This window comes from Chinchilla lanigera, unplaced genomic scaffold, assembly GCF_000276665.1.
Source record: "Chinchilla lanigera isolate Chin_1 unplaced genomic scaffold, ChiLan1.0 scaffold00008, whole genome shotgun sequence".
NCBI classification, from domain to species: domain Eukaryota; kingdom Metazoa; phylum Chordata; class Mammalia; order Rodentia; family Chinchillidae; genus Chinchilla; species Chinchilla lanigera.
The window spans coordinates 27,312-171,490 of record NW_004955409.1 but is presented as its reverse complement, the minus strand read 5'-3'; the positions used below and the strand labels follow the sequence as shown (position 1 = coordinate 171,490).

Genomic DNA, 144,179 nt, shown 5'->3' with positions numbered 1-144,179 from the left:
CTAGAGTACTCATTCTACTTGACTTATTGGCACTGTTGATTTCATTCTGTCTTTCTAGGATATTCTTGAGAATATTTTTGAGTGCTAGTTTGGTGGTCATGAATTTCTTGAGGTGATCTTTTTCATGAAAATACCTTATTTCTCCATCAACTTGGAAAGGTAGTTATGCAAGATATAAATCTGGGATAGTTGTTTTCTTTTAGGGCTTAAAACACTTTACACAGAGCTCTCCTGGCCTTTAAATGTGTGTGTTGAAAGTTGGCTATAATTATAGTGGGTTTACCTTTATAAGTGACTCATTGTTTTTTTCTAACAGCTTTTAAAATTCTGTCCCTGTGTTGGGACTTCAGAATTTTGACTATGATGTGTCATGGAGAGGTTCTCTTTTGATCGTGACTATTTGGGGTCCTCTATGACTCACTTATTTGTATGTTTAATTTTTTCCCTATATTTGGAAGTTTTCTGCTATTATTTTTATAAACAGAATCTTAAAATGCTATTTGTGCTATCTTTTGATTTTTCTCTTGTTCCCAGTAATATTTGGAATAATGTCTTAGTAATATTAGTTTTATTAATATTAGTCTGCTTTGCATAATCTAGCAACTGTTGGATCCATTTTTCACCTTGTCTTGTTTTTAAGGTGTCTCTGAATAATTGATCTTTGACAGGAGCTCTCTCTTCTAATTCTGACACTTTGTCCTCATATTTGTTGCTTCTGCTGCCCATACTTTCAATATAATTTTTAATCTCCCACATTTCTGTTTGGAATCTTTCCATGGACCTTAATTCTTTGTTAAAAACTGGTCATTCAAGTTGTGGTTTTTTTTGTTTTTTTTTTGTTTTTTTTTTTTTGTACCAGGAATGGAACTCAGGACCTTGCACTTGCCAGACAGGTGCTTGTGCTGCTGAGCTATATTCCCAACCCCTCTATCATTTTGTTTAACCTAGTAGTTAGCTTTTTATTAGTGTCTTCTGTAAGCTCCCTGATTTTGTTTATTATCTATTTAATTATATCATCTACGAGCTCTGTGTTAATCTCCTGTTTTATGCTTTTGAATAATTCAGCCATCTAGCTTTAATTTCCTCCCTTTAATGCCCCTGGCTTGGTTTCAGGGGTGTTGAAGTGTTGAGAAGCATTTTGTTGCCTTGTCTTCTCATGTTTCTACTGGTTTTTATTTGTTTTGTTTTGTTTCTTTGATGAAGTTTTTGGTTACTTTTAGTGTGAAGACTGTTGCTAGTTATAGATTTCTTTAGTTAGTTTCTGCTTTTCAGAGATGCACACCTGGCATGGATAACTATAGTCCTTGGGCTGTGTCCCATGATCTGACCACCACTGTTAATTTGAGAGGGGAGAATGCAGTATAATTGGGCCAGCACATAGTTTTCTGGGAATGGACTGCAGTATTGTTAATGACAAATCCAGATATTGGCTGGTTTTCCAGAGAAAACCTATTAATAACAACAACTATGTCACCCTGACAACAGCAAGATATTGAAATGCTGTAAGAACCAATAATGTACAACTCTTATCCATAGAAAAATTATCTGTAATTATAGTATAAACACTGAGACAAACCAAATATTGGTATACAGTAAATACTAAATACAAGTATACATCCACTAACAATATAAAAATATTCAACAATAATTACATATGATAACTACTATATAAAGATTGCTATAGCTTAATTGTTATACTAATAGAAACATAATGGGTGGAAACAGGAGAACAAAAGAAGAAAATCTGAAAAATTAAACAAGAGATGAGGAGAGAAAAATGAGACAAAAGATCTTATGAAAAAGTAAAAGGTTATATATACAATTAGATAAAGGTAGTAGAAAAGAACAAACAAGAAAAAGAAGATAAAAAGGGGAGAAGGAAAACAAAAACATGGAGAGTAAAAAAGGAAAAAGGTAAAAGGCGAAAAGAAAGGAACACTTGCTCACTTCTAGTAAGTCATTAAAGAAGAAAAGAATTTTAAAATGTCTAAAACAGAAAAAAAGAAGAAGTTTTCTCTGTATTTTTGAATGAGTGGTTTCTTTTCAGAATCAGCTGCTTTGGAATTCAGCAAATCACAATTTTCTGCTCCTAGGTTTATAGCCTGCTCCAGAGGCCATTTACCTCAGGCTGTGGCAACCGTCAAAGCCAAGGCACTCTTGCTTATGTTGGTAGATGGGGAAGGCAATCAGACCTCAGATCTGTGCTGGATGTAGGCAGCAGGGCAAGGGTTCAAGTGCTTAATGCCAGCACTTTCAGACCTAGCAGTTTCTATATACCACATATGCCTGGCCTGTTTTCTCACCATGGAGGGCTGGCCTGTGTCCTTCCCAGCCTGAGCTTAAACTTCTCAAGGGTTTTCTGTCTGGCCTGCTCCCTGTCCGTGACTGTCTCCTGCAGCGCCCCTCACCCACTCACTGTGGGAGGGGTACTCTGGGAACCCTGAAGGGAAGTTGCTCTCTGTCTGTTTTAAGTCCCAGACTCAAATAGCCAACTCCTTGCTGAAATGGCACCCAATCAAGCACTCCCTGGCAACATGGTGGGCACCACTCTGGACTCCCTCTTCAGCTACCACCTACCATGTGGGAGGCGTCACCCCAGAGCAAAACCTCACACTGCCCTTGGAGTGCACAACAGCCAAGTGCTCTTCCTGGGTCCATGCCTCTGATCCACTTTGCTGATTCTCCCTGGAGTCACCAAAGCTAGCTACTCCCCTTGCATCTGAGGAGGCAGCCTCCTCTGAGGCGAGCTCCAGACTGCTGTTTTTCTCTGTTTTGTGGTCCATATCTCCAGCTTCTCTGGACCTTCTGATTTTCCTGTCAGTTCTTTCCTGATTCTACTTCTTTTCTCTTCATCAAGGTGTTGTTTTCCAGGTGTCTGGATTTTGAGTCTTAGAGAGGCTGTATCTTGCTACTGGTCACTACTCCACACTTTTCTTTCCTCTAGATGCTCCTCATCCCATCTTTGCAGGGCTTCAGATATTTCTGTCTCACCAATGGCACTAAAGAATTGGAAATATGACCCAGGGAATGGTCAGAATGAACCAGATTAATTCTTGTTTTGCAATGTAAAAGACTCAGAATGAACCAGATTAATTCTTGTTTTGCAATGTAATACTTTTCTGTCAAAATACTTTCTGTAAATTCTAGTGTTTATTTGCCCATAAATGGTTTACCATTTTCTATGGAGGTTCCTATCTGTATTTTGATTGTACTGCATATATTTGGAAGGATATTGTGTTCCTCATTGTGCTAGTTGTTTTCAGCTCAGAACATGAAACATTTCTTCTTCTATTGAAATCTATCTTTGCTTTAAAGTGGTCTTAGTAGATTTTTATTAAATTGTTAGATTAATTAGGGCCTTGTTACTTAATTTTATAAATATCTTATCAACTTAGCATTGCTAACATATCCAAGTTGTTCAAAAAATCACTGATAGGTAAATTAAGAAAAAAGTGAGAAAAATATTCTGATTTGACTGAGCCTTTTCAAAGCATCCCAGCTGTTGTGTAAATATGAAGTGTCCCGTGGAGGCTGGTGCACTGAGGGCTTGATTCTAACACAGCACTCCTCAGAAATAGGGCTTGGGAGGTGACTGGCTCGCAAGAGCTGACCTTGTCTACAAGCTCATCCACAGCTTCATCTCTAGATGGGCTGAGCCCAGCTGCAGAAAGCAGGTTATCAGGAGGTGAGTCTGTGGAAGGGCTGCATTCCAGCTCTGTCTCTGCTTCCTGGCTTTCATGAGGTGAGCAACCTCACCCATCACACCCTCTGTCAGGACGTGATGGTCCCACAGGCCCAGAGCAGTCATGAAACCGTGGACTGACCTCTGAAGCTGTGAGCCAAAATGAATTTTTCCTACTTTAAATTATTTTTCTCAGGTATTTTACTACAGCAATTCGAAGTTGGCTGACACACAACAGTCAGAATAATGACGCTAAAGGAGCCAAGGGTGGCGCTCAGTGGTAAAGTGCATACTTAGTATGTGTGAGACAGTAGCACCAAAAATTCAAAATAAATTAATGATGACAACAGTTCTAATTAGCTTAAAATTTCCTATACCCTAAGTGTGTCACAGGCTCCATTAAGATCCCTGCCTTGTGGTTGGGCATTAAGCTATCATTCAGCCTGTTCCATTTGGTGCAACATTTCCCTTTAAGCTAATTATTTTGGTATTCAAATCTCCTTAGGCTAGGGTTGCCAGATAAAATATATAATAGTTGAACTTGACTTTCAGATAAATTGCAAATATTTATTTTCTTATACATATTTCCACATATCATACATTCAAAGTTAACCTAAAATTTAAGTTTAACTGGGTATATATTATTTTTCCTAAATCTGCCCATCAGCAGGTACTACCTCAGGTAGGATCTGAGGAATAAACTTAGCTCATAATTAATGTGCAATCCAGTGAAGATGAACATTGGACACCCACCAGGAATATAAATTGCATTCAGTGGCTTTCAGCCCACATCTTCAAGGATGTGAATGATCAGAACAAAGGCATATGCTCTTCATATTGATGAACAAATCTACAGAACTGCTTGCACTCACTCAGCTGCACTAGAAGTCCAATTACTAGTAGAACTGCCTAGAAATTCCTTCTTCTCATCTCTACCTGGTTCTGCATCTGTTCCTCTCCTGTGCTTTCTGGTTTGTTTCAGACCTCAGATGCTGATAAATGTGATAGCTAACTGATCTTGTCAACTTGAGCAAGTAATACTCAACTAAATTGACTCAGCATAGTTCTGGGTGTGGAAGACCCACCCAAGACCTCCTGTTGCCAGAAAGGTAGAAAAGGGAATCCAAGATGGAAGGCTAGTGGTCTGTTTCTATGGAAGAGCTCCAGTCTCTGCCTTTAGCTTGGACATCATATCCTAGCTTCCAGTGCAGATTCTTCAGCTTCAAACACAGACCCTTCGGCTTCCTGATATGGACTGACACAGAACACTGTAGTGAGCCCCAGGCCTTTGACTGGATCCTTCCAATCACTAGCGTGCAGACAGACCTTTTGCACTCTTCCACATCTGACTCTGGGCGGCCACCATAAGCCAGTCTTGTAAATTCTTACATATTTGTATATCTTCCGTTAAATCTATTCTCTAGTAAACAATGACTGATACATTGACTGGCTCATCTTGCTGGCGGGAACAGCTCTTGCATGTTCCTAATGATGTGTTCGGCTCTTCACGTGCTGGCTCGGACTGTCCAGGTCCGCCCTGCACAGCCTTCCACCAGGATCCCTTGTTGCTCTGTGATCTTGGGAACTATATCTGGTCTCTGGCTGTTTCCTCTTTGGCCTTCCTCCCCTGCCTTGTGTTTTTTGTGAGTAGCTGTCTTGTGCCATGTTTTCCACCATACTACTTCTGCTTTGGAGTCAGCTGACTACAGACTGCAACCTCATAAACTGTGAGCTAAAATAAACCTCTTCTCTTAAGTTGCAAGTGTTAAATATTTTGTTCCAGCAATGGTAAAGCTGACCAATACAGTGAACTTATAATTTTAAGGCATTCTATAAGGGAAATACTGTTGGGACTTGAGCTGATTTACACCACAGAATCCTAGAAATGTTCAGAAATTGGAATGCCAAGTATCTCAGAGGACAAGAGTTAGGTTTGTGTGTGTGTGTGTGTGTCTAATAAAAGCAAGAGAAGTGTTTGAAAGTCTGTATAGGTTGGGCTGCTAGGTTGACATGCATACTGCAAATACTTATGGACCTACTTCTTCCCAACCAGAGCAATAGAAAGGGCTTTCAGAGGAGCTGAACCAGGAGTGAGATGAGTAAGGGTGAGCTGACAGACTTGAAGCAAGGAAAGTGCTATTCTGCGTACTGAAAGGTCATCTTCTCTTTCCCCTGCTGATTTTTAGAATAGCAATATCCAGTCTTTAAGCAGAAGATGGAGGTAAAAATGGTCTGAAGAAAAACAAAGCCAATAGGCAAAAACCTTCAGGGTAACATGAAAAAAGAGCCAGTTGATCAGTTGATTGCCCCAAGATGCAGATTACCAACAGACCCTGTTCATCATGTGAGTTGGATATCTGTCATCCATGCATCTACCTAGTTGTGTCAATGGAATACATTGAAAATGGACTTCATGCTGGGCATGGTGACACACACCTGTAATTCCAGCACTCGAGAGGCTGAGGCAAGAGGATCACCACAAGTTCAAGGCCAGACTGGGCTACATAGTGAGTTCAAGACCAGCCTGAACTACATAATGAGACCTTGTCTCAAAAAAACTGTCCAACAGGAAAGTTTGCATATTATATAGAAATATGAAAGAAAACCCCAGAAGAAACATAAAAGAATTGAAAGTAATAAGATCTAAGGAGCAGATGAAGCAGATAAGCACTGTAGTTTGTTATGTGCCTTTTATGACTATGAGTTCTAAAGTTGTGCACTAGTATTATTTTGATGAAGGTGATGTAATATACAGTTAGTGGTATCAGACTATCTTTTTAGTTAATAATTTGGAGAATGTGTACGTTAACCCAACTAAACATGAAGAAGAGAGGGTTGTTTTGGCTCACAGTTTCAGAGGGCTCAGTGCACAGCCAGCCGGCTCCCAGACAGAAGCACCATGCTCGACAGGCGCGGCAGGGGAGAGCAGCTCTCCCTGTGGCATCCAGGAAGCAGAGGGCGAGGGGAGGGGACACAAAGATAGCCTTCCAAGTCATGCCCCAGTGACCACCTTCAGCAGGCCCCACTCCTAACAGCATATTCAGCCAGAAACTCATCCAGGTCCAAACCCACTGAAGAACATAGTGCCCAGGATCCAGTCACCTTTCCAAAGCCCCACCTTTGAACACATGAGGCTTTTGAGGGACATTTTAGATCTAAACCATAACAAACAGGTCTTATATAAATAAAAATAAATAACCAAATGTAATGAGAAAAGCTCTCAGTTCACAAGCTTTGATGAAAACTTTCAACTATGAATGCTTAACATTCACCTCTCCACAGTGGCGTTACATGACACGGCAGTGGGCTCATCAACTATCTTCAAAGTCAGGAAAACATCCTTGAAATGTAAAGAATAAAAACAAAACTACATTGTTAGCAATAATTTCAAAGCAAAATAATGTCTCAGCTATCTCCAAAGGTGCCCTGGGATAGAATTTGGAGATTTCAGCCAGAGCTATTTTGTCCCCTACAACTATTCTGCAGTTCTCAAACTACTGGGTAATGACATCATTGTTGGTAAGGTAGACACTGCCCACAAAGAAATAATGTAATTGAATGGTTGAATGGATTTCTAATTTTAAACCTTGCAAAGGAGTCTCAAATCACAGCATTTTATATCTCTATGAGCCAAGCCTTTCAGAGAAAAAAATGGTCTTATCGGAGTTGAAAGAGGGCTTGATTCCAAAGATTAATACAAATCGGAGGATCAGAGTCCAAGCTTAAAAAAAGAGTAACCCTAGAGTAGATAACAATACACACTGTGAATCATGGGCAGTTTTCCTGCCTCCCTGACAGCCAGAAAACCGAAGAAAATTTTCCACAGGCTGAGACAGAAGAATCAGAGACAAAGAGAGAGGATGCAAGAGAGCTAAGGGCTCATGGCCACCTGATCCCCAGACCTTCTGGGCAGAAGTGTGGTGGGGATAAGTCAGTGGAGCATGGTTAAGGAATCAGAGCAGAGACGCTCCATTCCCACATGCATGTTGAGGAGGAATACCCTGCCATTACGGGGACCTAGCAGAGGAGAAATGGGGCTGTGATTATTTGACAGATTCAGGGAGGCTGAGTAAGTGTTCCTTTGGCCACAATGACCAGGACAAGATCCAGAACTCATCTCAACCTCAGGTGAGAAGGAGCACGGGGTACACAGGCCAGGGGTGCTGACTGGAGGCAGGTACATGGCAGCTCATGGGAGAGTAAAATGTGCAATGCTGTTTGGAAGGCTTCCTTTTGAACTTCAGGTAGCCAGTGAGCACAGCCTAGGAAAGACAACCACTCACCACTATTGATCTAAAGAAAGTGCCACCATGCACAGTGTGACCAGCCTCTTAGGGAGTGTTATTCAGAGTAGGAGAGAAACGATGTTCCCCACTCTGTAGGAAGATCATCCTTCCCGTGTCCTCCTGACACTAGCTACAGCCTGCCTGGTGATCCTCTCATCAGGGGAGGCTGTCTGCTCATGCTGAAGCTGCCTAAATGCAGGTACAGCAGAAGAATGAAGGTAAGCCACAGGAAAGGGAAGTGAGCACTCACTTAGGACCAAGGCCTCCTTGGTAAAGCTGGAGGGCTTGCGATGAGAGGCACATGGCACTACACAGAAGCCTTTTTAAGTGGGCACATCAAGGTTACGTGTCTCTTTTCTTCCCAGTAGCATGCTAGAGACTGACCCTAGGACCTTTACACTGAGCTATACTTCCAGCCCTTTTTTGTATTTTTTATTTTGAGACAGGGTCTTGGGACAGGGATATGGCTCAGTGGCACAAGTACCTGCCTAGCAAGTGCAAGGTCCTTTGTTCCCAGTACAAAAAAAAAAAAAAAAAAAAAAAAAAAAGGAGACAGGGGCTTACTAAGTCACTATGTTGCCCAAGCTGGGCTCAAACTTGAGATCTTCCTATCTCAGCCTACAGTGCTGGGACTACAGGTGTTCATCACCATACCTGGTTTAGAATAAGTGTCTGTGTGGGTTACAGATAATTTTCTATAAGAAATCAATTTGGAATATCTGATGATACTTGGAAATTTAAGTAAATTAAGATTTGTTTTCTTTCTCAAAATGATGCTTGTTGCCCAGTTGTTCACCCATTCAAATGGCATATATTGCTTCAGAAACTGTGACTCAGCTTCGAACACAGGAAGTTGGAGAGCACCTGTGAAACGGTGTGGTGTGTGTGCTGTGTCTGGTCTCTTGTGCAAGACCTGCATGTGTGTAGTCTGTATGGCATGTTGCATGTGTGTGTGTTTTCACTCAGTTTTTGTTTTTTTCCTTCTTTCTGAGACAGGGTCTCACTGTGTTGCCTGGCCAAGAATTTGGTCTCAAACTCCTGGGCTGCAGTAATCAGGCTCCCGAGTAGTCAGGCATAAGCTCACTCACTGCACCTGTATATGTTTAAATGTGGAGCAGGCATCTTGCCTGAAACCCTACAGAAGCAGTGGGTTTGAAGTCTGGGATCAAATGATTCACAGGCAAAAGAACGTAATGTACTTTATGTGTCAAATAAAATAACCCCTCATTTGCTTAAATGATGGAAACAAGTCATCCTGCCCCCTTTAAAGGAAACTCAGACACTTTTAGTTTAAAAATCTCATTTCTTTTGGAAAACAACCAATGTATGACTCCTATTTAGATAATTTGAAGTCAAAATCCACATTTAGTTTTTTTCTAAATCTCCCTGCCCTTTTGTCCAGGGCTGTGCCCTAAGTGCAGTTGGCAGGCACCCCACTTTCCCCCAGGAGGCCTTGGGAGTCTCCTCCCCCAGAGAGCCCATTCGGGACACTACCACTGCTACCAGAGGAAAACTAGTCCTGCTGCTGTCCCCAGCCTCCTCACTACCCCCACACTGCACCTCTGTTGCTCCCCAGCCCAGCTGGGGTGCTATGGAAGGGAATCCCTCTCAGTCTCCAGATGCATCTGGGGCAGGAGCCCCACTCCCACCTCTTTGCTCCATTTCAGCTCCTGCTTCCAAGCCAAGAAGGGCTTTTATTGCCTTTCTGTGTGACAGGAACTTGCTATGACCTCATGTCCTGCATCTTATGCTTTCCATCACCTCCCATCCCCATGCATCACATCCAGATACTAGAAGAGACCTTTTGTGAGCTGAATACAAGATGCGGCCCTGCTCTACTCTGATGGCCCTGTCCTTGGCCAACAGGCCTGGCCTATTTGTCCCACAGCCATCCCCAACCTATCCTGCCCGATGCTATGGCCTCCTGACCTCTTGGGAGGCCAGAGACCCAGGTATGGGCCGGAAGGAGCTGTTTTATCTCTGTAGGCCCAGCTCCTGATGGAGACCACTATGAAGCAACCCTAAGGAGGACTTAAATTAACCAATTGGCTTTTCATGTTTACTTGTGAGTTTGTCCAAGGCCTAGGCTCCTTGGCTGGAGATGGACTCATAGTAAGTGAATCTCAGTGAGTCACTGATCCCTGCTGAGGCCTGTAATGGTGGATGAAGCCAGAAAGCCTCAAAGGATAAGACAAGATCACAGCCAAGGACACCTGGATCCAACCCCAACCAGATGAAGACTGTAGCCTCAGATATTTCACTTCTGGGTGGATTAACTTAATACCTGTCTCAGTTACTCTTCTCTCATTGCTGAGACAAAATACCCAGTGCCCAGAATTAAGGAAGGAAAGCTTTATTTGGCTCACAGTTTGTGGGGGTTTCAGTCCGTATTTGGCTGGCTCCAAGGCAGAGTGACACACGGCAGAGAGCAACAGTTCATGGTTGCAGAAGACAGCAGAAGCAACAAGAGCAAAGGGGGTGGAGTGCAGAGAGCAAGGCTCTTTCCCTCCTTTGCATTGTATGTAAACTATCTGCCCCAGGGTGGGTGCAGCACTCAAACCCATAATCCCAGCATTGGATTTTGGATCAGTCATAAACTCTAGAAGCCCACTGAATGACTGCATGAGGCTCTGGGGAGACATCCAGACACAAACCATAACAACACCTTACTTGGAGAAGTCCTTGAGTGGTTTTCTTTAGTACTCCCTTCCCTTCTTCTGATAACTGAATAAATACGGGCCACTGAGAGAAGGTTTCAGTCTTATCCCTGAGAGAATCTTGAATTCTGTGAGAGGGCTTTGATCCTCCTGGAGCCCTGAAATCATTCCATTTGCCTTCTTTTATCTAGCCTTCCCATACACTTGTTCAGGAGAGTGCAGACCTGATCAGCCTACAATAACTAAGGGATATTATTAACCTGAAAAGCTTCTACAAGGGAGCTCATTCTCCCTCTCTCCTGTCCTGCTGTTGTGGCTGAGTCTCTGGGAGACTTCACCATGCACCCCTTTGGCCTCATCCTGGCCACTTCGTTTGGATCTGGTTACATAGATTAGTTTTTCTCTGCTGAAGTTCTTAAAATGAGTTGTTTTCCTAGTTAGAGCAGATGTAGATTTTAAGACTCTCTGTCCTGAAATGGACCTCAGAAGTTAAACAGCAATTCTTTTCATTCCTTGAGAAGGCAGTGGATGTTAAATCAGGGGCAAGTCACAAAGAGGTACAAAAATCAAAAATACACTCATATGTTCCAAATAATCTCCTTGCCAAAGCATCAGAGTGCTGTGTTTGTTGCATTGCCTCTCAGTGGACCTCCTGCTGCCCTATCTGGCCATGTACGTGGCCTTGGATGGCCCAGCAATCCTGAGGTCCTTCTGTGTCCCTGCACTGTCTCCTATTTGTTCTGGAATGTATACCTTCCCATAGCAAGTCTTGCAACCCACTGGGCTTATTAAAGTAATGGCAGTAGATGTTCCACACTGGCAAAAGTGTGGATGCTATAAAGAGTTGTAGCATCTGTGTGTAACAATAGGTAATGACCACTTTAATGAACTTCCCACGGTAGATCCAGAGGTCACACAAATCAAATGCAGTGGGCAGGAAGGTTGCGTGACCGGGAAAGTGGATCTCGCATGTTACAATGGGGAGCTGCAGGCTGTGGAGAATGGAGGGCTGGTGTCATGCCTCCTGGAAGGTCTCTGCCCAGCCCCAGTCGGGTTGCTCATGCAAAGAGGAATCCATCATTATGTAACCTTTTCCCAGACTTTTAAAGAGAAGCCAGAACTTTAGATTTCATGTGACAATCTCATGACCTGTAAAGTAGTATCATTTAATTTAAAAAAATTTTTTTGAGACAGGGTCTCATTATGCAGTTCAGGCTGACCTTGAACTCACTATTTAGCTGAGGCTGGCTTCAAACTCATGGCAATCCTCCTGCCTTGGGAGGTTAGGATTACAGGTGTATGCCACCATGCTGGGCCCCTAAAAGTTAAAACATACTAAAAATTTAACAACACATATCTGAAGCTACAGAGGACCCCAAGTCACCAGTTTTGAATGTCTGTCCTAATTGGACATTTTCTATTAGAACAATACACGTTATGTGCTAAAGTAATTCTGTCTCGACTCAATAAAATTTGAGACTGATGTTTTAGATGGGATACATTCTTTGGAATATTCTGACTTGTATGAAATATATACTCTTTAATTAAGCCAGTTTTACTTTTCAAGTAGCCAAAATAATAATATGGATATGTTTCATAACCAGAGAAAAAGTATGGAAAATTAATTTTTTTTCTCTCTCACTTTGACCATACAATCCGCGCCTGTCGTAGATTCTCAGTGTTGCGTCCTGCTTCACGGTCATGGCTTGCTTCCCTCTATGAACTGCTCCAGCAACTTCCTGCTTACCTAGGTCCAAAATCCAGGTGCATCTTATCTTGGAGCAGCTCATAGGTATCTAGTACGATGCTGTGCACTCAAAGGCAAACAAAATCCCTGCCCTCAAAGAGCTCCTGTTCTCTTTTTTCTAGCAGGAAGGGAACAGGGAGTGCAGGTGGTTCATTCATTGCTACAGCAAAGGAATCTCCAGGGACACCTCCAGCACTGACTAAATCATTCGTAATCTCTGATCTCCAGATTAAAGCAGGTAACTCTAAACTTCTCAAATCTTACCTCCACCAGGAAAGCCATGTCACATGTTCTGCCTGTTCTATGCAGCACTACCCTTTACGCTGGCCTCTCAAAAGGCTGCTTGAGCCTCAGAACTCCCCAAAATCTAGAAATCTGCTAACTTTCGCAGTTATTTTTTCTGTTTAGCTTCCATGTGTCATATGCATATGTTACATTTACATTCATCTTTGAGGCTGGTTGTGAGGGCGCATACTCATAGACTCAGCTACTCAGAAAGCTAAGGCAGAAGGATCACTTGAGCACAGGAGCTCAGGACTAGCCCAGGCAACCTAGTGAGATCCTATCTTGAAAAAAATCTACATACTGTTACACTGCATTGAAATATTTGAATTCCTGTCTTATCTCTACTAGACTATAAGACATTTATGGCCTTATCTGCACCTCATATTAGATCACTAGGCACTCTTTTTAAGATTTTCTATCTTGAGTTGGTGAGAAGATACATCTCCATCTAGTGGTAAACTGAAAAACTACATGCAACTCTGACCTTGCCTAAAAATCCTGCTGTGGAACTGGAAATGATAACAATTTGAGAAAAAAAAATCCCTTCTTAATGCTACTGATTGCTGTAATCCTAACTATTTTTGGAGAATGTACTATTACTTTTCCAACACATATAAATCCTTCTTATAGCATTTGTGATCAAAACACTAAGAAGTTTCATTAGAAGATGAAAGATAATACAGTAACTGGATCTCAGGTCTTTGTTTTGGGGCAACGAAGTCTGAAGCTAGCAAAACAGCAAATGATGAGGAATGGCCAGATGTATGTTTATTAGAAAGAGTGAAAAAGAAGCGCTGTGCTGGTCAGAGAGGGGTATTCTGTGAGGTGGGCACCGCAGAGGTTTTTGTACAGTTTTGGGACCAGTGCCTGTGACTGTGTTACAGGAGTGATATCAGACGCTTAGGTAATAGTGATTCAGTGGGGAAACAAGTCAGTAACAAAGGCACGTGCAAAGAACAGAGGAAATGTTCTTTTTAGAAAATGATGGGTTCGGAGGTCTTGGTCACCTACTGGGTGACTGATGCCTATCGAGGCTTCATTAGGTCTGGGGCTTGTCCTCTGAGGAAGAATACAAGGCAGTTGAGATGTGTTTCACCTTTGTCCTGGCTCTCTCAAGGGCCTAGCCCTATCTGACTGCCTGTAATGCTTCTGCCTAGCTTAGCTGTCTGTAATAACAGAAAGGGGAAAGGCTCTGGGTTGCAGGTAGGCCTTTGACATCTGGAAAGCAAGCTGCTTTATTTGTATTTTACTTCCTCCAAGGTCTTCCATTTGGTTAAGGACCTGTTCTTTTGTCTCTTGCATTTCATTAGGCCCTAATAGTCTGTTTAGGTAAGCTAATTCACCTAGGTCCTGACTTTAGCTTACTTAACTGTTCAGGACCTGTGGCCTATCTGCCTGGAGTCCCCTATCTCCTGGCTTTAACACAGTCACCAGGAGTCCTTTGAGTGGCTAGGATGACTTTCATGACAAGCATTGACAGTGTCTGTTACCATTCATTTCTGACCCGTAATGAGCAGCAAATGCTCTCAGACTCTTCCAGCTCAGCAAACCATTTGTGGACTTTGTGAACTAAAGATTAGTCTGTAAGATCAGGTTTTCGGTGCAATGTTTTTCAATTTTTATTTCCTATTAGCACATGTTTACAGTACATAATGGTCACACTCTTCGTGGAGAGTCAGTACAGGTACATAACACATCTTAATTCCTTTTTTAATCTTTTCTCCCTCCTGTGCCTCTCCTCCCTCCAATCCTTGATCTCTTTCCCTTTGAGAAAGATCTACTTCCATTCTTCCTATTATCTCTTCTTTTGTTCTGTATGTATATTTTGAGTTTTTCATGTAAGACAAACCATGTGATATTTAAGCTTGTGTGCTTGATACATCACTTATTACTACATTCTAGAAGTGCATCCTTTTTCCTACAAATGACTCAAAGTTATCTTTCTTTGTAGAAGACTAGCATTTTACAGTATGTAAATACCATATTTTACTTATTCATTCATCTGATGGATACAGAGGCCTCCTCCAAGATATAGCTATTGTGAACTGTGCTGCTAAAAACATGGGCATGAATATATCACTGTAATAAGATGTCTTTAACTCTTTTGGGAAGATGTCTAGAAGAGGAATAGCTGGGTCAAGTGGAATTTCTGGTTTTAATTTGGTGAGGAATTTCTACACTGATTTCCATAGCAGTTGTATTAGTTTACATTCCCACAAGCAGCAGAAAAGGGTTCCTTTTGCCTCACAGCTTCATCAGCATTTGTCATTATTAGATTTCTTGAAAACAGCCATTCTTTCAGGAGTAACATGGAATCTCAAAGTTGTTTTAATTTGCATTTTTCTAATGGCCAGAGATATTGAACATTTTTTCGTGTGTATATTGCACATTTCTACTTCTTTTTCTGAGAAGTGCCTTTATTTCACTTGCCAATTTTAATTAACTTTTTTCTATTGGGAACCTAATTTTTTAAATTTATTTATATATTCTAGATGTTAGTCCTCTGTCCAAGAAATAGCTAACAAAAATGTGTCCCATTTTGTAGGTTGTTTCTTTGTTGGTTGTTTCCTTTGATATGTAGAAGCTGTTTCATTTTATATAACTACATTTGTTGATTCTTGGTATTATTTCTTGGGCCACTGGAGTTTTGTTTAGAAAGCTTTTGCCTACATCTATGTCTTCAGAAGTTTTACCTAATTTATCCTCCTTAAATTAAGTGTTTCTGTTTTAACATTTAGGTCTTTGATCCATTTTGATTTTAGTTTAGTACATGGTAAAATGTACAGGTTTGATTCATCTGCATGTGGATAGCCAATTTTCCTAGCACCAGGCTTGACTAGGGCCTAACTTTCCCAGATCCCAACCTGTTTGTCAGCGGCAGCATTGTTTTCAGAGAAAACCTACCAGTGTTTCTGCCCTCAGCAAACACTGGATAGGATGTCATAAAAAAAAGAGATAAGACAAAACACAAAATCTCCCAAGCACCAAAACATCTAAAAACATCTATACATTTATACCAGATGCCCTGAGGACTTTGACCACTGAGACACTGCAGAACTTTGACTACAGATGTTTGCCTGGATCTCCTCACTTGAGGTCCCTGACCCTCTTACCAGATACCTTGCCTGATTGCCCCACTTGACTCCCTGGCCCAAGCCCTATAAAAAGGCTTTGTCAAACAAAAAAAAAAAGGCTTTGTCTTTCTCTTTACCCCACAGATGGCCTTTTTGCCCTCTGTCAGCCTGTACCAGGCACCATAAATTTTATGCCATGTTGCCTTTACACAAGCCTGGTGGTCTGGGCTGTTCTGGGCCTCGTGCCATTCCTCAGTTTGTTAAAGAGGCAGTGTTTCCTCTAGTGTATGTCTTATCCCTTTGTCAAAGATTAAGCAGCTGATTGTGCCTTGGGTTGTTTCTGCTTCCTCTGTTCTAGCCTATTGATCCACATGTCTGTTTCTATGCCAGTACCACACTGTTTTCATCAGTGTGGCTTTGTACTATAACGTCAAATCCAGAATTTAGTGCCTCCTGCTTTGCTCTTGTTACCCAGGGTAGCATTTTCCATTCTGAGTCTCTTCTGATTCTGTTGCATTTTAGGCTTGTTTTCTTCAGTTCTGTGAGGAATGCTTTGGGTTTTTGATTGGGATTGTGTTAAATCTATAAGGTTTGGAAATATGGCCATTTTGACTATATTGGTTCTGCCTATCTAGGAATGAGGATATCTTTCTTTCTTCCTTCCTTCCTTCCTTCTTTCTTTCTTTCTTTCTTTCTTTCTTTCTTTCTTTCTTTCTTTCTTTCTTCCTCTATTTATTTATTTTTTGTACTGGGAACCAAACTCATGAGCTTGCACTTGCCAGGCAGGCGCTGTGCTACTGAGCTATACTCTCAGCCCTCTTTACATTTATCTAATGCTATCTTCAGTCTCCTTTTTCAGAGTAGTGTTGTTCTCATGGTAGAGTCTTTCACTTCCTTGGTTAGGTTAATTACTAAGTATTTAGATTTTCTTGAAGCTATAGGGAATGGTATTGTTTTCCTAATATTTTTCTTGGTGGGTTCATTATTGGTGTATAGGAACACTTCTAATTTTTGTGTGTTGATTTTGTGCTTTGTTACTGAATTTGGTTATTAAATCTAGGAGGCCTTTGATAATTTTGGGGGGTCTTCTGTGTAGAGAGTCATGTTTTCTGCAAAAAATTATCATTTGACTTCTTCCCCTCCTATAGATGTCCATTTCTTTTTCTCGTCTGATCACTCTAGCTGAATTTTTTGAGTAGTGTATCAAACAGGAGTGGTGACAATGCACATCCTCATTTTTTCCCTGGTTTTAGAGGAAAGGCTGTCAGTTTTTCCCCATTTAATATGATGTCAGCGGCATAAATGGCTTTTATCAGATTGAGACAAGGTGCTTCTATATGTATTTTCTTCAGGGTTTTTATCATGACTGGATGTTGAATTTTGTCAAGGGCTTTTTTTTGCATCTGTTGAGATGGTCATGTGAATTTTGTCCTTGCTTCTGGTAATGTGATGTATTACATTTATTGATTTGAATACATTGAACCATCCTTGTACCCCTGGGATGAAGTCTACATGGTCATTATGTATGGTCTTTCTAATCCTTTGTTGCATTCTGGTGTTTTGTTTTGTTTTGTTTTGTTTTGTTTTTGAGACAAAGTCTCACTTTGTAGTACAGGCTGGCTTTAAACTCACTATGTAGCCTAGGTTGGCCCTGAACTTGTGGCAACCCTCCTGTGTCATTTTTCTGAGTGCTGGGTTGCAGTTATGTGCCACCACACCCAGTTATTTGTTGCATACTGTTTGCAGTGTCTTGTTGAGGATTTTTTTTTTTTTTTTGCATTTATGTTCATTAAAGAGATTGACTTGTAGTTCTCTTTTTGGTTAGCTCCTTTTCTGGTTTTTGACTCAGGGTAATGTTAGCTTCCAGAAATGATGTTGAGTCCTTGCTTTGGCAGCACTTATACAGAAATGATGTTGAGAGTACTCCTCTCCTTCCAGTGTTATTATGGAATTTGAGGAGCATTGCCACTAGATCTTCACGAAGTCCCTGTAGAATCCATTGGTGAATCCATTGAGTCCTTGGCTTTTTCAGTTTGTAGGTTTTATTTTTCTGCTTCAATTTCACTGCCTGTTATTGGATTATTCAGAGTTTTGAAATTTTCTTGGATTATTTTCATAATTCATATCACTTCTGAGTTCTCTAGTGTATTGGAGTGTAGGTTTACAAAGTAATTACTAATAATCTTCTGAATTTTGGTAATATCCATTGTGATTTCAGCTTTTTAAAAAATTTCTAGTTATATTACTTTGTGTCCTCTTCCCCTTTTATTTGGTAAGAGTGAGTAAAGATTTATCTATTTTGTTTATTCTTTCAATGACCAGTACTTCAATTAATTGATTCTTTGTATTATTTTTAAATCTCCATTTAATTAATTTCTGCTGTGATCTTTATAATTTCCTTCCTTGTATTAGCTTTGGATTTGGATTCTTCTTGCTTTTCTAGGATCTTAGGGTGCATCATTAGGTTATCTATTTGGACTCACTCTGTTTTTCTGAGGTGAGCATCACAGCTATAAACTTCCCTTTTAGGCCTGCTTTCACTGTGTTTCATAGGTTCTGCTATGATGTATTGGCATTATTATTTGAATCTAGGAACTTCTTAATTTCTTTTTTGATTTCTTAGTAATCCACTGATTATTCAAGAGTGTGCTGTTTTATACCCATGTGCTTTCATAATCTCCATGGGTTATTTTGACATTAATTTCTACTTTTTTTTTTTTTACTATTTTATGATCTCATATGATACAAGGGTTAATACTGAATTATTTGCATTTACTTAAGCATGCTTTATTGGCTAGTATGTGGTCTGCTTTGTGGAGAGTTTGTGTGTCACTCAGAAGAGTATGCATTCTATTGTTGTTGGGTAGAACATTTTGTAAATATCTATTAAGTACATTTGTTCAGAAGTCTGGCTTAATTCTGATATTTCATTTTTTACTTTTGTCTAGTCAGTCTATTTGTGACATGCGGTATTGAGGTCCCCTACTATGTGTGGATGTTCACCTGATCTTTTATGTCCAGTGGTGTTTGTTTTATGAAACTGGGTGCTCCAGTATTAGATGCATACATATTCATACTTGTTATTTCTTCCAGTTGAATTGTTCTTTTAACCAATATGTAGTGACCTTCTTTGCCTGTTCTGATCAGTTTTGACTTAAAGTCAACTTTAAGCCTGTCTGAAAATAGGATAGTTACTCCCTCTTATTTTCAGGCTCCTGTTGCACAGAGTATTGTTTCCTATCCTTTGATTTTAAATCTATGAATTTACTTTTGGATTAAATGTGTTTCTTCTGTGCAACATACCATTAGATTTTATATTTCAATCCATTCTCCCAGTCTGTGTGTTTTGATCAAATTCAATGGTTAGGTTCAATGTTGACCTTATGGGGAAATTTGATTCAGTTCTTATCCAATTTGTTTTGTGACCAGAATCACAAAAGAATTAAATTCATGAACTTAAGTACCACTGTAATCATTGAAGATCAATTCAAGAAAAGTCAAGTTCAGCCTTATGAAATGTAAGTTCCCACAGAAGTCTTTAGATCAGAATTGCTAGTAGCTCAGGACCTTATACACATGCACTCTGAAAATCAGTATTGTGGATACTAGCACAGGAAAAAAATGGTCCGGAGTCTTATCTGACAAGGTTTCAAGTGTTCACTGTTCTGCTGTTCTGGTTCCTCCCTATTCTTCTTTCCATGGACTCATCTCTTGACTCTGATCTGGTCATCTGATCACATGACCAGGAGAAAATGACAGCAGTGACTTTCTACAGAGACTCAGCTTTAGGTGGCCTTGCAGTCCCTGCCTTTTTCTTGGGCCTCTGCCCCCAGGACAACATAAGGACTGTGGTAGAGCCTGTCAGAGATAAAGAGACCTGGGTAGAAAAGCAAAGATGCACCAATCAACAGCTGCCACCAACACTAGATCTGTGAGTGAGATCACTGGGAGATCCCAGTCCTGATGCTTCTGCTAAGAACAGCCGTGTTGTCAGCCAGGCAGACGCAGCCCAGGAGCTTATCCTCAGGGCTGGCAAGGGAGTTACTTCTCAAAGCCAGCTCACAGGACCAGCCCAGATTCATGGGACTGGGAGGGATTTTTAACTTTTTGCTATATAGAACCCCGATACCCCCAAATTTGCATCTATTCTAAATTCATCCCAGAATTTCTGTCTCGTTTGTCTATTGCACTGTAACTTGCCATCCCAAAGCTTAGTGGTTTGAAACAACCATGTAGTTATTCACAGTTTTGCAATTTGGATTTGCTTGATTTAAGAGACAGTCCAATGCCTGCAACTAGAAATCAAGTCAGGCTTTTAACGTATCTGATGTCTGCCTGTGAGAGATGGGACTGCTGGGGTTCAGTAGGTTTGTCTCTCAATGTGTTCTGTTCATCTGGATAGCTGAGCTTCTTTCCACAGTGGGTCAGGGGTCTCAGAGGGCAATTGTAGGGGCTGCTTAGTCTTTTAAGAATTGGCACAGTGTCCCTTCTGTTGCATCCTCTTGTGAAAACCAGTCACAAAACACCCCAGATAGAAAAGGAGGGGAAATAAATTCTGTCACAGTGAAAGGGATTTTGCCCTCATTGTTAGCCCACCACAGTCCATTTATGGTCACAAACTATTTGTGCTTCTCCCACCTGCAAAATGCATATATCTCCTTCCAGAATCCACAGCATTTCATCCCTTATGGCAGCATCCCAGCATTCAGCAGCATCATCTGCTTTAGGTTTGGATGTGGATAAGGTGCTATGAATGCAGCTCTTCTCAGTCTGGAAACCTGTGGATAAAAATTTAAGCTATTTGCTATTGTCACTGCCCTCTACATAACCCCATACAGCAATGAGAGAAAGGTTAAGAAACTAATAGTCCCATTCCCAAACAGAGGACATTGAGGGCGCCCAACAAACACCAGTCCCTAGCAATTCCAAGATCCAGCCAGGCAAGAGCTGACTGCTCCCTTGTTGCCAGAGGCAGGACTGTCACGGGATCAGGCCATGTTTCTCTTCCTGGAAAGGATTCTTTAGTCCACTATTCCTGGTTGAAAGAGCTGTCCACTCAGACCTGCTTCCTTTTCCATGGGAAATAGTTAATTTTTGTAGCTAAGTAATTTCTCAGTCTACCTCTTGGCTCACAGCAAGTTGGAGGTCCAGGGGTGACTCTTCGTTTTGACTTATCTTTGTTCCTCTGATTGAATGTGCACAATTCCTTCAAATATGTAGGATTTTTTTGTAGATTAAATTAAAATTTACGGGGGCTGGGGATTTAGCTCAGCGGCAAAAGCGCCTGCCCGGCAAGCGCAAAGTCGTGAGTTCGGTTCCCGGTACCGGAGAAAAACCAAAAAAAAAAATTTACTCCAGCAGGCAAAGGGCACACCCACATGCCACTCGGAAAGAGGCTTCTCTGCTTTGCCCACGGGGTCTGCAGGCAGGTCTTACAGCAGCACCCTCAGTTGGATGTTATAAATGAAGGTCCCATCTTGCTGGCAGTTTTTTTTTTAAAGGCCATTTCTTACTGTGAGAACACTTATGAGCAGGGGAGTCTGAGAAACAGAAAGAGTTGTTTTCTAACATAGCATGCCCTATATCGAAATATTTACTCTAAATTCTGCTTGAAGAGTGAATTGCTCTTTCTTTGTTCACCCCTCCTTCCAATATCTTATCACAGCTAGTCAGAAGAAGCAGAGTAGCTCCATTTGGCATTCAACTTGGACATTTCCTTTGGTAAGATCCACCAAGTTCATTAGGTACATTTCTTATCCAACATGTTACTATTGTCATCAACTTTATAGTTTTTCAAACCTTAAATCACCAATGACCATCTTTCCTGTCTCCAGTAGCCTCTCCAATGTTCATTATCACAGTCCCCTTCCCCACTTCCAGACACTTGCCTGTTTCACAATCTATCGCTATTTAAGAAGCCACCCCAAAATGTAATGATTTGTCAGTTTCCATGATTTTGTGGGTTGGGTATAGGAATGTGGCTGTGTTCGTCAGAATCCAGCTGAGGTGGACTGTCCAGGATGAACCCCTGCCCGCCTCAGCGTATCTCCATGTAGCCTGTCATCATGCAATAGCTTAGCCTGAGTAGTTTCTTAACATGCTGGCTGGACCTCAGAGAGGGCACTCCACTCCAGAGATCAGCTTTGTGCTGGTTCATGTCCCACTGCCAAGAGCAGGTCATACAGCAGAGTCCAGAGCCAACATGGCAGAGACCCTGAAATATGGAAGGCCCCCTAAATTACAGGGGCCACTGCCTGCATGCTGACTTTACGTCTTGTGCATTTCTCCCCTTGTTGACTATGGTGAGCTCACCCTGGGTTCCTTGCTAACACAGAATCATTGCTTTGATTTTCCTCCACCTTAATCGCTTGGCTCCTAGTTTTCATTTGCTTTTTCGTTGTTTATTTCAAGTGTCAACTTAAGTGTCACTTTGCCCAGTTACTATCATATTGCTTTGTATCTTCCTTGATATCTGAAATGATCTTGTTTATAAATCTTCTAGTTTTTTCCTTCTCCTACCAAAACATAAGATCAGGTGGCCTCATATGCTTTGTTGACAAGTATATTCTTGCCACCCCCAATTGGCCCTGCACAAAGTGCTTAATAAATGTTTCTGAATGTATTATGAACAGATGGATGAATGAATAAAGGAACTAAATCTTAGTGTAAAGGAATTTATAAGTAAGCATGTTTATTTTTATAGAAACTTTTTCAAAATTTTAAACAACTCTTAACTATTAAAATCCAGAATTGATTTAAAAAATTTCTGAATGATTAGCCTTATTAGTGAATATACCTTGCCCCACTATTGAAGAAATGATATATTTGAAATTTGCTTCAAAATAGTTTGGAAAACTGGGTTGGAGTACAAATGAAGTGAGATTGACTGAGAAGCAGGTATGGTGGCACACTCCTCTCAGCACTCGGGCAGGTTGAGGCAAGAGGATCAAAAGTTTAAGCCTAGCCTGGGCAATCTAGTGACTGATCAAGACCTTGTCTCAAAATAAAAAAATAAAAAGGGGCTAGGGACATGGCCCAGTTCAAAGGCCCTGGGTTCAATCCCAAGTATGGAAAAAAAAACTGGATTGACTGTGAGTTGATAATTATTTAAACTCAGTTAATGCTACATAAAGGGTATCTATGCTTTTTATTTTAATTTTTGTTGGAAATTTCCATAGTAAAAAAGTTCACAAAGACATGTAAATTATTACGGGATTGAAGAGCATGAAAAAGATTGTAAAAATATTTTGCAACTAGTTTATTAATATTCCTACTCTTCCTATTTCTTTAGGAAGATTTTTGTCTTCATATAATGGAAAAGAGGTGTTTTCAATGATCACCTAAAAACTTCTTTTTTGTTATCTTCATTGACTACACCTGACATCTACTTACATGTTACCTTTAACCTGTGACAGACCACATCTGAATTACTAGAACTTTGTGTACACACCAAATATAAATAAAGCAAATCATTTCCCAGATGATTTTCATTCAGTCTTAAAGACATGCCAGAAAGAGTGAAGTTGGCTGCAGTGAATGCCACCCACATGCTGAGAGTCACTCCAGTGGCTCTGATAATCAGTCCAGGGAGCTGTTCATCTTTTGGTGGTATTTAATAGAAATCAATAAAGGGCTTTTAATTGTTATATATCTATCTTGGTTACTTTTTTCTCATTGCTGAAACAAAATACCCAATGCCCCAAATTAAGGGAGGTTTATTTAGCTCACAGTTTGTGGAAGTTTCAGTCCATAATCAGCTGGCTCCATGGCAGGGTGGCATGGCACAGGGGCAATAGCTCATGGTGGTGGAAGATACAAAGCATCATTTCCTCCCTTATATTGTATGCAGGCTACCCACCCTAAGGTGGGGGTAGCACTCACATCCACAATCCCAGCACTAGACCAATGAACCAATCACAAACTTTAGATTCAGCCACCTCTGAAAAGCCCACCCTCCAGACTGCATGAGGTTTTGGGGGGACATCCAGACACAAACCATAGCAACATCTTTTATACAAGTCTCAGATTTGTAGAATAAAAGTAGGTATAGCTTAGTTCCTGGTATCAAGAAATCTGAAGGTTTCCAGGGGCTCAGGTATAAGTCTAGCCTTAAGGTGTAACCTGGTATTTTCTACCCACGCAGCACTGAAGCCAGAAGAAAACCATTATGAAGTCCCATCTTGAGCATTTGCTTAGACAGTCATGACTGTGGGTCAAAAGCCTCAAATTCCAGCTGCTGGGTGACTGTAGGATGGATGGTGGGCTTCTCTAGACAGGCAGAGCAGGGTGCTCCTCCCAGGAACCTGCGGAACCTAGACTTACAAAAAGGGATAACCACTCAGGAAAACTGATGCTGTGCTGGCATTTCTGCCTCTGGAACAGATATAAGGAGCCAAATGTAAATGTACTTAAATGGAGGTCTCTGCTGTTGGGTTTGTTCTCACCAACAACTCATATCCTTGATTAAGTGATTACAAAATGATTAGGGGAGTTCAAGAAATAGAAATGCGGGAATAGCTCAGCAGATTAAAGAATTCATAGCTCTTCTTGGGTCCCAGGATAGGTGAAGACACAGGGCAAAGAGGTGAGGAAACTGAGCCCAATGACCAAGGTGAAGGCAGGCCCCCAGGCAGAGGCTCCATGTGGACCCCAGCCCTGGAGAAGTGGAGTCACAAGGGGGCTGGAGCCTGGGGAGACCTGTCTGGTCTGAGGGTTAGACACAGCTCCATGGGGCCCTCATGCATTTGCCATTTTACCTTCAGGAGTTCAACCAAGTTCCCACAATAAACACTGTAGAAAAATGCCCTCATCCTCCTGGCAAAGAGGGGAGGAAACATTCGGATATATTGGGGTCTTTTTACCTTTCCCATGACAATAGCAGATTCATTTATAAAGTAGAGACATTCCTTTCCCAGCATTGGACAGGTACCTCCCTCCTTTGCTGTGAGAATCTCTAAGGCTTGACGGTCTTGGAGAGTGACTGTTGCAAGGCGATTTACCTGATTTTGAGGTGAATGAAGGGATGTTTTCATGTCCTCTATGTTGGTGATGCTCTAGAGAAAGATGGTGGTAGGGTTGGGTGACTGTGGCTATTCATCCTGCCCCAAGGCCAGCTCTGAGGGCAGAGAGAATGCCTGTACCAGCAAAAATGGGAACATGGGCAGCCCTTGGTTTTTGAGTGAGATGTATGTTTTGGGGTTGTGACAAGAGAGAGGATTCTATGGTTCCCTGAGAGTTCAGTGTTAAGGCTGGCAGAAGAAGGACCAGGGTGCAAGATCCTGCCCAGTGAGGAAGAAAACATGTGTATGCCCCTGTCTGACAGCCTATTAACCACCCCTGGGGTGGGCAGACAACCCTGTCTTGGTTGGGGGTGATGGGGTGAGTGCAATGAGGGAGATTTCCCATCTGGTGAGAGGAGTTTTGAGACTGTGAGAGTAAGCAGGTAAGGTTATCTGGCCAGTGGTGGGGACTGTAGATAGAGAAGGGGCCTACTAGGATCGGATTGGGTAGATAAGATATGTGGGAGACTTTCCAGTATGTAGGAGCAGCCATGTAAAGGTCCTGTCAGTATGGAACACAGAGCCAGCACTCCGTGAGGTTAGAGGAGTTGGAAAGAGTGTCATAGGCATGTGAAAGAAGTTGGGGCCTTGGGAGAGGGCAGTGTTTTGGTATAAGGGCATCTGACTGTGAGGGAGACATTACAGGTGTGCCTATGATGGGAGTTAGGTGCATTGGTGTCATCTTTAGAGTAAGGAAATTACCACATGGCAGACCACTAGAGGAGAAATGGAAATAAAGACCTCAAGTTTTTCCCAGGAGGTATTAGGGGTGTGATGCATTTGGGATTGTATTACCAGTGTGTTCTGTTTCCAGCTTCAGCCTTCTATCAGGCCCCTGAATTGGATCCGGATCGAGATGAATGGGTCAGACTGTTTTCAGGCCCCTCTGGTTCCTGAATATATGTGAATGGTTTCACATCTCCATTTGTCAACATAAAAGTAATAGGGATTGGCACAGTTGTGCTGACACATTGTTGGGGGCTACGGGGTCATGACCAGGCCAAGCTGGGAACAGTAAATACCTTCAGGAGACTTGCAACTATAGAATCCCTTACTCATCCCAGGTTTGAGTAAAAGGCATGAGGCGGCATTTCAGGAACCACAAATGTGAGGGTGGGATTGGGGGAGGGAATGAAATTAGCTGATGTCCCCTATCAGCTAGAGTTAGAGTGAGGGTGTAAGTGGAGGCTGGCATCAGTGTCAGAATTGGACTGGAGAATAAAGGAAAAAGCAGGAGTATGAAGACCAGAAGGGGAGCCGTATTTGTGAGGTTTAAGGTAGGCAAAGAAGAGCGGGGAGTCCAAAGACTGCTATCAAGTATAAAAGTATAAAGACTATCTTGTGTGGTACCTGAAAGTCGCTGGGCAGATGACCCACAGTCCAACCGTGAATGTGAAAATTAGCAATAAGTAAGGAATCAGGAATCATGCATTACCCCAGTGGCTTGCTAGAGACCTTGGTGAGTTTGAGGCAAGTGGGAGATAAGAGGTATAATGACCACTCTAATGGTGAAGGTTTGGAGTTAGGGGCAGTGAGATTGTCAGAGCACCATTTAGCTTGGGTGATGTGGAACCAGGATGAAAGGCCAGTGACCTTAATCACAGTGGGTGTTGTGAGGAAGACTAGGTAGGGTCCAGACCATTTGGCTGTAATTCTGTGGGCTTGAAAGATTTTAGATAATATTACTTCTCCAGGAGCTATAGAAGGCTGTGGCTGAGTGTTATCTATTGGCTGTGGAAGCAGAGGTCAGCATGTTGTCACAACAGGTACCAAAGGAAAGACAGAACCAGAATATAGTCAGCAATATGGGGAAGGTTATCAGGAGCTGGGAAGTTGTGAAGCAGAAATGGCCTACCGTACATGAGCTCAAAGGGACTCAAGAAGGTGGGTACTCTGGGAAATGCTCTGAGTCTAGTTAGGGCTAAGGGAAGGAGCTGAAGCCATGGCTCATGTAACTCTAAAATAAGTTTTGTGAGGTGTATCTTTAGAAGTCCATTTGCCTTTTCTACCTTACCAAGGATTGTGGATGATATGGTATATGTAAATGCCAGGTAATATTAAGGCTCAAAGAGACATTTTGAGTGATTTGGGAGATGAATGCTGGACATTATCAGACTGAATAATTTGAGGCAGTCCAAATCTACCTTATAGCCTTTACATGAGCCCTCACACTGGCCAGATCTTCTCCTACTAGAACAGCAAGCACAAACCATTATCACTGACTTACACAACTGCTCCCATGTCAGTACTCAGGCTCTATATAAACTCCTAGCTCCCATCACCACATATCCCTCCCTAAAAGCCATTACTCACCAAGTCACTCAAAACTGTCAACTATGCACTAAAACTTCTCCTCCGGGACATTTACCACCACCATCTTTCCTGATCCGCCAGCTTTGTGAACATACTCTGGACCATCAGCTGGCAGATTGACTTCATGCACATGCCCCACCACAAAACTTGAAGATACGTTCTCACTTTTGTCTGCACCTTCTCAGGGTGGATAGAGGCATATTCCACTGATTGAGAAACCACTGATGCTGGTCTGGTAGGAGAAGAATTGGCCCTTGGAGGATCCATCCCTGTGTGTTTTGGTGATAGGTTTCTGGAGTAAGCATAATTGTTCTGATGAATATTGGTGTGAGGGCATGGTCTTTGGAATGAGAGGAAGAAGGTGGGTGGGATATGGCTATTGAGCAGCTAACTTGGCCTGTGTTTCAGCAAACATATTTCCCTGAGCAATGTGATCTGTTGGAGTCTGGTGTCCCCTGAAATGAATGACTGCTACCTGTTTTGGAAGTTATGCTGCCTCTAAAAGTTTGGGGATGAGAGGCGTGTTGGTGATGGGAGTGCCCTGAGCATTGATGAATCCCCTTTCTTTCTAGACGGTGGCTTGAAAGTGAAGAATACTGAATGTGTACTTGGAGTCTGTACAGATGTTTATGGTTTTGTCTTTGGCCAGTGTGAAGGCTCATGTAAAGGCTATAAGCTGTTTCTGTGAAGATGTCCCACGTGGCAGTGGGCCTGCCTCTATCACTGTTGACCCACTGACTGTGGCATATCCTGTTCTCTTTTGAGTGACTGTGTTTGCTGAGCTGCTGTCTATGAACCATGTGTCAGAGGCCATAGGAAGAGGGGTGTTGTTGATGTGGGGAAAGGGAGTTGGAGTCATCTGTAAGACCACAACACAATTATGTAGAGGAAGCTCCTCAGGGAGGGGGAGTAAAGCGGGGGTTGGGGGCCCACTAGTAGTAATAGCAATGGAAGGGTCTTGTTTGAGTGTTAGATGAACTTGTTGTAAGCAGGAAGGAGTCATTAGGGCAGGGAGTGTCTTGTGAGAGATGAGCTCGTTAAGGTGGTAGGGTGAGTGTACTGTGATTGATTGTCCTAGGGTGAACCTTTTTGCCTCCTGTGTCTGCGTGGCTGCTGCAGCAAGGACTCGGAGACAGGGAGCCCATCCATGTACTGTGTTGTTGAACTGTTTGAGAGATATGTTACTGCCTGAAATGAGGGTCCCTTTTTATGTCCTAAGACTCCCACAGCATTGTGAGCCTGAGAGGAGGTGTATAAGATAAAAGGTTGAGTGGGGTTGGGGAGAGTGACAGTTAGGGCTCTCAAAATAGCCTCTTGTAGCTTGTGAAAAGAGCATTGTATAGGATTAGTGGGGTCAAGAGGTTCTGACAGGGAGCCCTTGGATGCCTTATAGAGAGCTGAGGGAAGCAAAATTAGGAATCGAGAGACAAAAGAAGTTTGCTAAACCAAGGAAAGATAGAACCTGTTGTTTTGTAGTTGGGACTTGGAGGTCACAGAGGAGGGCTTTGTGGTCAGCAGTGATTGAGCAAGTGATGGGAGTGAGAGTAAGTCCCAAATATTTGGTGAAGCTTTCTGGGCATTGGCTGGAGAGACCCTCTACCCACGTTCTGACAGACAATTAAGGAGAGTAGCTGTGTGTTGTGTTGCCAGAGCATGGGAGGGAGAGTAAAGGAGAAGGTCATCTATGTACTGGAGTAAAGTACTTGTTTAGAGGTTGAGGGCTTCTAGGTTAGTAGCTAAAGCTTGGCTAAAGAAATGAGGACTACCCCTGAACCCCTGCGAAAATACTGTCCATATGAGCTGTAAGGATTGGAGAGTGTCTGGCTCTGTCCATATAAAAGCAAAGAGATTTTGGCCATCTGGATGTAGGGGGATAGTGAACAAGGCACCTTGGAGGTCTGGAACCATAAAGTGAGTTGTGGATGGGGGTATGAGAGAGTGCTGTGTAAGGGCTTGGCACCACAGGGTGAATGGGTGTAACTGCATTGCTGATGACCCTGAGATCCTGAACCAAATGATAGCAGCCACTGGGTTTGATTATCAGGAGGACAGGAGTATTGTAAGGTGAGTGTGTGGCTTTAAGGAAGCCACTGGTGAGGAGGTGCTAAATTATAGGTTTGAGTCCCCATTGATGTCTGGGGGCTATTGGGCAATGAGGAACACAAGGAAAGGTGGATGTGTCCCTGAGATGAATGGAGACAGGGACAGCATTGTGTAGCACAGGTGGGCCTGGAGGTGTCCTAGACTTTGGGATCAACCAGTGAAGGAGGAAGTGGGTGGTCAGAGATGGTGGCACACAGTGACCTGGGCTGCAGGAGGAGAGCTATGGGGAGAGAGAAGGTAAAAGAGAAGTTTAGTTTTTGGAGAAGGTCTCCACCCGTGAGAGGGGTAAGGCAGTTTGGAACAACGAGAAAGTTATGAGTAAAAAAGAGTATCTGAAGCTAGCAGGGATGGGTCATGTCTGGAAGGGTTTTGTAGGCTGGCCATCAATTCCCACAGTAGAGATTAGGGATTGGGTACAATGGCTTGAAAACTCAGGTACAACACTGTATGTGGCCCCCGCATCAACCAGAAAAGAGAGTGTCTTACTTGAGACTTCCAGTGAGACTTGGGGCTCTGAGTAGGATACCTTAGTAGGGGCCATGGACCCCGAGACTCATCAGTCTTCTTCAGTGGTGATGCCCAGCAGGTCAGCAATCAATGGATTTGGTAGCAGCAGCAGGTTGTCCTGAGAGGGTAGGGTAATGGATGACTTACCCACTCTCTGGCAGGCAGGGCAGTCATACTTCCAATGGCCCTCAAGACTGCAGATGAGACAAGGCTTTATCAGTGGCGGTGGGTTGGAGCAGGCTTATGCTCAGTGTCCTCCATTGCCACACTTGAAACATGGTCTAGGAGGGGCTCGGGTATTGTGCCTTGTTTGGTATCTACCAGTTTGGGTTTGTCTACTTTAGGAATCCCAAGTGTCACTGCTAGAAGTTCATGTTGATATTCAGCAGCAAACTTAGCAACTTCCATTTTAATATATGTGCTGCCAAAGTGAGCATGCAACTGCCATTTTATTAGCTTGGCTGTCTAGTTCTTGTTGGTGTTCTCTGTTATTGAAGACATGAAAGGCCAGGGCCGAGAGCTCTCCTTGTGATGACTGAGGGCCAAGCTCAGACTTTTAAAATTTAGCTCAAATCTCTGGGCTGACTGCAAGACAAAATGAGAATTGATCAGGACTATTTCCTCTGTTAACTGAGGGTCAACATTGGTATACTTAGTTAAAGTATCTGTGAGACAGTTAAGAAACAGCAGGGTTTTCATTAGCTCTTTGTGTTTGTTCAATGAGCTTATTGAAATTAACAGGTTTATGAGAAATTTTATGAAGACCCTCTGTTATACAATCAGTCATAGTATTAATATGCTATGAGCTGCTCTGTCCCTGATAATTCCAGTGAGGGTCTGTAACTGGCACCTCAGCAGCCCAGGATGGTCAGATCAGCCCAGTGCCTGTTGTCAGCCTCTGCTTGGGCTGCTTTCCATAGTTCATCTTCTGTTGAGAAGAGAGGGTAGAATTAAGAATGATATAGAGATCTCTGCAATGTAGATTGTAGGAACTAGTAACAAATTGGAACTCTTTAATATGGGTATGAGGATCAGCAGAAAAGAAACCTAGTTTATGAGAGATTTGGGAGAGGTCAGAAAGGGTAAAAAGGACGTGAACACGAACCAGGCCCTTGGGTCCAACCTGTTCCCAGGGAGGGCACATGAGTTGAGGCTGGGGACACAGTGGCTGGCTAGAAGATGGTAGAGGGCAGGAGGAGTAAATAGAAGATAGCAGAGGGTTATAACATGGTGGGGGGTGGGAGTGGCCCAGACAAGATGACAGAGGGTTCAAGGAGTCAGGACAAGATGGTGGAAAGTGGGAGTGGCCAGGACAAGACCGCAGAGGGTGGGAAGAGTCAGAAGAAGATGGCGGAGAATGGGAGGGGTCCAAACGAGATGGCAGAGGGTGAGAAGACTCTTGCAGGAGGCACATAAGTTGGGGCTGAGAAGATGGAGGCTGACCAGAAGATGGTGGAGGGGTGAGAGGAGTGAGATAGAGTGTGTAGAGCTGGGGGCGAAAATGGCATAAGGAAATAGAAGGGGAAGAAGTGGAGGCGGTTGGTGTTGAAGAGAAAGAAGGGGCCAGCCAGACAGCAGGCTGGGGAGACTGGGGAGGTTGGGAAATAGGTAAAACAGGGTAGAGAGGAAGAGGTTGGGGAGCTGGCTGAGGAGGTTGAAGAGGAGGAGCTTGGCAATCAGGCTGAGAGGATTGGGAAGGAGAGGGTTGGGTATTAGGCTGAGGAGGATGAGGGTAAGGTGGAGCAGGGGCAAAGGCCATGGGGCATATTGTCAAGGGGATCAGGAGGAGATTTAGGTAGGGAATCCGATGGTGTGGAGCAGGCCGAACATATTTGGGCTGCCCCACACTCTTGAAGGAGAGAAGGATGTGCCCTAAGGGCAATAAAGGCCTGTACATAAGGGAGCTCCTTAAAGTTGCTGTTGTGATAGCAAAAGTTGTCTAGGTCTCTGAGGATATTATAATAGAAGATACCCTCTTTAGGTCATTGGCTGCCATTGTCTAGTTTATTTTGAGGCCAAGCTGTTTGGCATTAGAAACTAATCATTTTGGTCTAACAGTGTCCCTGAGTCTGAGGGCATTTATATTGGCCAAGAAACACCCAAGCAGAGTATGTTTTGGGGATAGGAGTTAGTATTTCCCATCTGGTGGCTGAATCAAGGTGAGATGGAGGCTTAACAACTGAGTCTCGCAACCCCTTAGAGGGCTGTCACCCTCGGTGAGATGTGAGAGAGCAAGAAAATGCCCAAATCTGCCTTCCCAGTCATCACTGAGAAAGCAGAGGGGCGTCCTGAAGGACATGTGAGAGAGAGTCCTGATGTGGGCCCACAGTTTCAGAAAATTAGAGAGAATGAGGCAGGAAATCCCTGAACAGAAGGAGGCTCACCCGTGAGAACTGAAGCTGACTGGTGTTGGATGGAGGCTGGCAACAGCAAATATCAGGACAAAAGGGAAAAGAAAAAGTGGCTCAGGTTGGCAGGGAAGCCCAAACCAAGGGGAGGGCAAGCTCTCCCCCTGTTAGGGGCCTCATGGCCTGCCTATCCAAGTCACATCACCAAAATGTTAGGTTTTGGCACAAGTAAAAACAAAACAAAGTAAAAAGTGTCTTTATTGCAAGCACAGGAAGGCTGCAGAAAGAGCCAGAGAGGCAGACACAGGACCTTCTGAAGGCCAGGCCAGGAGAACAGTTGCTTTCCTATATATTAAGAATGAACAAGATTTTAAAATTAAAACTACAATATAATTTATAATATTACTCTCCAAAAGGAAGTACTTACATATAAATCTAACAAAATATGTGCAAAATCTACATGAGAAAAACTACAAAACTCTGATAAAAGAAACCCAAGAACTAAATAAATGGAGAGATAGTCCGTGGTCCTAGATTCGAAGACTCAGTATTGTCAAAATCTTAGTTGCACCTTGGTTTATAGATTCAATGCTATTCCAGTAAAAACCCCAGAAAAATACTTTGTGGATAATCACAATCTGATTCTAAAACTTATATGCAGAAGCAAAAACAGAATAGCTAATACAATATTGAAGGAGAACAAACTTGAGAGACTGACAGTATTTGATCTCTAGACTTAGAAGACTATAATAATCAATGTGGCATTGGTAAAAGTATACATTTTCCAAGTTAGCTCTTCAGCCCTTTTGACATGACATTTCAAAGCTTCCTTGCTAAAGCGCCTGCCTGGCAAGCGCAAGGTCGTGAGTTCGGTTCCCGGTCCCGGGGAAAAACCAAAAAAAAAAAAAGCTTCCTTGCTATCATGAATTCCCACTGATGCTTCAATTCAAGTCAGGACATGGGGTTTTGCTCAGCACCTTCTGTTTTACTTTGGTCTCTGCTTTCTTCTGAGAAGCAATGTTTTCAGGGATCTGAGAATGACAAGACTAGAATATCACATTAGTTTGCACTAGCTTGTGCCACACACACAACACTCATCAAAATCACCCCTTCTACTGACACTAGTATGATTGACAAAGACTGTTTACATATGATTCCCCATTTTCTATAGTTGTATTCTATCTAGATGTTCAGAGCATCTATCCAAACCTCCTTTTTAACTTCATGTAGTCTTGGTTTACAACAAGTATTTAAAACTTACTGTGAGTCCTTAGATTGGCTCCTCTCTACTCATCTGGGTTTCTAGTAGGTCCCTTAGGAAACACACAAGACCGAACGAAACAAGACTGAATGCATTCCACAGTGTTTCCCACAGTGGACGCTGTCTGTTAAACCTGGTAAGTTGAGAAGTGGTATCTTGATGTAGTTTTAATTTGTATTTCTATTCTTATGAGTCAGGTTGAGTAGGTTTTTATGTTTAAGGTTCATTCTTTTTTCTATGAGCTGTCTGTTCAACTTTGGCTCATTTTTTAAATTGGAATTTTGGGCTTCTCCTTCTCCCCATATGGAGACATTTTTCATATTACGGTTACTATCTTTTCTTATGTGATATAGGTTACACTATCTCTTTCTAGTTTGTCACTTATTATTTGACATTACTTATAGGGCATTTTTGGCGTGTGACTCTATAGTGTGTTTAATACCTTGTCAGGCTGGCCCCTCAAACAATGCTTTATCCTTCAGATTTTTGCTTATATGTATGTTCTCATTTTAAGTGTATACCCATCTTGGGATCATGTTAATTTTGTCAGTGAACTTGAGAGAGTTGATTTACAAGATATGGTAAGATTGTGAAGGATTAAATAAAAAGATCATATTGAGTAGGGTGGATTTGTGGTAGGCTATTTATACTGTGTGTATTTCAAACATGTCAAGTCCAAATATGTGAGATCTCAGGGATGAAATAATCTATCTTGATATAAGCTAAACAAATATGCTAACATATAAATAGTTTGGTCTAATTGAAATTTTTACTAACAGTTCTTCTTCATGGCAGTTAACTCAGTGTTCAACCCTTTGCTTGAACATACATCCATACTTTACCTTCTGATAGGTGTGTGTATGTTTTCAAGTAAAACTTAACTTTTGATACTAAAAAAAAAACCAAGAAATTTTCCACTTAGATAAACATGAAAATATGAGTCCTTTTACATAGGCATTTGTAGCTTGGATTTACAAAGTGTTAGTAATTTTTCACTGAGTTTTACAGAAGATTCCAGACAAGGAAGGACCAGAAGTAATGAGGACAGGGGCTGTTATTTCTCAAAGGGTAGAGCAGGTAGAAGAATGATAGAGCCCTGCCTAGATCTTAGAAATTCTTGACCCCTACCCTACAGGCATAAGTGTAGGGAAGTTTATTCTAGGTATTTTTGGACAGAAAATATTTAAGACAGGTAATTACATGCTTATAAATAAGTGGAAGAACAAATTTCAAACTCTGTCTTTAGATGTGACTCCTGGAACAAACAACACAGTAGAGCTGGCTGTGGGAGTCACCTGTGTGCTCATCCCTAGAGTCATCCAGCCATCAGGAGGACAGACCAGAAGTTGTTGGCACTGCCATTGCATCACTGCCCCCCACATTGCCCCTTGGCAGTCAAAAAACTTGTGACTTGGTGCTGGAATCTAGCTTTTGTTTCCTAAGAATCATGAGACTGAACTCTAGAACCCTGCTACTCAAGAGAGTTTCTCTCCACGAGCTTTCTTGCAAGGAAAGATCACTTCAGAGGATATGTATGGCTTCTGCTTCATTTTCATACCTCAAATCCTTCAAGAATAAATCTCATAGATGGAGTATAATTCATACACAAAAAACAAGCTGTAAGAAAGTCTAAAACACGTAGTAGTTTGCTTTCTGGAAAGAGGACAGAATAGAAATTGAGCAAGTCAGTCCACACAATTTGCCCTACCAAGATTTTTGTATTTTAATGCAAGATATTGGCAGAAAACAATGAGCAGGCCAGACCTATGTGCTCAGCTGGAAAATGTTTATTTCTGGGGTCATGGTTATAATTGGCAGAGCTGAGACTTAAGTCCAGGTCTGACACCAATGACCAGAATGCCATATTGCCTTTCAGTTTGCTCCATTAATTCTCTTTGGCTAAGCAGCTTAGAAGCTACCTAATCTTTTTTTTTTTTTTTTTAAATGTCCCACTTAATTGCTATGTTCAAATGTGCTAAAATCAAGGCATTCCAAGGTCATCTCCTGATATACTAGTCCTGATGAAAAAAGAGATGCAGTTTGCCATTCCTGGGGGAACCCACCATGGCCCAGTGATCCCCACACTAATCTAACATTTCCCTGCTCTTGCTTAACACCTTCTGGTGGCTATGTTGCCCAAAATTAGGAGTTCTGTTGAATGACTGAAGATCCATAGGTAAGATTTAAAACACTAAAGAAATACATTTCTCTTGTGTAAAACTTCCAGAGATGAGAGTCAGAGGGCAGCTCCCCTCATCAGTTCCAGGGCCTCAGTCTCTGTTTGATTCCCCCATCTTCCAACATGAGCAGTGATACACCTTAGCCTGGGTGATTGCCACAGCCTGGAGCGTACAGACAGAGGAGCCTCTCAAACGGGGCCCCCTCACAAATCCACAGACTATAAAGTTAGGCAGAGAAAGCAGTGCTTTGGGGTGCACAGAGGGACACAAAAACTAGGCATGGCTGGAGTGACTAGAGCCCTAAACATCCTGAATGATCACGTCCACCAGAAAAGGTGGGACAGGGCTCAAAAAAAAGTAAGTGTGAAAACCAACTCACTTAGTAGGGACTTACTATCCATTCCACACATCTGGTGGATGCCAGGACTCCAGACTCTGGAAAGAATCCACTCGTTCAAGCACACAGAAAAAATTTTGGCACATTTCTCTTTCTCTTTTTTTAGTGGGGGATAGGAGGGCTGAGGGAGCTTTTTTCCTTTCCTTTGCTTTTTTTTTCCCTTTTTCTTGTTTGTTCTTTTCTATTACTTTTATTTAATTATATTACTTTTATTTCTCTTTTTCAGTTATTATTATATTATGTATCTTTACTACCACATTATTATATTGCGTATCTTTACTAGTGCACTAAATAATGATCACATTCTTTGTGGAGAGTTGGGACATGTGCATAACACATCTCAATTCCCCTGTAATCCCCTTTCCCTCCTCTCCCTCCCTCCTCTTCCTTACATCTATTGATCTCCTTCCCATTCGAACAAGATCTATTTACCTACACTCTAGGATATAATTTCTAGTTTGCTTTTCAATTATAGTTTGGCCAGCTCATGTAAGAGAAACCATGCCATATTTAGACCTCTATGTCTGATTTGTTTCTCTTAAGATTATGGTCCGTGGATGCACCCATTTTTTCTACAAATGATTTGAGTTTATCTTTTTTTCTTTTTTTTGGTACCAGGAATTGAACTCAGGACCTTGTGCTTGTCAGGCAGGTGCTTGTGCTGCTGAGGTATATCCTCAGCTCCTTGAGTTTATCTTTTATGGTACAGTAGTAGCCTATTGTGTATAAATACCACATTTTCTTTCTAGAGTAAGATAGTATGTCAGTGTAGTTTTAATTTGCATTTCTTTAATGATTAGAGATATTGAACATTTTTTCAAATATTTATTGGTGACTTTCCTTTTTAATTGATATGATCCCATTGTTGATTCTATTACTTTTGCCATTGGGGTTCTGTTCAGAAAGTCCTTGCCTATTGCCTATGTCTTCAAGAGTTTTACCTACTTAATCTTCCATCAGATTTTTTTGTTTTAACATTTAGATCTGTGATCTATTCAATTTTAGTTGAGAATGTGGTGAGAAATATGGGTCTAGATTGAATCTTCTGCCTGTGCATAGCCAATTTCTCCAGCACCATTTATTAAAGAGGCTATCTTTCCTGCCACGTATGTTTTTGACCACTTTGTGAAGGATCAAATAGCTGAATGTGCATGGCATTTCTTCTGCTTCCTTTGTTCTGTGCCATTGATCTGTGTGTCTGTTTTATGTGCCAGTACCATGCTGTTTTTATCTGTGTAGTTTTGTAATATGACTTAAAATCCAGAATTGTGATACTGCGTTGCTTTTGTTACTCAGGATAGCATTTTTCATTCTGAATCTATTCTGGTTCTATTGAATTTTAGAACTGTTTTTGCTAGTCATCTTAGGAATGCTTTTGGTAATTTTGTTGGATTTGTACTAAATCTATATGTCAGTTTTGAACATTTTAACTATGTTGGTTCTACCTGTCCAGGAATCCAGGATATCTTTCCATTTTTTGATGATCTCTTTGATCTCCTTTGAAAAATTTCTATCCTTTTTGTTATAGAGGTCTTTTACTCTGTCAGGTTAAATATTAAGTACTTAATTTTTCTTGATGCTATTGTGAACAGTATTGTTTTCCTAATTTTTTCTCAGTGGTTTCATTATAGGTGTACAGGAGTGCTATTCATTTTTGTTGTTGATTTTGTATCCTGCTACACTACGGAATTTGGTTATTCTAGGAGGCTTTTGGTGAAATTTTTTGAGTGTTCTATGTAGAGGGTCATGTTTTCTGCAAATGATACTTTAACTTCTTTCTTGGCTATCCATATTCTTTTTATTTATTTCTCTTGCCTGACTGGTCTGGCTAAGTTTTTGAATGCTATATTGGATGGGAGCAGTGATAGTGGACATACTTGCCTTGTTTCTGATTTGAGAGAGAAAGCTTTCAGCTTGTCTCTTTAAGTATGCTTTTTTCCAGGAATGACTTTGGGAGTACTGCTTCCCTTTCAATTTCATTAAAGAGTTTAATGAGTAGCCATTATATTTTCTCTACAGTTCTTGTCGAATTCAGCACTGAATCTGTCAGGACCTGGGCTTTTCTTAGTTGGTAATTTTTCTAAATTACTTTTTCAACTTCACTGACTGATACTGGCTTATGTACAATTTTTATATCTCCTTAGCTAAGCTTTAGTAGTTCATATGTCTCTAGAAATTTATTTATTTCTTCGAAATTTTCCATTTTATTTGAGTTCAGGTTCTCAAGGTAGTTACCAACAATCTGGTTTTGGGCAGAATTAAATTTTCTAATTGCATAAATTTGAGTCTTTTGGTTGGCAAGAATGACTAAGGGTCTGTCTATTTTGTTTAGTCTTTCAAAGAACCAACTCTTTTTTTTTTTTTTTTCGGTTTTGGTTTTTTCTCCGGTACCGGGAACCGAACTCATGACCTTGCGCTTGCCAGGCAGGCGCTTTGCCACGGAGCTAAATCCCCAGCCCAAGAACCAACTCTTTGATTTGTCTTTTTTTTTTTTTTTGTCTTTTTGAGACAGGGTCTTGCTATGCAGTTCAGGTTGGCCTTGAGCTCATTTTGTAGCCCAGGCTGATCTCGAACTCACAAAGATCCTGGTACCTCAGCCTCCCGAGTGCTGGGATTACTGGCATGTGCCACCACACCTGGCAAGATTAGTCTATTCTTTATGTATTTTTTTAGTCCCAATTTCATTAATTTCTGCCTTGATCTTTATAATTTCCTGTCTCATATTAGCTTTGGGTTTGTATTTTCCTTGTTTTAGGGCCTTGAGGTATACAGTTATTTATTTGAGTTTGTTCTGGTTTTCTAATGCGAGCATTTGCTACTATAAACTTCCCTGTTAAGATTGCTTTCATTGTGTCCCATAGATTCTTGTATGTAATACTAGTATTAGTGTTTGATTTTAGAAACCAATTTTTAAGTTTTGTCTGTAACCCACTGATTATTCAAGAAGCTATTATTTAATGTTTGTACAGTTTCTGTGGTGTCATTTGTCATTGATTCCTAGTTTTAGTGCACTATGGGCCAATAATATATATGGGATAATTTTGGTTCTTTTGCATTTACTTCAGCATGCTCTATGGGCTAGAATGTGGTCTATTTTGGAGAAAGTGCCATGTGCTACTGAAAAGAATGTGTACTCAGTCTTTGTTGGATGAGACACTCTCTAGATGTCTATTAAGTTCATTTCTTTGAAGGTTTGGTTTGACTTTGATGTTTTGTTGAGGTTTGGTCGAGTTGATCTATCTATTTGGGCAGTGGGATACTGAGGTTGCAGATTATAATTGTGTTGGTATTTTCTGATTTTTCATCTCCATTAATGTTTCTTTTATAAAGTTGAGTGTGCTGGTATTTGGTGAATATATGTTTATAATTATTAATTCTTTCTGCTGAGTTGTTCCCTTAACAAATATGTAATAACCTTCTTTATCTCCTCTGATCAGTCTTGGCTTAAAATCCACTTTGTTTGAAATTAGGATAGCAACTCTTGGTTTTTTTGTGTTCCCTTTGCATGGAATATTATTCTCCATCCTTTGATTTTTAATCTGTATCTTTTAAAATTAAATGTTTCTTATATACTGGATATTTATTGGGGGCCAATCAGTCTCCCCACCTGACTAGTGACAGGTACTGTGAAAGGATGAAATAAGAAACAGAGACAAATTCAGTAATGCATGACAGTGGTGCTAGGAGGTCAATGCCCCAGGATGGGCAGAGACAAAGACACGTTGAAGTAGCCATTATTTATGAGGTGTATACAATGATCAGAGAGATTATTGGATGACTCAGAGGGCAGCAATCACCTTAGGCTAGAAAGTCTTATGCTGATGAGGGTCTTTATCTTGATTGGGATGGTGGGGACAGATGGCATGTTAAGAAGGAGTTTGTCCTTTTCCCCAAGGTGGGTTCTCAAGGAACCAGGATGTCTTCAGCTGATATAATCTTGCCCTGGGGCATCACCACATAACAGGACCATGGAGGCCTTAACTGTGACCAGAGGCATTGGAATTATGTTTCCACCTATGATAGCTGGCCTGCATGGCAAGGCACTAGGCTTCAGACAAGCCCTAATCACAATTTAATTATGAAATGATTTTTCCCCAACAACTATATTGAATGGTGCTCAACAGATATTCTTGAGTTTTGTTTCTTTATCTATTCTGCCAATCTGTGTCTTTTGTTTCCTGAGATCTGGGTGCTGGGCAAATTAGATTATACTCTTCTCTCACCAAATTGATGATGCCAATCTGATTTTGAGACTGAAGCAAAGGCCCACAGTTAGCTACTTGCCAAGTGCATCACCGGAAAGCAGATACAAAGTAAAGAATTAGTCCATGCAAAGATACCAAGCAGAAATCCGAAACTATGGGCAGCAGAAGTGATCATGGGAGGACAGAGTGCCAGAGGACTGATGCAGGTGGCCATATTTTCAGAGAACCCTAACCCTTAAAAATACAAAAAGATCATGGGAAATGGATTTCTACATGACAAAAGAAGACTAACTAGAACTACTGAAGAAAAGGGAAGCAAATGGTATTAAAAACTTGTTTACAAAAGTCATAGCAGAATACATTCCTAGTATGGGGAAATAGTTTAACACAGGTCACACAGGTATAGAAACCCAGTAACTATTATCAGAAAACGAATGCTACATGGCACATGATACTCTAAATCCCAGAATTCTGGGACCCCTTGCAAACCAGCAAGGCATCTGCAGTGGTGGCAACAGTGGCAGAACACACACGGCCTGGACCACCCCATGTGGGACCCCTGGTGACCCAGCAAGGCATCCACGGTGGCGGCAGCAGGGCACATGGAGTTGGACCACCCCAGGCAGGGACACCCCCTACCCAAGACCTAGGCATGGACACACACACCAGCAATTGACAAGTCAGATGAAACAGCATTGTGCTTTGGTACACAGACAGGCAGAACAGAAAGGGGCAGATGGGTCCACCATTCTTTCCTTTTTTAAAAAAAAAATATGTATACATCAAAGGGCTGGGGAGAATCCCAGCAACAGGCCACCCAGCCCCCATATCCAGAGGGCAAGATCAGCCCTATAACCAGCACAAATCCCACTGTAAAACTGGCTGAAGTACACATTTCTGAGATCAGACTCGGGACTCACCACAGAACTGTGAACACTAGAGAAATTTTACTGTTTATTTTTCTACGTTTGGTTTTCCTTTCTCTATTCAATTGAGGTCATTTAAAAAATTTAGTTTAATTTGGTCTTGTATTTTTTAGGGTTATCTCTGTTTTCTGTTTTTCATTTTTCATTTTCTTTAATGACTTAGGTTTATTACCTTTCTTTTTATTTTCACTTACTTGTCTTATAACTCTCTTTTGTCAACAAGCTTACTTGATTTTATGACACTTTCGTGTGAATAAACACTGTCTCTTCTCTGCCTGGTTCACTTCAGTACTCCTCTGCTTTCACTTCCATTCTTGCCTTCCTCTGTCCTCCAGTTTCTCAAAACTGTAGTGATCACCCTTCACCCTCCAGCCTTGTTCCTACTATATGGGACTTCACTCATCTCTCTATATTATTCCCCCCCGACACACACACAACAGGGTAAAATCACCCCACAAAAGAGGAAATCATTGCATATAAGTTCCTGGTATATGCTGGATGCTGTTATACAACTGTAGAATTTGCTCCTATGGTTAAAGGTATCAGGCTAATAGTTACCACAGTTTGTCAGTAGCCAGGCTGCCCTCAAGACTACTGTTATTGTTAACTGCACTACTTTAGCCAGAATACCAACCTGCTATAATGTTTTCTTTTCTTGTATGACAACACTGTGATTGTATGGGATCATTATCATCACCATAATCCAGTACCACAAAACTGGGTGCTGAGTCAAATAGGTAACAACCAATCATCCTCACAACATTGGGAAGGTAGGTTCTTCAAGCAGACACAGGACCAAGAACCATCTACATCTAGAACATACTCCTGTGGAACAGCCATTTTCTAGGGAAACCTCAATACTAGAGATAAAGCTATCTACCATAAGAAAGCTATGAGCATCAAGACAGAAAACAAAAAATACAAAAAATAGAGAACAGAAAATGACAAGACACAGAAACAAAATGCAACCCCAGACCCCTTGCTCATCCATCGAGGACAAGTCTAGACCACAATAAAATAGAGGAAATCAGAAGCCAACCACTAGAACTTTCTGAAATGATAGCAACAGAAGTGAAAGAAATGGAAGAGGCTATAGAAAAAATAATCTCTAAGATACTAAAGGAAATGAGGATCAAAACAAATGACATTAAAGTAGACACAGATAAAAAAAAAAAAAAGAAAGAGAGGAGCTTAGAAAAACAATGGAAATGATGAAAGCCCAGCATAGGAAATGAAATAAAATCCATGAAACAGACCCATTAAAGAGATTGGATCTCCACTGAAAGAGATTAAAAACTCCACTGAAAGTATACACAACACAATGAATGAAGGCAAGGGTAGAACATCAGATCTAGAAGACAGGGCTGCAGCTCAGGACCATGAAAAGAAAGGTATCTTAAAAATAGCAAGCAACTATGAAAAATCAATCCAACAGCTACAAGATGAAGCAAAGAACAACATAAGATTGACTGGATTCAGTGAAAAAGCCGGAGACAGTGCAAAAGACATAAAAAAACTCTTCACAGAAATAATGGCAGAAAACTTCCCAAACATAAGTAAAGAATTTGACAAACAAATGAAGCATATAGAACTCTAAATAGCCATGACCAAAGTAAATCTACACCAAGGTACACAATAATCAAGATTCCAAAAACTCATCAGAAGAACAGAATATTAAAAGGGGCTACAGAAAGGAAACAAATCACCTATAAAGGAAAACCCATCAGAATCACAGCAGAATTCTTAACACAAACCTTCAAATCAAAGAGAGGTTGGAATGAGGTATTTTAAACCCTCAAAGAAAACAATCTTCATTGACGTATCCCACAAAACTATCTTTCAAAATCATCAGAGAAATAAGATACTTCCATTCCAAGGAACAACTGAAGAAATATATGACCACCAAACCACTTCCACAGAGTGCTCTGAAGGACATACTAGAAAGAGATAATGATGACTGTAAACACATGGACACCAACAGAAAGAAGCCACCAGGCAAGGCAAGACGTTAAACAAAGGGGAAAGACAGGGAACAAACAACAGGAAAAAAACATGAAAAAGATAAGCCAAATATATCAGTTATAACCATGAGTGTAAATGGTCTCAACTCACCAATCACAGAAACAGACTAGCAGATGGGTCAACAAACAAGATCTAATCATGTGCTACATTCAAGAAAAACATTTAACTCAGAAAGACATTCACAGACTAAAAGTCTAAGGATGGAAAACAATTTTCCATGCTACAGAAACTCAGGAAAAAGTAGGGGTAGTTATTCCATTTGCAGACAATGTAAACTTTCAGCCAAAACTGATCAAAAGAGATAAAGAAGGTCACTACATACTTGTTGAGGGGAAATTCCAGAAGAGATAACAATCATAAATATATATGCACCAGACACCAGTGCACCAAACTACATAAAACAAATATTAACAGACATGAAAAAAAAAACATTAACATAATTGTAGTAGGGGACCTTCATACTCCACTCAAATAGATAGATCAACCAGACAAAAAGTCAATAAAGAAATACCAGCATTAAGCCAAGCCTGTGATCAAATGGACCTGGTAGATGTTTACAGAGTGTTCCACCCCAAAACATCAGAATACCCATTCTTGTCAGCTGCACACGAAACATTCTCCAGAAGAGACCACATAGTAGCCCACAAAACATGTTTAAGTAAATGTAGAGGAACTGAAATTATCCCATGCATACTATCTGACCGTAGTGCAGTGAAACTGGAAATCAACAACAAAAGAAACCACAAAAACTACAAAAACAGCACTCTTTTGAACAACCAATGGGTCACACAGGAAATTAAAGACACATTAAACAGTATATACAATTAAATGATAATGCCCATACAACATACTGGAACTTATAGGACACAATGAAAGCAGGAAATTTATAGCAATGAACTCTCATATCAGGAAAACAGAATGAGATCAAATAAATAACCAAATAACCTCAAACTTCTAAAAAAGAAACAAATGAAACCCAAAACTCGTATGAGGGAATTATAGACATAAGAGCAGAAATTAATGCAATTGAGACTAGGAATACAAAAGAATCAATGAATCAAAAAGTTGGTTCTTTGAAAGAATAAATAAAATTAATAAGCCATTAGCTAGCCTCATCAAAAAGAAGAAAGAAAAAAGACAAATTTAAGCAATTAGGAAGGAAAATGAAATCACAATAGATCCTACAGAAATCCAGATCATCAATACCTCATGAGAACCTATATTCTAGTAAGATGGAAAACACAGAAGAAATGGACAGATTCCTAGACACAATTGATTGCCAAAAATAAATCAAGAAGATATAGTAATTCTAAATAACTTGCTATCAGCCAATGAAATTGAAAATGTAATTAAAAATTTACCAACAAAGAAAAGCCCAGGACGTGATGGATTCACTGCTGAATTCTACAAGAAATTTAGAGAACTAATGTCACTAATGCTGAAGCTCTTTAAGGAAATTGAAAGGGAACTAATACTTCCTAAATCATTCCTGGAAGCAAATATTATGATTCAAAAACCACAGAAGAGGGGCTGGGGATTTAGCTCAGCGGCAAAAAGCACCTGCCTGGCAAGTGCAAGGTCGTGAGTTCGGTTCCCGGTACCGGAGAAAAACCAAAAAAAAAAAAAACAAAAAACAAAAAACAAAAAAACAAAAAACACAAAAAAACACAGAAGAACCCAATCAAGGAAGAAAACTACAGGTCAATCTCTCTAATGAACATAGACACAAAAATCCTCAACAAGATACTGCCAAACAGAATGCAGCAAATCATCAATAAAATTATATACACCATAACCAAGCAGGATTCATCCCACAGATGCAGGGATGGTTCAACATACACAAATCAATATATGTAATACACCATATTAACAGAACCAAAGACAAAAATCACAGGATCATCGCATTAGATGCAGAAAAAGTATTTGACAAAGTCCAACACCTATTCATAAAAAACCTACAGAAAACTGAACAGATGGTCTTTCCTCAATCAGATAAAAGCCATCTATGACAAACCAACAGCTAACATCATACTAAACGATCAAAAACTGAAAGCTTTCACTCTAAAATCAAGAACAAGACAAAGATGTCCACTATCACCACTCTTGTTCAATTTAGTTCTGGAAACATTAGAGCAATTAGACAATTAGAGCAATTAGACAAGAAAAAGAAAAGGAATAAGGATAGGAAAGGAAGAAGGTAAATTACTATCTGCAGATGGATGACATGATACTCTACATAGAAGACCCCAAAAATTCCACCAAAAAACTTGTAGTTTTAATAATTCAGTAGTGTAGCTGGATACAAAGTCAACACTCAAAAATTAACAGAATTCGTATACACAAACAACAAACTCACAGAGAAATTAGGGAAACCATACCCTTTACAATAGCACCCCAAAAAAGAGAAATATTTAAGAATCAATCTAACAAAGGAAGGAAAAGATCTGTACACTGAAAACTATGGTACTCTAAAAAGGAGATTGAAGAGGGTATCAGAAAATGGAAAGACATCCTTTGCTCATGGATAGAAAGAACCAACATAGTGAAAATGGCCCTACTCCCCAAATTGTTATACAAATTTAATGCAACCCCAATCAAAATACTACTAGCATACCTCACAGAACTAGAGAAAACATTTCTAAAATTCATTTGGGGAAGAAGAAACCTAGAATAGCAAAAGCAATTCTGGGCCACAAAGGCAAGTAGGGGGGCATCACAATCCCTGATCTGAAATTATATTACAAAATTACTGTGATAAAATCAGTATGGTTTTGGCAAACAACAACAACAAAAACAAAACAAACCTCTTTAATAAATGGTGCTGGAAAAACTGGCTTTCCACATGCTGAAGACTAAAACTATACCCATGTCTGTCACCATGCACTAAAGTCAAAATGGATCAAAGATCTAAGTATTAAAACAGAAACACTAAATTTACTGGAAGAGGAAATAGGTAGAAATCTTGAAGACATAGGTGTAGGCAAAGACTTCATGAACAAAACACAGACTGTGTGGAAAGTACTACAATCTACAAATGAGATCTCACCTTATTAAAAAGCTTTTGCATAACAAAAGAAATCACCAACAACATGAAAAGACAACCCACAGAGTGGGAAATAATTTTAGCCAGTCATCCCTCAGACAAAGGACTTACATACAGAACATATAAAGAATTGAAAAAAAATCAGGCCCCCCCAAATTCAAAGACCCAATCCAAAAATGAGAATCTGAGATGAATACACACTTCTCAGATGAAGAAATACAAACAGCAAATACATGAAAAATGCTCAACATCATTGGTCATTCCAGAGATACAAATTAAAACAACACTGAGATTCCATCTTACTCCAGAAAGAATGGCTATCATCATGAAATCAACCAATAACAAATGTTGGCACAGCTGTGGGTAAAAGGGAGCCCTTCTCCACTGTTGGTGAGAGTGTAGACTGGTGCAACCACGTGGAAATCAGTTTGGAGATTCCTTTAAAAACTAGGATTGTAGGTCCCATTTGACCCAATTATTCCTCTTCTGGGTATCTTCCCAGAAGAATTTAGAAAATCATACCACAGTGATATATATGCACTTATGTTTATAGCAGCACAATTTGTAATAGTTAAATCTTGGAAACAACCCAAATGCCCATCAACTGAGGAGTGTATAAAAAAGATGTTTATTTTTATATAATGGAGTACTACTCAGCCATAAAGAATTAACTCAAGACTTTTATAGGTACATGGGTGCAACTGAAGAGCATACTCGTAAGTGAAATAAATCAGATCCATATATGAAAACATCATATTGTCTCCCTAGTGTGAGAAACTGAATGAGTAAATAAGATCCAAAATGTACAACAGACATCATGAATTGGGAAGAACTGTTCAAAAGGAAAGAGAAACTGGGATAGGGAAAGGAGAAAAGGAGGAAGGGAAAAGGAAAAAAAAATATATATATATGTATATATACACATATAAGATAGTTAAGATAATTACACAGCTAGTTTCTCTTAGTTCTTTGAAAAGAAAGGTTTGAGCTAATACTGTTTAGACATTTCATTCCTGTATCTTCTACTCCCAAAAACAATTATGAAGATAACAGTATGCAATGTATTAATTATTGTTACTGCTCTACTAGTCTGTTTTGAAATGGTTTTGTTATCTCTTTAAAATTGAAAAAATAACAACCAGAATTCCAACACAAAAACAGAATCCTAAAAGCTGCTAGAGAAAATCAGCAAATCACTTATAAAGGCAATTCTATGAGAATTGCAGTAGACTTCTCCACACAAACCTTTAAGACTCAGAGAACTTGAAGTATTTCAAGTCCTAAAAGAAAAAAACTTCCAACCCAGACTGATATATCCTTCAAAACTGTCTTTCACAGTTTATGGAGAAGTAAGATCTTTCCATGACAAAGTGCACCTAATGAAATTCATGACCTTTCAACTGGCACCTGAAAAATTCTCAAGGATATTCTAAAGGGAGATAATGCCAGGACATCTAGTGGAATGAATACATCAGACAGGGTGAACAGTTAAACTGAAAGAGGAAAAAAAAAAGGAATCGTTAACAGGAAACTAAAGCAGAAGTTAATGCCCTGCCTTGCAGTAATAACTCTCAATATGTATGGTCTCAATTCCCAAATCAAAAGACACAGATTGGCTGACTGGATCCCAAAACAATATTCATAGCTATGCTGTGTACAAGAAACACATTTAATTCCAAAAGAAAGGCACAGACTAAAAAAAATCAAAGGATGGAAAACATCATTCCATGCAACTGAACCTGAAAACAAGCAGGAGTAACTACCCTATTTTCAGACAAAGTCGAGTTCAAACCAAAACTTATCAGAACAGGCAAGGAAGGTCATTATATATTGCTTAGGGGAACAATATAACAGAGAAAGATAACAGTCATAAATACAAATGCACCAAACACCAGTACACTCAACTTCATAAAAACACTGCTGAATATAAAAAGATCAGGCAAAAATCAACACAACTATAGTGGGAGACCTCAATACTCCACTATCACAAATAAATCAACTAGACAACCAACAAATATCAGAGTCGAACCACACCTTTGAAAAATGGATTTAATAGATATCTACAGTACATTCCACCCAACAAAATGCACTGTTCTCACCACCAACACACAGAACTTTCTCCAACATGGACTGTATAGGACACCACCCCAGCTGCTACCTAGACTCAGAGCTCCATCCAAAGCTACAGGGAAGACACTACAGCCATGGACATACAGAAAATCTTTGCCTGGGAAAACCTGGGCTCCACGGGCGACCCCACAGTGGAGTTGGACCTGCACAGCCAAGGGCTGATCCTGAACTCTAGAACTAAGAGACAGAGACAAATCCCGCTCGCTAAGGAGTACTGAAGGCTGTAGCGCACAACAATACACTAGGTCCTGCTCTGCTAGAAAAGAAACTAAGCATTGTAGATCAAGAAAGTTGATAAATCTGAGTTGAACAGGACTGAGAATAAGTCAAAGTTTGGGGCCAGTGTCATCCTGGGTACGTCTTTGGCAGTGTATAAGGTGGGCAGCTGAGAAGGGAGTCCTGTTCTACAGACACACTGCAGATCCTGACCGCATACTTCTAGTGCCTGTTAACGTGGCTATCCCAGCCAGATCCTGGATGACAGAGCTGCCACCCAGGGGTGCCACACCGGCCCCTGAAAATCTTCCTTTCAGACCCAGCTCCAAGGAAGCAGTTTCCTGAAATGGAATCTCTCCTGCTGCAGTCTAGCCTCTCCCCTCCACAACCCAAACTTGCCCTAAGCCTCTCTGTGCTTCCTTCACATTCCACCCCCCAGCTGTAACTCCAACCTCTTTCTGCTTCTGCACCACCCTCCTCCAATCAGACTGAAAGCTTCTTCATGGCAAGGATCTTAGCATTTCTTTGTATTTTCTCAAGTCCTTGTTAAACCAATGCACTTTTTATGGGGAAAGAGTAAAACAAAATTTCATAAGAAAATAACAATAGTTAACACATTGAGTATTAAGTTACTCAGAGTGCAAGGTATGGCCATAAAAATTCTCCAGATGGTATCACCACAAACCTTTCTTTTCAATGAACTTAGAGACTATTAGTGTACCTTTTTTTTTTTCTTTTCTCATTCTTCCTGCAGAATCTGGTCCTTGTGAACCAATCATTTAACAAACCACTTGAATTTTTTACCTTGCTGTGCTCTCCTAACTGGTCTTAAAATACCTGGGCTCAAGTGATGCTCCTGCTTCAGCCTCTCAAACAGCTAGTACTACAAGCTTGTGCCAAAGTGCCTGTCCCCAAAATTCACATTAAGCTAAAAATGTTTTATGGTTAAAATCACTGTTAGACTATTACTAGCAAACGATTATACCTCAGGTGTTATAGAGTACCTCTCTACCCCAGCACTTACGGTTTATTATATCCCTGGTTCCTGCTCTTGTATGAGTCTTGCTGCTACTCACTTTCATGTCATTGAGGATCCTAGTACACTTAAAGCCACACAGTCACTTTCATCTTGAGAGGTTACTGATTTGTCTTCCAATTAGTTTCAAGTTTAAGGGCTGGAGAATTTGGTTTGCAGGCTCAGCTTGTGTGAGAGTCTTCTTGCTCTTCCACCCAGTCCTTCCCAATCCTTTTTTTTTTTTTTTTTTTTACTCAAATGACTTCTTTCAGTAGTTGATTACACCTCTTGTCCCAACTCTTGGCTCTAGTCCTATGGTGACAGTGGGGTACCACAGATCTACAAAGATCGTATACGATTCACCAGGGTGTCTGACTCAGAGCATGTCTTATGTGTTAGCTCTGGGTACTGGTTGCTGCTGATTTTCAGTTTCAAGAGTAAGTGAATTCCCAGATCCTGGCTTCACTTTGCAGAAGCTGAGCTTTCTGGCTTTTCCAGTCTGTCTCTACACTAATAGCTCCACCTCCAGCTTGTAAGTTTAGTATACTTTTCATTTTGTCTCTGGTTCATGGAAATGCCTATACTGCATAGGAACAAAGCTAAACTTTCACATTTTCTGTTCAAGGCTGCAGACACACACTTAGATATTCCCAGGCTCTTTTAAGTCCGGATTATGCAAAAGACAATTTTTTGGCACAACATAAAGCTCTATGCTATGCACCACTGATAATAAATTCTAAGTGAACGAGAAAGTTTCAATAAATGAAATAAGATCTGTGCGTTCTAGATTAAAGCAGAGATTAGCAGCACTGTTCTACCTTCATGCTGATTTGAACTACTCCAGATTTCACAAGATCAAAAGAGGTATGGCATTGGGTATATTTATAAAATGGTATATTGTCTCTATAAAACACAATCCATAAATCATCTTAAAATCCAGCCAGTTTAATATAAAATGTTTTTAATTGTTTTTGAAAACATTTAAAAAACAATTTTGAGCACTTTTAATAAAAAAGAGAACTGAAATGCTACTGCAATATTCAACTACTGTAGTTTCAGCAGGTACAACAGACAAAACACTGGGGAAATCTGACTTTTTGCACTAAATGAAAACATGGAAACAGGGCTTGTTTTTGTCATTTATGGTGTAGTAAAGCACATTGCAGAACAAGACTATTATTTGAACCTCAGATGCACTGCACAAAAAACACTTTCCTTCTTTTCAGTTCAAAAGTCAGTGCTTATTGCAATTATATGCAAAATTATTTACTTCATGAAGTCTTATCATGATAAACAGTATGCAAAATGTTTTAAAACATTAGAACATGAAAATAATCTGAGAAAAGAACATACTGGACAACAACTAAGCAGAATTAGTAAACAAAAAGTAAATAACTTGTGAATAACTATGCTTGTCTGGTTAACACAACCAGTTTCAATACAGCCAAGGAAAAAAAAAAGTGGTTACAGGAATACCTAGTACTGTACAAGTTAAGTCAGTGACACTCATGCACATTTGTGATCATGTATTAACATGGTGAAGCAAACTAAATTCTTCCTGCTGTAATATTCTCATGTAAGAGAATAAGAAATAGAAATATCTCATTGAGATCAATGCACATTGCTACATAAGACAATTGTATCTGTCACTTTGATGACATTTTGTCTTTTCATAATGAAACACATTTAAAAAGTTTAATCTGTGGACTGTATTTGTTGCATTTATCCTAAGAGATGTGCCTACCACAGGTTCAACAAATTTAGTGCAATATATGAACCCCAGAAAGTTTGTTGGACGAATTCAACCAAATTTAAAGAGTTTGCTGCAATATTGTACAGGGGGTTAAAAATCCTCCAGTCTTTGTATTTTTATCAAAAAAGATTTCCATTATTTTTATGTTAGTAGGAAGCTAATAGTGTAAACAAGGGATTAGAACGGCCTCAAAATCTTTTCAGAGTACCTCATATAGAAAGGCTCCCATCATTTATTAAAAGAAATCACACAATTTCCTTTGGGTATTGCATACTTTGGTGTGCAGTAGTGCTGTCTCAATGTACAGTGAAGAAATAACATCAAGGGAAAAAAAATCCCTAACAGATCATTAAATCAAAAAAACAAACACAAATGCCAATGAACTAGGACATACTAATATATAAATCTCTGAGCCGACCCTAGCACCATTTATTTATCAAAATGTTAATACCCTAACTTTCAAATTTATTGAGCAATGAAACCTTATTTAAATTAAACCCTTCATTATGTATGTTAAATATTCATTCATCATAGTCTTCTGAATGGTTTATCAATTAAAGCTTAGCTGGTCTAAGGTAGCACAGCAAACAGTTTAATGTTAGCTTTAAAAGTTTAATGTTCATTTTAAAATCTCTTTGAAAGTGATCTTGAAACTCATTTAAATGGAGCTGTCAACTACTGAGTAGATGTGTGTCAACATGAAATTCATAAATATTATTCGTAAAACAAAATGGGAGCCATAGAGAAACATTTTAAAACAAATCCTGAGTATTTTACAATTTTTTTATCACAATAAATAAATTATTAAGCATGTAATAAAACGTTCCTCTTCTTCAAGTACTATTATTATCCCCTTTGTTTTAACATAGATATAAAGATTTGTGGCTTCAGACCTTAGGTGGTGAAATGTTTTCTGCTCAGGTTTTAATGTTACCTCCTGCCTGCCTGTTTTTCGTAAAGATCCCATGATCAAATTGCACAACTATATTCAGGAGGAGGAAAGGAGTCACTAAATTGAGGAGGAAAGAAACTGATTACTAATGTGTATCATAGTGAAAAAATGTCAAAATAAATCTTATACACAACTATATTTAATACAGAAATGCAGCTGTTGTGAAACTAAGAAAATGCTCTTATTTTCCTTCTAATGCCCCATCTCAACCAACAAATAATACATCAGTTTTCTAAAATTTATTTATTCTATTAAATTTCAATATGTGGAGTTATGTGTATGTCTATGTGTGGGTTAGCTCCACATTTGAATCGTTTTAAAATCAGACTAATGCAAAGTCACAAATATAAATGGCTACTAGTTTTTCCTCTTAAAAATTGTAGTGCAGCTTTTACTTTCCTTAACACTTAATTTTCCGTTATTCTCTGCTATTTTAGCCCTTCATTGTGGGGGTAAATGGTACTGAAGCCCCAGAAAGTCCTACAGAGATTTTTCATCCTACAGTAGCTCTATGCTTCAAGCCTAAATATTTATAATAACCTGAATATTATCCCTGTTTTAAGGAAGACCTTCTTGCCTACAGTTCACCTTAGCTATGATTTCATATCTAAACATAATGACAACAAAATAGCCCCCACCTAAAATGGATGGTTTCTTCTAAATTCTGTGCAGATCAAATGAAGAATTGAAATAAACTTATATAAAATAAGGATCTAAACTGCTTTTGTAAAAGATGGATGGTGGATTCTTTACTAGCAAATAATGTGATTAAATGGGGAACATTATAAAATTTAAAACCTAATACTTGTTCTACAGCCTACTGTCTTCAGAAACTTGTTAAGAACTGAGGCAAGTCTAACCATTTCCTACTGAAGAAGAAACCACTTCTGCAGCAAACGCTTTTTAAATGTCACAATTAATAGTAAGTGTTTCTGCTGCGGGAGGCACTTCCATTAAGACAAATACAATACATATGTCTTTAGATACAGTGTGCTACATGTTATAAAACACAATTTAACCCAACATTTCAACAGTAGGATGGTCCTTGCTTTCTATCCATTCAAAACCTGATGAAGTCATAGAGTTCATGGATTCACTGCAAATTTGTTGAAATAACGGGTCATTCTTTAATTCTTCCAGTGTAGCTTCATCATCTTGTCCCTGCTGACGCCCTGGATCAAACAGTAGATTTGGGTCTAAGGTGTTCAAATCGTTGATACTGCCTGAGAGGTCAGACGACAACCTGATATCACTAGAAAAATCAGATGCAGTATTGGTAAGATCAGATGCTACCTGACCTACCAGTTGCTGGCTGGTTTGCAAACTGTCCCCACTCAATAGGTCTTTAACAGTGTTACTGAAATCTAATTGTTGCTCTCCAATTTCAGATTGTGCTTGATTATCTCCAGGAGAAAAACTGATCTGATCGGTGCTATTACTTTTGGTGAGGTAAGATGGTGTTTGAAATTCATAAACAGAAGTGCTGGAATCAATCATATTCTGTGAGTTGGCACTAGGAAAAACAGTGGAAGTTTCCAAAATCTGTGTCAGATTCATCCGGGCCGTGTAATTGGACGGCAGGTTGTTCATTCCCAAACCTCTCACTGCATCATCATTGTCAGAATCAAGTTTACTCAACAAAACATTGGTTATTTTTTTACTATTTGTTTGCTTTTGAAGAGCATTTGGGAAGGCTGTTTGCATCATGACTGTCAATGGAACTGACTGACTTCTTTGAGCTATGTTGTTGGCACATGCATCTGTGTGAACGTTTGTGAAAACATGGACCTCTGGGGTTACTGGACTTCCAAAAGGGGTCACATTAGATCGTGGGATATTAGATACTGGATAGAGGGTACTTCCACTAAGATTACGTTGGCGATGGACAGCAGGGCTCACACTCCGGCACCTGAAGTTGCTGCTGGCAGATGAATTAGTTCCTTTATTATCAAGAGGGGCAGGAACTGCAAACCCTTCCTGTTTGGTGGTGTTATTTACAGTGGCACCTTGATGCTGCACAGGAGAGACAGGAGTCAAACGGCCAAAATGAGTGTCATGATGTCTGGATTGAGACTGGTAAGACTGTCCAGGCACAGCAAAAGCATGAGGTTTCCTGAAACGGTCTTCCACCAGTTCCTGGTAGCTTGGGAGAATGCCGTGGCCAGAAACTGATGAACTACCAACTCCACTGTACCCATTATTCATCCATTCAAGCTTGGTTTTATCAGGGTGTGTGGCCATAGGTCTTTGCATTGGTTTCACAGGACTGCTTGAGACAATGCTGGCATCGTGATATGCCATACTGGAGCTTATTGGGGTGAATGCAAATGGATTCCTGCACTCAACAGGGCTGGGAGGGACACTACTGCTGCAGTTTGAATGCGGAGTACCAATGGGTGTGTGTCGACTGCTTCCTAAAGCACTATCCACAGGTGTAGTCTGGGCTAGCCTAGAGCAAGGGCTCTCCCGTGATAGACTCTGAGAACCAGCAATCATTTCAGATGTTGGGGTTGGAGTTGGTGTTGGGGTTGGGGTAGGAGTGGGCGTGGGTGTGGGTGTATGGATTGGAGTGCCATTGCTGTGGATTGGATGATAGAAGTGGGTGCTGGAGGCATGAGAAGACATTGCAGCTCCTGGAGTCACAGACTGGCTCTGAAGAGCCATTCCCAAACAGTTACCGTAAGAATGGGAATTGTTCATGGACATTTGCTGTTCCATAAGCACCAGCTCTTCCACAATACTGTCTTGTGTGAGTTCATCATCAAAAGGAAAGTAGCTTTCATTTGACTGGGAAACAGAAGGTTCAAACTCCTTCAGTTCAGACTGCAGAGGTAACTGATCTGAGGACTGTGCTTGTATTTCATTCAGAGAAGGTTCTTGTATCTGGCCATGGAGCTGTTGGCTGTATGTGTCCTGTGGCATTCCTTCTAGTTCCCAAACAGACTTCTCTAAATCATTGATATCAGGGTGCTCTGGAATTGTCATAACACTAATATCTTGCTGTTGTTCACAGCTGGCAGATATAAACTCAGAATCCTTAGTGACTTGTTGCCATTCATTTGGATGAAAGCTGATGTCTGACTTTGAATCATTCTCCATGAGAAAGACACTCCCTTCAAGTTTTACTTTTGTATCAGGAGATGACGATGGTGTTTGCTGTTCCAAAGCTGAATCACTGGTAGTAAGAGCAGAACTGAAGGGCTGATTTTCCACTGTGTGTGAACTGACACTAACTGATACTTTGTTAGGAATCTGAGCACCTGCTGCTGAACGTTCTGTTTTCCCTGAATGTGGAACCTTCTGGTCCTTCTTAACACTGCCTGGTTTCTGACCTTCTATGGTAACTGCAGAAAGCTGTTCCACAATTGGTTTCTTCACAGGAGGCACCTGGGACTCTTGTAATGTAGAAGACAGTCGTTTTCTTGGACTTCTAGTGCATAATTTAGGGTCTTTATTTATTGAGTCACCATTAGATGGTGAACTGGTGCTGGTGAAGGTTAAGGTTTGAGTATCAACTGAGGGCACAACAGTGCTCTGATTACTACCTGCTGACATGCCTGGTAGAACTTCATTATAGCGACTTTTACATTTTGTCCTCTGGTCACAGACCTTAGCTGCTTTTATTTCAACGACACCTTCATTTGAAGGTTTTTGCACTACTTCATCTGTGTTACTTTTCTGCCCCAAAAGGATACTAGGTGTTGTTTGGGGAGCTTTAGCCCCATCAGGATTTTCTTGGCACTGTACAGGATGCTCATCAGAGGGTATTTCAGGCTCCATTTTAACTTCTACAGCAGATGTCCCCCTAGTGCTGCTGGTCTTGGGACCGGGAGACTGAAGAGAAACAACAGAACCATTCTTGATCTGTGGAACGCTCCTTGATTCTTCAGTTGTTCCTGGAGCACTGCTGACCGAAGCAGAGTGTTTAAGAGGGGCACTGCTGTTGCCAGGGGTGAGGGAAATGGTTGTCATTTTCACCACATTTAGAGAGCTCATGTGTGAGGCGGGCACCACGGCAGTCTTGATGGGACTGCTGGTAAAGAGGACAGTGGTAGGGGAGCGGATGGTGAGGGCACTGGTGTTAGCTGGCTTGGGTAAGATCTGAGGGTAGCGGTGTCGAGCAGAGCGGTCCCCACCAGGGCTGGCTGGGATGTTCTGAGGTGTCTTTGGTGCCTGCTTCACAGATTGCATGTGCTGTGTGACCACTTGCACATTGAGAGGAAGAACTTTGCCATCAGAAGAACTCATTGGGCTTGGTGAAGTTACCAACTGCCTAGTCCTCTGGACCTGTGAAAAGGTAGAAAACAAAACGTCAGATTTAACAAGTCTAGGATACACATGTTAATTTGTACACCTGTAAAGTATTAAAACAGGGGGCTGGGGATATAGCTCAGTGGCATAATGCCTGCCTGGCAAGTGCAAGGTCTTGAGTTCGATCCCCAGAGTACCAGAAAAAAAAAAAAAAGCCAAAGTATTAAAACATTTAGTAAATGTCAATGTTAAAAACAAACAAGACTGTATGCTGGAAGTGAATTCTTTTAGACTAGGTCCTATGCAATAAGATACACAAATATAAGAAATGTAAACACAGAATACCATTACAAAAATACTGTAATATCTAAGAACAGTAAGATACTTTTCAGTTAATATGACAAAACTTCACACTTGTGATGAATACTTGGTGAAATAATGATTTAATGAAGTTATAGAAGAGGAGATAAAACCTTAAGATATAAAATATCCACCAGTCTGTGCTAAGAAGATAACTCACTAGAAGGGAGTCAGTCTTATAAATAGGTCTACCCTGGACTTGAGTTATTCAACCACTGTGGATAAGATCCTAGACAAAATTGCTGCCTACATTAAGTCTGCTTTACAGTAAACATTATGATCACTAGGTATTTCATGTTTTGATATGATGCTAATACAAAACAACAATGCTAATCATAAGAACAAGAAAAATAAGATAAAATGTCCCCTTAATCATATTTTAATAAGAAAATAAAGTATCAGCTTACTTTAACAGGGTGCCGTCTCATTTTAAAAGCCCCTTCACTATAACCTCCATTGTGTGAGATAAGAAAGAAGGACATTAGTAACTTTTATTTGTGGATAAGGAAACAAACTGAGAATGGCTAAGGAACTTGCCCAATGTCCTCCTCCTATACCTAGCAAGCCTCAAAGATAGGTTTAAACCTATTTTTTCCATCCAAATATTAAGAACATTTAAGCCAAAAAGTCTACATTATATTTTCTTGCCTCAGCAAGGGATAAAACAACTTTGAAAATGAGATATCCTTACATAAAGCTCTGACTAGTGATAAGCATACTTTTTCTCTCTCTCTCTATCTCTATATTTATATATATTCAATGACTGATTTCCCCAGTAAGGCCAAACACTATTTAATAAAATTACCGGAATGGGACTAGGAACAGCTGCTACAACGATACCAATGGGCTGAGGAGAAAGGATTGCAGGATTTCCATTAGGAAGATTAGTCACTCCGTTGGTTGTAGTGCCCTCCGATTTTTTTGCTGAGGACTCTCCTGGCAAAGGAGACTGTAGCTTCTGTTCCTGCTGCTTTTTTTGGATTTTCCGTTGCAACTGCTGTTTAGCATCAATAGGAGATGGCAAAGTCTTCACTTGAGGCTGAAAGGAATTACTTTCAGCTGTAGGTATAAAAGCAGAAGGCTGGGTAATTCCTGAAAATGAACAGAAAGGAAAATATAAATATTCTTCTCAAGAGAAAACAGTCACAACTTGATTTCTTCAAATGTGAAGCCATCTACTGGACAAAGCAACCAAAACAGCAATTTTTAACTCACAATTTCTTTACAGAGCCTTACTAGACTTCCAATTTATAAACATTTGTCAATATGGTTTTGACATGTTAAAATACGCTTCAGCTGTTTCAGTTAAATGAACAATAAAGTACCTATGTCATAAACATCCAGAAAAAAACACCAATATTCTATTTTATCCGATGTCAGTTAGATTTCCTATCCTCATCTCTAAGCAGAGTACAACGCATGCATTTTTGTGATTTGAATATTTAGCGCAGAAGGAACAGTCAATACCTGCTGAAACCACATCTTAGAAAAAATTTGTGTGGGGAAAACAATTTTTTTCATTCCTGCCAGAAATTCATAAAATAGGTAATGCTATTTTAACTGTTACTATATGATTATTTCAGTGTGATCTGAAGAAATTAATTAGAACTTCTTAGAATAATGTTAAGATATTCTGAAATTTGTCACGAAGTTAATTTTTTAAAAAGAGTAGAAAGGAATAAAATCCAGTAAGATATAAATTTTAGGAATAATTATGTAATCAAATTGATTTTTGAAAAGCTCATTTAGGGAATGCAGTTAAGTACAAAGTAAGTTGTGGCTAGCAAGTGGTGGTGAGGAGCAAGGGGAGAATATCACCCTGCAAGTACACCTGCCTTCTGTCCCCAGCCCCAAATCTGCTTCTCATCATTCTAGGTAACGGCAACAAGCTGGTGGAAATTGGGGAGGGAGGAGTAGGAAAAAAGAGAAAGAAAAAATTTTAAGTCTCTCCCACATACTCATTGCTCAGTGTCTACCATTCTTTTGCTTTTTTTCTTTTTTGTGTGTTACTGGGGAATGAACTTAGGGCCTCTGCTAAGTAACTAAGGTGCCCGCCCAGGCTGGGCTTCAATTAGGAATGCTCCTACTTCAGCTGGGATAACACGTATGTTGCTCTCTTTTAAAAAATTACTTCAGCACTACTTTTCTCTTCACATCCAGCTGCACTGTCTCCTGGTTTGAGTCTCAGCTCAACTTCTCACCACCTGCACCCCAGAGAACCCTGGCTCACAGCATGGATGTCTGATTCTTCCAGCCAGGGTTTCTGGCAGCAATGAGTCCCAGGCAGCTGACTTACAAAAAGGACCTTTGTAACACAACCTGTGTTCAATATGGAGACTAGACTGCAATTTAAAACACCAAATTCACCTTCAAAGGATGAAAATTAATTTGCAATCAAGTGTATTTTTAAAAAATATAGTAAGGGCTGAGAACAAAATTTGAAGAGATTTAAAAGATGTTTCCAGTAATAATACAATTAGTAAAATGTTCAGTTTTTCTGGCAATTGCTTTCAAAAAGGGAAAACACCTGTTTATACAATTTAGTACTTATCATTAAAAAAATTTACGCTTATACCTTAAAAATTCATTCTATTCATTCAACATCTGAGTCAGATTTGTGAATGATGTGGGAACTAAGAAACAGACATATTCCTTTTTCCCATGATTCCCAAATCCTCCATCTGCTGAAGTACCCTTCTTGGTGTCGGTAGGGAGTAGGAGAAAGAGAATAAAGTAAATCGTAGGATCTATACCTTTTATAGCCTTATTCTGCCAGAATATAAAAATGCAGTATGACATAACTGAGTAAACCTGGGCTTTGGAGGCAGACAGGAATCCAATCCTGGTCCCCTACTTAACTTCCCTGACAGTTACTTCCCCCCCCATGGACAAGCTATTTAACTTCTCTGAGTCTATTTCTTGACCTGAAAACAGACTATCACCCAGCTACAAGGACTGCCAGGGGAATTAAATGAGGTAATATATGTGAGCTGCATATCTACATTTAAGCTGACCAAGCACTCTCTTGCTTGTAAAGTGAACAGACAGATTTAGGTCAAACACAGTTTACATGCAGACAGAAAAATTTACACTGGCTCTTTAAGAGATTATTTTGCTGAAAGTGATCCTTAACCACAACACAAGAGGACAGATTACACAAAACGGATCCCCCAGATATGGTAATTCTGGCCATAGATTATAGATTTAAAATTATTTAGATTTCACCCTACAAGAATTGTTTAGAAAATATGTTTCATAGTAATATACTTTACAAAGAAATAACTTTCTAGGATAATGCAATTTATTCATCTTTCCTCACTGAAATAAAACATTATAAATTGCCACTTGAACTTCACATAGCTACTAATTTAGGAGGAAGCCATTTATTCCAACAATGCTGATAATTCCTGCAGCTGTCAGTTCCAAAATTCTTCTTTGAATTAAAATTCTCATGTTAGTATGTGTTTTAAAATATCCTTCATCGTGTTTTATATTCATTTTACAGTTTATTTTTTGTGAGACACTAGTCTCTGTTTCCAAAGGTCATTTTATTCATAAACTTAGTTTCTGGGACAGGAATTTAGTATGTAATTTTAAAATTTAATCTTATTTTACTTCTAGTATTTCATTCACTAATTTAGGTACATATATTTACATATAGTCTATATACATACACTTTTAAAACAAAAATAGCAATGGAAAAATTAATAAAGCAGAAGGAGAATCCAAATAGTTTTAAATTCTGGCATAGAAATGTATATACAAAAATATAGCACTAAGCTCCATAATAAGAGGGTCATTGTTCTTATTTTCTTGGCACAACAAACCAATCTGAATTTACTGTAAGGTAGAATAAGAATAAACTCAACAAGTAATATAAGATGGGGTTCTCTGGCCAAATTATTATTCTGTTACAACTCAACAGAGGCTACAGTCAGGAACAAGAAGTTTCATCTTAACAGTGACTTCGTACCTGCCGATGCTGCTGCCATTACAGTTAGAGCTGCTACAGACTTGGTGCCTATATAGTGACTTTTTACAAGGAAGCGGGCTAATTCCAAGACTGTGTCAAATGGCTGGCTTAACACTTTCTGGGCCCACTCACACACAAGACGGCAAGCAGACGAGATAACTTCCTCATCAATATTTTGAAGTTGCCCAGAAGGTTCAACTCCTTCCAACTAAACAAAGGAAAAACGAAAAGTTAACTTTTTTTCTTTTCCAATCAGATTTTACTGGTACATCTTAGGTATATATAATGATTACATTCATCACGGAGAATTTGTATCTGTATGTGATACAACTTGTTTTTCCTCCCTACTCCTCTACCTTCCCTTCAACCTTACCTCCCCTCCCCATTTATAAAAGCTTTGTTTCCATTTTTTTCTTTTCTTGTTTGGAAAATTTAACTTTAAAAAAAAGTTCAGAAAAATGAAACTGAAGTACATATAAGATACATGTTCTTAATTGTGCAGACAAAAAAAATTATGGAGATGAATGTGTCTCAAATCTTTCCAAAAATTTTCTAACATCAATAAAACAAATTATATTAATAGCTGTATTTTCTCTTCTGAAAACATTTTTAAGAGGAATACAGAATTTTTTATTTATATATGTTTGTGATACATAGTAATTACACTCACATTCTTACTCCTCCATTCCTAAGAAAAAAATCAGCAGAACAATTCTATTCACAATAGCTTAAGAAGTATTAAATACCTAGGAATTAACCAAGAAAAGGAAATACCTCTCTAACGAAAACTGTAGTGCTCTAAAAAAAAAAAAAAAAGTTGAAGAGGCCATTAGAAAATGGAAAGCCATCCCCTGATCTTGGATAAGCAGAACAAATACTGTATTACTGGCTGTAATATCAAAAATGATAATACAGATTTAATGCAATTCTAATTAAAGTTTTTATACAAATTGTATATCCACAAGTAAGTAGCTTTAGGTCTCTGTTCTCTCAAATTTCATGTTGATGTAGCTCATTTATATAAACATCTTTAAGCCAATGTAGAACTTTTTTGCTTGTTTACTTGGCAAAAGGCATGGTTCTTGCTTCCTGGTTTTATCCAAATAACTTTAAAGGATGCATTTCAATTTTAATGGAAAGATACAACTGTACATATTGAAAAGAAATGGTAGAATTCTTACCCCATCTCCAGTTTTATGAAAGTCAAGGTTGGGCAGTGTTGGCATATGAACAAAAGCTTTTTTTCTTAGTCCACTGTAGCAATACGTAATGAATAGTTAAGGTCTAAAGTACTCTAAATTAATGGAGATGAATGTGTCTTTACAGATCGGACTTGAAAAGCAACCATATATGAAATAAGAATAAAGTTAAAATGAGCTAACATCTACTTTCTGAATTCTTCAGTCCAGAAACCTTAGTATTAGAAACTCAGGACACCTACTCTTTTGAAACAGTAATGATTCTTACAGAATGTTATGTATTATTGTCTTAAATGAAATAATTTTCATCTGTTATGAGTTTTATGAATAAATGTTCCCACTATGCCGGGCCAAGCACCAGTAACAGGTCAGAAGGAAAGGACTAGCCAGATGGAAACTTGGCATGAGGAAGGGAAACTTTAGTTCAGGGCACTGCGACAAAAACAATTCTTAAGGTGTCACAAGGGCTTTAACCTTTTCTTTTTTCTTTTTCCATGAAACACATGGGATTATCACTTACAACATGCCAAAGACACATCAAGACATTTTTGTTTGTATTTAGGAAACAATGATGCTTAAGCAAGTGAAGAACACCTGGAAATACCTGAGAAAAGCAGCCTTCCTCCTTCCCCTTCCTCTCATAATCCTCCACAGTAGCTAATTTTATGCTTTCAAAAAGGCCAAGAGTTAAGCAGAGAGAAAATGAGTGTACTTCTTCTAATGGCCCCTCTATTTTAGAATCTTCTTTTAAGAGTAGAAACGATCTTAAATCCTTAATTTTCATTTCCTTACTTCTGTCTATCTGTAAGTACTGCTCTATCACAAAAAAGACTTTTTCTAAGCCTTTGCTTTAATTCTAATACAGGCTTCAAGTTGTTGGCTGAAAAATAAAGTGAACCCTAGCTTTTCAGTACGAGTTTCACAAGAAAATTTTAAAATATTGTATTATTATTATTTTTTAACCAATGAGATGTTTGTTTCTAAATTAGAAGGGAAGAAGCTAACATCATCCTCTTATGTTTATTCATATAGTTTACAACTGCTGAATACATGGAGTATCTTACTAATTCTTACTATTACAGCAAAAGCAGATCAGACCATTAATAACACTTTACAGTGAAAGAGAATGGTAAAGTCTATCACAATTCTAATAAATACAGGAACCATTCTTGTTTCTTTTTCAGTTTGGTAATAGCTGGGAAAGTAAGATTTGCAATTATTCTACTAAGTACTATTTATATTTGTTGATTAAATGTATTTCTAAATATAGTTTCCAGCTGAGCTATAATAGCACATGTTCTATAATAAGTAAGAACTTGAGGACATTAATAGTAATATTCTGGTAAAGGATATTTAGATTTGCCTCTAGTACCCAAACGACGCGCCTTCATGTTTGGAAAGACATTTTTCATGATCTTTCCAAAGTCAGCAGCACTTAATGGATGGTAACCAAGATTGTCACAATAGCTCCTGCAAAAGAAAACGGGACCAATTTAGAAACATGATAGACTTCAGCCTTACCTAGGATTGTGCCACTTCAATACAATCTGAATCCTCTGATGACATGAAGCAATGGATCTTCAAATCATTCACCACAATTGACAGGATCATCATTCTTTGGAGATGTATTAAAGGTCAGATTTGGTTAGGTGGTTTCACTATCAGGGTATATGGTATTGCTTTCAATAGCATTCAAGAAATTTGCAATAGGGGCTGGGGATTTACTTAGCTCAGCGGCACAGCGCCTGCCTGGCAAGTGCAAGGTCGTGAGTTCGATTCCCAGTACCAGAAAAAAAAAACAAGAAAAAAAAATTTGCAATAAGATAATATCAGTAATAAAGTTTTTCAATATATGCTCTAAAATGAGTACATCCAGCAGAACTATTGAGTTTCCACACAGGTTATCGGGTCACAAACCAGGATAATTTCCAATACAAGCATTATGCAGGTTGGACATTATTGATAACACTAGACATTATAAATTTAGAAATATGGTATGTTAGAACTAAAAGGGACGTTCAAGATCATCTGCACCAATACTCTCATTTCACTGATAAGGTTAAGAACAAGGGCACAGAGAAAGAGGTTCTAGAGGTCTACTGGTCTCCCCTCCTTCTACTACTACACCTTTAATTTTGTGAAAGTTTAGGATTAGAAATGAATCCAGGAGTTGTACAGTCCAATTTCTTGCCAGATACAGAAACGGTCCTACTCTTAGATCATGGATTATTAATCTCAGCGGGAACACTTGTTCTAAGGGCACCTCTATGTTGTGAGGCAGTTCACCCAAACTGCAGCGATGCTAGCACTTAAAGAATTCTGACAGCCTCTTTCCCACTAGGAAGGTTGAGATATTCGATGATTCTGTTTTATATGAAACTTGTGAGTTTTCAAAGGATAAGTATTCATAATTTGGAAACTTGATGCTTGACTACAAGCCATAGGTCATTCCAGCCATATGGAGCTCTTGGTTAGTTTACATCTTGTTTCCCTGATTCATAACTTTAACCACAGTTGATTGAACAAGATATGGTATCAACACCTAACTCAGTGTCAGATTACATTTATGCAATATTCACCACAGGTACACTAACAATGCACTGTTGTTCTTTTTTGTTTTTTGTTTTTTTTTTTTGGTTTTTCTCCGGTACCGGGAACCGAACTCACGACCTTGCGCTTGCCAGGCAGGCGCTTTTGCCACTGAGCTAAATCCCCAGCCCCTGCACTGTTGTTCTTAAAAGTGAACTTTTTTCTCCTGCTCTTTATTTAAAATTATAGTTTTAAGACTGAAAATAAGCCCAATATTCAATATAACCATAAAAAAGTCACTCAAACTCCATGGTAGCAATGCAATCTTTAGTGCTTATTAATACCATTTACAAATTAAATATATAAATTTAAGCTAAGTATTACTTAATGGTACAAAATTTTTTAAAAACACAGAAAACACTGATGGTAAAATATAGCTAAGTGATACTGAACCATAGCTGACATTTCTGAGTGCTTTTCATTGTTACTTCATATAATCTCCCCAGCAACTTGAGGCAGATATTTTTAGGCAGGTATTTTTATTAAACGTATTTTATAGCTGACAAACCCACATACAGAAGTGTATCAGGAAAGGATTTGGTTTAATCTAATTCATTTATCTTACAGATGAGATACTTAAAAAATACTGAATGCTTGGAATACAACCAAAATTATATTATCAATTTTTTCCTAAAATTTATAAAGAGGAGACTTGATTATGAATTATTATTTTTTTCAGTTGGGAATGATGGTCCATGAATATATAATTCCAGTACTCTGGGAAGCTGAGGCAAAAGAATCATAACTTCAAGTCCAGCCTGGGTAATTCATTGATACCTTGACTCAAAATAAAAATAAAAATAAAAAGGGCTGGAAATGTAGCTCAATGAGAAGGTCCTTAGGCTCAATTTCCAGTAGCAAAACAAAACAAAACAAAAACTATTAAAAACCCTCTTCTTACCTAGATGTAGACTACTATTTTAGTGAATCTTGGTATTCATGTATGTTAATAAATACAGGACTTTAGGAACATCCTGAATACACAGTGGAATTATATTCCCTTTAAAGTACAAATCAAATAATACATTTGGTAGATAATCTGGAAGACAAATGTGATCAAAGAAGTATGGCCAACAGTACAATTAGCCTGAGTCCTTAAAAGTAGAATAATCACTGAAATCCTTTCACTTTTTTAAGGTGTTATTAGATCTTGAGACTCTGGAAAGAAGTGCCAGACTTTGACCATAAACATTTGTCTTTTCCATGTTATTCCCTGTTCTTGATACATAGTTAAGGTGTGGCTCAAGTGCAGTGTGTGCTGGTATTTGCCAGGGATATTTGAGGACAGCAGAGAAGTGATGGTTTGGTATCCCAGGGACAGCCTGGCTAAAATAGACTCTGCTGGGTCTAAACTGGGTGTAGTTGCATGTCTCTAATTTTGGCATTGTGGGAGGATGAGGCAGGAATATTGTAAATTTGAGGGCAGCCTGGGCAACTCAGTGACTTAGTGAGACCCTGTTTCCAAATAAAAAATAAAAAGGGCTGGGGACGTAGCTCACTGAAAAGGCCCTGGGTTTGATCTCCAGTACCACAAAAACAGAACAAACCAAGAAGGCATAACTTGGTTGGTTACTTGTTCCAACTTCTAGTTCAGGCCCTGATGAGAAATTTAGATTTGTTAGTACTATTAAGTCAAGCTTAAACTAAGATCAAATATCACAAGTATAATCCACCTATTGTAATACTTATTTTTGTAGTAATACAGTGAACAATATAGCTGAAAATCCGCTTTGTCTGAAATCAACAAAATTAATTTAAAGCAGAGTTAATCATGTATATTAGGCAAGTGCTGTACCACTGAGCCACATACCTATCCCTTCTTAAACAGGTTCTTCCTTTTAATTTGCCACTCCTTCCCATCGTTTCAGTTAGTAATCCTATGACAAGATTTATCCATGGTCAAGGATCTTTTTCTGAAGGATATGGACCTTCTCCTAAAATTTATGAATTACTAATATAAACTTTAGGGATCGTCATCTGACAAATCCTCAATATTTTAAAAGTAAAATTTGTGTCCTTAATCCCATTAAAAAGTAAAATATAAAAGACTTGTTTATTTACTATTGCCAATAAAAGAACTATTTAATAACTATTCTTTGGTAAGTTTGGCTTGTTTTTTAAGCAAAGTTAGAGATATACACACATACATATCTTAATATGATAAAAATGTTATCACATGCATGTAGCACAAGCTTATTTATACACTTTACTTTCATTTCTTGATTGTCTCAGTTCTTTTTAAAATTAACAACATACACAATGTTCAGATTATGTGAGTATAGACATTAATCATCTATAAATTAAGAATTAACAAGATACTGAAGGAAGCACTGACCCAATGAATTGCACAGAAAAGACTTCCTCCACAAGGAACAAACCCACTGTGAAAAGCCTGCTCCTGAGGGAAATGAGGTGGTGATAAAAGTTGTCAGAGACCACTTTAGGTGAGTGTATTAAATTTGTGGCTGATGAAGACAATGGATAACAGTTGAGGTGAACAAGAAACTAACTGGGAAGCATAAAGAAAAGCTGGGAAAAAAAGATGTCTGGAGATGGTTTGAACAAGTTGAGCAAATTCCTGGGAACCCAGAAAGCCATACACATGCAAAGGGCTGAGGGCGTCCTCCTGAGAAGGCCTTATGTTCTCACCTTTAACTAAATGTGAGGGCTCCTAAAAGCAGGAAGTGAAGGCTAAGGAAGAGTACTAAACTGTTAAGACTGAGGGTTAATACTGTACCCCAGTACACACAGAGTCCCTAGACAAAGCCTTGGAGATTTATTGGTTCCAGATGCTTAAGGAAATCTATACCTAATGATTAGTTGACCAGTAAGCTGAGTAGAGACTTTTGCAGCCACATAAAACAAAAAACACAAACCTTGTAATTCAGAAAAGGGACAAACAATTACTACAATAACCAGCAATAACCATAAATGCTGAGCAGGAAATTGAACTGGACTTCTAGAGTACCTCATTACTTAATTTTAAATGTCCACTGTGCAACAAAGAATTTATAATATGCAAAGAAACAAGCCATATATCTTGGCTCTTACACAGGAAACAAAGTAATCATTAGTAGCTGTGCTTGAGGAAGCTCAGATGTTAGACTTGCTACACACTTTAATCTAGCTATTTTAAATATGTTGAAAGAGCTAAAGGAAATCATGTCTCACTAAACAGAAAATGTCAATAAAAAGAAATATACATGAATAAAAATTTTATATAAAAATGAATATATGATTCTGAAGTTGAAAATATAGAAAGTGGAAAAAAATTCAACAGAGGGGTTCTACAGCAAATTTGGGCAGAGAGGAAAAAAAAAATCAGCAAATGTGATAAAGTCAATTGAGATTACCTCATCCAAAGAACAGAAACAAAAAAGAATAAAGACAAACAAAAAGAGCGCATAACTTCTTAGCCTTCTGGCTAAGATCAAGTGTAGAAACACAGCCTTAGAGATCTATGAGATACCATCAAATACCAAAATATACAAAATGAAGAGAACACAGAAAGAGGCCAGTAGGAGGAATATCAAAGAAACAAGAGCTAAAAATGTCCTAAAGATAATACAAACATTAAATTATGTATCCAAAGAGCATGACACACAAGTAATAAAACTCAAAGAGATACACAAACAGCTGAACACCACAGACAAAGAGAACAGCTTGAAAGAAAAGAGACTCATCACGCACAAAGTGACAACTTATGTCTCATAAGAAAATACTGAGACTAGAAGGTAGTGAGATGACAAATAGTGCTGAAAGACTGTCAAGCATGAGTTGTGTACCGAGCAAAACAAACTGTCCTTTAAAAGTAAAGGAGACTGGAGACATTCCCAGATAAGTAATTAGAATCCAACACTAGCAGATCTGTCTTACATAAGAAAAAAAAATGCTGGCAGGGATGTAGAGAAAAAGGAACTCACACATTCTTGGTGGGAATGCAAATTAATACAGACATTGTGAAGAACTGCATGGTGGTTCCTAAAAAAAACAAAACTAAAAATGTATCCTCCGTGTGATTCAGCTTTGTTAGCAGTGGCCCAAGATATGGAATTTGCCTAGGTGTCCATCAATAGAAGAATGGATGAAGAAAATACATTTTACATATATAAATTTCATTAGTTTTGTTTAATAATGTTTTATATGTGATATTTAATAATGTTTCATATATATGATAATATTCAGCCATTAAAAAAAAGAAATAATAAAGGCAGTCATTCCAGGCTAAATGGAGAAACACTAGACAGGAACTTAAAATTTACTGATAAAGGTAACTTCATAGGTAAAGATAAAATAGAGTGTTTTCTTTGGGGGGTGGTTTGTAACTGATATTCTCCTATCAAAACTGAGAGACAACTACACAAAACACCAATTAAAAATCTATGCAGCTGGGTGTGGTGGTACATACCTATAATCCCAACACTTGGGAGGCAGCCTGGACTATGTAAGGAGCTCAAGGCCAGCCAGAACTACATAGCAAGACCCTGTCTCAAAAAAACACCAAAACAAAAAACAGATTAAAAGAAAAAAGAAAAAAAACCATGCAGACCCACACACAACACATAAAGATGTAGTTTTTGTGTATTTGTGAAATCTGCAATTAACCAAAACTAGTTTTTTAAAACAAATTATGATGTTAATAGTAACATCTGAGACAACCATTGAAATAATTTAAAAAATACATATATATACACATAGTAAAAGAAAAAGCATGAAAATAACTCAGTAGAAAACACCTATTTAATAGAAAAGAAGGAATAACGGAAAGAAGAACAGCAACAAAAAAGAGATAAGACATGTAGGAAAAAAGTAGCAAAATGGCAGTTATCATTTATATCTCTTCAGTAATTACATTAAATGTAAATGCATTCAACTTTTCAACTAAAGCTAGATACTGGTAGAACAGATTTAATGTAAATATGATCAAGCTATTATATACATACTATATTAACTTTAAATTCAAAGATACAGGGGATGGGGCTGCGCCTGCCTGGCAAGCACGAGGTCGTGAGTTCGGTCCCTAGTATGAGAAAAAACCAAAACCAAAACCAAAATCAAGAACAACAACAACAGGGGCTGGGGATTTAGCTCAGCGGCAAAAGCACCTGTCTGGCAAGCGCAAGGTTGTGAGTTCAGTTCCCGGTAACGGAGAAAAACCAAAAAACCAAAAAAAAAAAAAAGAACAACAACAACAAAAAAATTCAAAGATACAAGTAGGCTGAAAGTAAAAGAATAGAAAAAGAAAAACAATATTCAAATAGTAACACATTGGAGTAGCTATACTAATAATGAAAACAAAACTTTAACACAGAAATTATTAATAAAGATGAATATATTACTTCATGACGTGGCCAAATCACAAAAGCTAAAATACAGTGGTACCTCAGTTCACAAATTTAATTTATTGTATGATTTTGGAAAAGATGGCCACATTTGTGTTTGTCACCCACTGCTGAGTTTGCAAACAAAAACAAAATTGTGCCAAATGCTTCCGTTGGTGAACCAAATTGTTTGCAAACAAAAGTGGTCCTGAACTGAAGTACTACTATAATTATAACCTTTTATGCACCAAACAATGGAGCCCCCAATAACATATAACAAAAACTGACAAGTTAATGGGAGAAATAAAGAAATCATAATCGGTGACTTCATTGTCTCATCTTTAATTATGGTTAGAACTATGCAAAAGATCTAAAAGGACAAAGATGACATGAACCATGCTATCAACCAACCAGACCTAACACACATCTACAGAACACTTTACTACCTAACAGTAGAATATATATAGTAGATTAAACAAGTACATATGGAACATTTTCCAAAATAAATATATTAAGCTACAGAACCAGTCTCAATAAATTAAAGAAGAATTAAAAATCATACAAAGTATTTTCTCTGACCATAATCAAATGAAATTAAAAATCACCAACTCAAGTGGAAATTCACAAATAATTTGGACACCAAATGATAAATTCCTTTTTCTTTTTTTTTTTTTGTACTGGTAATTGAACTTGGAACTTTGTGCCTGCCAGGCAGGTGCTGTGCCACTGAGCTACAGCCCCAACCCCACCAATGGGTCAGTGAGGAAATCACAAGAGAATTTAAAAAATAATTAGAGGTAAAATGAAAAGACAATATACTAAAACTTGAGGGATTTAGGGAAAGCAATTCTTAGAACATTTATAGCTACATATTCCAAGATTAGGAAACACCTCTAATTAACATCCTAATTCTCCATTTCAAACAAATTGAGAGAAAGCTAAACTCAAAACAAACAGAAAGAAAAAAATGATATTTGAGTATGGAAAAGTGAAATGGGGATTAGAAATACACTAGAAAAAAAATCAGCTCAGAAGTTGGTTGTTTGAAGTCATCAACCAAACTAAAAAGGGCAGGAAGAAATAAAATCAGGAATTAGAAAAAGGAACATTACTACTTAAGTTACTGAATAAAAGCACTATAAAGTAATATAAAAAGCTGTATGTCATCCAATTAGATAATCTATGTGAAAAGGACAAAAATCCAGAAATAAGTTACCAAAATCAGTTAAAAAAGAAATAAGACAATCTGATCTATAAAGGAGTGAGTGAATTAGTAAGTTAGAAGTACCTGCAAAGAAACTCCAGCTCACTGGTAAATTCTACCAAGCACTTACAAATACCTCACAAACTTTCATAAAACTCACTATATAAAAGGCCAGCACTACCCTGATACCAAAATGAGACAAAGATATGACAAGAAAACAACAAAGCAATATTCTTTATGAATACTGATATAAAAATCCTTAGTGAAACCCTGACAAACGGAATCTAGCATGTATATAATGGCCTATAAACAATACAATCTATAATATAATATACCACTGGTGTTGTGGCACACGCCTGTAATCCCTGCACTGAAGCAGGAGGATCACTGTGAGTTAAAGGCCAACCTGGGCTACAAAGTGAGTTGAAGGCCAACATGAACTACATAGTGAGACTCTATCTCAAAATATATTAAACTGCTAAGAACAGATACTACACTTGATCTTAGAAAAAAGGCCGAGAAGCGATTAAATTATAAATATATTATCCATATTAATTGTATAAAGCAAAGAAACTCAGTATGATCATCTCAGAGCCAGAACAAACATCCAACAAACTGGTTAACGGTTGAAAATTCCTCAACCTGATAAATGTACAACTAACATCATACTGAAACGTTTTAGGTTTTCCCTGCAGGTCAGGCAAAAGATGGGGTTTTGTCCACTCTCACTATTTCTACTCAACACCATACTGGAGAGTCTACTGAGGGCAAGTAGGCATAAAAATGATATAGGACATTCAGATTAGAAAGGAAGGTATAAAATTACTTCTATTTTCAGATAACAAGATTTTCTTTATAGAAAATCCTAAGAAATGAACTAAAAAACTATTATTAGTGCTAATAAACTAGTTCAGTGAGATTACAGGATACAGGTTCAGCATTCAAAAATCAGTCTTGGGGCTGGGGATTTAGCTCAGTGGCAAAGCGCCTGCCTGGCAAGCGCAAGGTCGTGAGTTCGGTTCCTGGTACCGAAGAAAAACCAAAAAAAAAAAAAAATTAAATAAAAATTAAAAAAAAAATCAGTCTTACTTCTATACACTAGCAATAAGCAATTCAAAACTATAAATTCCACTTATCAAAAAGAATAAAATATTTAGTAATAAATCTAATAAAAAACACTAAGATGCATACATGAAAATTGTAAAACATCACTGAATGAAATTAAAGACAATATATGTATTTGGAAGGATCACCCATGTTCATGAATTGAAACACACAATATTGTAATGATGGCAACAATCCCAAACAGATCAAAGATTTAATGCAATCCTTATATAAAAATTTCTACTACTTGCCTTACAGAAACTGACAAGCTGATACTTAAATCCATAGAGAAATTTATGCAACCCAGATGACTTAGAATGATTTTAAAGACTGAAGTTGGAAGACTCACATTCCTCAATTTGGTATTTTACTACAAAGAGTAATCAAGGTAATACAGTGCTGCCAGAAAGATGGATAGAGCAATGAAAAAGAAATAAGTCTATCCAACTATGGTCAACAGAGGTCCTTCCAAAGTGCTAAGACCACTGAATATGGAAGTAGTCTTTTCAATAAACAGTACTGGAACAATGGGATATCCATGTGCAGAAGAACGAATCTGGGCACCTGCCTCACACTATATACCAAAATTAATTCAAAATACAAAGATCCATATATATGAGCTAAACCTATTAAAACCCAAGAAGGAAACACCGTGTCAATCTGCATCAGCCAACAGTCTCTTAAATATGATACTCCAAAATAAATGCAAACAAAAATAAACAGAATTTCATTAAAATTAAAAATCTGTTTACCAGAAGACACTAGCAAGTGAAGACAGCACACAGAATGGGAGAAAATATTTACAAATCATAATGTATCTAATAAGGACCTAATATCCTGAATATATAAAGAACACATAACTGAACAATAAAACAAAATATAAGTAGGCAAAGAATTTGAAAAACATTTTTTGCTTCAAAGAACACAGACAAATGGCCAATGCATGCATGAAAAGATGCCCAGTGATATAAGTCATAAATTAGCTAAGCCGGGCATGGTAGCACATGCCTGTAACCCCAGCACTTGGGAGGATGAGGCAGGGGGATTGTAAGTTCGAGACCAGCGTAGGCTACAAAGTGAGCTCAAGGCCAGCCTGAACTGCACAGCGAAACCCTGTCTCAAAAAGACAAAAAAAAAAAAAAAAAAAAAAATCATAAATTACCTAAATTTATGAAATCTAAATCAAAACCAGGGTTTACCACTTCACTTGCACTAGAATGGCTATAATAAAGACAGAGACAAGGACCAGGGAAGATGCAGAGACTGCCACCCTCTTCAATGTTTACTGGTAGAAATATGAGTGGTGCAGTCATTTTAAAAAACAATTTGGCAATTCTTCAAGAAGTTAAACAAAAAAAATTTTTTTTTATGAGCCAGCAATTCCATTTCTTGTCATATGCCCAAGGGAGCTGAAAATGTATATTCACACAAACACGTATAGACAACGTTCATAGTAATACTCATTATAACCAGAAATTAGGTGAACCAAATTGTTCAACTAAGGTACAGATAGACAGAATGTAGAACTGGCTAAGTATGCCCTAAATGCTTGGGACCAGAAATATTTCAGATTTCAGAGTGTTTTACATGTTGGAATATTTACAGGGACTTCTCCATATAAGTTGCACATCTTTAATGTAAAAATCTGAAGACCAGAATTCTCCGAAATCTGAAACTTTTTAAGCATTATGCCAGAGCTCAAAAGCTTTGAATTCTGGAGTGTTTTGGACTAGTTTAGGAAAGTTCAACCTACATAATCATACAATGAAATACACTATTTGGCTGGAAAAATGAATAGGCAGATACATGCTACAACACTTTGTAGGTTAGGTAGTTTGAGAGGAAACCAGACAGAACAGTCTGCATAATGTAAGATTTCATTTGTATGAAATCTCCAGAAAAGGCAAATTCAGAGACAGAAGACAGATTATTTGTTAGTAAGGCTCTGGAGGAAGAAAACAGTGACTGCTTTGGATATGGGGTTTTGGAGAGATGATGAGAACATTCTGGAATCAGTGTTTCTGTTGCCTCAACCTTGTAAATATTTTTAAAATCTACTGAATTATACAATTGAAAATGGTGAACCTATGAATAATTCTCAATGAAATATAGTAATTGTGATTATTGCTACTGCATAAATCTGAATCACATGCATTAAGACTAAGGAGTAGAAGTGATTAATGTGCTGGTATATGGGTCTAGCAAATCACATTTGCATCTAATATTAGTTTAAAGGTCCTCATATCATTCAGATCTATGTCGCTTCCTCCCAAAATAATTTTTTTTCCAAGTCAGACAACAGATGGTTTAAAAAAAAAAAAAAAAAGCTTTGTTAGATCTGGGCATGGTGACATAGCTGTAATTCCAGCACTCTGGGAGGCTGAGGCATAGATTGGGAAGAAAGTCTCTAGGAAAACAGGAAATAAGAACAGGAAGGACTTCCAATAGAATGTAAGATATAGTACTGTAATAATGGAGCATCTGGATACAATTCAGGACACACAGGTACATATATAGCATAAGTGTATTTATTTTTCTTTCCTTTTTTTTGAGACATTCCTCTATATGTACATATAGATTTTCTCTAAAAAGATATGGGTATTACTATGTTGCCCAGGTAACTCACAATCCTCCCATCTCAGTGGCTGGGATTATGACTATCTGCCACTGCATACAGGTAGGATAGAGAAAAAAAAATTTTTTTAAACAAAGAAGTCAATTAACACAGAAGTTTTACAAGAAATGCAATCTTGATAAAAACTACTATTGCAATGCATAATAATCTATCAAACTAATGTCAACACTGATTTAATTAAAATAGTGATATAACCGTATTGAGATGCTAGGGTAGGCAAGTGCACGTGGGATGTATGAGAAAGCAGAAATTCATTTAAGTCCTTTAATGATAGTTAAAAACTAATTCTAAAGAACCAGAATTGTAAGTGTACTTGTTAGAACCAACTTAATGCCCACCAAAACCATTAAAAGTAACGTCTAGAAAGCAAGACTGGCAAATGCAGGACAGTTTTACCCCCTGTGAAAACTTTTACTATTTGCATTTTAAAACATGTGCATGTGTTCTGGAAGAGAGGGAGAAAAACCCAAATTGAAATAAGTGATAAAAAAGAGGATTCATGCCAATGGCTGTCAGAAAAGACACAGATCAAACAGTAGGGGAAAAAAAACCTCATGGGAGTGGGATGGACTTTTGGCAGAATCTAATGGTAAAGTTGAAGGAAGCAGGGGGAAAAAATATTTCAAATGGGAAAACAGCTAACTAGACTGAAAACTTCTTACAGGCACATATTATTCTGCAGTCATTGTCTGATACCTTACAAACAGGAACTTAATAAATATTGCTTCAGTGAGTGTTGAATGCTGGCAAGTATTTAAACAGTATGTGAAGACCATTTATTCACAAAAAATAACAATGTAAGAAAAACAAGAAACAGGATAACTAGAATAGGTCATACTTAGGGTTTTACAATTGTAGAATACCTTGGTCTCTCTGTAAGCAAATATCCATCATTATTGTGGTTTTACAAAGAAAAGATAAAAAATATTAAAAATATATTAATTGGATTATATAAAAATTTAAAACTTCTGTGTATCAAATAAATGAATCAACAGAATGAAAAAGACTTCTACTTTTCATGGCTGAGTAAATTTTTCATCCCACAGAATGAGAAAAGTCTTCAAGTCATATGTGATAAAAGGTCAACTTCTAGAATATATAAAGAACACACAACTAAACAACATAAACAACCAAATTTTAAAAATGGGCAAAAGAAATAAATACACATAAATAAGACATACCAATGTCCAAAGAACACGTGAAAAGATGTTCAATACTATTAATCTTTCTTTTTTTTTTTTTTTTTTAACCATTAATCTTTCTGGAAAAATGTACCAAAACACAATGAGATTAAGACACTACCTCATACTCAAAAGGATGGCTACTATCCAGAAAAAAAAGTAGTGCTGTTAAAAATGGAGAAAATTAGATGGCAGCAATGTAAAATGTTGATAAGATACACAAAATTTACCCTCTAAAACAGTTTTAATATATGGTTCGATGGCATTAAGTTCATTCACTGTTTTGCTACTATTAACTGCCATCCCACTATCTCTTTTCACTTGGCAAAACTAAAACTTAGTACTTATTAAACTGAGTAACTCCTGTTTACTTCCTCCTCCCACACCCTAGCAACCACCACAGCACTTTCTGTCTCTTACGACAGTAATTTTTCCTACACACCACAGCACGGCATTTGCCCAAAAATATTAAAAATAGAATTGCTATATGAGCTGGCAATTCAACACTTGGATATATACTGAAAAGAAGTGAAAGCAGGGACTCAAACATATGTGCATATCCACACAGCAGCATTATTCACAACCATCAAAAAGTGGAAGCAACCTAGTATTTATCAATAGAAGAATGGATGAGCAAACTGTGCAAACATAAATAAACCAAAATATTAAGACAGCCTTCAAAGGAAAATTCTGGCACATACAAAATATGGATGAACCTTGAAAACATGCTGAGTGAAATAAACCAATCACTAAGGGACAAATATTGCATGAGTCACTTAGATGAGGAAACTAACGAGATGGTCAAATGCAGAGAGACAGAAAGTAGTATATGTTGGTTTGTAAGAGCTGGGAGGAGGAAATAACCGAGAGTTATTGTTCTACAAGTACTGAGTTTTAGTTTCACCTATTTAGACAAGTGAAAGGAGTTTTATTTTTGCCACAGATATCACTATCTGTGTACAGATGGCGATGACAACAGAACAATGAGAATGTACTTAATGTTACTGACTTGTATATTGAAAAATGATTAAGACATTTTATGTATTATAGTTAAAATTATTAAATACTACTGCGGTTTATTAATAAGCAACACCTAGTATAAGGTTAAAAACATATATTTGGAAAAAAGTAATAAATATTTCACAAACGCTGTAGAAAAACAGAAGTCAGTATAGTTAATTTCAAATACATAATGTAAATCAGTGATTTTTTACTTTTCTTTCCTCCCTTATTGCATTTGAATTCTAAGAGTCATGTTCAGCTACAGGAGCTCATTTTGGATGTTAACAAACAAAACCAGGCTAATAATTATGTCAGTAAGGAGCCTTGGTTGGAAGGAATAGGGATCTCTGATAATCACAGAAATGCCTAAAAGAACAATTAAACTCTCTTGCTGAAATCACTGTGAATTGGAAATTTTGTTATATACACATGAACTTAATCATTACCAGTTAAGGATTAAAAAACATCTACTTTTGTAACAGCACTCTATATTTTTACTTTCTCTTTCTCCATCCCTTTAAGATACTAGTCTCCCCTCCAAGTCTTTACCATCTATGTACCTTTCAGGGCACTGCATTTCATTTAAGTCTCATTCTCAAATACAAAATGGAAAATGTTCCGCAGTAGATCCTAATGCCCCACTGACTGACAGACATTTTTCTTGTCTTTACTTGAGCTGTATGAGGCACACAAGACTGTGTGAACTCCCTTCTTAGACTGTATCCTGCTTTTCGATTTTTCTTTTAAATTTCTCATTTCTTGTTATTCTGCCTAATCTCTAAATACCAGTTCTCTCTTTAATCTTATTATTTCTCACTTTCTGAGCTGTTGTCTATTTTTTGATTTTCAATGACTCCATGGCCTTCATAGGGGGTGAAGTCTAATCTTGTGACCTTTTCTCCTGAACTGTGTGACTTCAAGCCTGTGCACACGATCTGGTATTGTACTCGCCAAGTGGAATGCCTATCTGAATCCCTAGCCTGCTTGGAAAATTCTACTCCACTTTTATGATGTCATACAAGTCACCTCATCTGCCTTCACCAAATTGTGGTGGTTTTAATTCTTTCTTTGTGCCCTAGTTTTGTTTTTTTTTTTCTATTTCAGAATAGGGGCTTTATACACCTAATGTTTGATAACCTAATGACTGATTTATTAATCCATCTTTAAAAAGTACTAATTTGTGCAATATCTCTGTCTTTAGAAGTGAAAATATTTAATTCTTAATTGTCTTAATTAAAATAATATTGAATACCTATTGACTGCTACATGTTATTTTAGGGGCAAGTGAAAAAAAGGCAGTAAGGGCAGGTGCTGCATATGATAACTCAAAGTTTCAAATGATTCTGATTTTAAATGAGGAGATTTGGTGTCTTGTTGAGAGAGTTCAGAGGGGCAGATGTGGAAAAAACGTGAAATCTGTGGTAATTCAAGTAAAAAAAGGGAAAGAAAGTGCAGATAAACCATACTCCTGAGGGGAAAATCATGGAAAACACAAGGACAAGCAAAAACTGGGATAACAAATTTTATGATAAGCCGTACTAAGGAAGTATCAAAAAAATTAACCTGAAAAGTAGTAACATATGATAAGACATTATATTTAGGGTAACAATTTAGACATTTTCACTATTACTATAAGCTTAAGTAGTAAAATCTTAAGCCTATTTATATCTTAAGGCATATTATTAATATTATCCATCAAATGTGAAAAAAGAATTCATGATACTGAATTGGTAACGTTTACTGTTTTCAATACTTGCACCTCACTTTTGTTTTTTATTTAGTCCAATGTGAAATGTGATAGTATTCTAATATTCTGTTCTAACAAGCTGCACAGCAAGAAACTTACTACATTTTTCAGTTTTTCAGTTTCCATTTCAGTTTCACCTTCCACGTATTTCTGAAAATATTATCTACAGGTCATCCACTTTGTCAGGATTATCTCTACTTGTCAATAATGAAGGGCCCATATTTTTGCCAACAGCAATGTCATTTTTTTCTGTTTTGTTCCTGCAAAAGGTGTGTGTTTCTTCTTTTGCTCCTCTGTAGGGAAAAGCTCATGATCAGAATTCAAGCTTAAAGTGGGCTCTCCATTGGGTAAAACGATGCTGCTTTACAGCAAATCTCATGCGGAATCTTCCCTGGTGCTACGGTATTCAGGTTTGTGCCCACCAAAAATCCATTTTTAAAATTCCTAATCCCCGAAGTGATGGTGTTAGGAAGAGGATTCTTTTGGGAGATGCGTAAGCCATAAGGGCAGAGCAATAAGAAAACAGTAAGAAAACACCATCATACAAGAAAGTATACCTCACTAGAATCTGATCATGCTTGCACTCTAAGCTAGGCCTCTCCAATGTCCAGAATAGTAAGGAATAGATTTCCATTGTTTATGTAAGAAAAAAAAAATCATAATATAATGAAGGCTTGGTAAATTTTACTCTAAAATTTTAATTTAAAGATTTTTTGCACATTTAATCTGCTGGAAGATAAAACAGGTAAAACGCTTGAAGATACAGATGCAAGCAAGGACTTTTTGAACAGAACCCCAACTGTAAAAGAAATAACACCAAGAATAAAGAAATAGAAATATATCAAATTAAAAAGCTTCTGCACAGCAAGAAAACAACCAATAAAGAGACAACCTATAGAATGGGAAAAAAGTTTTCCAACTACTCTCACAGGACTAATATCAAGTATATATTAAGTCAAAAAATCATACTTCCCCCAAATAAAAGACCCAATCAAAAAAATGGGCAACTGAAATGAACAGACACTTTTCAGAAGAAATACAAATGACCAGAAAGTTCATGGAAAAATGTTCGGCATATTATGCCATTAGAGCAATACAAAGTAAAACAACACTGAGATTCCATCTTACTCCAGAAAGAACAGCTATCATTGAGAAATCAAAACACTGCAAATACTGGCAACGGTGCAGGGGAAAGTGGAACACTTTTACATTGTTGGTGGGAATGTAAACTAAGAAAACCACTGAACTAAAAAAGAAATTCCATTCAACACATATTTTCCCTTTCTGCAGGAAGTACATTATATTGATACATGAATAATCACGTTTATAGGAGCACAATTCATAATAGCTAAAGCTTGAAAGTGACCTATATGTCCACCCACAGATAAACGGATAAAGAAAATGTGATATTTAACACAAAAGTATTCTACTTATGCATAAAAGGGGTCAATTTGAGTCACATGTAGGCAAATGGATGCACCTTAGACTATAATGCTTAGTGAAATAAGTAAGACACAGAAGCTTAAATATTGCATTGTTTCCTTACATGAGAAACCAATTTGGCCTTGAACCCCCAAAACCTAAGGAGTTTGGCCTTGAACCCCAAAACCCTAAGTTCAAAATTTCTATAATTCATTTCTTTGAGCCATAAAGACTTCTTAAAAAAGGGAGTCTTTATATCCACCTGTCTTATACAGCTATTACTACATTACACAACATTATATATATGAGAAATTTATCAATATGCACATATGCATAGACATGGCCTAGATTTTACAAGGGCAGGAAAATATTTATGTTATGTAACTTGTGAAATGCTCTTTATTTTACGCTCTTGAAGTGCATGTTACCAGAATATCTCTACCTACCAAGTTCTGCTAAGAATTTAACTTACATTGGTTAATAAAATAGAAATCACAAACACAAGAAGTAGGCATGAAAGTATCTCACACATAATTAGATAATAAAAATTTAAGCCTTTGCATTCTTTTAAAATTAGATTAAAATGTAAGATTTACAGAGAGTATTTGTGTACCAGAAAATACTATAGCCAAAGTTGTCAAGTTTAAAAATCTAAAACATTTGTGATTCTACCCAAAGTAAAAACAAACAGATCTTCAGGATTGCTAAAATAGGTCATATGTTACTTAGTAAGAAATCTATCAAATAGCCCTGAAATCTACAAACTAGAGAAAACTAAGGAACTGTGACAGACATCTTTATTTGTGAGAGATCAACACACTGCTCATCTTCAACTGATAGAACAGACAAAAAGGAGTAACAGTTTGGGGGCACAGAATTTGAAAGATATGAAAAATTGAAGAGTATATGTTGTGGATATTAATGAACAGACAGTGTGACATAAAGAGAGTGTGCAGAAATATTTATAAAAACTGATAATTTGCTAGACTAAAAATATACTTCAATATTAAAAATCAGAAATTAAACCATATTCTCTACCAGAATACAGATGAGAGATTAAGAAGATATATAACAAAGAAAAACTCACTCACATACATGAACAAAACAAAACCACTTTTTATTAATTTGGATCAAGGAAGATATCAAAACTGTAGTTTCACACTGTAGAAGACAACAGGACATGTGACAACTCAAATCCATACCAATGGGGAAGAGTCAAAACAGATGTAGATTCACAGACATAAATGTTCAAATGTTAGACATGAAAGAATGAAAGAAGTTACCATTATATTTAAAGAGTAAGAAAAACACCCCCAAAAATCAGGAGGAACAAAAATGAAAGCACTAATAAATGAAAAACCAGTTTTTTTCTTCACAAAAGAAAACTGAATAAAAATAAGCTATGGCCTAGGAAAACTTGAAGAGGGTACAAAAGTCTCAATCTACAGAAACCAAAAGGCAAATAAAATATAGAATATATTAAATGAAAAGGTATACATACTACTATACTAATATACTTGAAAATATGAAAAATAAATTATCCACATTGACTAGTGAAGTCAAAACCTAACCAAAATGAAATACAATACTATTTTCAAAAAAGGGGTCCTGAAATACAAACAATTTTCCAAAAAGGGGTCCAGTCTAGGTGGTTTTATACTAAAATTCTCTAAAACTTTTAAGAATGAGTAAGTCCCAAGCTATGAAACTGTTTCAGAGCACAAAAAATTAGGAAGAGTTCCAAAATCATTTTATAGAACTGCCCTACCCTCAAATGAAAACATGATAAAGCATAAATTTATAGAGCAAATTCACTTATGAACACAGATACAAAAATCCTAAATAATACACTTGAAACTAGAACTCAAAGATATAAGTGATAGAACATTTTATAATGGAAAAGCTTTTATGTGTATTAGATAGTACAGTCATAAAATACAGTGTATCAGTAAGTCAAAAAAGTAGTGCAAAATAAACTCAAAAGATGCCAAAAATGTGGTCTATTTTAATATCCATTTCTCATGAAAATAAAGCCTTGGTCAAGTATAAATGACATGTTCTTAATATTAGAAAATTTAGAGGAAATGATGTTTATCACTACAGTGGTACCTTGGTTCACAAATTTGTTTCTTTCCATAATTCTGGTCATAAACCAAGTTGGAAGAGTTGGAAATCAAATTCAGTGGTTAGGTTCAATGTTGATCTTAGAGGAAAATTTAATTCTGTTTGTGACCAAAATAGTGGAGAGGATTCAGTTCATGAACCAAGACATCACTGTATACTAAAAGTTGGGAGGCAAGTCTAACGAAATAACAAAATACAGACAACGGACAAAGTACACACAATAAGCTAACAATAAAAGTCAGAAGTAAAAACCAAAGGACTAAACAAAATTCAGTAAGTATAAAATGTACAACAATAAACACTGCCTATAAAACAAAAGAACAATGAAAAATTTTATTTTTCATAATATAAATAATAATAATTACCAAGGAATAAACATAATGAGAAAAATAACTGAAGGAAAGTAAGTAAAATTTAGTGATGGGCATGATAGAAAGATATAAATTAAGAAATATTTCTAGCCTAAACTTTTAAAAATAAAATTTTAAACTTATGAAGACTGAATCAAAATCCCTATGGGGTTTTCTTAAGTTTAAAAAGTGATCTGCAACTTCTTATGAAAATATTAACTGATTAAAAATAAAACCAAGAGGGGCTGGGGATTTAGCTCATCGGCAAAGCGCCTGCCTGGCAAGCGCAAGGTCGTGAGTTCGGTTCCCGGTACCGGAGAAAAACCAAAAAATAAATAAATAAATAAATAAAAAATAAAACCAAGAATAATTGTGCAACAGAGGTATAAAGAGGAAAGACTGAGCCTATCAGCTACTGAAAACACTTAGGAGCTTAAGAGCTGAAATACTGTACTTAAATGGTGATATTGGCATAAGTATCATAATAAATCCAGGAGCCTTCAGTAAGATGATGATAACCAAAAATTATTTAATAAAAGCCTTGGGATAATTAAACATTCAAAGAAAAATAAAATTGGTGCCTTATCTAATGGTATGTACTAAAATAAATAGAGAGAGGCCACAAATATAGCTCAGTGGTGCAAGCGCCTGCCTAGCAAGTGCAAGGTCCTGAGTTCGATTCTCAGTATCCACCCAAAATAAATAAATAAATAAATAAGTAAAATAGACTAAAGGTTATGTATGAAAAGTAAAAACAAAAATACTTAGGAAAAATACAGATGAATGTTCAGCATCTAGTTGCATGGGAAGCTCTTTTTAAGCATAGCAATGCTATACACTGTAAAAAGAAGTGGACAGATCAGACTCATAAAAACAGAACTGAAATTACATAACAGTAATTTTGGAAAAGTTACATTTTATTATTAATTAATGTCTTTAATGTATAAAAGTTCATAAGCATTAAGAACTAGACACCTAAAAAGCACAAATGGACTATACCAAAAATGCACTTTACGATAACAATTATATAATGTTTAGCAAGTAATCCCAATTTCGGTTAATCTACACTCAATTATAGTCAAGGATATTTACTGCAGCTTTAAATACAACTGCCTTCTCCCAAGAATTGCATGAACAGTGTAGCTAAATCTGGTTAAACAAGAATAAATACATAAAAGTATTTTTAAAAACTACATAGAAATAAACCAGCAGGGTTATTTTTAGGTACTGAGACTCCTATTTTTCTTCTTCATGCATTTGTAACTATAAGTACAAATGTTCATATGAGTACATATTTTGCAATCAGAAAAATAATATAAAATGTATTAATCATTTTATAAATATATATGAATAATCACCTTCAAATTTCAACGAATAAAAAATTCAATGGTTTGTAAATTAAACTCTGTATATAAACTTCCTTAAAGCTTTTTAGTTTTATTCATCTTAATTTAGCATACAAATAATTCAAAGAAGCTAGTTATTACTGAGATTACACTTTTTGTTTTTTCCCTCAAAGAGATGTTGATTTTAATGACTGTTGAAAGGACTGGTCTTCACATAAATACATTTAAATATCACTGCAATGAGTTATAAAAGGGTCACACACAACAGGAACAGCTTGCAATAGAGGTGTATCTCAGATAAATAAGAGCTGCTTTTAGTGAATGTAACAGTTTAAGATTGGTCATTCTGTTAGGGTTGCACTCAGAAAACTTCACTTAGGCACTTCAAATAAGAAAAAAAAGTCTTAGGAAAAGACAAGTCTCTCAAATTTTCTCTAAAAATCTTCACTGACCAGAAGTGTTTGTGTCAAAATACAAATTTACCTTCTGTGATTTAACATTTTGTTTTCAAAAACAAAACATAAAACTATATTTTGTTTTTTAAAACACAATTTTAAAACTTTTGCTCCTTCCTAATAAATATAGTGTACTTTAATTTACTTTTTACTTTTCTGTAGTCTTTCTATACTTTTTATATCTATGAAATTATTTAAACTGACAAGGTAAATTAGGGTTTCAGGTGATGAACACTCAACTGAGAGGAATCTGCAGCTTCTACCTGCATCCATTCTGTGGAAGCACAATTTATGTGTTCATTAGCACATATCATGTTAACTGTGCGCTCTTTGATAATATCTATATCATTTCTGTGCATGTATATTAACCATATGTAAACTAATTCATACTTTGAACAGCTTATTTATGTACACAAAGAAGTCCTAGCTAAATAATACAAGTAATATTTCTAAACTTATTTTTTTTTCTACCCAATCACTTTGATATCCTTCAAATTTAACAGGTTTCAGGGCTGGGGATTTAGCTCAGCGGCACAGCACTTGCCTGGCAAGTGCAACATTGTGAGTTCAATTCCCGGTACCGAAAAAAAAAAAAAAAAAAAAAAAAAAAGTAACAGGTTTGCCTTCTTCACCTATTACGAAACACTGAGTCTTATATACCTGTCCCTGACTAGTTTTGCAACACTTAATAGAGCCAATGATCTTTTCTAGGTTTCAATGTGTCATTTATAAAATGAGGATAAGAACTTAAGATATGGAAATTGTATTATCAATTATCAAGGACCAGGTTCCATCCCAATAACCTTTAGTATTAAATTATTACATATTCTGTGTAGGCACTATGGGGAATACAATAGTAAAGTATATTCTAACAGTGAAATCCTTTTATGTACTAAAATATCCACATTCATGCTTTGTATACAATACTAAAATCATTAGGAGCAGCAAAATCATTAACACAATTCTTTCCAATTCTATGAATGAAAGTGATTAAAAAGTTGCTTTTATCTACTACTTTTTTTTTTTAATTTTAAAGAGTAAAAGAAGGATAACAGGATAATAGGGAGGGCTTACCAAATTACAGACAAAGTGGTAGGAAATTATCAATGGTTGTTGTTTTATATATTGTTATCTACAAGATAGTTTCTCAGGAAAACAAATAGACAAATAATAGTGAGCTACAGACAAAAGAGGTAGGAGATTATCAATAGTTGTTGTACTATACTTTGGTATCTTCAAAGTGGCTTCTAAAGGAATAGAGCTATACATGAGTGACCAATTGAATAATCATTAACTATTCTCAATGGTTGTTGTAGGAAACACATAATAATAAACATACATCCATTTACGAAATAGCATAGAAACAATACAAACATTACAGTGTTATGGACGGATTAGTAGGAAAATATCAATGGCTGCTGTAATACATGGTGGTATCTTCAAAGTGGTTTCTCAGGAAGACAGAGACACGCAAGAAGGATCTAACAAGTAGTTATAGCCTAAGGGTTGTCAAAAATAGCACATTACCTCCTCACCAGTGACTCCTTTCACTGAGGTGTGATGGCTGGAAGGCAGGCCAGGATTGAAAAGAAGGACTGACAGACTTGCACCTGTGTCTAGCAACAGGCTGTTTTCTTGTTCCTCCGTAGTCATGATTACCGAGGGCTCTTCCACGGAGATGACAGTCTGGCCAGAGGGAGAAGGCAGAGTATGCCCTGGGCCCCCTCATTCCTGTTGGACTAACTGGTAGGAGGGGTCTGAGCTCTGGGGCCTCCGCTTCAGAGAGCAGATGGATCTCCAGTGGTCTCATTTGCACTCAGGGTATGGCCCAGGGGGCTTCTTAGGGCAGTTCCTCTTGAGGTAGCCTGACTTTTAACAGTGGTAGCAGATGAATGCAGTTGTTAAGTTCTTCTTGGGGCCCCAAGAATCACACTTAGGGTCTGTTTCTCTTAGTGCTGCAGCAAAAGCAGCTGCTTTTTCTCAGTCTGTTTTCTCTCCTTGGTCTCCTCCTCATCATGGCTATAGAATACTGAGGAGGCAATTCTTACTACTAACATCCCAAGTGAGCCACCTGGGGCAAAAGCCATTTTTTGTAGCTTTTTCTCTCCAGCCTCCCATCGCATTGGGACCCCACAACCACTTAAGTGTCCTCTCCCCAACTGTCAGCACAGGCAGCAGGAATCTCAGTGCAGACCTCTCTGGGGCTCCACGTGCTCCTCCACCACAGCCTGTACTGTCAGGGGAAGAATGGCTTCCAGGAGGTCTCCCCAGGTATTGTGCAAGGTCCTCCTGGTTTGTAGCTTCCAAATGGCTCTCATGATGCTGGTCCACTAGACCTCTGACTCTTCAGGCTTAGGCTGTATTCTCATGTTCTCCGAGTCCTTGTTCACCAGCTGCTCCTCTGCTGACTCTGGATCTTCCTGGTTCTCAATGGCAGGGGCAAGAGCAACCCACTGTGTGGCATGTATTCCGAGGGGTTTCTCCATGTCAGAATGATTCATGCACGTCCGTGGGCGGGCCTCCGCAGCCGGTGCTGGTGGGCCAATTGTGTCATTGTTTCTCTGTGCCATGACAGTTCTCAATTGCGTGGCAGTGGCTGGACTAAGGGCCGGCGCATGCCAGCACTCACCACCACAGGGCTTCCCGGGCACTGGGGGCCCTACCCCCAGGTGCCTGCACAGCTAGGAGCTGGCTCAAAGGCCGGTACACCCTGCCGCGCAGCTTCCCAGGCACGTGCGCAGCTGGAGGCCGGCCCAAAGGCTAGCACACCCCGCCACGGGGCCTCCCGGGCACACGCAGCTTCCTGGGCACTGGGGGCCCTCCTCCTGGGCACCTATGCAGCTGAGGGCCGGCCCAAAACTCTACTACTTCCTTTTTAAAGTACAGACTCTTTAAATCACTTCATTTTATTTGTACTACGCTTTAATAATCTGCAAATAAAATGTTCCAAATTGGAGCTCTTACTATTTCAAAGAATATGATGTTTTGATCTCTTTTGCTTAGGGAAGATTTATAATGTCTCATTTCTCCCTGCCCTCACAGTACTAGTGATTGAATCAAAAACATTCACACTGAGGTACATCCCTAACCCTTTCTATTTTGAGACAGAGTCTAAATTGCCCAGGCTGGGCTCTCATTTGTGATCTTACTGCCTTTACCTCCCAGAGTTCTGGATTTACAGGTATGCACCACCATATCTGGCTAATATCCTTAGGAAAAAACATATAAAGATTTATGTGAAATTTAGAAAAAGACTTCAAGAAAAAATTCACAATAGTAATATAGAAAAATACAACCAAGCCTTGTCCAGGGCAGGATATTTTTTAAAACTTAAGTTTATTAGTATATTTTATATATACATGATGATCATATTCATCACAGGGAATATGTACTTGTACATGATGTATTTTGATTCTTCTCTTTTCCCTAATCCCCTCTCCTCCCTTCAGCCCATCTTCCCTTCCCTATTTACAAAGCTTTGTTCCTATTTTATCCTTTCATCAAAGCATTTTTTCCTTTTCCCTTCTTTCCTTTCCCCCACTGTAGTTGTTCTTTCCTTCTGAATAATTTCACAATATCTATTGTCACTTGGTCTTAAGGTAGGATCTTTTTATAAACACATGGACTGCTCTCATGGGCTACAATCACACTTGTGCAAATGTAGGGTACTGACACAGTGGAAGGTCATTACTTCAAGAATGTATGAATATCCTGGGTTCCCTTACTAGTCCATGATGAAAAATCACATATTCATTTGTGCAATTTGTATTACGGGAAACTAGCAAAACATCAGAGCATAATTAGTTCCTTAGTATTTCATACTTCAGGGAACTTTTATAATTTTAAAGCTGAAAGAAATCTCATTCATCTTCAATTGCTTTATGTTACTGATGAGCCAACTGATAAAACCAATAGTTAAGAAGTTTGTCTGGGTCATGGAGGTTTATTGACCAAACTCATTCTCTTTATCTTTAATCCAAGGTTTCTTCAACACATCTCACAAATCTGCTGGGTATTTAGTCTTTTACGGGATTACATTTGGTTCTTTGACATGGTCATTTCTATTTTAATTAACTTATGTTCCTATGAGGACAGAGGCTGGGTCCCTCTTACTCATCACAGACTCACAATTTAACAAGTTTGGCACACAGCGGGTATTTAACACTGCGTATTAGGTTACTGTGTATAACCTTTCTAAAGAGCACAAATGCTAAAGTTTTCCAGTTTAACTCCATGTTCTTGATTATTTCAGATATTTTTCTCTAGTCTCTTTTTCCAGTTCCATTATGTTTCCTTTAGAAAGATAGCAAGAATTTAGAATGAAGGTAGAATACTTCCTTTCTACATACCAATAATCTCAATAATATAGTTCCTTTGCATCAACTGTCTTACAAATTACATAATTACTACACATTGTAGGCTTGCTTTTTTTTTTTTTTTTTTTTTTGTCTTTTTGACTATGGATTTCACTATGTAGTTCAGACTGGCCTTAAACTCACTTTGTAGCCCAGGCTGGCCTCCAACTCCCAAGGATCTTCCTGCCTCAGCCTCCCAAGTGCTGGGATTACAGGTGTGCACAACCACACCCAGCAGTCTGACACTTTAGTGACTAGAAAATTTTGGTTTTGTTTACTCTGTCAAAATAAATTCTCCCTTTCAAAGAAATTATAAAAATTTAACCAAGACTGAGTTTAGCACCTTCTAACTAATTTTATATATCTAGAAGTACTTTTCCATTTCCATATTTTTGTTTCAGTATTTAAATATTAATCTGTATAATCCAGTGTTTGTTTCTATGTATACAAGTCACTGAACTCTCTTATCCTTCAATAATTAATCCACAACATTTTTTGGTTGGCATGGAAGAGTGAAAGAATTTTGATTATTAAAATGGTTTTTAAAAGGTCCAAGTAAAATACATTTTTCTTACTGATCTATCTACTGTTTTCCACTATCCCTTGAAGCCTAGACACATTCTTCCTGTGATCCTAAGAACACTACCGGAATCTTTATTCAAAAATCCTCTACCTGTAGACATCCTGAAGAACGCTAGAGAAAACCCTTTATTCAGAATCCTGCTCTGTATTATATACTAGCACAGAAGCTTAAAACTGTGAGAAATCTTAAGACTTCTTAGCACAATTCCCCAAAATTGGTCTGATATTCACCAATGATAAAATAAATCATTTTGGTAAGTAAAGTACTGTATAATAATTCTCTACCATGGCATGTTTTATACATATTATACTTACTTGTATTCATCATAGACTTCCTGTTTGGGCAGTGAAGTCTCAGGATGTTCCTCTAGAGTATTCCGAATCCAAGAAAAGGCATGCATTTGCTGTGCCCGACTAGATGACATGGCATTCTGATCACTAATCATAAAATAAAAACACATTTTAGCTGAACTAGACAGCAATTAATCAATAATTTTTGAGTCAAGTCTAAATATTCTACTAAAGAACTATGTGCAAACACATTAAAATTGACCAAACCAAACCCTAATGTATATACAAATTTCCCACCGGTGGTTGTGAGCCATATTTTATAGTAAGGTTTATATTTAAGTTACTACTCTCTTCCACTCCTTTGTCTAAAGAGTCACAGGAAGCTGTATAATGACAATAGAAGGTATTAGTTTTAGTGAAAATTACCTCTGATGGCTATTGGCTCACTTACTTGTTCAGTTGCCTATACTCAGAAATGCTGAAACTTTTAAAACAAATATTATGGAAAATTTGTTTATCTTCTATTTCTTCAGCCTACTCAAAAAATATACTATATGAAAATAACTACCTTGAAATCTTACTATAGCACTCTATCTCCAGAATGGAATTCATACCAGAGAGATCCTGAATGGACACATCTCCTACCATTGTTCTTGCAACTACCCCCTTACCCAGGCTAACATGTCCACTGAACACTCTAAGAGTTTATTACATGGCAGAACCCTTTATCAATTGATCCCATGAACTGAGTATCAATGACAGCATGATGAAAGCTGCTTCACCAATCCACCTCAGCTACCATGAGAATAATTTATTTAATTTCAAGGAAGATACTGAATAATATCTTCTTTGGGTTTTAAGATACCCAAGCTCTTAAAATATTTATTACGAATTCATGTTCATACTGGTAATTTCTTTTCTTTTACGTTATATGATATGTTTATTTGATGGTGCCTTAAAAAAAATTCCAGTACCTTATTTCTCACAATATTTATTCATTTATTGTTTAGTTTTCTGTTCAACTTTTGTAATCCCTCCTAATGCATAGATATATCTATCTGCCTATAAAACATAACTCAAATTGCATTTTTATACCAAATACTCAGTTGTGTAAATGAACTGGCAAAAAGTGCAGGTATATACTTACCTAAATATCATCAGATTCAAACAATCTATTATTTTATCAATATTTTCTGATAATTTTAGGAAAATTTTCAAATATTAAAATCACAGCACATGTAACACACATACATCTTAGAGATGTCCTATAAGCAATGTAATTATAGTGAAGATAAGACTAGGTATACCTTTTCTCTCCATTGCTGAGACCAGAAGGCAGCTGAAGGTAGAGGTAGAGTTTCTCTAGGTCTGTAAACTTCTCAACTTCTTGCTGTTTACAAAGAATTAAAAAGAAGGATCATTTTTTAATGACAATTGTTTTCCTCTCAACAAAATATACCAGCCAGGGATATAGCTCAGCAGCACAGAGCCTGCCTGGCAAGCACAGAGCCCTGAGTTTGACTGCTGGTACCAAAAAAACCAAAACAAAACAGAACAAAATATACTAATACTTCCCTAACTGATTCTAAATTTAAATTTAAAACAGATGTGATGACTTATCTGCCAATTGAAACAAAACCTAGGCTTTTCTCTTGCCATTAAAATAATACAATTAGATTGTCGAATGCTTGCATTGCATATAAGAAGTTAACAATGTTATTTTCCAATTAATTCTTATAAATAAAACCAAAGATCAATGCTAGAGAAAAGATCCTCATTTTAATCTTATTTGAAAGAGAGTTTTACAAAACTGCAGGACAACTGCTAGACAAGGAGTTAAGAGAAACATTTATTAGATAAGCATTAACTGAAGTAGCTATGGCTCTGGCGAATTTTTCTTATAACTGTAAAACAGATGACACGATTTCTAGGATCCTTTTCTAACTCCCAAATATCTAGAACATGTGATGGATACGGCTGCTGTCACCTATAGATAAAACTGAAGTTTAAACACATTGAAATACATCCAATGATCCTTTCTGGACTATGCAGATACAATTACTCTTTGACTTGGAACAGCAGATTATCTACTGCTATTGTTTTGCAAGCATGTCATTTTGCCTATAAATATACCTTTTAGAATAATTTCTATATTCCTCTTTATAAAACTCTTCTTTCCCTGGTGAGTCTGCCATATAAAAGCTTCAAAGTACAACAAATTCTGTTACAATAGAAACATTTGGAGCTGGGTGTGGTGGCTCATGCCCGTAATCCCAGCACTCAGGAGGCTGAGGCAGGAGGATGGCTGCAAATTCGAGTCCAGCCTGGGCTACAAAGTGAACTCAAGGCCAGCCTGAACTGCATAGCGAGACCCCGTCTCAAAAAGACAAAAAAAATTTAAAAAAAGAAAATAAAAAGAAGAAGTACTTGGTAGCCTATTTGAAGTAAACTCCATTGCAATGTAGATAGAGTACTGGCATTTCTATGGCAGACTTCACTGTTACTTAATAAAGTACAGCTTAAACAAAGATCCAGTATTTGAAAAAGCTTTTAATTGAGATTATTCTTACCAAAATTCACCCACAAAAGTTAAATCTTAGAATTCATTCACAGAATGATTTAAACTATGAGTGATATGCAAATGACTCCTAAAACTGTTTTTAAAAAAAGAAGCCATTGTCTATGTGTAGTCTCTAGATTCACAAGTTTACCGTCTAGGAAGGGCACAAGAGATATCCCATTCGTGACTGTTATTTCTCAGCACCTTCTGTTCTCTACTTTCCAGAGTCTAGTTTTGAAGTATGTTTAATTCTGTTCTTTTAGTACACTCCACATAATGTTAGTTTTAGACTTCTCTTTGCCCCCCCCATTTTCCTAGTCTCTTTATTAGTCTAGGTTTTTAGCTGTCTTTCTTTCAATAATGGAGAATTTACTGTCTCATTAACTTATATTATTTTCCGCCATAGTCACAAATTATGTAAAGTAATTATGAAGCTATACTGCACATCATGAATCAGAAAAAGACAGAACATAACACCACACACATAAACAATACAACATAGTCTTTGTCCTTCAGGGCTTACAAATACACTTACATTATTAAAATGTGTATTTGTTTCCCTGCCTTTAAGGTGTTTTAAATGTGGTTTCTAAAATACTTTTTGTCAAATGCTATTAACAACCCCCACAGTTTATCCCAACATTGCCTATAATATTAAATTCAGGAAGGTTGTGTTTTAATAAGACATTACTGTGGACAAAGTCTGAGAAAATTTAACAAAAATGATTCTTGATAACTAAGAATAAAAGTATTTCACATTGTTAGTGATATGTGGGATTGTATATAGTTTTCAAATTTTACATATGCTGAGAGTGAAATATTTCCAGGTAATCTAAATTAGGATTAAAACACAACTAATTTTAAGAACGATGTAAAAAAAAAGCACGTTTAGAAAAGATTGAACTCAGAGTCCTATTATTTTTTTCTTATTTCAAACAACAAAAATAACCCCTTCTACATGTTCTACTATTTCATTTGCTATTTGGAGTTCAACACACAAGAAAGAGTAGCACTAAAGCTGGTAGCACAGAAATGCTATGAAGCAAAAGGAAACAAAATGACCCGAATGTATAATGATGGCATTTGAGTTCAGCAAGGCTGAATCCACCACAAAGATTACTGGTTTTGGGTGTATTGGATTAAAATTACCAATCATGTGTTAACTTCTTATATGCAATGAAAGCATTCAGCAATTTAACTATATTATTTTAACGGCAATTTGGATGTACTGAGTTTGGATTATTTACTGCTAGTTATTCGCTTTCAAAACACTGCTCACTGGTCAAGTGAAGAACCTAACCTTTCTTGATTATCAAGGCAAATGTATCAGTGGCAAGGGTGTTAAAACATCATTCTTTTGTATGTTTTATGAAAAATTAAATGTCAAGAAGAAAGTTTCCTGTTCCATGCTGAGATTTAGTGAACATCAAAAAGTAAACATGTTTGGCTGGATTTATGAAATGAAAGCTAATGGTTCTCTATCTGTGCAGCACTACAGAAAAGAGCAACTTATAAACTTTTTAAAACTGTATTTTAAAAATTTAGCTATAAAAGGAATAAAGTACTGATACACACTACAATATGGATGAACCTTGAAAATATTATGCTAGAAGGCCACATACTATATGACTCAGTTGTATCAAATACCAGAAGAGGTATATCCATAAAGCAGCAGTGACGCCAAATCTTTCAGAGCTTTCAACAGCCCACTGCAGGATGCCTACTTGAGTTTCACCACCACTGCCACAGACACGGAAAATAGATTAGTGGTTGCCAGAAACCTGAGAGGAAAGGAGTATGACGACTAACTGTTTCACAGGTACAGGGCACAGCATCTACTCAGAAAAGTAATTTATACTCAGTTAATCTGAATTTACTGATTCTTTAATGTTTTCTAGCATCTAGATATACTCTCCCCTTCAACTAGATTGAAGATCCTATTTTATCCAAATGCAGTCCTTCTGTGAGGCAGGTTCCTGAAGGACCAAAATAGATATTCCGAAACTCTTTTAATACTGTATTTTTAGTTTTTTAAAAATGTAATACTACAAAGTACTTCAAGTGAAGTAAAGACAGTAGGCATGTATCACTCTCCTTATTTCAAAGATGGACTTGAAGTTGATAATTTTTTTTATCTCTTAACAGCATATACTGCATGAAGTATTACTGTATGAAACGAAAAGAGTTCCATTCATTTTTCCACTGAAGGGCAATTACTACAAAGTTTTAGTTTCAGACACTGCTGCAATGAAAATCCTGGTCCTAGTGGGAGGTTTTAGTAAGATATGCACCTGAAAGTAGAAATACTTGGCATAAAAATTATGTACTATCTACTGTATTACCTATTATATCCTTATCATTTTCAAAAATTTCCCCTTAACTGTTATATCAAGTTATGCTCCCAGCAGCAATGCTACAATGTTACTGAATATTATGGGTGTGAAAAAAAATCAGTGTTTTATGTTTCTGATTGATGATGAGACTGAGTATCTTCGTATTAGTCATCACCTGAGTTTCAGCAGAGTGTGGTTCTCAGATTTTAGCATGTATGAGAATCACACAGAGAGTTGGATAAAACAGACTGCAGGGCCCAACTTACAAAGCTTCTGAGTCAGCAGATCTGACCGAGGGCTTGGAACCTGGACACCAGCTAGTTCCCAGTGGTGCTGCTACTCAAAGTCACATAGGTCACATCTGAAGAACCACTGGTTCAAGTACCTTTTGTATACTTCAGATTGAGTATACTTCTCATGTAGACTGTTTACTCATCTTCTAATTGTTCTAAGTGCTGCTAGTATCTTCTCTTGCATCTTGTCTAGTCATTTCATTTTTATAGTCTTAGGACACATAGAGGGTTCCGTTTCCAGGCAGTCAAATATATGAATCTTTTCCTTCACGCATAATCAGACATTCTTGCGTCATGTTCTTGAAATCTTTCTCTATTTTAGTGTCAAAAAGATATTATCCTTCCTTTTTAAAGGCTTAAAATCTTTGTATTTCACATGGAAAGCTACCTTGTGGAGGAAATTTCAAGGCAGCAGAGGCTGCAACAGCCAGGCCCAACTACTGCACAAGCTGATGGCAGATCAAGTGCTGTCCATTTGATGCTGGCTTGCAGACAAGCAGAACAGTTATGGGGTCACGGAGGTTTCCATCAAGATTTCAAAGGCAGGCCCGGAAGCAATGCATGACACAATGAGAGTACTTATAGACAAGTTTGAGAGGGTGACACATGAAGCTGTGAGAATGAAGCCAAAGCTTCAGTGGGGACTCCAGCAAGCCGAGGTTGTCAAGAATGTGGGATATCTGCTGAGGAAAGCCATATGCACAAAGCAGAGCTAGTCAGAAAGGCCTTATTCTGCAAGGCTATAGGGACAACACTGCTGCTGAAACGTGACTACAATGAGAACCCCTTCTAGGGGGTGACATTTCTCCTTATAGCTAAATTCTATAAATTGATCACCATATAACATTTCTCTGGAGCTATCAGGTGAGGCAAAGGGTAATAGTGATGTTTCTGCATGCTACAAAAAAGACCTCAGGCTTCTTCTACCAGTGGCAATTGGGGTGGGGGCATCAGCAATAAAGCTAACATCTTTCTAGTCACTGTGTTTTTAACTTTTTCAGCATGGGAAGAAAAAGTAGTTGCTACCATCACACTTCCAAAAAACTGGATTTCCATTTGGTTCTTCAAAACTACAAAACTACACCCTTAACACAGATGTACGAAACATCAGTTCTTTAATCCTGTTTCTCTGCTTCTGGTGATTTTTTTTCTTCTTCCCTAGAATTTATTCTCATTTTAAAATGACTTAAAATACAAATGTAGAAGAATTAACACACTGTAAGAATTCGCTTGATTTCTATCACAGCACGCTTTGAATATAAAGATATTAATGAAAGCTGAATTTCTTCTAGGTAATGATAACAGATTTTTTTTTTTTTGGTTTTTCTCCAGTACCAGGAACCGAACTCACGACCTTGCGCTTGCCAGGCAGGCGCTTTGCCACTGAGCTAAATCCCCAGCCCCGATAACAGATTAGTATCAAAATTTTTTCTGATTTAAGACAGTAAGATGAATTTGAAAGCTACCTGACAGTGGTTAGAAACTTTTTTATAATTATTAAAGAGAAAAGTTATAGAACTCATGACTTGGGCCTGAGTGGCAATTTAGGCCACCTGAGTCCTAACCAGAGAAAAAACCCAAAAACAGTCATAAACGTTTTCTTACAATGCTAAAGAAGGATAAAATAACTGAAATGTTTAATGTAAAAGAAGGACAGTGAGTCTGAGGTGGGAGGATCATGAGGTTGAGGTGAGCCTGGGAAAATAGTCAGACCCTGCCTCAAAAAACAGCAAAAACAAGTTAAGAATGAAAAAATTCAAAATCCTATAAATTAAACCAATATAGCTTATATTAGCTCTCTAGTCGCTGAAGCAAAACATACAACACACACAACTTAAACAAGGAGCGGTTTAATTTGACTCATGGTACCAAGAGGCTCAGTTTATGCATGAGTGGCTCCCCCATGGAACACCATGGGGGAAGGGCCTGGTGGAACAGAGCAGCTCAGTTTATGGTGACCCCAAAGCAGAGCACAGGGAAGAACACTAGTAGGAGATCCAATCTCCAAAAGCCCCAGTGACTACCCTCCTTACCACCTCACAGCACACTCAGCTATGAACATTAGGAGACTAACTGTCAATTAAGATTAACCAGCACTGACTTCATACAGATTCTTTTCTGTAAAACAAAATAAAACCTGCTACTTAATTTAGCCTCTTTGCTAAATTTCTCCCACCCAAGGACATGATTTTAATACAATCATGCTCTTTGTTTTGAAAATTATCTATTTCTTCTTTCCCAAGTGATTGCCTTTACTAACAGTAACCTCAGCACCATATCACAAGATAAATCTTATTTCTCAGCATAAGCCTTTTTAAAGCCACGATGGGGGCTGGGGATTTAGCTCAGCAGCAAAGTGCCTGCCTCGCAAGCACAAGGTTGTGAGTTCCATTCCTGATACCAGAAGAAAAACAAAGCAAACAAACAAACAAACAAAAAGCCATGATGTATTTTAACTAACTACCTTAAAAGAAAATGTTTTGTTTCATTGTTGCCCTTGATCATATTCAGCATTCATTATGGCAAGGATCTGAGGTGAGAGAGCATGCTCTCCCCTGTAAACAGGGAAAGGAACAAGGGCATCTTCAGATCACATGTACCTTACACAAAGCCCTCAGTGATGTGGCACAGAAGAATAAGGTAGGAGAGGAGGTGTGCCTTTTACAAAGAATTACTACTTGAGTGAGCTACTCAAATTTATTGCTAGGAGTATGTCATCTCTCTTAGAAAGCTTCACTAGTATTAGTCCGCTTCTCAGGAAACACTTCTATTAATGTCCCCAAACAGTTTTTAGTTTCTATTAAATCACTTTAGCAGTGAGCATGTTAAGAGAACTAGCTTCTGATTTAAAATACTAATCATGAAACACACTTGGAAAGTTCAAAACTTAAATGAGATGATTCATGGATTCATCCAGCTCCAGGTCCTCTATAGCTCTAAAAAGGTGCTACCTTTTTGCATAGTTACTGACCTACAGCAGACTCCAGAGTTACCTTATCTTTTGGTATATCCTAGTTTTGTTTTCTCTTGACTGCCTATTATAATGCTCAGCCAAGCAGTAAGGAATACCTAAAATTCAGGCTTTCTTACTATCTGTCCTCATACAGATTATTATGGATCTGCCAAACTGTAAAGAATTGCTCTTGCGGGGCTGGGGATTTAGCTCAGCGGCACAGCGCCTGCCTGGCAAGCATGAGGTCATGAGTTCAATTTCTGGTACCGGAAAAAAACAAAAACAAAACAAAAATAATACTAACTGCTCTTGGAAGAACCTTGCCCAGGAAGGTCCTTTTCGACTGAAATGTCAGACAAGCAATACAAATGAGTGAAGCAGACCACAGTTCAGAAAAACATTTGTGTTGAGGTATAAGCATAGTGGGACTGAGAAGAAAATGAAATGCATGTCAAATCTGAAAGGAGTAACTGCAACATACATCCAGCTATTGTTATGTGTAAATAAGAAATCAATACACTAAATTTTCCAGAAAACCCAGACAATTAATTTTTTTCTCTGAACTCTCCCAATTTTGAGACAGATTAGTGTGAGCTAAACAAAACACTCCTGTGGAATAGATCCCAGCCTGTAGGTCTCCAATTTAGCCTTGCGGTGTCTTAGAGACTGCCTGGGTGAGAACACAAGTATTCCTTTCACACAGATAACCATAACAGATAAATATACTTCTTACAGATGGAAGGCTTAGATTATCCTTCTCTGCCTGCTTTTAAATAATTTATTCTATACCCAATTGAATTTTTTAACATGGAATAGTTAGGATCTCTACTGTGATTATTCTCTCTTTAGCTTTAACATTTTATACTGGACAATTCACGTGTAACCAGAAAGTTGGTTCTTAAGGTTTATCTAGTAGTAGTCTTTAACACCAACCAAAGTGGGCAAGTCTTCCGACAAATTTTTACAGATCCTAGATTTTACAGACCATGGCTTAAGCTATTAATTTTATTCATTTCCCTAGGGAAGACAAACAGTAGCCTGGTGGAGTGAGAGGTAGAAACAGAATCCCTAAAAGAATCATCAGTGTTCAGAATCTGAGGTATGACACAGATTCAAATATTTAGTATTCCCTTGCAAGAGGCCCCCACTAAGAATTCTTCCCTGGAAAGAACCTGCCTTACTATCTAATTATCTGACTGATAATGTCTGCCACTTCATCAGAAAAGTGACTCTTTCCTTATCCCTCCAGGCATTCTGTGAACTCCACATCATTATTAACTTCTAATTACAGTCCTAGAAAATCCTCGTTTAGTGAATTCTCATATACTTCAGGAGAGCTCACAAGTCAGTGAGTCTGTAGACTCATCTGAGGTAACAAACCACTGGATACATTTAGTATTAGATCAGGAGACTTTAGTTGGCCTTCAGATGCTGAGCATAAGCAGGCCCTATAAAGAAGATGCGTTAATTAGGCTATGCTAAACCACACATACACAAGGCTAATACCATATTTAGAAGTAGTTGCAATATAATACATGTTCTAGGATATAATATGATATTTTACAATATGAAATGATATACTACAATATGATGATATAATACAATACAGTGTGCTAAGAGTTCTTTTTCGAATAGTGATCACTTAGATACCCCAGAAGTAGAAGATAGTATAGTATAATCTTCACAGGAGATATAAAGTCTTGAACAGATTTAAAGTACACTGCCTCCCTATTTCTGGTTTTGAGACTTTTATCTTGCCAGTCAATGTAAAAACAAACAAAAGATATCTACTGTTATTTCTATAAATTTACCAGGATACCTGTTAAATTATCTAATCCATGAGACAGAAATTTTTTCTCTTGCTTTCAGCTGATTTACTGGCAAGTTGACTATTATTTTTTGTAATATCCACATTAGCCTTTGTTGAAAGAAATTATATAGCCTTTTAACCTTTACTTATTCTAATAATTCCAAAGTGGAACTAACCAATTTAGGCAACCTGAACATTACAATCAGTGGGAAGAATCTTCCTGGTGGTACATACACCTAGAAGGCACTGGATACTCAACATTCTTTTAGTTTTGAATGACAAAATATGTGAGATTCTTTTTATTTGAGAAACATGCCATATAGACTTAACCGACCTCTTCCCAAGTAGTGTGCCCCCAAAACACTAGCTTCATGAGAAAAAGGAGACAAAAATGAATTCAGAGAAAACGTTTAAAACACACTGAACACTTAAGACTCACAATATATAGCAAATGAAATAGTTTTAAAGACACTTTTTAATCCTAAATTCCTAAAACAGATTTGGCTATGTTACACATTAACATTTTATTTATTTATTTTGGGAAATAATATAGTATTTCTCAGTCTTCTTTGGTTGCGTCTCAGTAGGTAAGACCTTTTGTAGCCGAACACTAAAGATTGGTTCTCTCATGTTTTAGGCCCCACTACAATTAGGAAGAGGCCTAAATTAACTGTATGAAGATAAGGAACTAAGTAATATGGACAGGGAAACTTTCAACTCTGCTGGGTCTAATGTCCTGGCACTAGATATAACGGATAAGAGTTTTACCTTGAGTCTTATAAATTGTATCTAATTTATAAAAGAACAATAAGAGTAGAATAGATATGTGTTACAACTGAAATGAAAAATTAAGTTACCATCAAAGCAAGTATCAATTACATTTTTTATTGCAAATGCAAAACACTAAGAAAAAATTTACTCACAATTATGCTCCCTTCCTGGTTCTCAGGAAGTTCTTTATTCCAAGCTTTAAAAACAGGTAATGCTGGGCATGGTGGGGCATGCCTGTAATCCCAGCACTTGGGAGGTTGAGGCAGGAGGATCACTCTGAGTTCGAGGCAAGCCTGGGCTACAAAGTGAGCTCCAGGCCAGCCTGAACTGCATAGAGAGACCCTGTCTCAAAAAGACAAAAAACAAGAAAAGAAAAAACAAACAAATAAAAAACCAGGTAAAGTTCTTTATATCTAGCTTTAAAAAATAAATCAATAAGTAAGTTCTTTATTCTTAGTTTTAAAAACAGCACAGAAGGGCCAGGGATGTAGCTCAGCAGCACAGCACCTCCTGGTAAGCGTGAGGTCCTGAGTTTGATTTCTGGTACCAAAAGAGAAAATAGTGAAGAAACACCCCCCACACACACAACCCCCCTTAAAAACAGCACAGAAACCACGTGTGGAATTGCATTCCTGCAATCCCGGCACTTGGGAAGCTGAGACAGGAGGATAATCACAAGTTTGAGGCTAGCCTCCACTATGGCATGTTAAAATTTAAAAATAGTATTCAAACAACCTACTTGCACAAAACATTACATTTACAGGTGATTATTAAAATTCAGTACAATAATGAAGGCAGCTTTTACTTTTTCATTTCAGATTTATTTTTCATTGGGGAGATTACTTTCAGGAACTTTTTTTTATTACAAGAAGAATTTCAAAAATTTCACATATATACTCATATTTCAAAAAAAAATTTAAAATGATATAGCATATAACAGCTTTTAAAAGCTTGAGCTCTGGAAGCTGACCACGGGATTGGAAGTATAATTCTCCCAACAAGTTAAGTTTTAAGACTTCTGGGTAAGTTACTTTTCTTGTATGAGGCTGTTTCTTCTACTGTGAAATGAGAATGCTAACATATTCACCTCATATGCAAATTCTGAGGACTGATCATGAACCTTTTATATGGCATATGGTTAGTACTCAATACACAATAATAAAACAAAGGAACTGTGTATACTATTATATCATTTTGACAATTATTGTTTCTCAAAAACCATCTAGCGAGTATTTACTGTCTTCCAGGTACTAGACACTGCTAAGCAATGAAGATACAAAGTTGAAGAACCAGGCCTTACCTCCAAAAGTTTATTTTTGGTGAAGAAAACAAATGAAGCTATTAGTTAGTATACCTATGGTGAGAGCTTTGGTGTGTGTATATACATAGAATATATGAAAGCAGGACCCATAACATGGGATGCTATGGTTAACAGACCAGATACATGGTACACATACTGCTAACTACCTCAGAGTAGTCTACATCACTAATGGTGAACCTTTTAGAGCTTTCAACGACAACCAACAGCCCACTGTGGCATGTGTGCCATAGGTGTGCCACCACTGGTCTATGTCCTAGTTTCTCTTGCAGTAGGGTAGCCAAAGTTGAATGTGGCTGAGGTTCTGAAGGGAAGCAGGTGTCCTGAATAAAAAGACAGCTTCCCTAAAGAAAGCTTCTCCATTCCTCTCTTGTTTTAACAACATGTGACAGGCAAAAAAGACACAGCAAATAGAGGCTAACACTGCTAGTGTTTGAGTTACTGCACTACTCTGAAATACCTAACTTCTGATGTCGTATTTGCTAGCACAAACGCTTATTTCTTTAAGTCAGCAACAGCTTGGATTTCTGTTACCTGCTGCTGAATACATTCCTAGAAAATAAATACATTTTGTGAAAAAGACAACTTCTGATCTGAGTCCAAGAGGAGTACCTTCATCCAAAAGAAGTAACTTGAGAAAGGCACAGCTGGCAGAAGGGGGGCATCTACAAGGGCCTGGCAAGGAAGGAAGCCTGGGGTCCAGGCTGGCACCCGTTCCACAGGGTGCGCCTGCCAGTTTCCTGGATGGCTTTAGCCAGGTGACTCTCACCCTCTCCATGTCCCACTGCTCACACTTGAGGAATTTAATACTCTGACCTCTATATGATGAGCATTCACCCTTAAACAGTAAGTTCTCTGATGAGAAACATAAAACTGATCCTTGACTAATGTTTAGTTTCAGAAATGTACATTTATGGAGTTTAAGTCAATTCGAGCCACATTATAAACTTATACATACAACACTTGAAACTAAAGCTTCCAGGTGCTTACCATGTGACAGGTCTCCACACTAATTAATATTCACAACAACTCAGTGGAGCAAGAACTATGATTACTACCTCTTTTACAGGGCTGAGTTAGGTTAAAATCACACAAGGTTAGACACTAATGGCAGAGCAAGCATTCAAGGTGAGGTCAATTCCATTATAGAGGCACTCTGCTCCATTGCTTGCCAGCTAAATTTATTCCTGCTCACTCATCCCACTTCACCTGCTAGAATCCTTCCTTTTATGCAGTGAAGTCTTAGTCTCGCACCAGTACTCTGGGGATGGGTGTAGGAGTGCCCATGCTGGTTATCTTGTAACAGGAGAGGATGGAAGGGGAACATCTGTACAGGGTACAGTAGGAGGGAAGGGGAATAGGACAGAAAAGACTCTTTCTTCCTAAAGGAATGAGACAGTGTTCTGTTTTTACCGGCAAAGTATGAGTAATTCTAAAAAGGTTTTCAAATATTTCAGTTAGTATATGTTCTCTAAAAGCCACTAACATTTCTTCACCCAGTGTTTACACACTGTAATAAAAATTGCTTGGTTTATACTCACACATACATTCACCAATATTTATTGACCATTTGCATGTTCCTCTGGTAAACAAATATATTCCCTACATTCAAGAAGCCACGAACAAACAACAATGAAACTTTTAATTACTATAAAGTAACAGAATCAATGCAAAAAGATAAGTACGAGATACTACGCAACAGAAGACACCCCAAACTCAGCCCTGAGAAAAAAGGTAGATATTTAAGAAGAATCCAAAAAAATATAAGTAGGTATAACATGTAAGAAGATAGTTTAGACCACAGTTTCTCAACCCCACCACTCTGACATCTTGGGGTAGTAAGTCTACTGTGGGGCTATCCCATGTTTTGTAGGATGTTTAAACAGCATTCCTGGCCTCTTTGCCATGCTGGTAGCATTCCCCCAAAGTAGAAATCAAAAAGTGTCTCTAGATATTGTCAAATGTTGCCCCTCCCCAAGTGGGGGGGGTGGAGAGGCAAACATCACCTTGTGTTGAAAATCATTATCCAGATCTGTGCTGCCCGATGTGGTAGCCACTTGTCCAACTGGCTATTTAACTAAAACTAAAAAACTGTTTAAAGTCCAGTTCTTTCATCATACTACCCACATTTGAATTGTGCAACAGCCACATACAGCTGTGGCTACCATACTGAACAGTCCATATACTTTACGGAGTACCGCTATGACTGCAGAAAGTTCTAATAGACAATCCTGTTATATACTCAAAGAACAGATACTCTCTTTTCCTACTCATTACTGCTCTCTGTAGCTTATTGGTACCCTGTGAAGGAAGTAGAGGGAGATGAGTGTTTAAAAGTGACCCTCTCCAAACTCTCATGTGCTCAGAGGTAAGGCTTTTGGAAAGTGACTGGATCATGGGCACACTGTAGCTGACTTGGTCTTAGGAGGCGGGGTTTGGTGGGAAAAGGTGAGTCACAAGGGCCATGAACAGGAAGGGTTTACCTCCCTCACTCGCTCCTCCCTTCTCTCTCTACTTCATGTCCTCCACTATGTGAGCATCTTTCCTTCATGGCAGGCCTTATACCATGTTGTTTCTGTCTTCGAGTCAGCTGACCATGGACTGAAAACAGCCAAAGAAACCTCTTTTCCTTTAAACTGAGGGTGTCGGATACAGTATTTTGTTCCAGCAACAAGAAAGTAACTAAGACAACGAGATTATACCCCCCAAAAAGTAGGACTAATATGAAGAGTCTGCTTATACCATTAGGTAGAACAATGCAGAGCCAATGAAAGGTTTTAAGCAACAGTGTGAAATAAAGTCATAAAGATGTTTGTGAGGGTTGTATTGAGAAAGGCATGAATGTAGAGAAACTAGAAGCAAAGTAACAGCTGCGATCTGGATTAATGCAGTGGTAGTAAGAACAGACAAAAACAGCAACGAAGGAGATATGATAGGACTTGCTAACTGACTGGTTGTAATAAGGTAGGGTGGATGAGCCAGGGCTGATTTCTAGGTTTTAAGGTTGCACATGTGAATATAATTCACCAAGACAGTAAGAAAGAATAATGGTCCCTCAAAATGTTCATGTCCTAATCCTCTAATTCCTGAAGTCTGTGGATCTGCTGACATACATAGAAAAAGGCTTTCCTTCTGTGATAAAATTAAGAACCTTGAGATGGGGAGATCATCCTAGGTTATCTGAGCAGGGCCAATGTACACTCAGGTGTCCTGATAAGGATAAGGCTGAGGGAAATTTGACTACAACAACGTGTCTGTGATGCAGAGTAAGAGTCAGTTGCAGCTACTAGAAGCTAGAAAAGCAGAGAAATACATTTTCCCCTAGAGTCTCTAATGTCAATAGTTATAGTTATCACACTGAGACCCATGTCAAATACCTCAACTAAAGAACTCTCAAATCATAAATTTGTGTGAAGCCACCAAATATAGAGTAATTTATTACAGTAGTAACAGAAAACTAACATAGATAGAGAATTTGTGGTATGACACAATGAGTTTGCTCTGGAAAAGTTGAGTGTGAATTGGGTATGGGGCACCCAGATAACAGTGATCAACTAAGATACAGTATCAGTTAGATATATGGGTCTATACCTTAAATTAGGAATATGAACTGAAAGTCATCAGTATATTAACATTAATCAAAACCATCAGAGTAGATAAACTCACTCTGGACAAACACCAATAGAATACATAGGAAGAAAGGCCCTTGAGAAAGTGACAATGGACATGCCAAAACATTAACAAGGAAACCAGGACAATGTGCTGTCTAAGCAATTTAAAACATCAGACTACTGAACTGGGGGAACAGGATGGTGTGTGTAAAGGGACTGTCAATAGAGTCAAATAAAAAATGGTTGTCAATTGGAGTTGAAATTATCTATTATATGTAGTAATAAGAGGTCATAGTATCTCTGATAAATACAAATTTCAGAGGTGTGGAATTAGAAGATATTTACTACTAGGATTGAAAACTAAACAAAAGGTGGCACATGAGTTGAGTTTAATCAGTACTTTGATTAAACGGTGACTTTCTTCTTTCAAACCAAAGGAATACAGGTGATAGCTCAAGAAGGGTTATGGGTTTTAGAAACAATTTTTTTAAAGATGGGCAAAAAATTAAGCACTGAACTATTAATGGGAACATTTGTAGTTAAGCAGAAAATGAGATAATAAAAAGAAGGCAGTAAATCATGAAGTGAGTTTTAAGATAGGAAGAGATGGGATGTAAAGCCTAGGCAGAGAGATCAGCTTTCAGACAGGCAGCACCTCTTGAGAGAAAAGGGAAGAAGGACAAGAACTAGCAACTAGCTGGAGACTTATCTTCACTACAACTTTCTTTTTCCTCAGAGAAGTAGAAAGCGAGATCATTTGACAGTGACAGAAGAGTGAGCTCAGCTTGCGCCAAAGAAATCTGAAATAGCTTTAGTGGCAACAGTGGAAAACAACTCACTAGGAAACGGTATACGAGAGGACCTACATATTTTATTGAATACTAAAGGTAGCTGTTAATAGTTACTCTACATGGGGCCACAATGGAATACCTGACACTGGGAACAACTCTCCCAGCTTCACCAATTCAAAACATACCAAAAAAATTAACAACTGTTTCAGAAACTGGACAAGAGCACAGAGCTATGAGAGAAGAAAGAATAAAATAACATGTTTCTACAGAGGCTCCTGCTGGATTGTAATACTGAAGAATAACTAAGCAAACGAGGCAAGACAGCTAAGATGAAGAATGAAATTGGTGTTTGAGGAAGCAAACACCTATATAGAAGACAAAGATTTTTGAAATTTACACAAATCTCTATGCAGATTTGGAATATACTACTGAATATTAAATTGCCTATGTGTAGAAAAAAAATTCCATGGGACTGGACAAAAAAAGCTCTATCAGGGATCTACAAATGGGTAACACATTTTCTAGTTCTAACCAGGCAGGGCTGAGAGATCTCAGGGAGTACCTGAAACATTCAGCAGTCCTGGCTGCATAATGATGCTTCAGTCAATAATGAGACCACATATATGATGGTGGTCCCCTTATAGTGCAAAGTTAATACTATAGCCGTCTTGGTTTGTGTGCGCTGAATGACATCTATACAACAACAAAATCACCAAGTGGTGTATTTCTAAGATTGTATCTGCACAGTTAAGCAGCTTATGACAATAGACACCAGAAGATGGTATCATTCTAGTATAAAAACTCAGTAACTCTAGTGTAGAAGCTGAAGTTACTCTAGACCTGCCCTAACTAGGCTTAAACGTTAAGTCCCCAAAGATCAATCTAATCTACAAGGAACATAGCTGTCTGCCAAAACAAACATTAATACACTTTGAGAACAAAATCAAGATGGTCAAAAACTCAAATGAAACCAAAATCAAAAACCATAAAAAATCAGTGTCCAGTACTGAATTAAAAATTAGACTGGCAAGAAAACAGAAAATCATTACCATGACTGTACCAAACAAAACTCAGTAAAAAAAGATTCAGGAAGAACAAAGACAATACAATTACCAAATAAGAACGGTTGAGATAAAGTATTCCAAACTATGCCCAAGGATTTAAAGGAAGACATGAATATAAGGATATTAAAGAAACTATATATCATTTCCAATACTACAAAAAAAAGAGATCTAAAGTAGACAATCTAACAAATGAGATTTACAGCATATTAAGACATTTCAGTGAAAAAAATAATAGATTATAATATAGAAATATAAACTACAAATAAGTGTAGGCAATAATGTGATAAACACCAACGTGTGTGTGTGCGAGCATGCGCATTCTGGATATCAAACCAAGTACCTGTACATGCTAAGACTAAGCTACATGCTTAATCCTTCAACATATAATTACCATTAAAACAAACACATAACCAATAAAACCTTAGTAAAACAGGAACAGAAGGGAACATGTTCAATGTATAAAGAGCACCCATGAAAACGCTAAAACTAACATCATATTATATGGATACTAAATAAATGTGTATTTCCCTATGATTGAGATCAATACGAGAAAACCCACTCTCAACATTTCTATCCAGCTCTGTCCCAGAGATCCGCAGTGTAATAAAGTGAAGAAAACAAGTAAAAATTGAAAAAGAATTAAAAATGTCTTTATTCATAGATAATGACTGAGTAGGTATACGATTCTAAGGATTCACAAGCTTATAGGCTACAAGGTCAGAATAAACATGGGCAATAAAACAATACATAACAAAAATTTTTACATGCCTTTCACAATACCATCCAAAATTTCTAAAATGTTAAGTGTTTAGGAATAGTTTTGTGAACATATGTATGAACTCTGTACATAGAAAATATAAAATTCTACTGTGATAAATTGTAGAAAACCAATTAATATGGAGATATCCCACAGTCATGATCAAGACTATTAGTAAGATGTCAAGTACACCAAAATTCATCTATAGAAACCCCATATCGTTTTTCATGTTGTTGCTTTACTTTGTTTGTATTTTGCTACTGTTCTCTTTTTATCACTATTCTCTTTAAAATAAAACAAACAAAAACAACAAAATTGATCTATAAATTCACAGTAATCCCAGTTGAAACCCTAATAGAATTTTTAAAATAGAAATTGATAAGCTAATTCTAAAACCTACATGGAAATGCTAAAAACAATTTGAACCACTTACATCACCTGATAACGACTTTCTATAATGGTCTAGTAGACAAGACAGTGTGATGTCCTAAGGATAGGTATAACAACTGATGGAAAACAAAATCTACAAGACCCATAGATAATGATCTTTGATACAGGAGTTATTAGGGAAGGGCAGAATTTCATCAAATGGTGATGGAACAAATGGATAGATATCCATTCATATGTTAAAAATCACTTTAAACAAACCATGTTCAAACTCAAAATGGTTCATTTTGTCTGCAAGAAGAAGGTAAAACTATAAATTCTAGAAAACACGATAAAAATAATCATAAGAAGATTGAAACATATGGAAAAGGCAAAATGACACCAGCAAATACTCCAAAACAACTACAAAATGACACAAAGTAATAAAAAAGAATAATCTGTGACTTGGAAAATGATGAAAGGCAACAACATATGAGGAAATATTTAGCAATTAGATTCTTGAGGTCATAACTCTAGGAGTTGGTGTTCTTACTTGTGGCTACTTTCATGACCTACCTCACACAATCTGAGTGGCAGTGCTGCTAAAATAAGACTGTCTGGGTTTGAACGCACAAAGCTAAACCAGACGATGAGTCAGGTAATAAGAGAAACTATTATTTGAACACCGAGAAAGGTAACTACAGAAAAAAAAATAAAATAAATAAAGCCCCAGAGATTAGAATAACATTAGTTAGTTCAACAGATGTGTAATCACAGTTTTATGAGAGGACAGAATCCATGGGACAGAAAAAGTATTTGATGAGATAATGCCTGAAAACTCCCCAATATGATTTACAGATGTGAGTTCAATGAAACCCAAGTATAATAAGGTGCTCAACATCCTCACACATAATAAACTGCTGAAAGCCACAGAAGGACACAAGTGAACAAGTAAGTGATACATGAATATAGAATAAATCTTCATAGCAACTTGAAGAAAATAACTCACTATGTACAAACAATGCAATTAATTCCTACCTTTGTATTAGCAACAATGAAATCTGAAGGGCAATGGAGTAATGTATTCAAAACAATAAAAGAAACAGGAATTTTATATTCAGCAAAACTATCTTTTGAAGCTGAAAGCAAAATAAAGACAATTATACATAAGTACATAATGAGAGAATTCATTATAAACCAATGTATCATATAAGAAATACTTTAGACTAACGATGTTAGCTTTGATTCTTTTTTGTACTCCCTTACTGGTAAATTCAATCTGGAAACTCTGATAGAGTCAATCTACCAGTAAGGCCCATTACCTTTATACTCAAAATATGCCAGAAGCCTATCTAGTTTTTAAAAAACAGTATCTTTCACTGCCTTCAAATAATCAAGAGCCTTGAATTTTCTACTACATTTATGTACTAGCTTACAGCCTATTTTCCAAAAGTATTTTTAAAAATTGGATCATTCTACTATTCTCTCACTTAGAACATTCTAATTGGCTTTCCACTTAGAATGAAATCCATGCTACCTGTCATGGATAATACGCTGTACATAAATGTTATGGTCTGTGTCTGGATGTTCCCCCCCAAGCCTCAGGCGGTCATGGGTGCAGGCTTCTAGAGTTTATGACTGATCCATAATCCAGTGCTGGGATTGTGGGTGTGAGTGCTATACCCGCCCTGGGGCAGATAGTTTGCATACAATATAAAGGGGACAAAGAGCCTTGCTCCTCTCCTGCTCCTCCCTTTTGCTCTTGTTGCTTCTGCTGTCTTCCGCCCACGAACTGTTGGCCTCTGCCACGTGCCGCTCTCCCTTGGAGCCAGCCGAGTATGGACTGAAACCTCCACAAACTGTGAGTAAAACAAACCTTTCCTTGCATAATTTTAGGCATTGGGTATTTTGTCTCAGCAAGGAGAAAAAAATAAGACAACAAACTACTCTGCACTTAACCTTTGCCATCATTCTTTCCTTAACCATCCCTCAATTTTAGCACACTGGAATCCTTACTGTCTTCAATTCCTCCTGTTGTTCCTTCTGCCTACTACAGGACAAACTGGAAGACGATCTGGCTTCTCACAAGACTGGCTTCTCACTAAGGTCTCTCTACTTAAATGTTTTCTCTTCAAAAGGAGAGTTTAGTCTAGGCATCATTACTGGCCTCCCTCTGCCTTTTAAAAACTTTGTGATTCTACTTATCACTATCTGAAGTTAGAGCCCTTATTTATTTGTTCACTTGTTTAATTTCCTTTTGTCCAGTAAAATATAAGGATCATGAGGATAAGTGTTCTCTTTTATCACTGAGGTGTCCAGGTCCTAGGATTGTATTAAAAATTACAGACTAAAATTATATATATACACACACATACTAAACCTTCAAATAAAATATACATACTTTAAAATTATGTTGAGGCTTTTAAAAAATAACTTTTGTTCTTGTTTAGTATTTTATAATTACCGTCTTTTAAAATTTTTGCTAGTCTTCTGTCTCTATTTTCTCATTGATGAGAAAAAAGTAAGTAAACCTCCAAAGTTTGTATCCTTTATGTACATAATGGCAGATGTGAGATACTCTATAATCATTTTTTGAACTAAATGCAACAGTATTAGTTACTTTATTTGTAAAAGGGAGGTATCAATATCACCTACTTCACAGGATTATTGTGGAGCTGGGTTTAAAGAAAAAAGAGAAAGGAAAAAAAGGAAAAGAAAGAAGTGAGAGGAAATGGGAAAATTAGCCTCACAAAATTCTCTTTCAGCTATTAGGTTAGAAAAGAGTAGAAGTATTGGTCAAATTCTCCCGTGAACTACTCCTATTTATACACCTATATAGCACACCAGACACTAAGAAGACTAAACAAAAACAGTCAAATCAGCTTTTATGAAGACTCAAACTTGGGTAAAGGACAGTTTGGAAATCACAAGAAGAGAAACTACACTGACACTTCTGGTAATCTTAACAGTGCAGACCCACTACATGTCAGAGGGCCTTTGCTGCAGCCTCTCGACACATTTCGAAACAAGGTCAGCATTATTCCAGGTGTTTCAGTTTCTTTCCTTACACATTTAAGACCTAAGGAACTACAAAAACAATCTAAATTTAAACATTATTATGGGCTAAAATCTAAAAGTTGTAACCCCCAAATGGAAAGTATAATACGAAGAACAAAAATAATCAAGTGTGCTAAAAGCTCTAAAAAAAAAATCAAATTCTACAGCGTTCTATAAATACAACCTAAATTTAAACTATCATTGCAGTTTAATTCCTAAAGGTTAGCAACCAAAACATAAAATATGCTATCATAATAAAACTAACCCATCAAATATTTTAAATTTTTAGACTTATTCCTGCAGTGTTATTAGAATAGAAAAACATCAATTTGTTTAAGCAATCTTTCAGTAAACGCTAGTAAAACAAAAAATATGCTATTATTTCATATTGTGTTGTGATTTCAACAGAGATACAGGAAAAAAATTTAGATTATAGTGAATTTACCCACAAGACTGTGATTAAATGTCGTATTTATTCACTAAATTGGGTATAGTTAGAACTAGTATTTACTTAAAAATTGGACATTTTATACAGTGGTAACAGGTTTCTTATAAAAGGAAATTTTAAGTTACATATTTCACTTACCAAAATGCAGTCCACTTTAGATTGTACAGTTTTGCTAAAAGAGAAAGAAAGTCAGGTCAGTAAGAATAAAAAGTTAACTAAATATCTGAAATACTCTCAAATAGACATGGTAACTTACGCCTTCATTATATATAAAAAAAAAAGTAAATAAAGCTCTTTATTAAGACTAGGCAGTTTCCTAAAACTATGCCTCTCATAAAGCAAAAGAAGAATCTATTTCCCACTCATTGTTTTAAATTCAATTCTTAAGTGAGATCAAAACAGTTTTAGTTTGCTGTTAAGAGTCAACCTACTGTTGTTACACTATAATAGGTGTTTTGAACAGTTTTTAAGAGTACATGCGTGTAGATGTATTCCTAGTCAGAAAAAGGGCACACAGTTTAAAAACCTATGATTTTACTGTATACCATCTACTCTGGAAAATAATTTGCTTAGCACTTAAAAGACCATAGTGACATAATCAGTAGCTCTCAAGACTTGGCATAGAACGAATTCATTTCTCTTCCTCCCTTCTCCCATCCCAACCCATCCCACCCCACCCCAGTAACAGGACTCTCCAGACTTAACAGTGACAATAAAAATGAACGAATATGGTAATAAATTATGAAGGTGGACAAATACACTTAGAAATAACACAAAAAAGCTAATATTTCATTGAACTACTGAACATAAGTGAATTTCTTCTACAACACATACGAAAGCTTATATAAAATAATGTATCATTTGGATTTTGTGACAATACTGGTTAAGGTGCAAATGCAAATAAATCATGCAAAAATTTTAGATACAGTTTACAAACAATCTTTAAGAGATGTTATAAACCAAGTTATCTTCCATAAAAGGCCTACAGCCTAATAAATGCGAACAAAACTGATTATTTGCCTTTGTATATAGTCATAAAGCAATTATAAAATGAAAGTCTGTGTGTAAAACTCATTTAACGCAGCCAACATCAAAATTTTATCCCCATATACAGATTTCAAATTTCATTTTTAAACAAAGTGTTATGGGGTTAACTGCAAAGCTGAGAATGACTGAAAGGAGCAATAAAAGCAAAGAAAATCTCTAGGTAAGTGTGAATGAAATTCCCTTCCTTCAATCCTACAAGATCTTTAGGGTTTTTAAATTTTCCCTTTGGGATCACTTGCACAGCTTATCATTCACTGGCAGCCAACATGTTCTATTTTTCTCTCCTCAGTAATTCCCACAGTATCCCCTGAGATCAGAGTAATCTATAATGAATTGCTGCTAAAAAGCAATACAGCCAGGATCTAACCATCTCTATTACCTTGGTTTAAAGTAACACTGTGGCCTACAATGTGATAATAACCCTCTGACTGGTTTCTTTGCTTCTATCTTACCCTGTCACAACTGCCATGCCCTGCGGGCTCTCTTACAAACCCTTCAAAGTGATTCTTTGTTCAAGCCACAGTCTTTGCTCCAAAGTCTTTTTTTTTTTTTGGTTTTTCTCCGGTACCAGAAACCGAACTCACGACATTGCGCTTGCCAGGCAGGCACTTTGCCGCTGAGCTAAATCCCCAGCCCCTGCTCCAAAGTCTTTATCATGGCCAAAACAGCTTTGTATTATCCAGCCCTCTGCTGTCTTTGTTTTATCTCATCTCCTACTAGTCTGTTCTTCATTTGTTCAGATCAAGCCAATTGGGCCTCCACACTGCCAAGTCAGAGCAAAGCCTCACGCTGGCTTTTTCTGTCAGCCTTTAAGACTCTTCATCCATGTAACTATTTAGCCACTTTCTTCATGACTTTGGTATCTTCTACAGGACAGTTCATCCATGACTTCACCATATAAAACACTTACACTAACTATCATTCTTACCCTGCTTTATTTTTATTTTTCTGCACTGCACATTCCACCAATCATTATACTTTGATTAATTTGATTACTGGCCATCTTCCTTGGCTAGAATTTAAAGTTCATAAGAGCAGTTACTCTATGCACAACATGTAAAAATTTCTGTTATAAGTCTAGAAATTGATTTTCTGAGCCTTCTAAATGTATCTTTTCAGTGTTATTATATAAAACCAAATTCCTGGGGGCTGGGGATTTAGCTCAGCAGCAAAGCGCTTGCCTGGCAAGTGCGAGGTCGTGAGTTCGATTCCTGGTACCGGAAGAAAAGACCAAAAAAAAAAAAAAACCAAATTCCTTTTCCAAGCACTTGTATCCATTTGTATTTTTACCAGCACTTCATGATAGTTCCTATTTTCCTATTACCTTACACACAGACCACTAAAATTATATAGACAAAATATTTAAAACTTGCCATTTTGTGGATATGAAATGGTACTTCTTTTTAAAAATATATATATAATTTTCCCAATTATGAGTGATACTGTGTACTTTTCTACCTGCTTATTCACATGGACACATTTTTTCCTCTATAAACTGTTGGTTCATGTCTTTTGCCCATTTTTGGAGTTGACTATTTATTTGCATAATCGTAATTCTTTATACAGCCTGTACATTAATTCTTCATTACCTATATTAAGCTTCGTTAATGGTACTATTTATTAAAGTACAAATTTTTACATAGTCTAATTTAGTAATTTTCTTCTTTTATACTATATTTGATCTGCAAGAAATCTTATCTAGGGGCTGGGAATTTAGTTCAGTGGCGCAGCACCTGCCTGGCAAGTGCGAGGTCATGAGTTCAATTCCTGGTACCGGAAACCCACCCCCTCAAAAAGAAATCTTATCTAGCTAACTTTATAAAGTTTTTTCATATTTTATTCTAAAAGTCAAGTGTTTTCAATTTTTATCTTTGGGGTTTGGTCTTGAATATGGAATAGTATAATACACATACACACACATTTTTTCCACTCTTTCTCTCTAGCAAACCAATGTTCCCTATTTTATTATGCCAACTTTCCATATATGCTTCAATTTTTTTTTGGCCTTTTTTGTTTTATTAGTAATCTACTTATCCATCCCTAAGCAATATTAGATTTTGACTCATTAAGTCCAGTTATTTGATTATATGACTCTCCTTGTCCATCTTCAAAAGATGTATAGTAATGTGTAGACCTTTTCCAGGTGAATTTTTCATCCAATTTTCCCAATTCCATAAGAGTTCTTTTAAGCTTTATATCTGAGTGTAGTGACATTACAGACTGAACTAGAGGGCAGACTCATAAGATGGATATATTTTTGTCTTTAAAATGTGTTACAATTTTCTCTATAAACCTTTTCTGTTTTATTAGAAAGAGTCCTTCACCATAGCAGCTTACAGATGGTATTATGAATTACATCTTTTTTCTCCTCTTATGATTTTAATTCATTTCTGATGTATGGCAAATTATTGGTTTTCTAGATTGCTCTTCATCCCCATCAACTTTTCCATGCTCTTATCATTTCTAATAGTATATTGATTCTCTTGCAGAGGACTACTTCATTTATAACTAATGATAAAATTTTTCTTCCTTTCCAATCTTTACGTTTCTTTTTTTCTCCTCTTTCCTTTCTAATTACTTTGGCTATATTCTCCCCAGTGTAATGGTAAAGCATAGCAAAAATAGCCGATATCCACCCTTGTTTCATGTCCACAGTAAAGGGCTTACTTCTAAACTTTAAAAAAGGATGCTGGTGATTTTTTTGTTAAATGTTCGTCGTTATTTTATAATATCTGTCCTACTTTTACCTTCTGGTGAGAGCTTTTGTTCTTTTGTTCTCTGTCAGAACCCCCTTCACAAATGATTCTGCCTGAGTTGCTCTTGAACTACAAAGTTAGTACCTCACACGTTTGTGCCTCACGTGTTATCTACACAGAGATTTTCCCTGACCATATCTAAAATACAAAAACAAAACACTTGTCATTCTCATTTCCTATATGTTGACTTATTTATCCTTATTGCAATTATTTCCACTGGTATTTGTATGACTCCTTCACTAGAGCACAACCTTTGTATTACAGAACAAGAAGTTGGTATGAGTTGTTTACTGCTGTATTTCTAGCATTCAGAATAGCAGGTGGCAGAGAAATCTATCTCTTTTATTTCTATTTTGTTTGTTTTTGTGGTTTTTTTTTTTTTTTTTTTTGGTACCAGGAATCAAACTCATGACCTTGTGCCTGTCAGGCAGGCGCTATGCCACTGAGCTATATCCCTGGCTCTTACAAATCTTTTTTATTTTTTTATTTTTTTTATTTTAGAAATAAAAGGAGGAAAATACTAACAGACCGACAACATTTTACGAAATAGCAAAGGATCAGTACAGACATTACAGAGTTACAAACAGAGTGGTAGGGAATTAACACTGCTTATTGTATTACATATTGATATCTTCAATGTAGTTTCTCATGAAAACACATATAGACATACAAAGCTAATCAACCAATGCCTCACTGACAGTTTCTTTCAGCAAGGAAATACAAGATAGTAGAACAGCCGTGTTAACCATCCTGCATATACATATATACAAATATTCTCCTTCTTTCACTTCTCTTTTCCCATATCCCAGTTACCCTTTACCTATGAGTGCTTTCCTATCAATTCACAATGTCTATCATATCTCCTAGTTTAAATTAACTCTTTCAGGCTTTACACTGGAGAAACAATGCGGTGCTTGCACATGTATGTTTGATTTATTTCCCTTATGAGTATGGTCTCTAGTTGTGACCATTTGCCTATAAAAGCCTCAAGTTTATCTTTCTTTACAGCTGAGTAATATTCCATTATATAAAAGTACCACAATTTTCTGGTCCAGTCCTCAGTGGATGGACATTTGGGTTGCTTCCACATTTTAGCAATTACAAATTGTGCTGCTATGAACATAGGTGCACATACATCACTGTGATATGATGTTTTTAGATCTTCTGGGAAAATACCAAGCAGGGGGATAGCTGGGTTGAATGGGACCTCTAGGCCTAGTTTTCTGAGGAATCTCCAAACTGATTTCCACAGTGGTTTCACCAGTCTGCATTCCCACCAGCAGTGGAGAAGGGTTCCTATTTCTCCACAGCCTCGCCAGTATTACAAATCTTTTTAAAAACTAGATTTCAGTTTTGTTGATTTGGTTTCCTTTTTTATCTTATCAGTTTTAATTCTACATTATTTGCATTTGTGCTGTAATGCTAAATTTGTGTATGAAACATGTATTTCTCATTCTGCCTGGTTTTATTAATAACACTCAAGAACTAAAACTTTCTGTGTTTTGTGGAGCTGGGGATTGAGTCCAGAGCTTTACGCCTACCAGGCAAGTGCTCTAACCCTAAACTACATCTCTAATCCATAATTTTTTTATGTCCCAGAACATTCTTCTTTTAGTAATTGTACCCAATAATTTTACTATGTAATACTCTGTTATCTAAGTAGATATCGGCTAATTTAGTGTTGATGTGCATGTATGCTTCCTTTTGGGGGCAGTACTGGGGACTGAACCTAGGGATACTGCCATTGAACTACACCCTAGTCCTTCTCATTTTGTATTTTGAGGCAGAATCTAAGTTATCCAGGTAGGCTCAGATTTGCAATCCTCCTGCCTCTGCTTCCATCAGTGCTGGTATGACAGGTGTGCACCACTGCACAAGGTATGCTTGGTGGTACATTTCCTGGTTTTACATCATCTACTCTATTAGTCACAAATTATTTTTCACTTCAGCCAGGGAATGTGTTTTCTGCGATGTAAACTTCCTTTGGATCTAGGTCACAGTCATTATTTTTTTTGAAAAATTAATACATGTATACTTTAAATACAACCATATTCATTTGCAAGAAGACTTTCTACCTATATGTCTATTTAATCAAGCATATTAATCACATGCTTCAAATCTTTTGTAACCTACTCTTTGGTATTACTGGTTTCTGAGATACGTTAACTCAACTACAACAGGTTATTTTTTAATTTCTCTTTGTAACTGTCAATTTTTGCCTTAACTCCCATGACTACAGTTTATGACTTGACTTTTTTCTTCCTTTTATCATGACCTACTGTCCTTTATCCTTATCTGTGACATTTTGCCTTAAATTTTTATTCTCATTAATTTTGTGAAATGCTTTTTCTTCTTGTTTTCCAGTGCCCAGTACTGACTAGCACTTTGTATACAGATATAAAATATTACATATTTTAGATAATTTTCTTATGTTATTTATACTTTTTAAAGTTATATAACATTTGGGCTGGCAACATTTTCTTCTGTGATGTGAAATTTTAAAATTATGAATTTATCTTTGGCAAGGATTATTTCTCAAGCAGTCTTATACACTCTGGAGTATGGAAGCAGTTTCACCCATGATTCTGCTAAGGCTCTTAAGAGTTTAACGATTCCAGACCGTATTCTGCATGTATCTATTGACTACAGTCTAATACCATCGAGAGCTTATCAAATTGAACTCGACACTCATGTATAATGCAGGCATAGGGCTCTGTAGCTCATAATTTACCTTTCTCCATTCCCTGGGAAAACAGCAAATTTCACTGAAACTTGTTGGGTGTTGTTCCCCTTTTAAACCTCATTTCATAGGTAAAATGTCTCTTCAGGCTGTAAGCTTTATAAAGTGTTACAACTGAAGGGCAGTCATTCAGCATGGGTGGAATTTTTATAAGGTTTTGGCTAGAGGGTACTTAACTGCCTATGCACTTAGAACTGAGGTAGAAACCTGTTTTTCTGACAACTTAAGGCAGACAAAGTGTGGAGTTGTAATAGTAGCTGGAAAGAAAAAGATACAATCTCAAAAAGGAAGGCGCTGAAAAACTTCTATATAAATTATGCCTGAATATTTGGATGACTCTTATTTAGGGAATACTCTAAGTTTCCCAGCAGAAATAAACCACTGCAAAGGAGAAAGCTCTTAAGATGTTTGCTGCTGTCAGAGAGAAAGCCACATTAAATGTGTAGTAGGATAAACATTCAACTCTCATCCAACAAAAATAAGAGAATCCAGAGACCACAATGTATCACCCATTACATAAGCAAAATTTATCAACAATGCTTACTACACAAGCAAAATTTACTAGGATGAAGAAACAAGAAAAAAGACTAAGAGTCAAGACAAAAAACAGCTCATAGAAACCAAATCCTGAATAATGTAGATGGCACAATTAGCAGACAAGGTCTCTGAGGCAAGAATTATAAAAATGTGTTTGAAGAGAGGAGGAGTTTTTTGAAAGGAATTAAAGGCAATGTGTCTTTCACTCTAATAAAATTTCTAAAATGTAAACATTCACTTTATATTTTGATCACATCTCGTAATTGTTTATTATCAAGTATTAAGTACTGCACACAAGTGTATGGGCTACACTTTCATATAGCTAGAAGTGCAGGTTTGTGTATATCAGCATACCCACTACTTAAATCAGTTCCTCTATTGCTGGACAAAATATATGAGGCCAATAGCTTAAAGGAGGTTTATTTGGTTCATGGTTTTAGAGGGTTCAGTCCATGACCTGCTGGCTCCAAGGCAGAAACTTGTTTGAAAAGGGTATAGGTGAGCAAAGCTACTTAATTCACGGTAGCCATAAAAAGAGCAGAGAAACAGCATCAGAAAAGAAAAGGTCTGGAATCAGATACAGACCTCAAGGGATGCGAAAACAGCTTAGAAATAGACTGTACTTGTCAAACAGTCATTTGGCCTTTGTGTTTGTTGGTTCTGAGACAGGGTTCTATGTAGTTCAGGCTGGCTTAGCACTATGAGTCTACGCTGGCCTCAAACTCATAGCAATCCTCCTGCCTCAGCCTCCCAAGAGTTGGATTACATACAGGCACCACTTATACCCAGAAGGTTTTGTATTCTTAAATGCTTGAAGCACATATGTGGGTAATGTTTTCTTCCCCATAACTCCCAACCTGAAGTTTGGTAGGGAAGGGGAATAACAGAAAACAAAGAAAAAGAAGCAAGAGATGTAGAAAGACTTACCTCAGTGGTCTTTCACCAAAAAAACAAAAAAATAGCAAACAAAAAGCAATTCAAAAAGGAAGTTCCTACAGCAGTATTATATTTAGTTCAGTGTAGTCAAGGAAGTATGTTCCATTAGAGTAAAAGAGACAAACTTCCAGATAGAAGCATGCACCACTTACCAAGTACTCTTGCCAAAATACTGAACCATATCTATCTAACAATTTACAGAATTAAAGAGAAAGATGCTGAATGGCACCAGAGTAATGCAGATTAAACTAGCAAAATCCAGTTAATGGGAAACTTTATAGGACAAAAGATGCTGCAACAAATAAAAAACTAAGGAAAAAATTAAAGAAGACATTCAGATTAAGAGACAGTATTTTCCAATAGCAACCTAATGATACAAATTCAAGCAAACTGTAAAACAACAACAAAAACCCAGGAAAGATACATACATAGAAATCTGAAATCTGACTATGCCTGATACTAGGAAATTATTATTTTTTCAGTGTATTAACCATATAGTTATATTTATAGATGAAATCATAAGCCAGTGGAGGTTATGGGTAGGGCCACTACCTATAAAATTAATTGTTAAAGATGAATAATAGAGGAAGAGGATTCACTGTGTTTTTCTCTCCTTTTCTATATATGCATTTGAAAATTCTTTACAATACAAAGTTTTAAAAGGAGGATGTGCTTGGAAATTTTTAAAAGGAAAAGTCCATCAACCATGTAGGTCACGCCACTGAAAAGACTAGTCTGAGACCTAAATACCTTCTGATGTTGAATTAAACTACAAAACAAACTTTGTAAGTCAATACAGACAACCAAGAATTGAGGTTCTTGGCACTATAATCAGTGTTTACTGGGCCACTGCTACTCAATATTTACTAATGATACTGGAAGAGTATATTAATAGTATTTGAAAGTTTAGATGACAACAATTCAACTTCACCTTTTAATGAGTTATTTTCCCTTTTTGCTGCCCTTCCATATATAGGCATCTTGTATTATATAATTGCTGGCTGACTTAAATGCTGGATCTGCCATTAAAATACTGATAAATAGCTAATTTTCCCTAAGAGGATTGTAAAAACTTGTATTTGTAAGAGGTATACTGAAGAAATGTTGCTGCTCTCTTTAATCCCAATGCTTGTATTTTTTCCAATGTAACTTAGTGAGCCTGTGTCTCAAAATAAAAAATAATAATAATAATAAAGAGCTAGGGATGTAGCTCAATATAAGGGCCCTGGTTCAATCCCCAGCACTCCCCCAAAACACTACATGAAACTAAACACTGTCTAACCATTTCATTTATATTGTAGATACAGAAATAGAGGGTCAAAAATGTTAATTCCTAAATAGAAAAATGTTTACAAGAGCAGGCATGGCCACTCAAACCACCTTAGGAAAGTCAATGCTAGAGTACTGGTAGGGGTGCTGACAAAAAGTGTTCTGTTGCTGGGCTAAAGTCTTTGAAGTTCAAAATCAAGTTCTCAGCATTATTTTAATATAAACTCTAATACCTAAATTATCAGGAGCACTTTTTTACTTAAAGAACAAAAGATAATGATCTGTCAGTAATGCTATAATATCCATTTCATATCCATTGAAATAAAAGCAGCTATGACATACAGGCTGAATTTAGTCAAGATTCTACCCAAAATAATCTGTAGTGTCTTATGATCCTACAACCAAAAAGAAAGGAACTTTACAAAATGACATGGGAGGGAGGGCAAAAAACTCACCTATGCTGCAGCTAGAGCTGCAACAGTTGAAACTAGGCATGCTTAAGACTATTGTGAACCTCATTGCACAAGATTTAAAGAAAGTAACCAAGGGCTAGGGATATAGCTCAGTGGCATAATCACCTGCCCGGCAAGCACAAGGTCCTGAGCTCGATTCCCGGTACCAAAAAAGAATAAAAAAGTTATTTAGTAAAAAAAGTAACCAGCAAACCAGAGTAAGCATCTTATACAGAAACATCTCACACAACGTCTTGATCTAAGAGGGACCTTTAAGGTATAGGACTTTTCTGTAATATAAAACAAAGTATACCCACGAATATTCTCTAATCTGTAAATCCTTAGTCTAGATTACATATTCTTTCTATATGATCAAAGGAGACCTCATAAAATGAAGTTGTATGCAGAGTAACAGTGGTTTACAGGACAAATACAACTGTCAGTAGCAGCAGAACTTCAATTTTTGCCAGTTTTAGTGTATATGAAAAGTTGTCTGAAAATTCGCTTTTCCCTGAGAAATAACAAGTCTACGTTTCAGTATTTTGGGGACACATTTCCTAATATGCTGGATAATACTTTTTGCCCCAAATTCTATTTGCTTGCTTCTCTTTCATAGTAAATTCTAGGATGTCTTCACTTATTTCAAATATTGCATTAGTCTTTTTTCTGTTTTATTTCCAGTATCTTCTTCCAATTTTTAATTAATCCCTTCAACCACTTGACACATTGGAATACTGAAACTTTAAAAATAAATATAATTGCCCAGATGTTTTCACTAAAGATTTTACCAAATGTTTAAGAACTAACACCAATTTGAAATACTCCTTCCCAGAAAATAGAATGAAGACAAAGGAAGATTTCTAAGTTCATTTTTATGAAGCTAGTATTACCATAGCACTGACAGGTGACTAAAATGTAAGAATAGAACATGACAGTGAAAATGAAAATAAGCCCACACAATATGTTCAAGTGTTTTTTGAAAAAGGTCCAAATACAGTCAAATGGAGGAATGATGGCTTTTTCAATAAATGGTATTGTAGCAATACAACGTCCACATGTTATAAAAACAAAGAAGAGTTATCACCTTATACCCATTATGACAGCTACTAAAAAAGAAGTGTTGGTGAGAATGTGGAAAAACTGAATCCTGTGTACTGCTGGTGGGGAAGTAAAGTAGTGGAACTGTTATTTAAAACAGTATAAGGGTCCTCAAAATATTACAAATAAAGTAACATAATTCAGTAGTGCCACTTCTAAATCTACACCTCAAGAATCAAAGAACTCAGATACGTGAACATCTAAGTTCATAGCAGCATTATTCTCAACAGCAAAAAATGGAAGCAACCCAAATTGTGTACCAGTGGATAACTGGACCAAAAAAGTATGGTACATACATACAAGAGAGTATTTGCCTTAAAGAGAGAACTTTATACATGCAACCACATCATAAGGATGTGCTAACTGAAATAAGACAGTCACAGAAAAGACATACTATATGATACCACTTATGAAGTACTTTGAGTAGAATTGCGGATGTCAAGGACTGGAAGGGGGGCAAGGCAATTATTTTGTAATGGGCACATAGTGCCCATTATCTATGATGAAAAGTTTTGTGAATAGCACTGATGGCTGCACAGCTATAAGAATGTACTTAATACCACAAAGCTATACTCTTAAAAAGTTATAATGGCAAATTTTGTTATTATTTATTTTCTCATAATTATTAAAAAATTTAAAATTGAACATCAAGTCATAATGTTTTTACAAAAACTAGCTCAAAATGGACCCCAGACTTAAATTTTAAACAAAACTACAAAACTTTTACAAAGAAAAAGGAAAACTTTTGAATAGTTCTAACGTATTTTGAATAGTTGTTCTCTAAAGAGATGCACCACAGGAGGCTGAGACAGGAGGATCACTGCGAGTTCAAGAGCAGCCTGGGCTACAAAGTGAGCTCAAGACCAGCCTGAACTGTATAGCAAGACCCTGTCTCAACAAGACTAACTAACTAACTAACGAGATATAGATAGATAGATATATAGATAGATAGATAGATAGAAAGAAAGAAAGAAAGAAAAGAAAGAAAAAAGAACTAATGAACGAACGAACCAATGAAAGAAGGAAGGAAGGAAGGCAGGGAGGGAGGGAAGGAAGGAAGGGAGGGAGGGAAAGAACAGACAATGTGGAGTTTTGCTTTGCAAAAGATTCCAGAGGGTGGAAAAAGGGGGAGAGAGGCAGGGAGGGAACGAGGGACTTGCACACACAGACAGACAATGACTATAGTCTGGTTTCTTGTCCTGCGTGTAGGAATTCAGAAGTGGCCAATAAGTCCTATAACAAGGAAAAAAATAATGTGAACAGTGAAAATTCCGCAAGTCTTAATGGCAGTTTGCCAAAGCAAAAACCCAACAGCATCAAAGTAGGAAAGCAGGAACTACAACTGATGAATTGGTAGAGGCTCAAAGTGGACAAGTCTCTGAGAGAAAGACTCTGGGGGACCCAATAATATAAATGGATGCTCTTGTACTCTTCTGAGTTTTATATTTAGCAGCTCAACTAGGTTTTGTCAGTGAATGCTGGAGGGGAAAAGGAACCATTTTGAAATATACCAAAGCATTCCGTCTTTTTTAACAAGCTTTACCCTCAGGAGAAATTAGTTAAGTACAATCTGTCTTCTGTGACTTATTATCAGAGCCTAAGTGACTTAAGAGAAGAGAAATTCCCAACTCCAGCAGCCTCTAGCCACCCTATCTCAAAGCAAGGAGGGAGATGGGTCAAAAAGCACTTATTAAGTATTCTATGCCAGAGGTACAGGCGGAATGAAAGATGGAGCCTTACTTATAGCATTAGCGAATGCACCCCCTCCATACACATACCTTAACATATTGCCGACGCCCTTTTCACAGCATGTCCTTTTACACGGTACCTCATGTCAGATTACCAAGAAAAAACTGTAAGGTAATAGAAGGCAAATTCTGGTTCAAGAGCACAACAACTTCAGATCCAAACTCTGATACTTGATACTGGAACTATCAGAGCAGAAATTTAAAATGGCAGTGATTAAGGTGCTAAAGACTGCCTGCAGAGCTTCTTTCTGTATTACAAAACTAGAAAATAGGAGGGCACAAATTGCTAATATTCAAGAGCAAAGAGGGACATCACCACAGATTGCATGACCATGGAAAGGATAGTGAAAGAATTCTATAGACAACTCTATACCAAGAGATTTGACAACATACACGGAACTAACTGTATGGTTTACATCTAAAATGTTGCTCCAAAAATCTCATGTTTTTAGAGATGCGGATTCTGGCTTGTGTGGACATTACACTCACTGGTGGATGAATCCACCAATGAGTTCAAGATGAATGTGCTGCTCGGGTGGGCCCTGGTTGGAGGAGATGGCTCACTGGGGTACTTGAAGGTACACTCTTGTTTACAGCTTCTCCCTTCTCTCACTACCTGTTCTGTCTGCTTCTTGGGTTGAGCAGTTTTCCTCTATTAGGCTACTTCTGCCCTGCAAATAGCAGACTATGGTCTGACCCCTTTGAAATCACAAGTCAAATACGCCTTTTCTTTAAGTTGTGGGTGTCAGGTACTTTGCCCCAGTGATGGGAAGGTGACTAATATATACACAAATTCCTTTGGCAGCATAATCTGCCAAAATTAGAAAAGATCTTCCAAACCAGAAAGCAATAGGCCAAGATGGGTTCACTTGATGGAACTGTTCCAAACATGTAAAGAAGAAATTCTACCAATTTTCTACATTCTCTTTCAAAAGAGCCACTAAGGGGCTGGGGATTTAGCTCAGCAGCACAGCACCTGCCTGGCAAGCGCAAGGTTGTGAGTTTGATTCCCAGTATGGGGGGAGGGGGACTCAAAAGAGCCACTAACAAAACAGCAAATGCAATATAATGTCGAGAACACTGTTCTCAGTAAATAATGCTAACAACCAGACATCCATCTGCCAAAAAAAGGTATCTGAACACAGACCTTATCCCCACGCAAAAATTATTACAGAAGTGAATGTAAAATTCAAACATTTCACAGAAGTTAACCCAAGACAAAAATCTAGGTGATCTTGTGTTTGGTGATAAGTTTTTAGATGTAACACCAAAAAAACATACAAGCGGCGATCAAAATATACAGTAAACAGTGAAAGCTACATAGCCATTAATCTCCCTCATAATATTCCACCCAGCTTTGTACAGACATATCCAATCTTGATATGCCTCATACCCGGAGACTGCCACAAACAAAAGCACTGAAATCCTTGCTTTCTTTTCCAACATCCAATTTTTGTGAAGCAGGGTTTTCTGCAGAGAACAAGTAAAACATGATTCCAGAGTAGACTGGACATAAGCCAAACACTTCGGGTGTCGCTGTCTCCCATTATCCCCAAAAAGACGATCTAACTGCAGAAAAACAAGCTTAGGACTGCCACTGCATAATAAACATGTACCCGAAACAATCTAAAAGCATCACTCTCCCACCCTGATTAGTGGAAAAAGTGTCTTCCAGGAAGCTGGTCCTTAGGGTCAAAAAGATTGGGGGCCATTAGTATACAGGATTTCTTTACTTCTTAAAATTGCATGTAAATCAACAGCTCAAAATAAAAATTTCAACTAAATATTAAACATAATCAAATATAATAGTCATATCCTCCCTAGGAAGTGCCTTAGTCTCATTCCCATCTGAGAAATCTTTTTTTTTTTTTTTTTCCAGTACTGGGGATTGAACCCATGGAGTGCTAAGCTACATTCCATAGCTTCTCTCTCTTCTGTCTCTCTCTCCACCCTCCCCCCCACCCCTCCCCACCACTCTCCACCCCTGTCTTCCTAAATTTCCCAGCCTGGCCTTGAATTTGTAATCCTCCTGCTTCACCCTCCCAAGTAGCTGGGATTACAGGTGTATGCCACAACTAGCTCTGAAACATTTCGTCCTATTAAAAAAACACTGTATCTTCTTCCAGCATCTTTAAAGGTTTTCTTTTACAGCTTTAAATTCATTGAAACCAACTGCAGATTGAGGGCAAAAAGGGATCCATTTGACTTTCCTTCTATATTTATCTTAATATCACTTATTAAACAACCTATTCTTCCCATTGTTTAAAACCTCACCTCCACTCTCTAACATGTGTATGCATGGATCTTTTTCTAGGCTCAATTATTTTACATCTCCTCCAATTATTTAATCATGATAACATCAAATTGCCATAAATACTATAGTCCTTATTAGTCTTGGCATTTTCATTATTATCTAATTCTCCGTATTTTTATATTTTTGTCATGATTTTTAGAGATGCATTTAAAACTGACAAATTTGTAGAAATATTCTTATTATAAAAAATGGTTAAAACAAAGTATTTTTTAAAAAAGACTAAAAAACTGTATGTCCCATCTAGATTCAACCTTATCTCACAAATTTCTTTCTTTTACAGACATATAATGCACACATTCCCTTGTTTGTTTTGTTTTTTTCCAGTACTGGGCATCAAACTCAAGACCTTGTGCTTGCCAGGCAGGCACTGTGCCGCTGAGCTAAATCCCCAGCTAAATCCCCTCTCTTCTATTTTAAAAACTGTAAACATAACATTTGACATCTAAGCATCGAATGCATCGTGTAACAAAAAAAATCTCCTAAATAATCACACTTTATCACCTAAGAAAATTAAACAATTCCAAAATATTTCATGCAGTCCACATTCACACTTCCCCTAATTATAATCAAGAGTCTTATAGAGCTTTTACCACAACCAGATAAAATCGAGACTCATGTGCTGAAAGTGGCTATTACATTCCTTGTGGAGGGAGTGCCTAAAAGTGTCCCTCTATTTTTCTCTTTTTATTATGATATCCCCCTTAAATGCTTCAGGGTAGGTATCATAATAACGTCACGCATTCTGGCTTTGTGTTATTGCTTCCTCTGGAAGGTATAAAGGAATGCACGAGCTATTCTAAAGCATCTGCTTTATATACCCTATCTGTACCTGTTATATGGGCACCTGCTCCATTAAACATGCTAAGTTATGAGTCAGTGTCCATATACCCTGAACACTAGTGAAGATGTCTGAGTACACATCAGCTAGAATGTATGATGCTTAAATCTGATTACAGTATAGGTTTAATTTGACACAATCTTAAAGGAATCCATCACTGTTGTTTTGTAGCAATATCCTAGCATAAAGTCTAAAAACAGTTACCATAGGTGATAGTAATCAATATTGTTTTACTGAACCAATCCAATTTATATCATAACTTTTCTTTTTCTTAGTTCTCCAGTAAGTAGCTAGTGTCAACATGAGTAACAGGACACTGATGACCTGAACTTTGGAGATAACAATGAACATGATGTACAAATAGCATCTGAATCTCTAGAAGTGAGGAGGAATGGCAAAATAAAGTTAATTCTCCATTAGGGAAGGAAGTAAGAAACAATTTTAATAGTAGGTGTATAATGAACAACAAGAAGGCTATAACTGCTTCCATCCAAACTAAACAACAAACCAAAATACTGAAACAAATAAAAACCCTCCCAGAAAAAAATACAACTGTACACAAACTAGTTAAGATAGTTATACAGTTCGTTTCCCTTAGTTCATTGAAAAGAAAGGTTTGTACTAATATTGTTTGGACAAGATATCATGCCTATATCTTGTACTCTGAGTAACTACTAGGAAGACATCAATATGCAATGTATTAATTATTGTAACTCTGTTTTGAAACTGTTTCATTGTTTTTATTTTTCTCTCTTTAAAAAAAACTCTCCCAGGAGGAGCTGTTTTCTGAAGAGATGGACCCTCTATACTTGGAGTTCAGTCAGTATTCAGGCAAAGAAAAGCAGCTCCTTCCTTCCCACTACGTCCCGTTAAGTCCACCTGGTTCAGCAGCCATGTACTCCAATGACTGTTTCTTCCACTTTGCTAGACTTTGGATTCTGGGCTTTGCTTCCCTGAACTACAGTAGGGATAAGCAAGGATGAGCTCACCTTTTAGGCTTCCCTTCTCCTAAGGATCACAGTTCTATGCTTTACTAATTAAATGCAAAATAAAACCATTTGCTTTTCATGTATTATCCAGCTTTACAGCTTATTCTGGAGAATGAATAAATTCAAAATTATTTTTTTTTCCAGTAGCAGGGATTGAAGCTCAGGCATGTGCTCTACCACTGAACTGTATTCTCATCCCAAAATTAAAACCTTATTTTGAGAGGACAGGGTCTCAGCAAGGTGCCTAGGTTGGCTTCAAACTTACAATTTTCCTGCCTCATCCTCCTGAACAGACGAGATTATAGGCACGCACCAGTATGTCTATATCCCATTACTCCATAAGACAGGATCTGTAAATAAAGCTGCATCAACATCAATTTTTAAGTATTTTTAAAGATAATATGAAAAAGCAGATATGTATGCATTAAAAAAATTAAATGTAAAACTGTAAATAAAACTTAAAACAATATACTCCATGTATATAAAGCATCTGCTAACTTCTGTGTTTTCTACTTATATGCACGTATCTGTATATACAAACGTATACATAAACTCTGACGAAATTAAATTTTAGTTGGGCGTGGTGGTGCATGCCTGTAATCCCAGCACTCAGGAGGCTGAAGCAAGGAGGATCGTTGCGAGTTTGAGACCAGCCTAGGCTACAAAGTGAGTTCAAGGCCAGCCTGAACTGCATAGCCAGACCCTGTTTCAAAAAGACAGAAAATACAATAAAAAATTATTTAAAAATTAAGTTTTGTACTTTTTCCAGTTAACACTGCATTAACTGACAAGATCTTTTTATGGCTGAATAAATCTTGATAATGATTTCTAAATGATAATAAAAGCATTCTCTTTCCTGGGACATTTATATTCCACTCCTGGGGACTGCAAATTATAAACTGAAAAAGTATGTGTCCTAGGCTCTCCTTGTGATGCTTGCCTTGTGGGCACGTTTTGCAATGTAGCTGCTTCCTCTCAGTCAATGAGAGTAACACTCAGGTGATGGATCTTGGCTTGTTTCCTTGATTCTATTAAATTTGCCAGTTCTACCACTGTTCCAGGAAAAGCACCCTACCCCTCCCCTGCACTGTCTAACAAAATGGTGGCTAGCAGGAGATTTGGGGCCTTTTGTTCCTAGAAAGCAAACAGTCATCCCAGATCCCTGCTGTGCACCCCTTTATCTTGACTCTTGCTCTTTTTTTCCAGCCTTGTACCCATAAACCAGGCAGGAGAGCAGAACCCACTGCAGGGGTCTCTAATATTCCACCACAATAAGTACTTGTCCTGAGATGTTATTTTGATGAAGGTTCCCTTACCAAGTAATTTATTTAAAACTGCAATCCTCCCCCGACATACTTTCTTTTCTCCTGCTTCAGTTTTTTTTAGAGAACTTAACATCATGTTACACAGTACACGTAAGTGGTTAAAAAATACAGTGAATGTTTAAACTTTAAAATGTATTATAGTGAAAAACACATTGCTGTTAACCCCCATCAAAATACTTCCCCTCACTTCAAACACAATTATTCCATTGTTCTTCCCACTTTCTGAAGCAGCTCTGAAGACCTCTTTCCTGAGTATCTTTAGTTGTGCTTTAATTCTCCCTTGATGTTGTGAATCAATTAAAGAAATTTACCTTTTACGGTCATTTTGACTTTTAGGAAGAGCCAAAGTTATATGGTGCCCAAACTGGTAAGGTAGGTGAGGACACACTGTCACGTTTTCATGAGTCTGCTTTTGTATTGGATGGCAGTTGGTAGCAGCATTCCTTCTATTTTATCACAACCAGTGAAGATACTCAGAAAACAGAACTTGCGTAACTGTTTCCAAAAGTGATAAAAATGGTAAGTGTGTTTGAGATATGGAGCAGTATTTTGAGGGAGATTAATGGCAATGTCTCTTACAATTTTTTAAACATTAACTGTATATCTTGATCACACTGTATGTATGTCTCCCTTCACTATAATAGAAACGCACGTTTTTATAAAACCAGGTATTTATGACTATTTTATTGATATATTCCCAGAGTTATAAAGAGTACCTTTCTGACAGTTGGTGCTTAATTGGTATTTGTTGAATAAATGATTATATGAATATTAAGGAAGGACATGATTTGGACTAGGCTAAAGCAAACAAAAATGTATAAAAAAGTCAAAGAAACAATGTGTTATGGTACAAATAAATTTTTATACCTTAAAGCTTGTTATTTTAATATGTAAAACATACCTTCAAAAAAGACAATATGTTAAGATTACATAGCAAATACGAAGTGTGTACAGGTAAAAAAACAGACTAATGACTTAAACTATGATGAATCATTATTTAAATCAACTTAAGACCAATAAATGTTTGCTAACAGCCCTGTGGGAAACACGAAGATGAATAACATACAGTTGCTACCCAACTGCGAGTCAAGTGAGAAAGATATGCAAAGTTTAAAAATATAATACATGCAAAATGGTAACTGCTACCCTATAAGTACAAAATACACTGGGGTGAAGAGCACTAAAAAGTATAAACTGGCGGCCTTATCATGATCTTAAAATTCATCTTTTCATGCAGAAAAGAAAGCATTATTGTTACGGGTTACAGCCAAAGAAAAAGACTGAAAACAATAGAGGTCAGAGATTTAAGAGAACGCACTCACTCCAAGTTACTCTGTAACAGGCTGGGGTCAAGGCAAAGCCACCTTCCAGGGTTACCAAGCAACCACCAGGTCTGATGCAGCTGCAGCTAACACAGTAGGGTGCACTGGGCCTCTCCACAGAGGAACAAGTTGAAGGCCTTCCTATTAACATTTTTATAAAAACTTTGTGAAACAAACTGTCCTAGTCCCTTAAAGGAAGCTGTGTATAAGAGAAAGAATGAGAGGTAAACTAGAAAATCATGATGGAAAGAAATTTTCAAGTATTTGGGCTTGATTCTTTAAGCAATTTTAAAATAAATACTTTAAAAGTAAATTACTCGTTTCAGAAAGGCTCAAAAATATATAAAAAGGAAAACTATTTTGAAAATCACCTACATCACCACTTACCAAAATGCAGCATTCTGCTGTTTTTCTTCATTTTCTTTCTCTAAAATCAGGGTTTTTGCGTGTTTCACTGTATGTGTGCAGCTGTCAATACTGCATTTTTTTAAACTAATGGTTTATCAAAACCATTTACTTACGTAATGCCACTTCCCTCCTTAAACATTTTAACGGCTGCATAACCTTTCAAAATTTATTCTCCTGAAAATCTTTCAATCTGGATTGTAAGTTTAAAAAAGTAAGATTTTGGGTCTTTTTATTTTAAGTAAAATCTATATTGTTTGCTCTTAGGTATCTTCTACTTTTAATGGAGAAAAACACTTTACTCCGTCAACTCATTTCCATTTTCTTCTGATTTCTAAAAATCAACCCTTGGGGATTTAGCTCAGGGGCACAGAGCATGCCGGGCAAGCACAAGGTCGTGAGTTTGATTCCCAGTACAATGGGGGGATCAACCCTTTTTTCATTTAATTATTCATCTACAATTCTGGTGAAGACTGCTTGCTGTGAGGTGAGGCTCTACATTTATTGTTTTCCTCCAAAGAGCTAACCACCTGCATAAATATTTGTTTTCTTCTTCTTTTTTTTTTTTGGTTTTTCTCTGGTACCAGGAACCGAACTCACGACCTTGCGCTTGCCAGGCAGGCGCTTTGCCGCTGAGCTAAATCCCCAGCCCCTAAATATTTCTTAAATAATCCTCCCATTTGCAAACTTCCTTTAACATTTATTTGTATTGCAACTGAAATATAGCGTTGTTATTCTTAATGAAAAAAACAAGACACAGAATGGAATGGCATGGTGGTGCACATCTATAATCTCAGCACTCTAGGAGCCTGAGGCACAAGGATCACAAGTTTGAGCATAGTCTGGGCTATGCTAGATCCTGTCTCAAAAACGAGAAAGGGCCTGAGCATACAGTTGAGTGTAAAGTGCCTAGCTGGTATTTGTGTATTTTCTGAAACACATCATTTTCTCCTCTCTTAGCAGATTGTGTTCCTGAGGCTTCCAAGACAAAAATGACATAAAAAGGAAGTTTATTTTGGCTCACAATTTGAGAGGTTTCAGTCCATAATCTGCTGGCCTTCTTGTGGCAGAGTATCTCATAGGAGAACAGCATGGTGGAGGAGACCTGTTCACCCTAAGGGGTCCTAACATCCCTTGAAAGGCCCAAGGTAGAGCCCAATGACCTAACTTTTCTCAAGTAATCTCAAGATTATATTTTACCTTCTTTTTCCCTGCTCTTCCTTAAAATAGATGTGAGTGTTTGACCTGTTTCACTTTCCTTCTTCCGGAACAACTTTTCACGTTTCTTTTAAGACATGTCCACTAGTACAAATTCCATCAATTTTTGTCTGAAAATCTATTTTCTCCTTCACTGTTGAGATAATCCTGCTGAACACAGAACTCTAACCTGGTAGTCTTCTCCTTCCATCTCTGAATATTTTACTCTACTCTTACACAGTTTCTGAGGAGAATTCTGATATAATTCTTACCCTTATTCCTCTATGAACCAAGTGGTTTCCCCACTCAAAACTGAGCCCTACCCTGAGCCTCAGAAAATTCATCAATGATTTAAAGCCTACCTACACTGACTTTAGATGTGGGCTTCTAATCCTGGGATTCTGCTCTGTGGGTAAGCTGTGATTATATGTATTGCCACTCTCTCCGGTTTTTAGGGCAGCACTTTGCCTGTGACTTCAATTGTCTGTGTGGGATATAACAGTTGCTGATTTTCAGTCTGTTCAACACTTATTGCTTGTTTGTGATGACCTTGTTTTGGAAGTGAAGACTTCCAAATGTTTGATGTGTCAGACCAAAAACCAGAAGCAATGCTTTCTTACTAGTGCTCTTAGATTTAAGAAATGTAACTGTACTTGCCTCCATGGCCTCTTTCATGGACTGACTTTGTTCACTCCTCACGTCTTTCCTTAAATGATCCACATTCCAGGGGTCTCCAACTTTCCAGGGTTCCCACTGAATTTAGGCTGTGCTCTCATGGCTCCACATACTACCCTCAAAAGGGCACACTAGCCGCACACGGTGGCACATGACTGTGATCCCAGCAACTCGGGAGGCTGAGGCAGGAAGATCATTGCAGGTCTGAGGCCAGCATGGGTTACAAAGTGAGCTCAAGGCCAACCTGAACTGCATAGCAAGGTCCTGTCTCAAAAAGACAAAAAAAAAAAAGGGCACACTGACTGGCTCCCAGACCTGAAATCTGGGTGGAAGCACTCTTGACCTCAAAACTCTTAGCACTATGTTTTTGCCACCACTGAAGCAGCGGCCAGGCTACCTTCTTTCTTGGCTGTAGAAGCAGAGTGTGCCTGGTGTCTTGAGTGCTATGAACCCAATGCCAATGAACAAATTCCTTAGGCCAAAGCCATTCTGGAACATGGTGACCTGGGGTTCTCTTTCACCTTTCCAATTTTGAGCCCACAAAAGGGGGAACCCACTGATTCTTGTGATATCCTCAGGCTATCTTTTGTGTTAAGACCACCTGGCTTTTTAACGCTAAGCTTTTCACCAACCAAGTACTCCTGGGCTCCAACTTTGCACGCTGCAACTTTACTGGAGCTTCCCTTCTGGCCAAACTCAAAACTTTTTAAATCAATCTGATGGCCTGTTTGCTCTTGATTCTCAAGGTGCAGCTGGCTAAAAGCCCCTAACAGTAGCCATGCCACCACCTCAATATTAGACTGTCACATTAATTAGTCCAGTGCCCTTAGCCCCCTGCATTGTCTCTGGACACTGGTAAAATGTAGACAAAAGTTCAGTCAAAGCAGCACACACACGGCTTGGTGCCAACTGCCGTTGCAAGTACTCGTTCCCCGCTCTCCCCATCTTGAGCCTGTGTATTTTTTTTCCCCAGTTGCACTGCAGTCAAGAGTCTGGTATTCTGAGCTCTGACCAGAATCTCTCATCAAGCTCAGCTCACAAGATTCTAGGGCTGCCCTCTCCAGCTTGACATCCCCAAACCTTTCCAAATTCCTCTCTCTAGCCAGTTCCAAAGGCTTTTGAACCACATGGCCAGGTAGAGTCACAGCAGCAATCCCACTCTTAGTATCAAATACTGTCTTAAGTTTCTTCTCATTGTGGGGACACTCACAAGTTATTGGAGGAAAGGTTTATTTTGGCTCAGTTTGTACAGGTTTCAGAGGTTTCAGTCTGTAGTTGGCTGGTTCCAAGGCAGGGCAGGATGATAGAGGGGTAAGTCAGGCTGGAAGCAGTGCACCATCAAGGCAGGAGGGAACTATATATATACTCTTCCAGACCACACCCTTGCTGACCCACCTCTTCCCACCAGGGCTTATCCCCCAACATCACACCCAGGTATAAACCTATCAGTGGACCAATCCAGTATCACACACCCATGACATAGTCATCTCTCAAAAGCCCCATCTATGAGTGTATCAGGCTTTGAGATGTCATTTAGATAGAAGCGTAACAACTCCAAAAAGAAAACCCTTTTCTCTTTAAAAAACCCTCAGGTATTTGTTCCACGGGGGTCTTCAAACTACTGAGTGCCAAATCCAACCACTCTCATTCATTTATATACCACCTATGTTAACTTCCCAGATATAATGGCAGAGTAAAGTAGTTGCAAAAGAGACTCTATGCTGTACAAAGCCAAAACAAACAAAAAACTGTCTGGCCTTTTGGATCAGAAGTTTGCTGAATGCTGTGTTAGACAACTCATACTCTCTTGTGCGTGGGTCATTGGTATTTTATGTATGTCTGCATTTTAAATGGTGACTACAACTGAATACACTATGTTTTTTATTCATCAGTTCATTTAATATACCAAGACTAAAGATTCAGCTTAGTGGAAAAGTATACATTTAGAACAGTATAGCCGAAGCTACAGATAAATTATATTCAAATACTATGAAAATTGAAATAAAAGAATTAATTCTACCTGGAGTACTTAGGAGCAACTAAGAGTACAGAAACTGCTATATGGCACTGTGGCTTAATATTTTTAAACTACAAAATCAACCTTTCAATCTAGTAGTTCAATCACAATAACCTGGAGGTGTAACCAAAACAAAAACTGCTGACCATACTCAACTTTGTTAGAGTAAATAAGGGGTAAGCCCTCAAAATTTACACTTTAACAAGTTCCTCCATGATGCTACTATATAAGCATAATTTGAGAAACACTGTTCTAACAAACCAAATAGCAAAGACAATGGCTCTGAGTTCAACTCCCAGTACCAAAACAATAAACGAAGCAAAAATAAACAACTGAGAGGGTCAGCTAAAAGGAGGTTACCAGAGAATAAAAAAAAAAAGTAAGTCTCTGTGTCAAATAGGAATGTTCAGCAGCCTGAGTAGCCAAGTTTTATGAACTTGAAACACTTCCGGCTTTCCAAATTGTTTTCCTATTTTAGTCATTTCTTCCTCACTTCTAGATAAATCTACCTCCTTCATTATTTACCTTCACTTACAGATTTCCTTTGCCATCTTCATGCTTTGGTATGATTACATAAGTTTTCTTAGCCGTAGGTCTTTTTGTTTAAAAATTAGCCAATAACCTCTACCAGAACTAAACATGAAGGAATCCATCTCTAATTCAATACTAAAGTGTCTTACACATTCCAAGTTTATGTCCTGGGAACTGAGCTAGGACACAGAATATAATCAGACCACAAAAACCTTACTAAATATACAAAGCCATGAAAAGTTACTGAAATGCAGTCATTTGCTTAGTATTTTTAAAAAGAGGGACAGTAATAATTTATTACTTTTAATCTCAGTTTGTAACGAAAGACCTAGGACTAGCAGAAATGAAACTCAAATGATTCAGTTTTCACCGATGCAAATTTAAAAAAGCAACTGCTATACTTTCTTTATTGTGTAAAATGTACCATGAGTTAAGTAATTGCTTAGGAAAGAAAATTACCACATTAAATGTATCAAGTGCAAAAACATTAATACGTAGAAGAAATGCCTTTAAAATACAGTAAATGACATATTCATTAATATCTCTCATTAGACGATAAAATGTACAGGTGTTGTTTCCTGCTTCAAAGGACTTTATTAGAAAAAAAGAGTGACTAACTGCTTAGTCCTACAGAATTTACTATGCAATGTGAACTTAAGAAAAATGGTCAATACAGACTATAGTGCCTAATGAATGTTTCATAGTACACTGACTTGATCTATGACTTCCAAAACATGACTAAGTAGAACTTGGAAAGAGAAGTGGAGATTTCAGGAACAATACGAAGCAGGAACAACACTGGAACAGAAGTATGACCACATGATATACGATACATAGTAAAGCACCTGCTGCACTGAGGGTGATGCTGAATGGAGTGAACAGCAAGAAACAGTGTTGGATTCACTAAATGTAATTAGATTATACAGGGCTTTGAAACCTGATGGAAATCTTCATAGACAGGTAATGCTGGGCAAGAAAAAAAATCACCAAAGCCTTTTATTTATTTATTTATTTTTTTGATGGGGGGGTTAGTACTGGGAATTGAACTCAGGACCTTGCACTTGCCAGGCAGATACTGCGCCACCGAGCTATATCTCTGGCCACGAAAGCCTTTTAGAAAGGGACCACATAAAAAGATGTTTTAGAAAACTTACTTTGATAGGAATGTTGCATAGCTTTGTGGGGGAGAAAGGCCAAGGATGGAAAGCAGCTATATGCTGCTTAATAATCCAGGTACAGGATGAAGAAGCACTGAAGTGTAGTTTTGGCATTGGAAACAAAACAGCAAGAGGGCCAGACATGGTGGCACATGCCTGTAATTCCATCACTTAGGAGGCTGAGGCAGGAAGATCCCTGCGAGTTTGAGATCAGCCTGGGCTACAAAGTGAGCTCAAGGCCAGCCTGAACTACACAATGAGGCTGTCTCCAAAAGACAAAAAAAAAAACAGGAAGAAATTTAAGTTACACTGCAAATGAGGCGACTAGTTACAATACTGGGTGTAAACATCGAAGAAAAACATCAAAGGTGAAATTAGTACTGCCAGGCTGATAGAATAGTGATATTAACTATCAAAAGAAGTAAAATAAGGGGCTGGGAATTTAGTTCAGCAGCACAGCACCTGCCTGGCAAGAGCAAGGTTGTGAGTTCGATTCCCAGTACCAGACAAAAACAAAAACAAAAACAAACAAACAAAAAAGAAGTAACTAGAAATGAAGCAAGTAAAATGGTCAGGTACCAAGCCAAAGTAGAAAGTGGCCATAAAACTGCCAAGTTTTAGGTAATGGTGTTGGCTATTTGCACTCTGGTTCTCTGCTCTAGTTTCCCAGTCAATCTCATCCTTTTCTCCTCTATTTTTACCTTACATTAATTCCTGTAGCTTTGTATATAGTAATTGGTTGCTGGAACATATACATCTTAGTAAATTTTGCAAGCAAATTTTCCACTGTTCACATTGGTAAGGCTCACTGTCATCAACTCTGAATTTAATTCCTGAGAGTGAGAATGAAGAAGCCTCTGTAAGCATAATGTCTAGTGTTTATTCCTTGATGTTTTCATTAAGGCTACTATGCTGCATTTTGCCAGTAAAAACATTATTTCCTCAATGAATCTCTCCCTCATCTAACCCTACTTGTTTATACCATTGCTTATACCACTAACATATTTAACAAAACCCTGGGGCTGGGGATTTAGCTCAGCGGCACAGCGTCTGCCTGGCAAGCACAACGTCGTGAGTTCGATTCCTGCTACTGGGAAAAAAAAAAAAAAAAAAAAAACACCAAAACCAAAACTGTACTTTTGTTAAATTCAGTTGGTGATACAGACTGTATAACTACATAAGGGTAAATGGTTTAAAATAATGAACTACAGCCTTTTTAATCCTACTATGCCTTTCATGCAGGAGATATCAAAACAAATGTGTATCAAATTCAGTTTTCCTTGACCACTTGCTTCTACATATTCAAGATTAATCTTGGCCATCTTCCTAGAAACCTTTGTGTGTAGAATTTTCCCAAATGTTGCTTGGTAATAGCTCTTGCTTCAGAAAAAGGGCTCATGCATTCAATAATCTGACTGTTAAATTTCATATCATAGATTGCTTACACACATGCTTAGATTGCTTACACATATGCTAGTAATATAGCTAATGACCACAATGAAGTTGAGGAAGTGACTGAAGCATTTGTTGGAATGTATTCCCTGGAGACATCAACTTTACTGTTGCTGAAGTGACACTGTTTTATTCAATTATAATTTTAAATTTCATATACATTGCAAAAGCAATGACAAGTTCTTGGCTTCCTTTTATACGCAGCTTATTTTATTATTATACCCTGAATTACTAATTTTGGAGTGATTGCTTTGTTTTCAGTATATTGCTTTTGAATGCCTATTAATTTTACATATTAGAAAATGAGAATGTTTCATTTAAGCTCAGCAAAAACTAATCTCATGCAGAAAGGCCAGTCTAAAGAAAGAAAGAAAGGGGAAATTTGCTGGAGATAGAACCCAGGGAACACATGGTAGTTAAGTGCTCTGCCACAGGGCTACATTCTTTTTCTTTTCTTGTTTTTTTGTTTGGTTTTCTTTTGCTTTGTTTTTGTTTTTTGAGGCAGTGTCTCACTATGTAATCCAGGCTGCCCTTGAATGTACTATGTAGACTAGGATGACCTTGAACTCATGACAATGCTACTGCTTCAGCCTCCTGAATGCAGGGGTTGCAGGGGTTACAGGTGTGCACCACCACACCTACATTTTACACAACTCAGATCACTGTTTCCTGGAAGTTTGAGAAAGGTTTATGAGGCAGTGGTTCATGAGTTGCAGCTTCTATCAGCAGCAAAAAAGAAAATGGTTCTTAAGGTAGTAGATCATCAGCGTAGGCAGAGAAAATAAAGCAAAGAAAAAGGGCTATAGATAGTGCAAACTGAAGTAACCACTTAACAAAAACCTAGTCTCATCTTAGCCGGCAATATAAGATGCTCAAAATAAGAAAGCCACTGGGTATGGAGGCACAGGCCTAGAACTCCAGCTACTTGAAACAGAAGGACAGCAAGTTTGAGGCCAGCCTGGGTAATTTAGTGGCACCCCATCTTAAAATTTAAGAGAGAGTGTGGTAGTCAATGTAGTCAATAACCCCTGGATTTAATCCCCAGTGCAAATAAATAAATAAATAAATTTTTTTTAAAAAAGGCATATACAATGATTTTCTATTCCCATGTATTTGTCAGGCATCATTAATCAATCAGTGAAAATTCAAATCAATTTGCTAATCCTATGTTAGAATGAGTATTAAGGTATTATTTGCTATCCTTGCTATTCAAACTGAGACAACTAAATGGGCTCAGGTAATCTTTTTGTTTGTGAGGCAGGGCAATTTGGAAGAGATGGTACACATGCTATTTTATACGATATGGACTTTTCTAACTCTAAATTCCAAGCCACATAACAGACTGGAATCTGTCATTCTACGGCCTCTCACTCTCTAAACTCAGAAACCCAAATAGATATCCAAATAGTAAGGAATAACTGCATGTTTTCACTTTGTTCTCAGGAGGAAATATAAAACCTCACCCCTCACACAACTTTTTATAATATATACAGAAGCTACTGTAGTAGACGCTTGAAAAGACACTCTACATAATTTAAAAACCTCATGTTTCCATCCCCCTAGTAAACAAGAGGTATTTATAGTTTATGAAACAAAAAAAAGTAAATGCCCATCCAGTCTCAAAAAAGAAAAATCATGTTGTAAAGTTTTTATTTATGTGGGCTAATGCTGAGTGCTAACTATCTTAATCTCATAGCAATCAAGAGCATTAAGGCCTTAGAGCTTACTGACCTTTATTATCCTAGTCAGGGCAGGAAGATTCTCCCTATGCTGCTCATCTTTAACCTGAACTCCTAGACCCCTTCAGAAAGTAGAAGAGAAATCAACTAAAAGACCAGAGGTAGAAATGGAGGCACTGGATAAACATGGTCCACTCTGGCCAGCAATGTGCAGTAATCATCTCACCATCTTGTTCTTTATAACTTACAAAGACACTGTCACAATTACTCATATAAATGTTTAACCTAGATGAAAAGAAATAGTTGTAAAGCTCAAAACCACACTGAATTTTTCTTAAAACACACAACTTTCTTATTTAAATAGTCCAATTTACAATATGACATTCAATACAGCCTCACAATACTACTCTATTACTACAGAAAAAGGTTCCTATGAGCAGTGCTTATGAACACCTCTTTTTTAAAAAGTCAAGCAAAAGCAGCACACAAATAGCTGGTCAACCAGTGATCTCAACAACCAGGATCATCAAAGAGCCTAGCATATTTTTGCATAATAAACAGCTCTTAGACAGCTCTTAGAATACTTTAAACTCACATGTGTTCAGTATTTGCACACTTAATCTCACCTAGCAGAACTCTAGCAGAACATGATAATTAGGTAGTAGTATCTTCAAATAGTCCTGAGCTAACACCCAAGGAACCACTGACAATTCGCAATAAGCTGTCCATTTAAAATGTTCTTGCTTGTGATAATTCTATTCGTCCTTCATTGTACTTATGGAATGCTCATATTTGAGCAAATGACAATGCTTATTTTAATTTTCATTTGCATAAATTTAATTGAAAGCAGTATGATATATATATAGATATATATATGTTTGTTTTGGGTTTTTTTTGTCTTTTTGAGACAGGGTCTCAGTATACAGTTCAGGCTGGCTTTGAGCTCACTTTGAAGCCCAGGCTGGTCTCAAACTCACAATAATCCTCCTGCCTCAGCTTCCCAAGGGCTGGGATTACAGACATGTGTCACCATGCCTGGCTAGTATGATATAACTTTAATTCAAAGCTTATCTTTCACCTCTGTCCTTCCTACCACTGTAAAGGTCATTTTCTTCCTTAATACCAAATTCTGTGGTGAGGCAGAAGCCAACACAGTTCTGCACATACCATCACCCAAGTTACTTAACAATGGAAGGAGTAAATTCATCCACTATGTATACACGTACGTACAATTACCTAAACTAAACAAAATTGGAAAACTGACAAGCTTGAAATCGCTTTACTCGCCAGGCCTATAAACCCAGCAACAAGGGAGGTTGAGGCAAGACACTGGATGCTCAAGCCCAGCCCGGAGAATACAGTGAGACCATGTCTCAAAATCAAAAATAGAAAGGGCTGGGCACATAGCAGCATGGGAAGGCCCTGAGTTCAACTCTCAGTCCTACAAAAATAAACTTTAAAAATGCACGGGCCAATAAGGAAGACAATTTCATCAGTTTCAAAATACAAGGAAGCAAGGAATTGCCTTTTTTCTGAAACCAGAAACACTTGTAGGAACACAACCATCACAATTAGGTGTGATTCAGACAATCAAAAAGCACCAATAAGGGGAAGATCATGGACTTATGGTTAAAGTTAACTTTATTTGCTTAAAAATAACTACTTCCCACTGCAGTTGGCGAAATAACTACTTCTCAGAGCTAGAAACTACATGATGCTAGGACAAAAGTAAGTCTTACAACAGAAGACAAAAATCAGGATCAATATGTCATTATTATGTAAACCTTACGATCACCATACTTTGCTCACTGTTCTAAGGTAGAAAGAGAGGAATCACTTAATTTTCTATATGCTTACTGCCATCACAATGATAAAGTAAAACAAAATTACTCAATTGTGTTTAAATTCACATTTAGAAAACATCCAAAATGGGCCACATCCAAAATCCTTATAGTTGTACACCTGAAATGCACCAGATTTGAAAGTTTGTATTCCTTACCGTAAGGTAATGGCAAACCTTTGAGAGTTTTCAATAATACAAACAGCCTACTTTGGCATATGTGCCATAAATTCACCACCACTGCCTTACAGGATTAAATAAAGACAAGGAACTCTGGGACTGGAACTCGCTGCTTCCAGACTCTGATAACAAATAAAGCAATTTCGTAGCCTCCCTGACATTAGTTTATCTTTCTCTAAAATGGGTAGGAAAAAAATTCATTCTATAGGACATTTGAAGAAAAGCAGGTGTGCAGGCACAAGCCTGTAATCCCAGCAGTGGGGAAACTGAGGCAGGGAGATTGTTGTGAGTTCAAGACCAGCCTGGGCTACAAAGTGAGCTCAAGGCCAGCCTGAACTGCACATCGAGACCCTGTCTCAAAGACAGGAAAAGAAAACAAAAGAAAAAAAGAGTATTTTCTACAACAATCAGGACTTCCACTGAATTCTGAATTTCTATGTGAAAGTTTATTATCTATGTTACAGCCTAACTGAAGATGTGTTAGTCTCTTCCACCTACATGGTATGATATTACTCCTATATAATGAATCACAAATAGAAGAGATTTCAAATGTAATGTTTATGTTCTATTTTTCCATTCCATTTCTATAATGGTTTCATGTAAAATTTCTCAAAAAAGGAAAAAGACTTATTGAAGTTGCTGGGTGTAATCCCTGCACTTTGGAAGCTGAGACGGGAGGATTGCCATGAGTTTGAGGCCGGCCTGGACTACAGAGTGAGTTCAAGGCCAGACTGAACTATGTAACAAGACCATGTCTCAAACCCCTTGCACCCCCAAAAAAGAAAAGAACCATAGGCTTGTTAACCTGGACATCAGCAGAAGGTGCTCATAAATCATTACACAAACATAACACTAACTAGTTAGTAATACTGAATACTGTATATTTTCTAGAATAAGTTAAATAATACATAACATTTCCAATTCTTAGTAGTCTTCAGTACCATGATTTCCACTTGGAATATTTAATCTTTTTTCAAAGACTCATTTAATATTTGGAATTATAATGAAATACTTTTCTTAAACAGCATTTAAATTTAATAAACAGTATTAATTATGAACAGATAATAACTTGTCCACTAATGGCCTACATCACATACTATATTTATATTTGTAGAGTAGGAGGACAAGAACAGACTTGTTTGTGATCTGCCAGTCCAGTAATTTAGAAACTATGATCAACCTAAGTTGAAACCCATTTGATAATTCTTAAATGCCACATTTCTTTTGAATCTAATTTCAAATTCTTAATGGCAAAGGTACCAAAGGATGATACAGGAAGTAATATAAAATATTACTTCCTGTATCAATAAATAATAAATAATTTGGCAATAAAAAATTGGCCAAAAGGGTATTATTGCCTTCAAAAATGGAAAGACCCTTAACAATTGCAAGCATATTTACCTAAAACGATTGAATTTTAACAAATACATACTATCTCTTAGAAGAAGAGGTAGTAAAGGAACTTTCCCTTTTTAATGTCTTTGTTACTTGGATCATAGAAATCCAATTTTGTGGAACAGGGGTTTTGAGTCCATATGTTAAATATACCTAATCATGTTTATTATCCAGTGATGTTTATTTTTAAGTTTTAAACATAAAGAAATACTTTTGCAAATATAATTTCTATTAAGTGTGCTACTACAATTTTAAGTGATTCAAAATGGCATATTTTGAGATTAAGGTGTCTGCTGGCCTTCGCTTTTTCAGAGAAAAGACCAAAAACTGAAGTACACACTACTGAGAAGGTTTTTCTCATTATAAAGTCAGCACAGTTAAGTTGTAATGGATGTATAAATATCAATTATCAAAGAAAGAATTAAATCACGATTTACTAAGAAAAACCTTCAATTATCGTTTTCAAACACTTTACTCAGGGCCTACATAACTCATA

General features: G+C 37.6%; 1 protein-coding gene across 3 annotated transcripts; it reads right to left on the bottom strand.

The window, feature by feature from the left end:
• Window positions 1–50,333: 50,333 nt before the first annotated feature.
• Rfx7 (regulatory factor X, 7) lies at window positions 50,334–111,956 on the bottom strand. 3 transcript variants are annotated; one of them, XM_005376601.2, is made up of 8 exons: window positions 111,923–111,956; window positions 90,960–91,042; window positions 89,677–89,799; window positions 63,298–63,414; window positions 61,927–62,011; window positions 60,746–60,953; window positions 57,578–57,864; window positions 50,334–56,448 (listed from the first exon to the last, which is right to left on the bottom strand). In XM_005376601.2, the coding sequence occupies exons 3-8, from the start codon at window positions 89,784–89,786 to the stop codon at window positions 53,176–53,178; spliced, it is 4,080 nt and encodes a 1,359-aa protein (XP_005376658.1). In that variant the 5' UTR covers window positions 89,787–89,799; window positions 90,960–91,042; window positions 111,923–111,956; the 3' UTR covers window positions 50,334–53,175. The 3 variants fall into 3 exon arrangements, with proteins under 3 accessions (XP_005376658.1, XP_005376657.1, XP_005376655.1); XM_005376600.2 differs by lacking the exons at window positions 89,677–89,799; window positions 90,960–91,042; window positions 111,923–111,956 and adding an exon at window positions 77,874–78,182; XM_005376598.2 differs by lacking the exons at window positions 89,677–89,799; window positions 90,960–91,042; window positions 111,923–111,956 and adding an exon at window positions 77,798–77,872.
• Between the last annotated feature and the right edge of the window lie 32,223 nt (window positions 111,957–144,179).

Coding starts and splice junctions, on each gene's coding strand:
- Rfx7 (XM_005376601.2), bottom strand. CDS start 89,786: ATGTCATCTAGTCGGGCACAGCAAATGCATGCCTTTTCTTGGATTCGG. Junction 62,012..63,297: donor GGTACTAGAGGCAAATCTAA/ATATCCTTTACC, acceptor ACTATTCATTAC/GTATTGCTACAGTGGACTAA. Junction 60,954..61,926: donor TTCATAAAACTGGAGATGGG/GTAAGAATTCTA, acceptor TCCTTTGTTTAG/TTGGAAGGAGTTGAACCTTC.